This window comes from Falco cherrug, chromosome 3 (assembly GCF_023634085.1).
Source record: "Falco cherrug isolate bFalChe1 chromosome 3, bFalChe1.pri, whole genome shotgun sequence".
NCBI classification, from domain to species: Eukaryota; Metazoa; Chordata; class Aves; order Falconiformes; family Falconidae; genus Falco; species Falco cherrug.
In genome coordinates this window covers 30,481,672-30,625,850 of record NC_073699.1, presented here as the reverse complement: position 1 = coordinate 30,625,850, position 144,179 = coordinate 30,481,672, and the positions used below count along the sequence as shown (strand labels likewise).

Here is a 144,179-nt window from a genome sequence, read left to right as displayed (position 1 = left end):
GCACTGACTGTTGGATTGGCCCCATGACTTCTGCATTACAAAAGGGTCTGTTCTGCAGGGTTTACTGGCTGCTACCTGCTGCTCTGCAGCCAAGAGAAAAAGTGGAAAACCCAGGGCCAAGCTCCATTCCTGGTGGAACCCCAGCAGATTTATGTAAAATGAAGTTGGCTCATAGGATGTTGTAAAAGCCATGAAATGAACGGCTGTTGTTTCTGCATAAATACTTCAGCGATGATGGTAGTTTGCTAGTTAGCTGCTGCTACTGCCATCTAAAGAAACATAAATACTGCAATTTCTTTAGGCTGTACAGTATGGGGTGCTCTTAACTTCTTTTGAAAAATCTTCTACTTAATGCACAGTAGTCAATAGCTCAGTATTCAGTTTCCAAAACTTAATACCCTTAAATTACCTCTATCATTTGATTAAGATACTGAAGTATTCTCTTGAAGGGAGAGATAATACCTTTGCAGGACAAAAACAAAACAAAGTCCTGTTATTAAATTTTAATATTGGTGAATCCCACGGATCAAAATACTTTTGATACCAATACAATACCACAATGGTCCTCTAGCATGTCAGCTCTCCATGCTTCCGTGCCTCAGGAACTGTCTCTGTGTGTCTTTGTTGTCATTAACTTGTAAAAAAATGCCTTTATTTCTAGGCTTAATAAAGTTTCTTAAGGAAAAATCTTTCTCAGAGGAGTAGTTAATTTGATCTTTTATCTTAAGTCAATGTTTTTCATTTAGTTTTCTAAGCAAATAAAAGGTCAATTAACACTTATAAAATAATGAAACAGCCTCCGTGTGTCTTCCTTGAAATCTCCAAGTTATCATTGAATGTAATTACACAGGAGCATTGCTAATTTCATTTGCAACTCTCTATTACCCTATTTGAAACACTCCTTAAGATGCATCTTCAACTCCCATGTCTGGCAAATATTATTCTATTTTAGCACTAAAGTATAATGTAAGATTATCACACAAAGACCAGCTATGATTTAGTTCTAGCTACAAACTGGTGTATGCACAAATGGCTTTCTCATTTTTCCAATCAATATAAAAATGGAATATTATTCTGAACTTACTATCAATCAGAACTCCATTACTAGATACTTTAGGAAATACTGTTTCTTAATTAAAAATAAATATTACCCTTTAAAGCTGAAACTACTTCATATTTTCTCCATTTTTCTCCCCCAAATCTCAGTATTCAAACTTAAATGTTCCCTAGAAAGAACAGCCACATGTTCCTTTAGTGATACCCATACCTGTTAGAATGAGACCCGCAGCTACCTTTGCTACTTACACTGCAGTATAGCATCTTGATCAAAGGCTGGAAGGAAAATAACCTTTCTACCAAGGAAAAAAAAAACCCCATGTTGTGCTTATCCTTTCTTATATGTTCTTTTAAGAACTTCTCCATCTGTCACGGACAGGATGCCTGGCTTTGGATTAACCAGTTCTTTATATTTATACTCGTAGGTGATGTATAATCCTAGTGCCAGTGAACTGGTGCCAATAACAGGTAATCAATGACTGCTTCACTTTCCTGTGCGGGGCTGGCTGCTTTGGTGGTATTACTAAACAGAGTCTCTCCAAAGTTCTTCCAGTTTTATGTCTGTGTGCTGTTCCTGCTTTGACATGTTAAATCTCTGACATCACTGGGGTTTCTATCCAAGACAACGGTCTTGTTGAAAACAGAGCTCTGGAATTTATATTTGGATTGTGCGTGGCTCACTGGATGACTTCAGCCGTTGCAGAAATAGTTTATGTATACAACAAGCAAATGTTGTAAATGAGAAGCTGGAATCAAATCAATGTTTTAGAAGGAATTTGAGAAGGTTCATCAAGTTGTCTGTCAGCAGTCTTATTGTCTCTAATTCCTTTATTAAACCCAGCTTTTAGTAGTTTACTATGAGATCATTTAGGTTGCAACACAACCCAAATTCATCCTGTGGCCAGAAAGTCTCCAGGAGTAGCAGAAATTGTACAATTCCACTTTGGAGAGGGAGGAGCTGAAGAACAGTAAGGTAGCACAGAGAAATCCAGAGCTTCCTTTTGAATCCTGTAGCCTGACACTTTAAGTCATTTTCTACAATCACTTGCTCTGACTGTGCTGTGAATCACTGCACAGCTGCTCTTCAGGTAGGAGGGGAAAGGTTTAATCCTAGAAGTCTCCCCCACCAAAGCTCTTTACTCTTTCTTCTTGAAAGGAGATGGATTTCATCCTTAGATGATGACTAGCATTTTATGTATTCATTCTCTGCCATCTGGGAATAGAAATCCTCTCACACTGGCATTTGAGTAGCTTTTCAGCGCTTTACATCTGAACAGTTAAGAACTAATCCCATCCTCAATACAGAGTTTTGTGTGCTGGATTATCTATAGCAGTGGGAGAAGAAGAAGTTCTCTCCTGGCAGGCTGGAGCACCCTGTTGGCTGGTTGTTACTCCCTGATAGGAAGATGAAGCCAAGATTTCTTGCAGTTTTGGCCTATAATTGTTCTGCCATTCCTGATACCCTGAAGCAACCACACTCTGGGTTTGAACCAAAATGGAACCTCCCCCCAGCACACATCCCAAGACTGGCCAGACTGTCAGTCACTGGCTGGGTTTCTAATGCTGCTACCTCTCCAAGTGTGGCTTCAGCTGTTTTCTGGGTGGTGGCATCGGGCTATCTGTCATGAACGCTGACCGGCAAGCACCAAATGTTCAAGGAAGCAAGTACAGGGTTTTACAACAGTTGTATATTGGCTAAGCCAACCACTCTAGGAGGCTTTGGACAGTCAGAGAAATAAAGAGAACTCATGGGAGATGGGCCTAAAGACATTTTGGGTGTAGCTGTTGACAAGTCAGATATTACACTCATTTTAGACCAAGTACATCTTTGCTGGCTTCTGGTCTCCTGCCCCAGGTCCCGTGGAGACATCCCATCCTGATACTAACAACTGCAGGGAGCTGGGGCCAGCTGGGGTCAGGAGGTGGTGGCAAAAGGGACGGGGATGCTTTTGAGCTGGGGATAAAAACCAGGACCTTGAATAAGAAATGTCAGAAGGCTAGTGGCTTATCCCTCTGATCAAACAGGGAGAGGAGCAAGAGAAGGAAAATCTGGCAAACTTCAGGTAAGAAACAGAGATGCTGTTCCCTCCTTCTCTTCAAATCAATTTGAGCAGGAGAACATGATCCCCAGAGGACAAGGAAACAGCATGTAGGTGTGGGGAGGTACAGGGATGGTCTAATAGATGTTAAATCCCAGCTAATCTGGGAACCACTTTTTCCCAGGAACAAGAACAATCAAAGCAGCTAACAGCCACGTTCCCCCACCCTCCCAGCTGGGCTAAGCACTGCCTTCACACAGCTGACAACCTAGTCCTTAATCTTGTTTCCCTGGATAAACAGATGACAGCCATGTATCATCCTTCCCCTGTTGACTTTTACTTCTGGCACCATTTCTTTCCATTTCATTTTAAGGTCAGTATGAATTGTCTTGGGCAAAAATGACTTAATAATGAAATTAATAAAAATGAAACAATGTTAAAGTAATACTATAAACACATCTTCTGGCAACCAGTCCAGCAAGAGAGGCCTTAGATCAGATTATTCTATAACTACTTTTTACAAATATACCTAAGCCATTTCTCAGCATAAACTTTCAGATAGCACAGGCGCTCAGCAGTCCCTTGTAGGCTGCGGATTCCTATCTTTCAAAAAACTCAGCAAGGTTTGCTGCATGAAACTCTCCAGTCTAAAGACTGTGATATAACTGATTGCTTTAATATACTTTCCTAGCAGAATGTTCCATGGAACATTATGCCTTGAGATAGCATCTGAAAGTGGTTGCTTGGGAGAGGTGTAGGAGGACCAGGATTCAAGACTCCATGGCAACTGAAAAAAATGGGGTCCCAAAGTCATAATAAAAATGATTCCCTGTGATAGGATATTCTGTGTATTCTTTGAAGCTGAGGGCAAGAGAAGAAAAATAATATTGATATCTAACCAATTGGAACAGGTGGAGCATTTTATACTCTGGTCGGAAAAAGCAAGTATGTGAGTCATCCTGCAAGACAGCAGCATGAGGCAACTAGTAGAAAAGAAAAGAAAAATAGTTCACAGGAAGAAAAAAATGGCATCCCTATACAAAAATTATTCCTTAGGAGTACATGGGTTTCCTAGCCAGAGACATGGCAAATCACATCACAGACCATGAAGGAAATGAAAGCAAAAAAAGATGGGGCACACACCTCTTGAAGCAAAACAGCATGGCAGCACTTCAGTCAAGGCTAAGTAAGAACTGGGCCTGGAAGGGATTAATAAATGGACAACATAGGATTTTTTTTTCCAGAGTTTTGTACATTGAACAGAACCTTATGTCTGTGCTAAAACGTGCAAAAAGTGCTGCCATTTTGCACAGATGACTACCTGAGGAGCAAAGGCCGAGACAGTCAGGTCTTTCATCTCGATAGTTACAGACAGCAACAGAAGAGATCTGATGATCTACTGATGTCATATACAATTTTTTTCTTCCACAGAAGAAGATTAAGTGCATTCTGTCAATTAACTTCTACCCTTTTCATAATAAGCAGTGAAAGACAATTTTAACTAAGCCCTGCAGTAAATGAAAGACATGTGTATACGGAGTAAAATTGCTTCTTTCCTTTTCACAGTTACAAAAAGACGATCTGACTCCAATGATAATCAGCCACTCCACATGATCCCCATTAGCTCAGTCCACGGAACACCTGAACAAAAGCCAAAGGAATTTGGACATGTTCCTCATTCTGCCTTTAGTTTTTTTCATCTAAACATCTGTTTTCCCATGTTGATGTATGAGCTCATAACTTGCAGAACAAAGACAACCTGGTCCTTCATGTAGCAGCATGTTTATGTAGGTAGCACTGGGCTTTCTAACACTTGCAGATATCAGTTCTACCCTTTAGCCTGTGCCCAAATTCTCGGCCACTTTGCAAGGAATGAGCAAGAGGCACTGAACACTTCTCATGCGGGGTATGATTTTCAAAACATAAGCAGAAATTATGGCATAATTTAATGAGGGATATTGGTTAAATATAGTTTTATAAGGAAAACATGATCGTGATTACTTCATGAATAGCAATGCTATGACCACTGTCACAGATCACATCTATTTAGCTGCACAAAACCATAGCATTTTCAAAACAAATGGAGCACATGTACTCTACTCTGAAACACTTACATTTTAGGGCCATAATCCCGTAAAAATTTGCACTTTTCACAGATTGTGGGGACCTCTTGCAATACCCAATGCTAAGTATGTGTGTGTTACATCTCAAAGGACCAGGGCTTCTTAAACACAGAGCAATCCTACTGTGTTTAAGATCATGGGAACCTGTGGAATGTCTTCCATGTGGAAAGCTATGAAAAGTGTAAGTGCTTGCAGATCAAATAAGTGAATTTAGAAATAAGATGAAAGATAAAAAAGTTAGACATTACAAAATGGAGTATGAAGTGGACTTGCTTTGGACTGTAATGTGGTTTGTGCTAGTCCTGCTGGTGTTGGCTTCACTTTGTTTACATTACAAATGCTGTGTACCAAAACACACTTCCTCTCCCCTACATAGATCCCAAATATAATTGAAGGTGGATTCAATGTTAGGCATTGAAATGTTTAAAAAGGTTTAACAGTTTACAGTATTAAAGTTTTTCTTGCACCAATGCAATTAATATTATCTTTAGATTAGAGTTTACATAAAACCAAATTTCTTAATTTTATTACTTTGTTCTCAATTACATAAGGAGAAGCTGGAGTATTGAGATCAAGAAAGTGAAAGGCAGAGAGGGACAAGAAGATGATAAACAACACAGGAATCACAGTGGGAGGATCTTGGAAACGAATGAGAGAATGAGTAGCATCAGTAGATTAAGAAGGTGAAGCAGTAATGGTATGGATGTATGGATATGTGGCCATCTGGGCAACTTAATAGAGAAATGCTGAATACCAAACACAGTTCTGTGTATTCCCTCAGTAATGTAAACAGAGCTATGGGTGTCAGGAGTGCAGCACCTGGCTCCAGAGGTGCGGCCACGCTGCTGTCAGAGACCATGAGAAGGCACCATTTCCAGCACCAGCTCAGAGACAGGGACTTTAGAAAGATCTTCCAGATGCTGGTGGCACAGAACTAGAAAGGACCCTGGGGCTCCAACTGGCTCTGTATTCATTGGGAAAAGTCCAAGTCAGGGAGCAGCAAATGTGATTTCATCAGATTTTGGTTTTTTTCAGGTTTCTTCGTGTTGTAATTCTTCATGCACAAACTGTTTTATTGCTCCTCAGCTCACTTCAGGGAACCTGTACTTCCCATCATGGATTTCTGGGGATGCCCATTTCCATAATGTTTATTGTTTGAACATTGCAGATCTAGCCATAATTACTAGTGTTTCAGCCACAAAAAGGTAACCATAACTTCAAGTATTAGTCACCACCATCCCATGAGCTACATCTCCTCACGTGTCCTTTCCACCTAAGAGGAGGGTACAAATGCCAGTGTTAGCTGACTCTGGTCCCATGACAAAGACATTAAGAGCAAGGGCTTCTTAAATCAGATCTACGTACAGCAGATGCAAGGGAATGCAGTTTGGTTTTATTTTTGTCAAGATGTGTTGCATCTGAGACAGAAGTAGTGTGCTTTCTATATGGTATGCACTGAGGGGAAGCATTCACACTGTGCAGTTTGAGGGGAAGGCTGGGGAGTTCAGATCCCTGTGTACAGGACAAATGGGCTTCCCCCGGAGGGCAACATACATGCTGTAACTTCTCTACAGGCTCTGAATCTGTGCAGCACATCTGGCCAGCTGATGCCAAACAGGGCATGAACACCCTCCTCATACCTCCCAAATACCTGGAGCTGTGTTTTTCGTACCTTCCCTTGCACTGGCACTGGCACTGTGCTGACGGTCTCCGTAACACTATAACAAACCAGGTTGGGGAGCTAATGCAACACCCAACTATTTGCATTTTCCAGTGCTGGTTTTCTATTGAGTTGGCTTCCTGATCCCATTCCCTCTGAGAAGGCAGGGGCCATCCCACTGCAGTGCTGCTGAGCCTCTGCCGGGCCACCAGGCTGTACAGAAACCGGCAGCACTCTGGGACCCTGCTTCTCCAGCCTCTCAGCATAGATCAGTGTGGGTGCACTGTCTCACGGGCAGGAGGACTAGCTCCAACCTAGAGAAAGCAATACAAAACTGTATAGTGAGTGAGGGTAGCTCATTCCCACCAGCTACTCCTCCTACTCTGGAAGCCCTGGAGTATACTCAGCCCACACCAGAAACCATCATCAGAATGCTATGGGGTCATAGATTTTTGGGTACTGGGCAGTTGCCTAGCCCTTCTGCAGGTTTTGTTACTTCTTGCTTCTAGTCTTTCTCCCTCCTTTATTTGTGTTTTCCAGGCAGTAAAAGGAAATATCTTAGCTTCCAAGCTGCAGAGGGATATGGAAATAGGAAGATGCCCTAGTTGTCTCCCAGATAATCTGGCAGGGTCAGGAAGAACTTCCCAGCAGAAGTGTTAGGATTTTCTGCTGTGACAGAAACATAGAGCTTTGATGGGTCAAATGAAGATGAAAACCACCTTTACAACATTTCAGGGCAAAAAATGGACATTTGGCTTCACTACAGAAGCATTTTCACAGTATGATGAGCTGCACTATAAGCTGAGTAATGCTGCTGTTGTGCTTGTGACCCAGGATCCTTCTGAAGGATCTCTCTCTTCACTGCATGGGGTGCTGAGCTGACTCTTTGTTAAAAGTTTTTGCAGAAAGGAAGTGTGATAGCAGCAATGGCTCACCAGGGCTCAGACACTGAAGAAGTCTTGAGTCATGTATACACAGCTATAGAAACTTATGAATCTGGTTGTAGCCAACCCTGCCGAAACATAGCTAGACACTGCCCCTGCCCTAAAAGAGTTAAAACCCAACTTGGGAGAAGACCAAATGGAAAGAGAGAAAGGAAAAACATTAAATAACAAAAGCGAATATTTATATGGTAACTAGAAGCAGCTAAAGTCTTAAAAGTTTCAAACAAGGATAAACATTAAGAGGAAACACTTTATAAAGGTAAGGACAATCTGAGAAAGGTTGCTTGGAGAGAAATAGTGTTTCATGCAGTTCCATGATTCTGCAGATTTGTATCGTTCCCAGATGTCCCACTGGTTTCGTATCTGAGATCCTCCTTCAAAGAGAGTGTAAACAGAAGAGTAGCTCTTGCAAATCAATTCAGAAAAGATAAAGGGGCATGCAGCAAACAAGCAGCCGCAGCAGAGTGGATGGCTAAAGGAAGAGCAGTGCTACAAGAAACTCAGCAATGAAGTGCTTTCACAGAGAATTTACATGCAGTAAAACTCAACACTTTTCACAAACCTGTTTTCATGCTCTGCATGTATATTTAGGGCTGCTTTAAGCAGTTCTTTCAGTACAAATTCATTTGCATAGTTTGGTTCCAACTGTTCTATTTTGATTTATTAAAAGAACCAACATAATGAATGAAAGTATCCATCTCTGTTCTTTAAATAACCTTCAGTACTATGAACTCACAGTAATTCACAGCAACTGTGCTTCACAGTTACATTCACAGACCTATTAATTAAGAAAATACTGTTATCCTCAGTACCATGAGAAACCAAGTTACTGATAGACAGACCTTTAAAGTTTTGAGGTGCCTATGTCCCATGGGAGCTCGCAATGAACGGGAATGTGGGTGTCTGATAATCAAAGAGCTTTGCAGCGTGGCTGAGAAAATTGAACCTGCCTCTTTGCACCTTCGGGTATTCTAACAAGAGTGGCATTCTTCCTGTGAGCACTCAACTGGATTCAAATTGCATTGTTCATACTACGTGTTGAGTCATACGAGGGTTCAGACTGTCCTTTCTCCATTCCTCCTTGCTTCTGGGTACAGCCAGCCTGAAAAATACTGTACATTAAGTTCCAGCAATGTGAGGGTACAGGAACTTCACTTTGGAGATCCCACACCTAAAAAATCCTGGCCAGGACATGACCAAATTCCAACTTAATTTTATATATCAGGTAGTATAAACAACTTCATGTAAAGTAGTGTTGATTATAGTCCCACAATGAAACTGCCAACAGCGCTAAATCTGATTTAAACCTCAATAGTTCCTCTTACTGCTGTTTTCCTGCTATATTCCTTCATGTTTTGGTCTGTATAGATGTGTAGAGGTGAAATGATACATGTGCTAGATACACAACTATTTATGTCACATCTGGCTTACATGTTCTGATTCAAGAAGAAAGAAAAATTACATCTCCTAAGATCAAGATTCTAAGGAGAGGACTGTTGTTTCACTCAATGCATAAAAACATTTATGTTTCAGCCTCCCAGCACCTACAGCAGTGAACAGGGCAGAGAGAAAGATAAACAGAAGTGTTTAGTCAGTCAGTCTTTATCTTTTTCCTCATTTTCATCTTTCTCTCCTTCCAAATACATGAAAGGGAAAGAGCACACAACAGTTAGCTCTTAACAAACCAGACTAAAACCCAGGCAAATCTCCTGATCCTTATCAGGGCAATGACACAACAGCACAGTATGTTTAGAAGAATGCATGATAATATTTTGCAAATAAGTATGCATGCTCCTGAGATGCCTATTTATGACCCATTTGCTTCCTATACTTGATTGAAATTGTATCATGCAAGAAGACCTACAGTACATTCACTGACACTTATGTCCCCCATCTGACTGAACAGACAATTTAGAAATACTACATTCTACATTCTAAATACTAAATTCTTGTTATGCACGTTTGAAGTCTAACAGTCCAATGTTACATACTGAGGTAAGTGCTACTAAATACTTCATGCTATATTTCACACTGGTATGAAAGCTAGACTTTTTGTAAAGTGTTAGATTTTCTCCTGGACATACTTATCCTGTTAGTTACAAAGCAGGAGACAACTAAACTTGCTAGTGGACAGTTTCAATACTTAATCTTTGGCATACACTGTGTAAGAAATTCCTTTAATCCAGGAACAAAATCTGAAACTCTTATTCAGACTTAACTGCCTTCAACATAAAGAACCGGTGTGTCGTCCAAGGTTATGCTGGATAACCAATGGAAAAATGGTCTTACAAGCTTTTTGTGATACCTTCTGCTGTATGGAATGGCTTCAACATTATGTGTGGCTACCCACATAGTAATAATCTCAATACTAATAATAGTAATAATACCAATAAAGCATCATCTGGCATTATCTAGTTTTGCCAAGAGAATTGCTATCATAATAAAGAAATTAAAGACCTGTTTATTTCTAGGTGTTCATGGAGCATTTAATTTTATATTCACAGAACCATATTAAGAAGCTATGTAACACTTCTCATTAAGAGTGAAGATGCTGCCTGGGAATGATTCCTGTTCTGGCGCAAGCTGATCATTCTCTAAAGAGTGTTTCACTGAGGAAAAGATCAGAAACAGGACTGAAGAAAATTTAAAATAAAATACTGGAAAGAAATGGCCTCCTAGAGTACCATATAATCCAAATAACCCAGCCAACTAGAAAAAAAGAAACTCAAATCCCGAGCAAAAAAAGTTACAAACCTCATTAGTTTCCTTCACTTACCATTTTTAGGATACCAAGGAAGAATAGTTTGGTCTTCTCAGCTGAATGGCTAATAAATAAAAAGCCTAGATGCTGTAACGTCTCCCACATGGGAGCTTGGGAGCTTTGATTTAGAAAGTGCCCAAGAAAAATTAGCATGGAAAGCAAATTTTATACAATTCATACAGAAGATGGTCTTTCATACTGCAGCTCAGATCTGGAAAATAATTCAGGGTCTGCAAGAGAGGTCACTGAATTGTGACTGTTTGCAAGTATCAAGCTATTTCCAACTATTTCCTTTGCCTTGTCTTTCCCCAGTTGGAACATTTTTCTTAAGCAGTAGACAAATAATAATAGAATGAAGCACATAGCAGTGAAATTAGAGCTCTCCATCAGTTAGTGGATTTTATGTTTCTTACACCATGAGGTGAACTTTACTGTAACTTGTCTGATTCTGTGAACTTACATAAAGGATAGAACAAACTAATGAGTACAGTAGGATGAATGGCAGTAAAAATAGAGCTGATTTCAAGATTTACTGTGAATTGTATCAGGGCTCTAAATCTGCTATACATTGTCCAGACCTGTATGAGTTGTTCCTGTTACAAAATGCCCAATTGACTTCAAGTCTGAAAGAATTCCGACTCATTAATTCACATTATCGGTGGCAATTCATGCAATTCAGTAATAGGAAATATTAGTACTCAAATGCCATAAACACATAGAATCATAGAATCATAGATTCATAGAATCATAGAATCATAGAATGGTTTGGGTTGGAAGGGACCTTTAAAGATCATCTAGTCCAATCCCCTGCCATGGGCAGGGACACCTTCCAGCAGACCAGGCTGCTCAAAGCCCCATCCAGCCTGGCCTGGAGCACTTCCAGGGATGGGGCATCCACAGCTGCTCTGGGCAACCCCTGCCAGGGGCTCACCGCCCTCACAGTTTAGAATTTCTTCCTAATACCTCATCTAAATCTACCCTCTTTCAGTTCAAAGCCATTACTCCTCATCCTGTCACTACCTGCCCTTGTAAAAAGCCCCTCCCCAGCTTCCCTTAGGCCCCTTCAGGTACTGGAAGGCAGCTGCAAGGTCTCCCCAGACCCTTCTCCAGGCCAAACAAGCCCAACTCTCCCAGCCTGTCCTCATACAAGAGGGGCTCCAGCCCTCTGACCATCGTCATGGCCCTCCTCTGGGCTCGCTCCAACAGGTCCATGTCCTTATGCTGGGGGCCCCAGGGCTGAACACAGCACTGCAGGGAGGTCTCACAAGGATGGAGTAGAGGGGCAGAATCACCTCCCTCGACCTGCTGGCCACACTTCCTTTGATGCAGGCCGGGGTTCAGTCGGCTTTCTGGGCTGCAAGCAGACATTGTTGGCCCATGTTGAGCTTCTTGTCCACCAACACCTCCAAATGTTACTCCTCATGGCCAAATGAGAACAGTTTCCCTTATTTTTGAACAGCCAGATCACTTATCATAACTCCACAAACTATTTTTTTTCCAAAAATACTTCAGTAAAGAAAGTGTAGCAAAAAAGAAGGATATATCTAGGAATTCCATACTAAATAGATGAGAAATGCAGCAGACTTTAATCATGCAACCCAACATGGTTTTGAAACGCTTGTATCTTCAGGATTGGTTTTTCAGCTATTAGCTCCTGCTTTTATTGATGTTCCAGGTCCCACAGCGGCTGTACTGATGAGTGACAGGACTGCATTGGATAAGCAGGATCTGCCATCTGCTGGAAGGATATTTTCTAGCACTAATGAGGTTGGTGTTATTTGGTTAGGTGCCCAAACACAGGAAAACTGAACTAACAGCATTCTAGGAGCTGGGAAATTGAAACTTAATCTACAACATAATAAAGACGTTCACATGCTGTTTACCAGTGGAGAAATGAGTCACAGAAGAGAAATGACTTACAGAGCGACTTAATGGAAGAGGACTAGACAATCTAAGTCCTAATCCACTTTTCTGTATGGTATCCCACACTGCTCCCGTTTTAGCTCATAAACCCCACCAAAAACATTTTTGCATTCACAGCATTTTGACAAAACAATCTTTCCCTATCCACTCTGCAATTATTTGCCAGAAACATAGAATACACAGTACTGCATGTTTGAGCAGAAAAGGGTCTTGGTCTTCTCATGTTATGCGAAGTAAAGCATTTAAGTTAACCTTGATGATAAAACATTTTAAAATGGCAATCAAACCTAGTGTTCCTGTAATGGAACACTTGCAATTGATATAGATGGCTACTGTTACACACACATACATATATGTTGCATACATGTAGACTCTCACATTAAATATCTTTGGGATTTTGACACAACGTTTTGATTTGGCTGTGCTTCATAATGCCTTTAAAAGTATACCATTAGGCTTCAAAATCATATTTCCATGATGTGAATGAATGGAGTGAAACGTTATAATCACCTCTGAGCTAAAAGTAATTGCACTGCCTGTACTACTCTTTGGTGAGCAGTAGTACTCTACCTGATTTGGTTAATACATTAGAGTGTTTTAGTCAGACTGGTAGCGCTATTATGACAATTATCCATCACTTCCAAATGCACAGCCCTGTTATCAGCTGCGTATAGTTTTGCCACACGTGAATTACTCAGTCTGGAATTTTCCATGCTGGCTGTTTGCCTCCAGACAATTTTCTAGAAAACTTCAGTCAAAAGCTTTCAGCTGTTTCTGATAACTAAGAAAAAAAAATTACATTGTTTCAACCACGTTAAAAAATTCTGATAGGCTTTTCTTTAAATAGCTTTAGTATATTCATCCTTTGGTACAGGGACTTTCTGTTTGCAAGCTGGGTGGCCTATTTATCGAAGATGAACTTGCTGTCCTCATGAAATTTTACCACAGTTTGGCCACATGACCTTGGAGCCTGTGCATAACAGACTTTTCAGTAGAAGACCCCAATTTTGAATTAAACTCTCCCAGAGCCCATCCACCCAAGCAAGCTCCAGCCTCAGGCTTTGCATGACTTTCCCCATGTTTCTGGCTCTAAGCTGCTGTCGCTGCTGGATGAAGTCTGGGAGTGTGATCTGAGAGCAGGGATGCACCTTCAACAGGCACAATGTCGGGTCTCAGTGGTATGGGAGAGAGACCAGGGGAACCGGTCAGGACAGGAATGCTGTGGTGAGTGTGGTGTGGTGTGGCATGCCATGGTGTGGAAGCTGCAGCGTAACAGAGGAAAGCTGGAATAGGCTGCCAAGGTGCTGAGAGCAGTAGGATGGGAATAATCAAGAGGAGAGAAAAGGCTGCGTGGGTAGCTTAGGATCTAGTGTGCGACAGGATTGAGTTGAAGATCTAGAAGAGTCTGAGTGAACAAATAGGTTGGTAGAAAGAGGTATGAAAGGGAGATGGGTTTAATTAGAGATCAGCTATGGTGGGAAATGTCTAGGAAAAGACACTAGAACAAGAAGCTGAGATGAAGCTGAGATCAGGTGACAAATCTAAAGGAGGAGACTGGAAATCACTGTGAATGCAGAAGCTGAGGAAGAAAGACTAGATGAGGAGTTAGGAGAGAAGAAACAGTACAGGTAAGGCAAGCATGGAAATGTGAGCTGAGGAATGCAAAGTGGCCAGTCAATGAGACAGGGTGGGAGCAGAGCTGGGATTTAGTTGGATCAGAAATTAGTACTGGCCTGAGAAGTCTGTCAAACCGAATATTCCCAGCCATCATTTATTTCAAGACTCCTTGAGCAATATGGGATGTATGTCTCAGAGGACTATGTCCAAGGCACGGGTTATAGGCTGAACTTCCACAAATGGTGTAATTACACAATATCTTTTCCTCCCATTTCTGCTCTGATGAAGAATTTATCACTACTGGAGTAAAGGAAACTGTGTTGTTTGCTGGCCAAGATGTAAACAGAGGTGGCTGAAGCCTTCCATTTCAGTAAACATACCAACTATCAAAGATAGGGTTTACCACTTCCCTCAAATGGTTGTGCATGTGTATGTATGCATGCATTTCTCTTAGTTTACGTTTTCTTCACAAAGTGGGAGAGAAATATGAAGGAGAAGACAGTGATCTATCACCTCAACCTACTGTACCAGTACCCCCCTCAAGCTTGCATGCTGCTTTAAAATGAACCTCAAGTATTTTCATGCTTCTTCTGGTATGAAAAGAGCTGAAAAGCATAAGCTCATGTTCAGAGAGTCAGCACATTGAGAACCGCAGGCTGGAGAGACCAAGATGCGTGGGCAGAGCTGTGGGCGGCTGGCAGTGAGCACCAACAGTTGACTGGAAGTTGCTGCATTTCTTGCACTGGCTCATATGAAGATCCCACTGCGTCCCTGGCCATACACTAATTCTTTTGAGAAATCTGTTCTCAAGAATTCCCCACCGATTTACTCATAATTTTTGAAGACCACATTGGTCTCAGGGGCACTCTACTGTTAGACAGTTAGTAATCCATTACTTTCGGATTTTCATAAGCATGGTTAGAAGTTATTTTGTGACTTCAGCAATAAACAGGATACCATTTTCTCATGCAACTGAGGAGCAGGGAGATGAAGTAATGCAGAGATAAACAGAAGTTTTTCCCCTGTCTACTGAAGACTGTAGTGAAAATGCCCATTTCCATGAAAGCAAGAAGAAATAAAAAATACCTAATGAGACTAGAAGAAACTTAGTCATGTATATAACATTATGGATTAATGGATTTAGAACAGGTACTGACTTATTGCTCCCAGAATAACTGCATATAAAATCTCTAACATCCTGTAAAAAAAATCTAGGTTTTGCTAACAAGAAAAAAACCCAAGAAAAACAAAAACAAAAACAGAAAATAAAAGGGAAAACAGATTCAAATATTTGAAATATTTCTTGTGTATCTGGAGTATAATTTTAAGAAAGCCTTACTAAAGCTTCCACAACTGATCTTTAGTCTCTTTAGACTGGAATTAGAACAAATATGAAAGAACAACCCATGTTATTCAGTGACAGACAAGGAAGTCTTTTAAAGTGGGTGATGTGTGTACTTGAAGGCTTCCATTGCTCTCTGGTGGCAAAGGTTCCCAGGCACCAAACCTTTCCTGAGTGGTCAAAACCAGAGTTTTTTCAACCTCCTCTAAATTCTAAGCTATTTTCTTTCATCTTTCTCAGTCCACCCTTGCCTGTTCCTGTCTCGGGTTCATGTGAGTGCAAAGAGTCCTGTGGTATTGCTGCCTAGTGCCCAGAAAAAGCTGTGCTGCGCAATAGCAGCTCTGTCTTATGTGCTGCAGCTAATTAGTGTCAGGAGGAACAAAATCAGAAAGGAAAAGAAATGAGATCTTGAAAATACACTTTTTTTTTTTTAAGGATCAAAAAAATATTTCACTGTCCTGGACTGGTGTCAGGAAGACAGGATCCAAATCATGTAAATACACTTCAAATGTGGGTGATATATTTTTATTCCTTATGCACAAAATTTCTCCCTCCCCCTCCTAGCTGACAACATTGAGGCAGAGCTAAAAAAAAGTCTTTTGAGACTCACTTGGAACTTGCTGCTGCCTCTCTGTAGCCCAGTTTCTGGATGTTTGAGCTTCAACTCACAGGCGCATGCCAATACAAAGCCCCATATTGAGCTCAGTGGGATCATTTGTGACACTTTTCTTCTTGACATGATTTCATGGTTTTGGCAAGCCTTTACACTGCTCCACTAAGAAGGATTTCAATTCCTTCGTCTCTGGGTAGTTCACCTTTGTTTTAAACTCCTTCCACTTGTTATCATAAGGCCAAATTTCCAAAGCTGCAGAAATGCTAAAGTAGGGAGAGAGGCACAATAGGGGCAAGGGCATGGCAAACATTTCTGGAAGACAAGTAGCTGTGTGGAGGATGACTGCATGTGCACAGGATTGATGCTTCCTGCGTGCTGTGCCTGTGACCAAGGATAACATGACCAAGGATTATATATTCAATAAATACTTTTGAACAAAGTGAAGGGGGTAGGAGATATCTACCATCTATTCATCATAAAGAAAGTAAGGTCTCAGGGACAGGAACTGCCTTTTTGTTCTGTTTGTACGCTGCACATCTCAGTGAGTTCCTCAAGAGAACTCATAGCACGATACAAATAATAAGCAGGTGAAGAACTTGGACAATGCAAGGATCACTTAAGCAGTTAAACTGTAGCCCACTTTTGCTCTTTTTTTACTTCTGCACCTGCAAGGAGTGTTCAGCAACACCTAATATTCAAGATGTTCTAGTCTAATGTGAATTGTATCTAACAAGCTGAACAGAAAAGGCTACATGTCTTCAACACTGTCAGAATTGTTAATACTGAGTAAAAGCAAAAGTGTGATTGACATGCTCCTCAGAAAGCAAAAAGTAGTGTGAAGTCCTACTATTCTTTTTGGTGGCTTCTAGCTGAGAGGATTAATGCAAGAAAGACATGAGGAACTACACTTGTCCAATACTTTGGTCGGCTTTTTTCTCCAGATGCTGCTCACCTGGTTTATCTACTTGACACCACAGAGCAAAGCTTTCTAGGTGATCTACATCATTTTTCAGTGCTGGATAAAGCTGTTGACAGTCTTACAGCAGACAAAATTCATTAAATGGGTGCAAGTTTGGAAATCCTGTTCTCTAACACTTTACTGCAGCAACATCCAGTGTTCCTAGTCAGTCACTGCCTGTTAAAATGTCCTGTAACTGATTAAGAATCCTGATAATAGAAGGAAGGAAGCCATTTTTAGTGTCATTATTACTATTAACGCAACTCTCACTTTTCCTTTGTATCCCAGTATACTGCAAGCAGTTGCTACCATGGCTGATGAAGTAAGGGAACACGGGACCAAATGAAAGGTTCCTTTTTAAGTCATCCCAGACAATTTCCTGACACTCTAATTCTCTGACTACCCTTCATTCCCCCGATCTACCCTTCTCCAGCTCTATAGCATCTTCTCCTCTTCCCTGAGAATTAAACTACTCTACTTCTCCCCGTCTTTAGGAGTAGACAGTTCCAAAAGCTGATTCGATTTCTGCTGTGATTTTTTGAGGCTTGGATAGTTATCAGCCTAGACAGACAATTTAACCAGGCTGGAAATGTCTCAGGTTCTCCCTAGCAGCCAAGACAGATCTCTAAGGAAGAGCCAAAAAGGGAGTTGTATTGACACTAAGTCAAATTCTCTTTCTTTATTTCTGGATGTTGTTCTCCTTTAACATATGCAGCAGATGGAGCCTCTTTCATACTTCTCTCAGCCAGACTTACCCATTCAAGTGTTTGGGTTTCTACAGCAGTAACTAAAAGCAATGTTGCAGAGATGCCCCAAGGCACATCATGAAGGGGACACCAGTGTACCTGACCCCACAAAAAAATTATAATGATGCATCAGAAAAGGTATTGTCTTTCCTGAACAGTTTGCACTGTAACACAGACAGGATAAAAGCAAGATGTAACATACACATGGAGTAACTGGAGTAAAGGCTAGCAAACTTTCCAACTATATTATATTTAGTTCTTATTCCCTGTTCAGTTATGTTATATATCTTAGTGACATATGTTTAATTAAAAAAAAAAAACACAAAAAACAAGTGTGTGAGAGAGAGAGAATGAGTTACAGGGACTATGGAATTAGGAAAGAGCAAGAGTATGGGCGTAATGCTGGAATGAAAACCATGGCAGGATCTGGGACAGGAAGGGTTAGGAGGAAGGTAAGTTAGAGGACAAACGGATGACATTTCAGAAATGGCAATTTCTGAATTTCAAAAAACAATTCAGAAATAAAAGAAATAGGGCCAACAAGAAGAGAAAAACACCTAATGTCCACTCTGGAGCACACAGTATGTCATTTGTGCCCTGTTGAATAAATAAATGAACCATCTATTGGCCTTTTGAAAAATCTCCTCTCCTCATTACTGTTTGAATGTCACTGCAAGAAATACAGTATTTCAGAAGGATTTATCTCAGTGAACTTTGGGGAAAATGGTCACCATAAATAGAAACACTTTAAAAGATTATCCAGACATCAGCATTAGGAATTACATATAACTGTTGGAGGCACTTTTGCATCTGCATAAATGTATCACCTTAGATTTTAATAAGAGTCCATTTTCTTTTAAAGATTTTTAAGCATCTGTTATTTCTTCCCTAATGCATACAGACTGCTGATATCCTGAGAATATTCTCTTACTGTTGTTCACTATAATTCCCCAAAGAATATCCCACACTTTATGACTTGATTGATTTGAGAGTATGATTTTAATACAGGAAATAGAATGTCTATTTTAGACACAGTAAAAATGGAGCAGCAATTGTTGAATAGTTTCTATAAACAACACATAATAAACCTAAGTAACATATAAGTTAGTCCTTAGGTTAGAAGACTGGGTTTTGGTAGTTTGGGGTTTCGTTTTTAGTTCAAAGGGACTTTAAAAATAAAATAAAAGAAGGCAAGGGGACATGCAGAATTTTCTTGAAGTCAAAGGCCATAGGCCAGTATGCCATGTTGATAGCATAGAGACAGCACAGCGCTAGGTAGGAAGCTGGGATGCTGCTCAGAAATTATGTGTGCAGTCTGCAGTGTTTGCATCATACTGGTTCGTGATCACAAACATGCTTTGAAAAATATGTGGAACTACAAAATATGTGGAACACTTTTTAGGTCTTCATTTTTTTAATGAAATGCTTAGGCCTGTTAACCTTTTAGAATCTATAAAGTACTTCTTAAAGTTCAACCTACAGAAGAACCAATTAACAGTGAATATGGTAAAATGGAACTGAAGGGAAAAGTTTATGAATTTGAGTCAAACCGCTGACTAGCAGTTTTAGCTAGAAGACAGGGTGGAAAATCCATATAGGTTGAAACAGTTCAACTTTTTTGCAATAAAATATTTCTGTTCAGAAATGCCAAAAGCTTTAAAATACAATTTTTGAAAAGAACATTTTCTCATTTTAAAAATAGCCTAAGTTAAAGCATGAAAAAGACCAAGCAAAAGACATAACTCTAAATGGAACAAGAAAAAAGGCATATTTTACATTTTGATTTGCCAAAATCATTTCTGTCTTTGCAGAGAGGAATTTTTGGCATTTTCCCCATTGTTCTGGTTTAGCTTTCAGCCCAAAATACCTGTTTACTTCCCAGCTTTCCTTTTATTTACATACTGATTTTGGCCCTATAATGTATTATCTTAGTGTAAAATTAATTTTCTCAGTACTTTTTAAATACTTAGAAAGCTGGAGCACATGACATAGTAGGAGAGTTGGTTTTGGTTAGCCTGGAAAAGAGAAGCTAAAAGGAAATTAATTGCTGTCTTCAGAATAGTTATAGAATGAACAGGGCCAGACTCTTCTCCATGTGCACAACAAAAAGACAAGAGGCAAAGGTTGCAAGCTGCATCACTGGGAATTCCAGCTGGATATAAAAATAGTATTTTTCACAACTAAAGATTGTGACCGAGCACTGAAACTTGAAACAAGAGAATCTGAAATATCTCCATTTTTGGAGACTTTCAAAACCTGACTGGACAAGGCTGAGCACCCTGATCAAAGTTAGCCCTGCTCCGTGCAGGGAATGGGAATAGATGGGTCACTCCAACCTAATTTACTCTGTAATTCTAAAAGTGAACGTTTTACATAGTAGTGCTGTGATTTAGATCAAACCCACACATGGAATGATTAAGTAACAATTACAGGATTACCAAAAAGCATTGGTCTGGCAGCTAATGCGCAAAACTTCTTAGAAATCTAGGTGGTCTTTCATGTTTTACTTTAGACTTTCAGGTTGAGCTTGGCTAATGTCTAAGAGGAAATTTTCAAAAGTGAACACTTCTTTTCAGTACCTATGTTAGACATTTTAGATAGGTCTACTTATATGAATAAAAGCTGACAAAGAGTAAATTTGAATCATTTACTCTGATCATTCACAGTCCTTAACCATCAGTTTGCATCCTGGGTTTGTTTTGGACCACTCCAGCTAATTTTCCAACCAAAATTCAGGCAGCATGCTCAGGGTAGTTTACTGTAAGCACCATTGATAAGGTTTGACTTTGTCTGACCTACACAGTCTTCATGTGTTGAAACATCTTCACAGATCCTTATAACACACAGCAAAGCACACACCCCTCCATTTCATTCTGTAAAAACCTCACTCTGGCAAGATGCAACACAACCCTCACATTGTTTCAGACAGTTTGACCTAAAAAAAAACCCTACAAAAAGAACAGCAGTTATCTTTTAGGGTCATGGGAACATCACATGGTACTCAAATAAAACCCAGAGACACCCCCTATTCAGTATGGACACAGGACATCAGCTATAGGAGAGTCTTAAGCAGCGTGAGTGTGAGGCAGCATGTGCTACCCCAGGGCCAGGAACTGAAATAATCCCTGGGATTATTTCACTAAACAGTACAGACATACACACTATAGACAATGTGATCTTTCAGGGAGTCAGGTTTCAATGAGTTCTAACTGAGGCTGATGTTTTATACACTGTTTAGGAATAATTTCAATCTGAAGTAGATTTTAAAATCAGGAAAACTTTTCTTCCTATTTGATTTTCTAAAAAATCTAATTGGTATATAAATTCTCACATGAAAAATAACTAAGAATGCCAAATCAAGTACCCAGAAGTTTGGAAATGTCGTATCTAGCATTGATAGTGCAGACTGAATTCACATATGTTCTATGTATTATTCATAGTTTCATGACTGACCAGTGGGGTGTTTTTTTCTCTTCTCATGGGACTATACAGCTTTCCATCTACTAACAAAGGGACTGAAAAACCATGATATCCTAGTTCAAGCAAGGGTTTGGGTTTGGGGTTTTTCTGTTTCTAAGACTACAGCTGGCTAGAGTAAGTCTTCTCTGTGGTAGCCCTCACAGCCAAGGATGCTCAGGCTTCACAGCACCTTGCTCTATGAGCCATCAAGAAAACAGGACCAGACGAGGCTTCCTGTGAAAGCCCCAGGTGTGCTGCATCAAAAGGTCACTGAAACAGATGTTTCCCTCTGTGACTGTCAATTCCCTGAACAGGAGTTTTCCGATAACATTTGGCCATTTTGGAATATTCCCACCTTCCTCTAGCTCAGAATGACAGAAACCAATCCCAGCCTAAAACAAAATTATTTGGAGCAGAAGATACAGGAACAACTAAAAGAGTTTGAATACATCTATACTTAATGTCCCTGTTGCTTCTGTCACTAGCTAGCTCAGGTAGTGACAGTACAGCAGTCAGCAATGTAAACAGCAGTGCAAAGGGCTAAATGCATAAATGAGCCTGCACACTCGGATGCTGTAATTGTATTGCTACTAAATGAGCCACACTGTTTCAAATTAACTTGGTGCCATCTGTATGAACAGCAACCATCTCTTGATTAAAATGCTGTATTAGGAAAACTGTCTTGCCTATAAAATAAAGCTGTGAAAACTCTCCAAATTATACATTAGAAGCCATATTACAGGAGATATTTAATGTACACTTGAAAAAATACAGAAAAAAAATTTGGATAACCAGTGGTATGAGCTAATAGGCCTATAATTTGGTGCTTGCTTTCTTTTAATTCAAAGGGGTTTTTTTTCTTAGTTGGGTAGCAAGTCTTTGCATATTTATTTTTCTCAGTGCTTAGGGCTGATAGAAATTTGAACATGAACAGTCTGCCAAAGTGTTCTTCACTTCCCAAGACATTCATGAACTCTATCACTCATAATGACAATCTAGCGTTGATAACTAAACACTATTTATACCAAAGTTTAATGAGAACAGACTTATTCTTCACACAGGGAATTAAGTTTATGATTTCTGTCAGAATGTTTCTATATTTGAATTATGTGGTTATGCACAAGAAAGTGAACTATAAAGAAAAATAATGTAAAATTAAGAAAGACTTTGAAGAACACAGTAGTCCTTGACAGTGGATTTTGATTTAACATTCTGTGATAGCTCAAAAAGCTGATCATGTCAACAGGATAAATAAAAAAGTGAACTTCCAAAGTCAAAGTGGGACATGGATTACTCATCTAATTGAACTGTCCTCTTCCTTTCCCCTTAGGAAAGAAATCCTTCCTGAAGCACTGCATCAGAAAAACTGAAATTGCTCAAAGACTTGCTGAAATTATTCACTACTCTGAGAACAGGAGGTCACTGAGCATTAGCCCAGGTCCCCCAGTCATAGCTCACATGAACCAGTTCTCAGGGGACAATTTTTTTCCCACCTATACCTTCCTTCAGCATCCCTCTTCGAGTCTCTCTCCTAGTGGAGCTCTGTGCTTTGCCTCTCTCCCAACTCCAAACCTGTGTCTTGGTGGAGACTTAGCCCCAAATACTCCAGGCAATGTATTGGATGAGACTTAAAATATTCTAGCCATGTCTCAGATAAATATATCCTCCTGTCAGCTGAAGCTCAGCACGGTATCTCAGCCATGACCCATGTGGAAAGGATCTCAGGAGAGAATTCTTTTAACTATCCACTCTTCCCTTTGGCAGGTCCAATATATATAATATATTAATATATACAATAATATATATACTATTATACAGGATATGTCTAATAGTAGTTGTGGTAAAACAATGTTTGCAGGGACAAGAAAGATTACATTAAAACAAAGATTAAAATTAAGCTTTGTCTTCATTCTTTTTGTTTTTGTCATTATTTCCTCTTTTTCAATGTGTCTTTCAACCTTCTGCTATGATCCTTGGGAGAATAACATGAGAAAGATGTTTTATATTCAGCACTGCCAGAAAAAAACCTTGAGGTAGCTTTGATCAAATCTATTAAGGCATTTTAAGATTAATACTAGACTAATTTCAGTATCAAAATTAGCATGAAATAGAAGGTTTGCTTTATTTCATGAGTATTGTCATAGTATGTTTGTTCCCACTGTTTTTAATGAGTCAAACTTTCTTGAAAATATTTCAATTGCTACAAAATGTTTGCCTATTTATGACTGTATCTAACAGTTCAGACTAAAAAGATATTTATTAGTTCCAGATCAACTTGCTTCACCACCCGAACCAAACGGAAAGTGGCTATTTTCAAGTGCTTTCAAGCGAGGATGTGCTACCTTTATTCCACACACGCCCCGCCCAAATCCTTCTTACGACTGTTCGGCTATTCATGATGCTGCCACTAGGTGGCGCCACGATGCTGTATTTCAAAAGCTTCAGCGGGTCTGAAAGTCAATCGCTTGGATTGTGGAACTCAACCCAACAGGTTCTTGCAGTGTTTTCTTTAAAACGAGCAGTATCTACTGTTATACGGCCTTGGATTAAAAAAAAACCAACCCAAACACCCACTGTAGCTGAATCATGCTTTCAAATTTGTTAGACTTATTTTTTCAGCTAATGTATTCAGAATTCAAAAATGTGATCAGTGTTCCATCACCTCTGTCTATATAGGACAACATCTTAAACAAAGAAACTACTTATAGAATAATTTATTTGGCATGTTAGAGTGGTTGAATTATGCAACAACCAGTACAATGACAGTTAATATTTTCTCCTAAATGTGCATGGTCCATGCTAAAGCTTAAAAGGCTTATAAAAAAAAGTATTATGACTTTGAATAATAAAAAAAAAAATCTAAAAATATATACATGTCTACCAGTAAAATGCTCTGTCTGAGATTGTTGCTGCCACTACGTCCAGCAATATCCTTCCAGCTGAAGCTGATTAGAAAAGCAGGAGTTGACTGCCTGGTGGTATCAAAAAATAAATAAATAAATAAATGAAATTAGGACTTAGAAGCAATTTGGGAGGACTTCACTAAAAAACTTTGAAAGCAGTAAAAACATGTCAGTACTTGTACGTGAAAGATACATTGACTTTACAAAATAGAGCAAAGTTATGAGTATGTGAAAGCAGCGTGAGCTATCGCTGCGCCGTTTAATTTTATTTTCCTTTTTTACTTACAAATTTTACTTTACTACATTTTAAATTTCAAGTATCCCACACAATTTCAACACACTAAACACAGATATTTTTCTAGCAGGCTGTGAGAGACGAACCTTTTTTTTACATAGAATTGCAAGTGGAAAGAATGGAAGCCAACATCACTTTCCAGCAACGCACCAGTTCAGAAGGCTACAGTTGCTGTGTAAGACTATGCCAGGTTCAGGCTCAGGTTCTGACAGCTCCCATTCTGCAGGGACTCTGGATGCTGCGAGTCCGGATTTTCTGAAGAATCAAGACATGCATTTGGGGTCAAATTTTTTATTTCACTTTTTTACTTACAAAATTTATTTTGCTACATTTTAAATTTCAAGTAGCCCACACATTTTGAAAGCACGTGGAGAAACGCAGTTTTCAACTCCACGAATGACAAAACAACTCCTCCTGTGATACACACCGCTGTATATTTCATAGAACTATTTCATTTGACGTATTCAAGCCAGTTTGCAGCACTCAGGATCTCACACAATGTGGCTGGTAAAAAAGTGCCCATGTTGTTACGTTACCCTGGTTAGTGTAATTAGAACTAAGAAAACAAAGGGGGTTTGGGTTTGTTTGGGTGTGTTGGGTTTTTTTGCAACGTTTTCAGATGCCTTCTGTGCAGAGGTGGCTCCGGAGGGGCCCCCACCGGCCCCTGCCTGGCAGCAGCACCCACCTGCCGGCCCCAGCGCCCGAGCGCCCGCCACCGCGCCGGGGCCGCGCCGCGTCTCCGGGGCGACCGCAAGCTACAATAGAGCCGATGAGCGATCGTTACTGTGGAAACACGCCCACGGCGGCGCGGGTCTGGGAAGGGGCCGGGACACGGGCGCCCAGGCCGCCCCTCACCCGCTGCCTCAGCGCGGCGCCAAGCGGGCCGGGGGCGACCCGCTCCGCGTACCGCAGCACTGGCACGGTCCTGCGGGGGTGCCCCACCGGGGGAAGCGGCGCGGCCCCGGAGAGGCCGCAGAGGCCACCTCAGGCGCCCCGTGAAGCGCCGCGGGGCCTCCCGCCCCGGCCGCAGGGGCGACGCGACGCGGCCCCCCCGCCGGGGGCAGCCGCCGCCGCCGCCCCGCTCGCTGGCTGCCACGTCGAGGCTGGTCTCCGCGCCGCCCCCCGCCTCCCCCGCCCTGGGTAGGGCGGGGCGGGGCGGGGCTGGGCGGGGTGCCCGCCCTGCAGGCGTCACAGTGGGCCCCGCGCGCGGCGGTGACGGCGGGCGCGCTGCGGCAGCGGCGGGCGCTCGGCGGGGCGGTGACGTTGCGCGCTCGGCGGAGGGCGGGCAGTGGGGAGGAAGAGGAGGAGACCCAGGTGCCGCCGGGGCTGAGGCAGCCGCGTCCCGCCGAGGCTCCGCTCGCGTTCTGTCCTTCTCCCACCCTCCCCACCCGCCCCCGGCCGCTGCGGCGCGGGCAGGCGAGCGCGGCTCTCCCGAGGCCGCGATGCGCTCGGCCTGAGCGCTCCCTCGCCGCCCCGCCCGGTTTGGCTCTCTGCGGGGCAGGGGACCGCGATGGCTGCGGGGAGCTGGCAGGAGTCGGCGGCCCAGCAGGCCGAGGAGGCGGCGGCCCGGGTGCGGGACGTCCTGTCGGGCGGCCTGGGCCTGCTGCGCGCCGAGCTGGGCCTCGAGCTGGGCCTCGACCCGCAGGGCCTGCCCACCTGGCTCGCCCTGGTGGTCCCGGCCGCGCTGGGGCTGGGGCTGCTGGGGCTGCTGCTGGCCGTGGCCTGCGGAGGCGGCCTCCGTAAGAAGCCAGCTCGGGGCGCGGCGGAGAGGAAGGGTGACGAGGCGGCCGTTGCGGGCCTGACAGCCGGCGGGGGCCAGGGCAAGGCGGCGGGCCCGGGCCCCGGGCAGCTGCACCTGAAGGGCGACGAGCAGAAAAAGCGAAACAAGAAGAAGCTGCCGGAGAAAACGGCGCGGGTGAGAGGGGCTGCCGGGGCCGCGCCGCTCGGGAGGGAAGGGGTGAGGAGACGGTGGGGCGGGGAAGGCGGCCGGCCCCGGGCGCCGGCGGGGGAGGGGGATGAAAGGCTCTGTGACAGCGGCGGGATGGGGACGGCGGCGGCGGGTATTTGCGGTGGCACCCGGCCGGGCGCGGCGAGTCCCTGCGGGGGGGGGGGCGGGGGGGGCGGGCGGGACCGTCTGGCGAGGGGCCCCGAGCGCGGCTGCCTCTCTTCAGTCCTTGTCCCCGGTGCCCCCTGTTAGGTGACACGCCAGCCGGTCAGGTAGGCACCGGTGAGAAGGGCGAGGACCGACCGCAGGGTGTCAAACCACAGAGCCTCCCCCCTGAGCCGCCGTGCGATTCACCTGGGTGATATTTGCCTTGAGAAGGGGTGGGGGGTGTCCTGACTGTCTGCTCTGGAGCTGTCTCGTGTTGTCTGGGTCACTCGGTGGCTTTGAAAACCTGGAGGAGCAGCGCTCACATACGGAAATTACATGCTGATAGTCTTGGGTGATGAGGCAAACACTCGTTTGTTTTTAGCAGCTTGTAAATGGAAACAAGAATTACATGAAAGTATTTTTTTAATTAGTATTCATCGAGTGCTTGCAGGGTTAAGAACCACTAGTGGAGACCTTAGTATCATGGCTCGATTTCAAGCCAGGAGTTTTAGTTCAGGCAGGTATAGACTACTGGAAGCAGCATTTTGAGCCCCGTAAATGCTGTGATGATTCAAACTTGAGTAAGCCTTTTTGCTGTGTCTTGTCAACAGAACATGTTAACGTCAGTCTTGTGGTGAGCTTGCCTCAGTAGGAATATGCCCGATTTAGTTGTTACAGTAAGGATCATCTGCTTTAATAAGGAAATCTGTGTCTTAGCAGCCCCTTAAAAACAGATCATTCCTGTCATTTTTTTTTTTTCAATCTTCAGTGTGTGGTGTGGGAACCTTCCATCTTTGACAGTATGTGGGCATTTCGTGAGAAAATCAGTCAAATGCAGAAATTATCAGTTGGCCTTTTAAAGCTTCCAGTTATCACAGTTTTGGGGCTTGAAGGGATTGCTTCTATAGCTTTTATTTTGTTAGTATGTTTGTAATCCTATTTATGTCCAAATGGATTATAGGAATGAAAGTGCAGCAGATGTCCCCTGCCTGTTAGAACTGTGTCTTTTAATTATATCTTGCTCTATAAAATCTGAATTGTTCCCCTAATGACCAGAAAAAGGAGAGGAAATTGGTTTGTACTTTCATTTGAGTCTGTGGCAGTATTAAGAAGTTTGGGGTTTATTTTAATGAGAAGGCTAGAACATCTTCAAAGAAAACAAAAATGGTCTGCATGTACCACCAACCTGTGTTTGAGCAGTGAACTACTGAAGTTGATTCTGGAAGTTGCTGAGCACCAGGAAGAGGAAGCATTTTGTTTCAGAATCTTTCCAGTGTAGCTAGGTCTCCATTTTGGAGAAGGCACATTGGGGATGCAATTTTTATGCCATTTTGAATAGCACATCTTTCAGGATTTAGTAGATCTGTTATGCCTTCTTGAAAAAAAGACTAATCATTGAAATAATTTAGATTTTGCTTGGTTTATTTTCTTTAAACTCCAGTATAAAAACAAAACATAAACTCTTGCAAGTCATCATTGAAGACTCATGAATGCCTCAACAGAAGATAGAATGAAGAGGTAGATTAGTGCAGGGCTTCATAAAAACGAAGTTTGTGTTAATTTTGTATAAAACTTAACTAGCAGACATTTATGGTGAATATAAATACTTGTAATGTTTCAAGCTTGGTTTACTTAGGCACAAAATAAAAGTTAAGGCTATGCAAGAGCAAAGATTTTTCATAAGAGAGTGAAATAGTTTTTCAGCTGTCGAGCTGTCATTCTGTATTGTTAAGATTTGTAAAGTTATCTTTATAGTATTTCATATTCATTTTCTCCATGCAGAGGTGAAAAAAACCCCACCTTTTCCAAAAAGAAAATGCACGAACTGAATCATTAACTGTAGTGCAAATAGGTTTAGACCGGTGGCAAAGTTTAATAGGCCTGCCTCATGCTTGTTTTCCAAGATAAGTTTGTAAGACCTGTATTAGCATGTCACAATATTTTTTTTCACATGGAAAAATCCTCAAAATAACATTAGAAAATTTAAAGATGTAGCAAAAATTCTTGTTGATTGCTGCCTAGTCATTTTTGTCATGTGTTCTTGTACACTGCGATGCTGATACTGAGTTCTGTGAAGGGAAAAGAGTAAGCCTATTATCAGTAGATTTACTACAGGGTTTGCTGTGCCAAGGTCTAGATTTCCATTGCAGGCATTTCAGAAAGCTTAGTGCAACTGGTCTGTAGCATTAAAGAGTACACTACAAATGTCTAATTAAAAGCTGTAGGGTTACTTTAATACAGAATTACTGAGCTCATCATATGGCAGGTGAGGTGTAACTCTCATCAGTCAGGATCAGAAACGCTCTTCGCTGTAGCTTTTCTGAGGAAAAATGAGTATTAAAGCTTTGTTTCTTGCACACGGCTTTATTTGGTTCCTGTATAGGTAGGGTACAACTTAACTGATAATTTTAGTAAAATAAATTTAGTTGAATAGAACTGCATTGACTGGATACAGTAGCGACTCTGAGACTGATTATTTACTTGCTATGGCAGACAGGAAAAAAAATGAATCTGGAATGATTTAGCATTCGTTAACGCTATAGTTTACAGAGCCAGTTCTGGCTTTCTTCAGCTGCTTGGAGCAAGGTAGTATCATGGTATCCTTACTTTAGATTCTGTGCAGTAAACCCAAAGCCTTTTTTTATACTTTTTTTTTTTTTTTTTTTTTAGCAGCTCCTGGCAGGGGCAGAGCTTCTTGTCTTCTGTCACAGAGTTCTTTGGCCCCTGTTATTTTTTTTTCTCTCCAAAAAGTCTCTTCATCTTTAATTTTAATTCCTTTTCCTTCTGAGTAATTGCTGTGCCTCTCTTCTGTTTTTTAAACCTTCAGCAGAAAATGGTGAAACTGTTCTTAGATGGGTTCTGTACAATTTGAAAAATACTACAGAAACTTGAGAGTAACTGTCTTGTGTACTCTTCTACAGCTTTCTAAAGACATTCGTACCATCTATTTGTAGATGCAAAAAATAACAAATTGACTGTGTACTTCCTGTTTGAAGTATTCCTGGACAGTAGATGCTATGTGTTTCAGTAAAAGCATTTGCATTTAATTGACAAAGTTTTCTGCTTGAAAGAACTTCTCAGGCTATGACTGGTTTATGCTTATTGCACTTAGAAATAGACTACGTAAGACTTTTTCATACTTTCAACTGATACTCGTGTTGGTTTTGTGTATGTGTTAACTGATTGTAGAAGTAGAGCTGTAGGATTCTCCAGGGCTCAAACAGAATATTGCTTAGTTTCTTAAGAGAAGCTTACAGAAAATAACACTAGTAAACAGATTCTTTCACTGGCCAAAGATATTCTAAGTAGGCATGTCTTTATAATGTGTAACTAAGGGCTTTGGCTAATAAAGCCTTGTAAAACTGAAATGATAGCAATTTTATTACTGCTGTTTGAAGTGTGAAACTGAGTTACCCATTGCACTGTACCATACTTAAAGAACCATGTTACTCATTTTAGCAGTTTCAGCAAAACATTTCTTCTTCTTTTGGATTATCTTAATGCCTTCAAATGAATGTGTGTGAAAAAGGTTCGTTTAAATATCAGGATTTTAAGGTCAGCAGGCAAGAAATGCGTTCAGAAACCAGTAGTATTACTGAAAGCACTATTTCTGCCTTGTTACATCTTTTCTGTAGCTTTTAGGATGAGGAGGAAAATATGGCAAATAATAAATAGCACAATTTGAATGAATTAATATTGGTAGTGGATGTTTAATATATTACCCTAAAGTTTTAAACAGTCATTTTGGCTGTAGTTCACTTTTTTAAAAAAAAAAAAAAACAAAACCACAACACTTCCAAATACTATAGAAAAGCTTTTTTCTTTCCTACTTCTGTTACTATCTTTGGTACATCCAAAAATGGTCACATGAATTTTGGTTAAAATTCTATGATTCATCAGTGGGAAGAAAATAAATGTGGAAAGCTTCCACTCAAAAGGAGGCTGTTACAATTCAGGGATACATTCAGGGAGAAATGTATCAACATATGAGTTTTTAAACATACTTCTAACAGTTGTTTATGTGATCAGGTAGCATTTTAAACAGTCATGTGGATTAATTTTTCCATAGGATTCTTAATGGATATGAATTAGTTTATTACTTCAGAGAAGCAGCTGATTTATTTTTTTAAAAATTATAGGTTAAAACTTATCTACTGAATTTGAGACAGATTAAGAAAGTGGGTTTCAATTTAAAGTGTATATGTAGTAGCTAAGACGTAAAGCAAGGTACAGAATGAAAAGAATTAGCTGGGTGTAAACATTTCTGACACAAGTCCAATCATAGATGCAGCGAATCTGTTATTGAGCTTTAATGCTAAATAACTTAGAAATAGTGATTCTTTCTCCAGCTTAAGTTCTTAAACGCCACGGGTACTAACATGGATTGAAAGACATCACACCACTAATAACATGACTGTGTGGAATCTGGAGAAAATAGAGGGGTTCAAGAACTGGTTTTTGGCAACAGGTTATTTTCAAGATTGAACATTGGGTCTTTGGTATCCCTCTGGAATTGAGTACTGTGAGCTTTGTTGAGAGGAACTTCTAGAGAGTGAGACACAGATCTGTCAAATATACTTCATTTTCAGAATGCTAAGGGAAATGTACCGCATCTTAGATATGAAGTCTAGTTTAAAGCTGGTTGTTGCAGGAGGAGAGGGGTTAGGTGACCTGATCTTTCAATTTCTATTAATAGTTACAAAATAAGAAGTCGGCATGCTGGCTAACTACAGTAAGCTGTACTATGTTATGCAGTGGTGAAATCATGCCAAGGCTGATATGTAAGCATAATATAACATGGCAAGACTTAAATACATTAAAAGTTAAATTGAGAGTCAGATCTGATACTTCAAGGAATAGTCACACTAAGTTGTAACATGGCCTGTGTTTTACTTTAAAGCAGTCAGGTCCATGTGGTGCAGTTAAAATAGCTTTTGGTTTTTTAATAACAAAAATAACCAAAGATAATAAAGTTTGGGCTTTATTTAAACAGAAATTAAAGCAACTACGAGGTAGTTATTTATGCTTAATGTCTTATTTAATTTTCAGTCTTTAATATATCTGAATCATTATGAGTCCATCAGGATGAGATTTGTGTGGACTCAGTATCAATTACTACTCTTGACGATTGTTTTTCAGTTAAATGAATGGCTAACAGTAGTAAATGCTTTGCTTATTTTTACCTCTTCTGCAGTTAAAACACAGTAGCTTCAGTTGCAGCTTTTTGTTAACAGTAGACATGACTTTAAAAGTTCTTACATTTTTGCATGGGGAATATATGGGCTAAGGAGGTGTACGCCTTCGCTGTCAAAGGTGACTGATAAAGATTAATGACTATCCAGAGTTTTAACTCTACATGTTAAATAATACATGCTAATTTTCATTCCCTTATTATGAGGTGAAAATGGTAGACTACTGTTAATGCCTAATAATCAAGTCTGTCTGAAAAGAACAATGGGTTGTCATGCTTCGTGTTTGACTTCTAAGTTCTGTTCTGCTATGAAGTTTAACTTGTGAAGGAAATGAACTTTGAGCGATATGCATAGGTAAAAAATGCAGAAATTTGGTCAAAGTAGAAAGGGTTTACAAAATTCCGCCTGTTGCTGAACTGCTACAAAGTGGTGTGTTCATGTAATTAGATAATTTATGGCACAGAGAACTGTGGCTGTTCTGAGAACTGATGACATTCAGAAAATCACCTTTTGATAAGCAATTCATATGTTAAGTAGGATTGAGATGAGATGAAGAGACCTGTTTCTTTCCTTTCTCGTTTCTATGTTTAGTAAATACATAATTGCAGTAGATATTTGGAGAACCAACCCACGATTCTGTCTGCTTTACTCAATAATCTTGTGAGCATTTTTCAGTCAATAAATAGTTGCATTTTAGTAATGGTGTAATTTGAGCTTTGCTTTCTCCAAATTTTCTATTATTCACCGTTATTGTTTACACAGCCCAATGGACGGTCTTTCCTTGATGTATCTGAGGATGAAGTAATACAAACTGTTCGTAAAGAAAATGTAAAGCAGCCTGTGGACACAGAAAAGAAGAATGAAAAGGTCAGTTACGTGTATGAAATGAAAATGTCAAAGTTTGGTGTATGTTATTTCAATACTAATAACTCTTATTTGTGATTTGAGACCCTGTTAACATGAGCGAAGAGGCATATTTCTTACTATGAAGAGTACTAGTCTAATCTGGTATTGGAAAGAGCTAAAGCAGTATTTTCTTCACTTCTGAGATCATACCTTATCACAGAATGTTTGCAAGCAAGCCTCCCTCCCCACCACTCACTAAACACCGGTATCTCTCTTCCAGTGAAGATGTTAAACTTACAGAAATTAAGTTTGTGTTTCATCTTTGCTGGCTTCTATTGAGATGCAACATAAAATGATAGTGGTGTTAAGTGGCTTGAAAATGCACTTAACAATTTGGGGACTGCTATTCAAAGGATTAAGACCATGTGCCTGCTTATTTCTTTTGTCAGATGTATCCATTATTGATCAGAGATTTTAATTTCTGATGACAAATATGGGCTTTGAAGTCTGGTGTGAACTTTTTTTTATGCAAATTAAACAGCTACATCAGAAACATCTCTTTAAAGCTTGGTCTGTAGCTTTATCTAAAAGGTAACCGTGCTAATGGCAGTGTTAATTTTTGCACTGGGGAGTCATATTTTCTTGCTTTATCATAAATACTGTCATTTGTAGGCAACGTGGATGTATTTACGATAGGCCTCTGGTGATAATTTTTGGCTTGGTTCTTCTTGCTAACGTGCATGAAACTTTCCTGCTGTCATGGATTTCTGATGTATTTTCTTCAACAAAATGCATTTGTTCTAACTATACTGAGAAATATTTGAAAAATAAATGATTATGCATTAACAGTCAGAAACCAGTAGCTGATTATTGTAATGGGTTTAGCTCGTTCAAGCTTTAATTAACTTGACTATCCTATAATAACTTCTTTTGCAGTTAGTATGTTGGCTCAAAGACTGTATCCTGCTAGTTGGCTGTAGGACTCTCAACATTTTTAGCATTGGCAAATAGAAAGACTTTTCTGTGAAATGGGTTTGCCTTAAAATTTTGTGCCACGCACTTATTTTCTTTTCTCCATGTGTCTCATATCGGATTGACTTTGCAGTTTTTTTAGTAATATAAGGAAAATTTGATCCTGAAGGAATAACTGTTTTTCTTCTCACCTTTCATTTTATCTCAAGCAGGTTTCCAAGTAGGTAAGGTGTTGTAACACGTTAACTTGAGCTTTACCTTAACGTTGCAAACAGTGATCTGAATTTTAAAATGTTAAGTTGAAGTTGCAGCTCCAGAAAATCATTACCACTATATGGATATGGATGCTTATTCAGCTAGCTATGTTTTCCTATCATCTTGGAGAACTGTGGGCAAAGCATGATTACCTCAGGGGTTGATTGCTAACCTTTCAATTAAAAACATATCCAAGAACTTTCTTTAAACTATGGGTAACTTTGCAGGCATCTTAATTATTTGGTTAAGCCTCTCAGGACATCTGTTACATTTGTAACATTGCAAACCTGCTGAGGAGATAGTAAGAAGTCCTGTGTATGTGTCTTTGTATTGCTCGGGATGGATGCTATCAGTCAATAGGTGGGATTTAAGTAGTATGTGCATGTGCCGAGATGTATGAATATATATATAACTTGACCTGAAGGGTATGATTTCTTTTCTTTTGTGCTTGAATATATGCTTTCAATGAAAATTGTACTCCCTTTGTGTTTCTGTATCTCTTAGCTGCTTCGGGGTTCTGAATTTCATGCATGTTTTTTCAGGATAGTTATTTACTTTGTGTTGTCTTGGGGAGAAGAAGCTTTAGGTAGTGTCTGGATTGTGGCTGTTCATATGGTTTATAGTTCTCTTGATGCTTTGAATACTTTCTTCCCTTTTTTCCATTTTAGTGACTTGTGTAGTACAGGGGATTTTTTTAGTTTTTAATGTGAGCAACTGTATCTAAGAAGTGACTCTGGAGGAGATTGCAGCATGTTAAAACTTCATTGCCCCTTGGGTTTGCAAACACACAAGTACTTTGTGTTGAACACTAAAAATAAATAGACCATTAGGGATGAGGAAGAAAGGTTTTGTGTTTTGTTTTTTTTTTTTTTAATTGTTCTTGCATGGGGGATAGTGCATCTTAAAGACTTACGAAATTTTGGCAGGCTTGCTGAGTTCCTCATGTGCTCTTTGGCTGGTGGCGGAGCCAACACTGGCAGCTTTCTGTGTTGCAGAAGGTGACACTTTGAATGAACAGGCTTCTGCAAAATGACCCACTAGCTTGCTCAGTAACCTTTAACATCTCTTGCTGTTTCAGTCAGTTTGTTACTGAGATAGTGAATGTTACAGCGCTAAGTTGGCAGGTGGTGAGTAAACTGGATAACTAATTACGGTTCTGGTTTCTCAGGTCAGGTTAGGAAAGTAAATATATTTTCAAGATTTGAATTCTTAGTCATACTAACAAATAGGGGGTTTAAAAACAAACTTATTTTCTAAATTATTAAGCTTTGGTTTTGTGAGAAGTGTAAAATTTGATGCCAATAGCTCTTTAAGAGCTAGTTATTTAAGGAATAGGAGTTATAACTTGGAGGAGCAGCCATCTTAAACTGTCATCTAGGAGACTGCTGAGGTCCTTTTGGGTGTTCTCTTACTGCCAGAGGACAGTTGGGTAGTTAATGGCTTTGTGGATGGAAGATTGAGATCTTAACTTCCACTCTCAGTGTAGTTGAAAATGGGAGATGTAGGTAAGAACTACTAACCTTTCCTCCGTTTCAGTTCCAAGAAGCAATTAATAAGTGGGTTTCATGCTGTTTTTCACTTCCCTGTTTAATTCTTTCCGTAGAAGGTGCTCTGGCAAATAATTTGGCTTCTTCATATTCTTAGGACTAATTCTTCTGTTTGCTTTTGAAACCAGCCCTTCTCTTTTGGAGGCTTTTTAGAAGTTAGACAACTGGTATGGGTAACGATAGTCTACTGAGCAAATAAGTGAGATAATTCAGTTTGGCTGTATCTGTATTGTGGGTCCCTTAGTGCAGTACACCATGAGTTAACTATTCAAGTCTGTTCTCTAAGTGTTACAGGTGTGTTGGCACAGCATTGCATATAAGCAGTGAAATTTTTATTCTCTCTGGTGCCACACTAACAAGCTGTACTACTTTCATTACCTCTATTGAAGCTACATGATTCTTTTTGGTCATGCTAACTCAAAGGCATGTGAACTGCAGGCCATTGTGGACCCATGGGATATCTGCTGCAGCTGTGGTGATAATTTAGTTGTTACCAACTCTGAATTCTAGAGAGATTATTATACTGTTCTTGAACATCTAAGACTAGAAGAAAATCGTGTTTGAACTTGGGTATAAAGCTGGCAATTACTAGTTGTACTCTGGCAGAAGTACATATTCCAGAAAAACGTTCAGCATTCTTAGAATATTCTTATTTGAATATTCCAGAGACAGTGAATCAGTGAATAGTTCGCCTTAACACATTTGAGTAGATAGCCATCTTTCTTTAAAAAGTCTGGGGTTTTTCATTCAGGTTTATCTGGTAGTTCTTATACCTTCACTGGATTGAAAAGCTTCTCAGTACTGTATTTCCTTTCTAAGAAGGTAGGCAAGTCAATTTGTCGTCACTTCAGCTTATCAAAAGATTAAACTCCAAGGCTTTCTGCAATATACTCTCTCCCAGTATCCTGTGTCACTTTTTGTCTTTTTTCTGTATCTTTTTATCATTTGATATTGCTACCTGTTGCACTAAAACAGTTTGCAGAAATAGTCATCTCTGTTTCTCTTTATCTCTGCTTGTATAGCCAAGAAGCAAGCCATAACTGGTGAAACCTTGAAAAAAAAAAAACCAAACCAACAAAAACAACAACCACCAACCTGTATATCTATTGTATGGACTTTAACCACAGTTCCAGTTTTGAAGTAATTTTCCAAACTGGAATTTTTATCAGCTTTAAATTTTTGAAGGAGCCACTGGCATTATTTATTTCTCCTCGTATAACTTTATACTCTGCATAAAACAAATTTTGCCGGAGTGAAATCTTCCTGCCAAACTGCGACTGGAAGAAGCTATGCTGCTTCCACCAGCCTTTGTGCTCTGCAGCAGAAGTTATCATTCCCCCCACCTGCCATTTGTGTACTATGGAAGTAATATGAAAGACTCATGCAGTCTTATGTTTGGCAATTAGTATTGTTTAGTACTCTTTTCAAGGGACAGTCCATACACAGGGTTGTTTGGTCAGGAAAATCTGTTTCAAATTTACGCCTTTATTGGGGGGGGGGGGGAAGACTCTAAATCACTGTGACAGGTGATCGCTAAGTAATTATTAAGATAATGTTTTATTTTTATTCTAGTCAAAGAAAAAAAAGAAATCCAAGGGAGATGCTAAAACGGTTCAGGATATGTCACGTCAAGATGGAAAGGAAGTTGATGAAGGTACTGAACAAAGACAGACAGAAAATGCAATTGGACATTTTGGCTTAAATGCTGTTAAGACTTACTTGTGCTTCATAAAAAAACATAAGACTTTTTGTCATAACTCTATAGTCATGTATTATATGTGGAAACCTGATCTTTGAAATGACAGTATTTAACTTACGGAGGTTTTTAAGTTAAACGTAGAAAAACTGAGGAGTTATGGATAATAGGGCCCTCGTCTTGTTCATGTTTTGCTCTGTGAAGCAAAGTATCATCACGCTGCATCCAGAAAAACTTACCTTTGGCCAGCTATCCATGTTTTCAAACTAATGTTGAAGTTGACTGCTATGTCTGTGACTTTTAGACTGAACCTGTACTCAATTTCAGCTTGACATGAGACAATTTAAAACTCTCCTTTTTGCTCTCCGATTTATTTATGGTTTTATTTGGGGGCTATTTTAGGAGCCTGGGAAACGAAAATCAGTAACAGGGAGAAGCGACAGCAGCGTAAGCGAGACAAGGTGCTGACCGACAGTGGCTCAGGAGAATCAAATCTCCAAGGGGTGGAAAATACAGTTTCTGTATCCATTGAACAACTGATGCCTACGCCATCGCTTCCAGTTGGCCTCAGAAAAAATAAAGGTATGGTGGTTGATAGGTCTGTGAATGTATTCTAGGAAGGTTACTTGAATGCTTAAATAGTAACTCTGTTTTGAATGTATGATATGTATATTTGGAGGTGTAACTCTTGAGGATTAGTTCAGGCTACGTAAAGAAACTTTTCATTGTGCAAAACTCCTTTTTTTTTTACAGCCACGCTTTTGGAGAAGCTCAGGAGAGAATGTTCTGGAGTAAGTGGCTGAGACACTGGCCTCCACACTGGTGCTCTGTCAGTAGCTGCACAGCTGCATAGGCATATGTCCCCATTCCTTCACTTCTGCTCTGCTGACTGTGCCCTTTATATTTCTGGAAACTTCAAAGACACTCTCAGCACTGCTGCTGGCAGCGCCAACTCCTTGACTTTTTGAATGCTTCCTTGTGGGAAGGTTATGCTCATGAGTTATCTTTACAGATCATTCACTGCATGTAGACATTTTTTCCAACATAGTAGTACCTGTACATAAGCTGTTCATAATGGTGGGGCACATCTGGCTCAGATTTTGTAATCAATTATTACAGCTAAGGATTCAATAAGAAAATGTAGGCTTTAACTTCTGTGGCTGCTACTGTTTCAGAAAAAAGTTGCATGGGCCGGTTTAAACTGCGTGTAGGCACAGGAATTCATACTTGGCTGCAACTGAGAAATGGTTTAAGAAGCTAAAAGAATCCGAAGACAAACAGTTTAGCTTTCTAATGCACTTTTAACATACTGATACATTGGGTACTTTGATTGGATGAAACTTGATGTTTTAGCAGGGTGACAAAAAGACTGAGCCTTAGCAACTGTCTGGTACCTAGTAACAACTTAGTGAAATTTGCAAACCTTACCTGGTGATTTTATTGACGCTTGTTTGCATCTTGACAGAGTACATGATTCTTGTCCCCAAGGATGAGATCAGTTGTTTCCTGTTTTCTTTTTTTCTGTCCATTTACACAGAAACAGCCTCAAGAAATGGTAATTCCAACTGTCTGTATATGCTCTGTAGCTAGCCATAACTACTGTAACCTTTCTAGCCAGAGTCCTTTATGCATTGGATGTTCTTATGTGTTGCCTTGTACCAGACACAGCTGAATTCTTTCCAGCTTAATCTAGTGTTTTTATGGTAAGGTGGAAATTAGAAATAGCTATATATTTCTGAAATAGAGCTGCCCCTTGATTGAAAAGGACAGCCTCTGTTTTCGATTTCTGCTCTCCATTCTTGGGAAAACTAGCTACAGTTCTTTGAAATCTGTGGTTGCTTGGTTTGTAGGCCCTAAATGAATTTTTTGAGTTCTTTCTGTTTGCAAAATAAACACAGATTTAAAAAAATAGAGGATTTTAATTTTAAGCTTTCTGGGAATGTTGTAATTTACTTTGAGGTATTTGGGTTTTTTTCCTTAGAATATCAGTAATGGCTACTTTTCTAAGATTTTTACAGGTATTGCTGTTTGATTAAAAACTTACTCTAGCTCTGTTTTCTCTTACTTCTTTATCAGGTGATGTACTTCTGAATGCACAGGTTAGCAGCTCTAAACCTGCAAAAGGGGAGTCATCAATTCCACAAGGTAAAAGGCTTTCATTATTAGGCATCCTAAGTAACTAGAAAAGTGTTTTACAGAAGTGAAAATACAAAATGTTGGTGCAGGATTTTGTGCAGTTACTGATCTTATCTTTATTAATAACACTGAACTTTATGCAGCTGGTTTTTTTGGTTATGTAAATGTTATACTTCTAAGTTGCAGTTACTTCTTAACAGGTTGAGAATAGTATGTGTAGAAAAAAGGTTCAATACGTAGATTTTTCAGACAGATTACCTATTGTACAAATTGTTATTTCCAGAACAGTACATCTTATTCTCAGGCTTCACTTAAAAATTCTTTATGCTAGCTTTTCAAACTTACTCATTTTTTTGTGTTAATGAATTGGTTAGTTGTTCGAAGAAAAACTTAATATAGATAACTGCAAAATCTCAAAGATACCAGTCCTGATTATGGCAAAATTTGGACTTGTTCCAGATTGTATACACAAGTTACTGGGTTCTTTACATACTCCTTTGAGAGGCATATTTTAAATACATTAATTTCGCAAGTACTTAAATATGAATGTATGTTTACATACCTGATACTATCATAGACATAACTGTTGAAATATTTGGCTATTTTTAGGCTGCGATCAACTAGTGAGTCTTAGCAGTTTTCTACTAAGAGACATTGCTATAGTAATGCTTGAAGTAAATTAGTTTAGCATAATGAAATCAAAATGGTGGTTTTGTACTCGTAGCCAACATCAGTGGTGTTGCTTTAATGAAAAGTAGTTAGTGTAATTAAACGAGTCAGCAAATGAGTTATTAAAAGCGCCCAGGTCCAGAAAGTGAATCACGCTGCTGGTTTTTGAGAGCTTTACTTACTTCATGTGCAAACTTCCTGGACTGTAGCCCAGAAGGAGGGAACTCTAATATTCAGAGACGCATAATGAGAGATCAAGAGGCCCTCGCCAAGCTTCAGTAAGGGAAATTCTGACTGGCCACAAGGTGAAAAGCTCTTCGAGATAGTTCAGAGCATCTCTGGGCAATCCACCTTTATGTTTTTTGGAACTTGAATAATGTGGTTTTATTTTGAAGTTAGCTGTGCTTTGAGCAGAAGGTGGAGCTAGGTGGCTTCCAGAGATCCCTTCCTATCTTGAGTTTTCTGTGATTCTGTGAAATCTTGCTGGTTGTATAGAAGGTAAATGTTTGTGACAGAGTAGTATGATAAACAGAGTAATCAAGCTCCTGCTTCAGGACTTCAGCTGTCGTCTTGCAAGGTTTCCAAGAGAGTTGGTTTTTAGCAGCTACTGTTTGCCTTCTGTCTCTGCTATTTTTGTTGTTGCCTTCCCCTAAGATGTCCTATTATCCTTAAAGGATGTTGACTGACATGAACAAGGTTAGTGCCATGGAGAAAGGGCGATGTGTTTAGGCACACAGTTTTTAGTGACCTGACAGATGTCTGTGTTTGGAAGTGATTTGTCTGAGAAAATGTAGGCATCACCTAATCAATTCCTTGCCAGTGAAGCTGCCTTGAATGTGGTATGTTCATGCTGCCCGAGCTATGAGTTCATTTGAAGAATAAAATATTTGGTCTGTAGTTTTTGTTGGCACATAATACTGACCAACTTGTGCATCAGGTTTTGGCTGACTATTTAAGTGTTACACTTGCAATATGCAGGTATTTCTTAATTGTTTGTAAATCAGTTTTTCCTGTTGTTTACACTGCATATGTAAAAAGAGGGGATTTGATATACAGAACCCTTTGAGAAAGGTTTGTGATATATATGAGGTCAGGCTGGGTGCAGCACTTTGTTTTATAGGGACATAAATGAAAAAAAAATTACTGTTACCTTCATGTCTCGGTGTACTACTGACTGCTCTCAAAGTATACATTAAACTTGCTATAGCTAGTAATTTCTCATCAGGGTAAACTGTTGCAGTCCTGTGATCTTTTACCTTAGTGTAATGTAAAATAATTTATTTCGAGTGTTACCATTATTATTTTTTTCCTCTAACCTTGATGGACACCATGGTCAATATGATAGCTATGCCCTTTGTAAATTCCGTGTAGTGTTTGGGAAGCATTTTCTAATCCTTGGTCGTTTCTTGTACTTCCTGCTTAGAGAACTGCTGTATGCATTTATAAAACAAATCGTTCTCCATTTAGTGTGTGAGGTTTTCCACAAATCATCACCATACTCTGTAAGCAGTGTTGGAAGTAGCCACTACCCACCCCCTACCCTCCTCCCCTCGTCTTTTGTTTTGGGTGTGGGGTTTCTTGGTTTTTTGTTTTGTTTTTTTGTTTGGTTTTTTTTTAATCTAAAGGATCTGGTTCACCAAGGTATCAGTCCTATAAAGAAAGGGATGCAGGAAGGAGAGTGTAGTTTGATGCTGTTTTTTCCTCACTCTCCAAGTTGGTAGACAGATGGTGCGTGTCATCTGAACTGGAAAATCAGCTGAGGCGGAGCAGCAGCTCTTCTGTATCACACTGGTGTAGCAAAGCTGCTGTTCATTTGTACTTTCTTTTTTAAGTGTATATACACATAAATAATATCTTAATTCTTCATCCAGTTCTTAATTTAAATAATGTTTTCATTATGCATGTATTTAAGTTTCTCCAGGATTGAGTGAAAGCCATACAGTAAATGGAGGAAGCTGGAACGAGAAGTCTGTAAAAATCTCCTCACAGATTGGTGTAGGGGAGGAGAAATGGACATCTGTTCCTTCAACTGCAGCTGGGAAGAGGAAGACTGAGACATTGGCTTGGGGCCAGGATGCTGGAGATGCTAATGGAAATGGAAAGGACTGGGGTGTAACCCTGGTGGGCAGGCCCTGGAAAGAGCGTTCTTTGTTCACTCCTATTGGTAAGCTATTCCAAAGAAAACTTGCTTCACTTAAGCATTTTTACATAAGCTACTTTTTGGTAGTGAATCTCATAAATAGCTTTATGTTTATATATTAAAAAATCTGGAAGTGGTCTGGGGAAATGTGAACTAAGCAGTCTGTTTACTGTAAGTTCTGGTGGTTTAACATCTATGTGTCTTGTTTACAGTTTTAACAGTTTGTGGAATTTATCTGAAATAATTTGATTTCTGTGAAGGAATCAAATTTTTTTTATGTCACTTTCTTAAAATTCTGAAAGTGAATACTAAGCCATTTTGAAATGTAACTACTTTTTTTTAATGAATGTCTTAAAACCCAGGTCATAAATCTATTCTGTTGATCGAACATGATCAAATCAACTGTTCGTTTTTGGCAGATATTTGTTTAGGCTGCAGGCATAAAGAGTGTTCAGCTCTCATGAGGTTTAGTGTTACACTGGTTTTCTTATTAGAAATCGGGTTTAGTCTTCTCAGTACAATTTTATGCCTCTATCACTTATACTGTCCATAATAATAATGGAGAATTCTGGGCAACAGCCTTTAACTTAGTAGATGCTGTAATACAGTCCTTCTGACTGTTCAGTGTAAGTGATCCTTGCCTTTTCTGTAGAGCAGTATTCCTTTGTAGTCAGCAGCATTGCTTTAGTCTAGACCTTTTTTACTTGTTTCACATATCTTGAAATGTTGTTCCTGAGGCTGGACCTGCTATACCATTGGAAGCTATACTATTGCCAAGTAGAGTCAAAGAGTTTTTTTCATATTCCAGTTAGCTGTATTCTGCTGTATATTCTAATAAGGTAGTTCTTAGTGACTGGGACCAGCTTGATGTTTTTGTTACCAAGAATACTTCATGCCTGGCCAGGCTGATTTGCTTCTGGTAAAATTACTAGTTTTGTGGGTGAGGGGAGAGCAATGGACATCCATTATGATGACTTCAGTAATGCTCTCGACACTGTGTCTCACAATATTATTGTATCTAAGTTAGTAGGTGGTTGAAAAACTGGTCAGGCTTGAAGGTAGTGGTTAGTGAGTCCTACTCTGCCTGGAGGCTGGTAACAAGGGGGAATATCACAGGGCCCTGTACTTTAGAGTTGTCCTGTTTATTATCTTTATAAATGACCTGGAGGAGGCAAGGGAGTGTTAATCATCAGATTCCCAGATTACACCAAACTTGACTGGGGAGAGGGGAATCAGTTGATTTATTCCACATCAGGGGTGCCATCCAGAGGGACCTAAACCAGCTGGAGGAATGTGCTAACAGGAACCTCAGGAGGTTCAAAGAGGGCAAATGTGAAGTGCTACACCTGCGTAGGAAGCACCCCTGGCTGGGAACTGACTGGAGAGCAGCTCTGTGGATAAGGCGTCCTGGTGGACACCAAGCTGGACACAAAGAGTATTCTGGGCTGTATTAACAGGAACCAGTAGATTGGGGATAGTGATTTTTCCCTTCTTGGACCACATCTGGAATACTATGTCCAGTTTTGAGTGACCACTCACCCAATTAAATATGATTCTAAATAAAAGCTGCTGGTAGGTTTTATTAAGAATCACGTTCTAACCTTGACACTATTAGTGCCTCTGATTATTTCTGCTTAATTTCTACCGTACACTGAACAGTCAAGTATATCTTAATTTTTAAGCAATATGTCCTGTTTTGTCAAAAATTACTCTGAACTCAATTCTGTTCTTTAACCAATATACAATATGCTTCAAGATAGGTTTCATCTACAGATTAATAAATACTCATTTGGTAACTTAGATGATTGCAATAATGGGAAGAAGAATAATAGTGTGGGGCTCAAAACATTTACTTTTCTGTTCTGAGAAGTTTATATATACAAAAGGCTGTAGAGGGAAGATCTTAGAAAGCTTGAAAATAGATTCAAGCTGAGTGTTCATACAGTCTCATCTCGGTACTGATTTGCTGATGTAGTAAGCGAAATAATGCCCTCAGTTGTGTGAAATGTTAACAGAGCTGGACTGTCCACTGTTTTTCTGACCCTTTTCATAATGAAATAGTTAACTTTTTCAGTGTTGCCAACAGTGTGAAGTTTTTTTGTTGTTGTTTTTTCCTCCTCCCCCTGCCGCCACCACCACCACCACCTCCTTGCCACAGCTGCTTGGAATGTGGATGCAAGGATTAATACCTCTGAACAGAATTCTACTACTTTCTCTTCATTTGGATTAACTCCTGGAGTTTCTGGTACGTATGCCCTTGCAGACATGTTTCCACTCTTCTCTCCACCAGGTGGAAATAGAATTTGTCAAATGTTATTAATATGCATCTTTCTCATTGTTCTTTGAAAATAGTACTGGTAACTGGAAACAGGTAGAAGACACCTTCTATGAAAGCTTGGAAAACTTTTTTGTGATGCTGAAATTATGCACTGAAGTAATTTTTAAATCATAGAATAACTTCTGTTGGAAAATACCCTTGAGATCATCAATTCCAATCGTTAGCCCGGGACTACCAAGTCCATCGGTAAACCCTGTGAATAAGTGCCTCATCTACACATTTTTCTAAACACCCCCAGGGTTGGTGATTCCATCACCTCCCTGGGCAGCCTGTTCCAGTGCTTCACCACTTTTCAGTGAAGAAATTTTTCCTAACACCCAATCTAAACCTCCCCTAGCGTAACTTGAGGCCGTTTCCTATTGCCCTGTCACTTGTTATCTGGGAGACCTACCCCCACCTGCCTACAGCCTCCTTTCAGGTAGTTATAGAAAGCAGTAAAATCCTCTCTGAGTCTCCTCCAAACTAAACAACCCCAGTCCCTCAGCCACTCCTCGTAAGACTTGTTCTCGACTCTTTGCCAGCCTTGTTGCCCTTGAAATGGATAATCAAAAGCTAGATCAGCGATGTGTGGTTTTTTGAGTCTAAGTAATGGGCATAAGAGATTTCTCAGTGTTGCTGCATCTGAAGTTGGAGATGGGAAGATTGCTTTCTTGAAAAGTCCATTTACCCTGATATGCTGGGAGACTTTTTTTTTTTCCCCCCTTCAAGGAACTGAAGCATTACTTTCAAAATAAGTTTCATAGGCAGGATTTGAAGTCTTTTCTCTGTATGACATGTGGGAAAGCTGAGCTCTGGGGTTTTCTGATTTTGAAGGGTGAAAATGCTTTGGAGTGCAAACCTGGCTTCATAACAAATTCTGTGTGTTAATTTGCTGACACAAGTGCTACTGTGATGATTTTTTTTTTTTAATACATATAATGAAGGGATCATATGTCAGGTTTTCTGCTCTTGCTTACTGAAGTTATTGGGCTTGCCATAGCTATTTTCTTCTAGGAAGTAGCTGGCCAAGTGCTTATGCATTTAGGATATACTTACTTGTATTGCAGTTTACAGTCTTTTAACTGTTGAACTTGAGCTCAGTATCCTACAGCTCAGAGTGCTTCATTCTCTATGCACATCTGAGCCAGGATAACAAAAATTATAAATGCCAAGGCCTAATTTATCAGACTTCCCAAAGGACAGTTCGCTTAATGAAAACTTACAGAAACCTTGTCTTAAAGAAAAACCAAAGTCTTAATTGTACAGAGAGTTGTAACAAAGTAACATTTCCCATGGAGCCACTTGAATTTAAGTTCTGTCTCTAGGCTAAAACTTAAAGTTTAATAAAGTGGGACAACAGGCTAAGATTCATCTGCAATACCACCATTCCAACTTTGAGAGAGAAGTGTGAAGACAGTGAAGTATATTAATCTTCTTTGCACCTTGGCTAACAATGTTGTGATGCAGAGTGACCACATGAATAAATATTTACTTCTCACTTGTGACTGGCTAGCAAAAAATGAGAACATGTTCATGTCATCTGAGGTATCTCTTGCAGAGGTGTTTATAAAATAGACTCAGGTACCTGTGGTTCTATTTAAACATCCTTTCCAAAGTAAGTCTCATCATAAAGTAATAAATTTATTTGTCTCACCATTAAGGTTTTTTTGGTGTTATTGTTGTATAAAATGATCTGTTTGCTGTTGCCCTGTTTTTCTTAACATAATTATGTTAGATGTCTAACACTTTCAGTTACCATGATTGGTATTGGCCTTACTGTTTGTCATGCTGCTTTTATATGTTCCTGGAACTTTTTCCCAGAAATGAGAATTGGATTCTTAGTAATAAGTAACTTGATTGCTAGATCTGCAATGTAACTGATGAGGTTTCTTTCTAGTACTCTTTTCTTTTAAGCTTTTCCTTGTAAGGGTTCTTACTGATACAGGGTAATAATTTTTTTCTACCCATAAAACTTCATTGTATTTCTCAGTTTGAGGAGATTACTGCTATTCACCCTTGCCTCTTTTTTTCCCCCTCCCCCCCCTCATATTCTTCTCCTGACTTAATTTTGTCTTCCTTCTTCAGTTCCCTTGTTTTCTGAATATATGTCATTTTCAAGACCCTTGTAGTTTTCCTGTCCTGTGCAGTCCTTAGAATCAGACTTTTTTTTCTTTGAGCCTCCTGTCTTCCTTTCTTCCTTTGATTGGAATTTTTTCACCCGGGAAAACTGGGGAAGCTTGTTAACCTATGAGTATAATTTTATTGCCTTTCAGGATCCAACAGTGAATCAGTCTCTCAGGCTGGTGCTTCGGATTTTCAGTGGGATTTAAGTCATGCTCAACCCCCTGTTGATGACGAATGGTCTGGGTTAAGTATGTTCCTCTAAAATGTTCATAAAGAAAATTTTGTTAATTACTGTTACTTTATAGTCACTGTTACTTACCTACTTGTATTAGCCAATAGTGAGCATCTGAAGAACAACCTGGAACATTCCATTTCTGTAAAGCTAGTTGGCAGTTTGAAGAAAGCAGGAAGAAGTATTTTGACGAATGATAATAGAAAATGGTTAGTTTTTAGGAAAAATACTTGGACATTGAAATTCAGAAGGGAGAAAGCTCATGCATTTTAAGGTAGTTCTGGCTTTTGCTAGAAAATCTTGGTAATCAATTAAAACAGTCTTATTGCAAATGGTGAGAAAAATCTACTGCAAGTCGGCAAATGACATATTTAGCAGATTATATTTCATTCACAGAGTTTACTTTTACACGTTTGTACCTTACTGAAAACTTAACATGACATAAGGCACTTGTATTTAGTTTAACTTACTTTCTTGTTTAGAAAACATAGGGAAGTTCTTATGTGTATAGAAAGCATATGCAGGATAGAAGTCACAGAAATTACTTGGGAATTGTGCTAAAATTGGTGTTTCCTGTCCCCTTTTCCTTCCCTGCCAATTTTAAAATATTCTTGTAGTTCTTTATCACAGGGTCTCCCTGAACAGGGCTGTATTATAATAAAGGTACAGCCATTCCTAAATATTTCCTAGTGAAACTACCTGTGAAGAAAGCTTCAGCCTTAAATTCACCATTTGAACTGCCTTTGTAATTGATAGCTTTATTCATTCAGCTCTGAGATTGTTTTAAGAAAAATAGTTTTGTGCCTCTCATTAGGTTATTTGCCTGAAACGTTGCTCAAGTTGACCAGAAAAGCTGCCTTGCATGTTATCTTCTCTATAAGAACAGCTTCCTGTTTAATGACTGCAAAAGTGGAATGGATTGATGCAGTCCTTGATTCCACTAGTTTTGTCATGCCTGCTGTGATACCAGGTTGTTTTGAAACTTCTCTGTTGTCTTGTTTAAGGATGAAGGAAGCACATTTCAGTTAGTCATTTGAAAGTAATCGGGTTTATGTATTATCAAAACGTGATTTATTCACATTTTTGAGCATAGGATGTTTATGGCTGTAGCATCTGTAATCTGGTCATAGCTGTCAACTGATTCAAGTGAATGATAACAGAAGCAGGGAAATTGGCCTAAAACTTCCCATGTGGTACACAGATACAGCTTACTATATCAGGTTCAGGACAAGGAAATTAACTGTATGTACAAATAATACTTATTTTTATTATTAACAAAAATATTGGATTTTTTCCTTTAAGCAAGTAGTGAGAGGGCAGTAGGTATGTTATAATTTTATGTTGGGCAGTAATTTTTTCAAATCGGTAAATTTTAATTGTCCAAAGTAAATGTAATTGAGGTAATATTTTTATATGAAAGCAAGAAGTGGGAATCTATTATAAGTAATCTTGAGTTCTCTTAGTGTGTATCTGGTTTCATAATGTTTGCCAGTAAACTTAATTGTGCTTACTACTGCTTTTCATTTTGACTAATTTTCAAATGTTTAAACTGAATCCCACTGTGGTTGACAGACCAAGTTTGCCTCTTCTTCAGTTTGGCGTAGTCTGAGGGTGAGAAATATTCTTGATGTTAATATAAATGTGAAATGGCAGATGATCTTTTCCAGGGTGTTCTGGTTTAAAATTGGCTTGCTGTAACTTTCTACTAAACAGACAGTCTAAGGCTTAGATCTTCCTTTCAGAAATTTTTAATTTTTATATAACTCACCCTTTAAATCTGTTACTCCTTTGTGACAACATAAATATGTACCATCATAAATGAACTATAGCGAAATGGAGTAGGGACTTAGTCTTAGAAAAAATAAGGTTGTTAAAAAATGTCAGCGTTACAAGATGACTTTTGGCTTGATAAGATTTACTGTCAGATATATCACTCGTAAAGGATTCTTACTGAGGTAAGATTGATCAGTGTTACAGTTCACCTTAATTTTTTTGCAAACTAGGAAGAAGGTTTAAGATAGAGTACAACTCTCAAATTTTGTTCTTCTTCATATAGTGTAGAAAAGTACCTCAAAGCAATTGCATCGAGCTTGCTGCTGCTGTGACTAGTTTGCAGTCTGATTGCTCTGTAAAATGTCTTGCTCGTTACTTATAAAAGTCTTCTAGCTGTCATTAATATCTTTACATTTTCCAGAAATACATGAAATGAATGTTTATATTTTGATATAAAGAAGTGGGTTTATGTATGGATTTTTTATTACTATTTTTAAACTGTCAAAGAGCACCTGAAAAGTATGGAGATGTTCCTGAAAATATTTTTAATCTTTGTAGACGGACTTTCTTCAGCTGATCCCAGCTCTGATTGGAATGCACCAGCAGAAGAGTGGGGAAACTGGGTAGATGAAGAAAAAGTTGCTTCTGTTCCTCAGCCTGAAGAGATACCTGATGTTCAGAAGGTAAAAGGTGATATTTTCTCCTTAGCTCCAAGACTTTGCCTTTACCACTGCTATTTCTTAAAGTAACTTAAAGGTGATGATAAAGGTAATCTCTCATCTCTTTTACACTGGTAAGAGTAGCACAATTCTTGAATTTATAGGTAGAGAAGGAAAATACTCAATGTTGTTACTGAGAAAATGGAAGCCACTTAGCTCCATGTCAAATTTTACTGTCTCACCATAATATAAGGATTACCTTATTGTTGTAGACTAAGAGGATTTAGATCTGTTTTCATAAATACTTCCTAACAATATTTAATTCTTTCTATGAAAAACAGCATTTCCCAGGAGTACATGATGCTCTGTTATCTTTTTCATTCCCAACCCTGTACCTATATTGCCAGGTAGCATTTAAAGAATGTGGTCTTCCTAAAATGAACTAAACAGATAAGATTGTGTTCATTTATACTTCTATATGCAATTAAATTCCTTATAGTTATTAATTTGTTTAGTCTATAGAAGATGTGTTTCACTGTAATTTTTCAATGCTAAAGAACTTGTATTCCCTTATGAAGACTTCAGATAATGAAAGAGAAAAAGCAGAACCAATACTTCAGAGTTCTACAAGTGGCAAGTCCAAGAAAAAGAAGAAGAAAAAGAAGAAGCAGGGTGAGGAAGCTAACTCTCCTGCACAGGTAAATGGAACAAAATCTGGATAATCGAAAAGGCAGTTGTGAGGAATTCACAAAACCTTATTTTTATGTATTAGTGTCTGAAGCAAAAATTATTTTTGGGAAATTCTTTTCCTGATGATATTGTTTACTTATAAATTGTCTACTGTTGTTTCTCAAGAGTTAAAGTAATCCTTCTCTTATTAGTATTTCTTTTAATTTTAATTATTCTGTGTTTGGCTTGTGAATCCAATGTAGGGTTGCTGGATTTATGGAAAACATGAAGTATGTGGAAAGTATTTATCCTGAATTATTTATTTTCTATCACATCAGGATTCTGTACTGTAGGGATGCTTCCAGGAGGAGCTTTCCTCTACATGGGAAGTCTTCTCGTCCTGTCTTTTGGAAGACAGCTGTCTTGGACATGGCTAGCTAGGAGAATGAGAGAAATTGAAGGTTTCTCTTAGGCTATCTTAAAGTACAATTCTATGAGAATATAGTGGTTTTCTGGAGTACTGTCGTAACTTGATTTATGTGAAATGGCAAGTATCGATGCCTCGAACTCGGTAGGTGGAGCTATTGGGAGTCAGATTTGAATGAGGTAGTATTTGCAAACTGAGGATAGTTGGAGTTTTCTGTTACTTAAATAGCTTTTGAAGAATTACATGGAAACAGAGTTTTGTAAAAATAGAAAAAGCAGATCACACTTCGTTTGGCAATTGAATAGTGTTTGACTATGTGAAGACAAGTACTTTCCTAATAGGAAAAAGGTTTTAATAGCTTGTGCTCAGAATATATCCTGCTTCTGCTTGTAGTAGCAGCTATTCATAATTTGCATTGTTTACAAAATGTTAAATGCTCAGTTGAATCTGACAAGGTGAATTGGAGAGAGGGAAAGTGTCGCTTTGGATTTGCTTTTTATCATGATTGTGTTTTCAGTCTGAGATTTTATTAAAACAATTATAAAAGGTTAAATTCAAATTACATATAATTATTTTAAAGTTGTCTATGTGGAGGTAGATATTTGTGCCAATTTGCAGTTTCTTGTGAGGCAAATTAAAACTGAGGGTACTAGTATTGCAATTTTTTTGTAATTGAAATCTGTCATGTTCTTGTATCTTCAGTGACTCTTAAGTGTTTAAAGTCAAGATTAATATGTTATGGTTAACCGGTGTTTGTGGATGTTTTGCATGGATCTTGAGGTCAGTGAGTGCGTTCTGAAATAGAGGTTTTTTCTGTTGCCTGTGAGCTGCCTTTTAAGTTGTATTTGTCAAATGGAATCTTACTGTTTGTATTAGGATAGTTAGATCCATTTATTCTACCCATTGGTCTCCAACCATTCTGATTTTGTTACTTTTTCATTCAGTCCATCAGTCTGAGATCATCAGTTTACAGAGGAATTTTCATGTTTATTAAATTTTTATGGAAAACTAGGGGGCACTGCTTGATAGGAGCAAAGAGAACTGTTAATACATCACAGATAAGTTATCATTGTTAATTCATATATTTATCCCCTGAAAATGAACACGTTCACTTAAACACCATCTTTCTCACTGATTGTACTTAAGTCGTTAACACATGTTTGTTGACTTCAGTGTTTGTCAGGGCAGTGGAAGCTACCTTCAGAGTTAGCTGTTAGGCAGTATGTTTTCTTTGCTGTGAAGAATCAACAGACCTAAGCTATGGCTGCATTTTTCACAGGGTTCTGGGGGAAGTAAGTGAAGGAACAATGTTTCAAGAGGTACTTCCAGCTTAAAACTGGAGACCTGTGTTCTATTTACTGTTCACCACCACAGAATTCTTCTGGTGCTATAAAAAATGTAACCTAATTCCTCATGTAAAACGAAAACTTTCACCATTAGAGTGTTTAAGGAATAAAGGTTGAGACTCTTGGATACTTTGGGTATATTTTCAGTTTCTGTGTGTTTTGCTTGTAACAAAGCAGAGTTGAGGGCTGTCAAGTCTCATTATACTTTTACAAAGTTTTTAGAGTAACTGCAGTTTAGTTTCATATCATAATTTCACAGGAGTGTGAAGTGTCATTCATTCAGACATAGCAGGATTTTTTGACAGTGAATTGCATGAAGAGTACTGCTTTCTGAGCTTTATTGGGTTCTATGGGTATTTTTCTATTACATTCTATAAAACTTGAGTGTTAGTGTAGACTAGTGTCAGCCCACTACTTTTTTTTTAGGTATTTTAAGATAGATTTTCTTAGTTGAAGTTGATCATGGCAAAAAAACTGATATGCAGGGAAGAAGAGTCAGAATTTTACTGCAAACACAAGCTCTTTCTGGTTTTTTTTCCCTTCCCCTCTGCCCCTTTTGTAGGACACTGAAGAACTGGATAGAGAAGCTGGAGAGGAGTTTCGGGAGGATACCTCAAAAGTTCAGCCACAGCAGGAAATAGCTTTTTCTCTGAAGACCATGAGTACTAGTGAACCAGCTAAGGTAGGGAAACAAAATTGGATACAAAATTGGGTTTATGTTACAATTTTGGATTTGGAAGTGCTCAAACTTCATTGAAACATTAATTTGTGTAGGTAAAGTTACAGTAAGAATACTGTTTCAGGCTATATGTTTATGAATGTAAAGGTGATTGAGAGGTTGAATTTTAGATATGTTAGTTACAAGTTTTGCGAAGCAGTATCTTCTAAATCAGTGGTCACTTTCATGACTGTCAAGTTATTTTCTTGTTTGAATATTCAAGCAATAGTTTAAAACTTTGAAATATGGAAACCGAAGAACTAATGGGTCCGAGCACAAGACGAATAGCGTTTTTGCTGTTTCACTGCAACAAAACAAACTGTTACTGGCTTACTGTATTCTGACTTAAATACAGTCTAGACTTTATTTTCAGTGGGTGTGCTGGGCTTAATGTTAATGACTGAATAAGAAAAGGTTTTATTTAAACTAATTAACAGACTGTTTGCTTCAGCTCACAGTTGAAACAGATTCCAGACAATACAAGTTCTTTTTAATCCTTTTCCAAGTAGGAGCTTTTTTAGATACTGTTACCCTACAAGCATCATTGTAGGAAGAAGTGAAGTATTTAATATTTCTAGTGGTGTTGGGTTTGCATTCCATAAAGTAAAGGGTGAATAATACCAGTGAGACAGTTTGGTACCAAAGAGTATCTGTCAGAATATTGAGTTCTAATTGCTAAACACTTGTTTTGTAAAAGATAACAAGGTCTTAAAATTCAAATGAAAATACTTAGAATGGAATCTTTTACAAGAGGCTGCAGGTAATCGATGAAAAAGTACAGAAAGTGTTTATTGAGAACACGTGCCTTGAAAAGCACATTCAGACATACTTTCAGCGTATTCTAAATATCCTGCATCAAAATACTACTATATTTGTTCCATTTAGGTTCAGTTCAGCCTTAATTCAAGGTTAGCAAAAGCTACCTGGTCTATCTGACTAGTGCAAAGTTGAGTTTTGTGGTTTTTGGTTTTTTCAAGATGTATCTAAAAAAAATAATCTGTTTATGTGTGCAAGTGGCTTTATTCCTGGCAGTGTGTGTGTTATGAAAGATAATGTATTTGCTTGTGATTTATTTATTTATTTGTTTTGTGTTGGAGGCCATAGTTGAAAAAGCGTAGACAGGAAATTAGTTTAGATTGTGACATCAAGGTGGGTGGTGTTGACATCTAGAAAGAAGTGTAATGGTGTGTCCCAAAAGGCTAGGTTTTGCTCTTTGGAAATCTAAATTAATTTGAAAAATACTTTTCAGCTACATGTAATGATTCTGTTGGTCTGCAGTTAGGTACTCTATTGTTTTTTCTCACAAGGTGTTGGCACTGCCAAAATACCAGCTAGTTTCAGTAGACTTTGCTCAATTGTTTAGTGCTTAAAACCATATACAACTTCCTCGGTGATTTGATGGCATCAGCTCTGATGCAGACCCACACTGTGCACTGTTTTGGGGGGGCTTGAGTGCTCCTGTTTTTCTTGGGTCTTAAATTCAATCTGCTCATACATGTGCCTCTATATAGCTGTGTTAAGGGCAATTTTGTGAGACAAGACATAGTCTGTATTACAAAGACTTGCTGGGGCGGGGGGCCAGGCAGAAGACAAAAAGATTGCTAATGACATTCTCTGGAAGTTAGTTGGACTTGGGAAAGGATGATTTATGAATTGTTGCATCTGACAATGCCTGTGGTCTTTATCAAGTCTCCTTGCTATCAGATTTGGCTTCATTGTAATTTCACACATGCAGAGATGCCTTCTGATATTGTTTGACTTGGCTGTTACAAAAAGTTTTATAAACAAGTCTGTGACTGATGTTGTGAAATTGTTGACTTAAGTTTCCAAGGTAGGTAATCTAGTCTTGAGCAAATGCCTCAAAACATGAGAACCAAACATGAGGAAAAATAAACTGAACACAGATAAGTTACTATCCAGAATATCTTCGTAAAGACCAGAAACAGCTGAATGTTGAATGCGTCTGGTTTTTATCTGGTGGTGATATTTTTCCCATGTTATACACTGGGTTGTGTGGAAACCTTCGGTGTTCTGTCAACAAGCACAGGTTTTGAATTAAGAGATCTCTTTGGAAACACTTCATTTGTAAGAGTCTCACAAGTCACTGCTTCATTAATAAATTGTAAAACTATGCACATGCTTATTTGATAATACAAATAGTTTTTGTTCATGGTTTCAGGCTTCCTTTCTGAACTGGTTTATTAACACAGAATATCCTAGCAAAGAGTAGTACCTAGTCCTTAATGTTTGGTATCACTTTCCGCTTCCCCTCATCCAAAATTCAGACAGAAGTATGTTTTTTAGAAAAATGGCCATATAATGTTGTATGTACCTGTTTAGTTACATTTGTGGTAATACTGCATGCTTTAACATTCAAGCTGCAACATGTTTGTAAGTCAGCCAGAGACAGCTGTGTGCCACTTAAATCTTGATTGAGTTGCTTTACCTGCAGGTGGAGAGTGAATCTGTCCTGATGAAAAGATGATACCAGTGATTTGAATCAATTACCTTGCAGAACTAGGAGCTTTAACTTGTCCTTGTTTTAGAGGCCACATGCATTTTGTTGAAACTCGTATTTATGTAGCTGATGATTGCTAACCATTAGACAACATACGAATTGGCTAAGCTTGGAAATCCTGTAAGATGGGAGTTCATCAGCATGGTTGATATAAAAATCAATATTATCATGTTTTCAGTAGATAAGAGAAATATTGCAATTGTAGTTATTAACAAACTTGTTTCAGTTGATGTGCAAGGGCACAACAAACTCCTTTATTCATAAAAGGTTAGCAAACTGCTACTCTCCAAATTTGTGTTGGGTTCTTTCAATTAAAACTGTTTAACTTCTTGCTTGGTATGATAAAGTAAAAAACACTTAGCATTTTGCTCTTTTGTATGTTCTGACAACATTTTTTAGATGCTTACATTCGTAATGAAAACAGTAAAAACTGGTGACCATAATGTCGGATCTGCGTACATCCACATCAAGAGCTGGATGTGGACTGCACTGTTCTGTTGTGGCGGTTCCCGGTCCTGGCTGTTGTGGCACAACTACAGCCATAACTACTTAATGACATCCTAAAGTTTGGGATTTATTACTTGACTGAGGCACTGTTTTCTAAAATACTCTTCTTTGAAGCTGTTTCTCAGTGGGTTGCCTGCTGTTGGGGTCATATAATTTTATGATCTGGCTTTCCTATTGGAATGTCAAAATGTTTTTTGCATTTTGAGTTCTGTTTTACTGTACTTGAATTCCAGTAAGTGCTACATGGGAAGCTACAGTTAGATCTTGTCTCTGCAGTGGTATCTTTGAAATAGACTGGATAATTGGAGAATACTAGGAATGTCTTACTAGGCAGTTATTCCTGCAGTAGTTTCCACTGAAATACTTCCTGACTGCTGTCACAAATAGCTGTTATTCTAATATAAGCATACAGAGTGTTTTGAGCAGTTGACAGGAATGAATGCAAATACTTCCTAAATATTATAAAAAATTGTTTTATTTTCATTTGAGTTGTGTATTTGGACCTACACAGCTTGCCTGTTTGCTTTGCAAAAAAAAATGTTTTTGTGTCACCATTTTGCATCTCTTCTGAAGATGTATGTATTATAGGACCTCTCTAGGATCTTAGTGATTGTTATCCTTTTCTTGGCATGTCACATTTTAAGAATTCGTGTGGTTTGTTTGTATGCAACTAAAAGTTTTGGCACTAGATGGCAGTCATAGTCTTGCAGCCTTGATTTAAAATGTTGAAGGATTTTAATATTGGCTTAATTTTTTCAATGCTATCTTTCCAGCAGCTGCTAAGTATACCACCAAAATAACACCGCATAGGAGTGTTTTACTGTTGTATGACTTTTTTCTGTTTTTCAAATAGCCTGAGGAGGCTCCTTCACTTGCTGTTTCTACTGAGCCATCTGTAATTGTATCACAGAGCGATTCTGACAAGATGGCTTCCCAAGTGCCACAGATGCTGCAAGAGACAGATGTTTCTAGTCCCAATATTAAGCAAAACAGTGTGCCTCCTCCACAGAGTAAGTATGTTTCATTACAATTCATTTGTCTGAATTCAGGGTGTACTTTTTTCCCATAGAGAGTATATAGTTACAATGTTTTGCCCTGAGTTTCAGGTTTAATGTGCCATATCGGGTACTGTTTCATTTCTATATCTTGCTGTATTTTAGCTTTTGTTGAAGTACTTTGACAAATGTGCTTCCACTGTGAGGAAAAACTGGCTTTGTAGGCTTGGATGACTGAAAATGTCTGTTGGCTTTGTCCAGTCCTTAACAGACATTTGGAAGTACTCCTCACCATCAGGACTGGAGCTCCATGCTGTGACTTAAGTAGTTCTGCCACCCTGTTTCAAAGGCCTGCTTGTGAGTCTTCAGTGGAATAGATTGGTACTAACATAGCAGTTGACAGGATGTTTGTTTGGAAAAAAAAAAATATAAGCAATTAAATTTTCTTTTTGACTTCTCAACTTGGGTCATTAACATCTTTTTTGATATACTTCCATGGAATGTAGTAGTCATGAAGGAAAACGGGTGCTAATAAGACAGTGGAAAGGTAATGGCTAATGCACTTATTTTTGTTGTAGCCTAACAGCACGTATGTCAGGCTGAACTACTGCAGGTATATTGCTTTTCAAAATTATGTTGTGCCCAGAGATGTCAAACATATACTCTGCATTACTCTGCAAAAGCGCTTGTAGTGAGGTACTTGCCCAGTAAGACAGAAAAATTGGAAGGGAAGTCATGATGTGAAAGGCATTGCTTAAAAAAAAAAAAGTTGTTTGAATTACACTTTGAAATGTCATTATTAATCTCATTAAATAAGAAGTTCCTGGCTAAGTGCTGAAGTACTATATCTGTCCCTAATGACTGTAGAACAAACTAAATGGTTTCATAATATTAGTCTTATTCAACCACTCTAGTTGGCTTCTTGGTTTTGAATATATTAAACAGAATCTTTCAAGTCAGTGTATCAGTTTACAACTTTTTTCTAAAATATGAAGGGTTTTGTGACTGATTCATGCCTTAACAATTGAAAGAACATCTCTAATGTTCAGCATAGAAAGTGCTTTACCCAATTTACCACTTTTGACAACTAGCATGTTTTAAGGTAATCTCTTTTAATAAAACAGCATAGTACTTTTTTATTTGATTATGGGTTCCTTGTAACCACATCTTTACATAACATTGTTTTTAAAAACACTTTTGACATGTCACATTTAGTGGTTAAAAGCAGTGTAATCTGATAAAAGTGAACGTTTAATGTCAATTGTGTACATGTACATTATTTCCAGATGGCCAAAAAATGATGACTCTACTGTAAATAATACATTTGCAAAGGAACAACCTTTGTTCTGTATCACTCTATGTAATTGTGGTGTAAAAAAGTAGGTTGAAATTAGCAAATGTTGTTTTAGATGCGCTTCAAATTAGACTATTTGGGAGAAGCAAGTAAATATAACTCTCCTTCAAAAATTATGCTAGTTGATTGTTCTGAATTACATCTTAATAATGTGGGGTGTACTGTCCAGGATTTTAAAAGTCAAACTTTTAAACTGTGTAAACTTACTCAGTCCTGACACTGTAGTTGTGTTTTATTTTTAGCAAAGTCTGAAGAAAGCTGGGAATCCCCCAAACAAGTTAAAAAGAAGAAAAAAGCAAGAAGGGAAACGTGAACTTCCTGAAATGGACATGTGTTGCTGAATATTGTCATGAAGATTATGCTGTTTATGCAATAATTTGTGAACATGTACAGAATTTTATATAAGTTTCAAACAATTTTTAAAAACAGAACTGCTGTGAACACAAACATCTTTAAAAAGGAATCAGAGGAAAGTAACTTTATGATATAGCAAACAGAACATGCTACATTTGAAAGACATTCTGAAGAGTCTGTTTTTCCAACTTTTGGAGAGAAATCTTAATTAAAAACTGGTTTTACAACACAGTGCCCTGTTTACAACAGATTATACTCATCTACAGCTGCGGATAAAAGATTAATTTCAAGGAAGGGTTTTCTGTAAAAATAATTGTCTGTACAATAGTGGGTGTTTCTTGCGTCTCTTAAGAGTGATGCATTAGAAGCACAGAATGTCAACCATTTGAATTTGTTTCATGCCTAAATTAAAGTGCTTTGATTAAATACATAATCTGCCATATCTTTACAGTAAGTTGGTTAGCAAGTCTGCTGGCTATTACAGGAATCACAAGTGCAAATCATTAACCATTTGTACAGTCAGACCTTCATGGTTTATTATATGAAGTTAACACAATAAACTGCTTTGGGTTAAAAGTTTGAGAATGTGATTTGAAACTTGAGTATGGTTCATGAAGTTATTTTTGATAATGTCTATTACCTTACTTGAATTATTGAAGATAACAGTATATTTTTAAGAATGCAGTAATGTGCATAAAATTGATTTTCTCCTTCATTCCCTACTGTTCTTGGTTGATTCCAACTCCCATCTAAAACTGTATTCTTTCAACTTTTAAATTCATGGAATGAATTGAAATCACATATTCCCTTCCCTTATTTTTTTAACTTACCATACCCAGTTCTGTTCTGTTCTCTATTACTAAAACTCTGAAGAAAGCAAAGTCGAGGGGAGTTTCCCTCAAAAATTATTTGGGATTTCAAAGATCTGTTGGAGAGCTGGAGTGGCTTCAGACAGCTTTAATTGACATTGTCAAGACCAGTTATCAGGAACACATTTTTTTACTGCCTTAACCTGTAGTATGTAGAATGTGTCTAGACTTCTGGACAGGAGTTAGTGTTTTTATATTAAAAAAAAAAAATTCATGCAAGTATAGCAGTTGTAAAATAAAGACCATTTCCCGCTTGAAACTGTTAATTAAAATGGTGTTTAAGATGTGTTGTCATTTTCAGGCACTGTGTAATTACATGGTATCAAACTGGCAGATGTGTTTGTGACTGTAAGGTGCATGCTCAGCCATGTACACTGTAAATAGTCTTTACAAAAATTTGATAAGGATGGTAATTAACATCACCTAGTAAATTCAGTTAAAGAGCCAAGATTTTTTTTAAATGATTGACTTCTGGTTTTGTGGCACAAACAGAATTGTTAACAGCTGTAACACATAGTACTGATCAACGATCTTGTACTCTTAACTGTACTTGACTGTTCAACAGTATTTCAAGGCGAGAATAATTAATGCAGCAAGCTGCTTTTAATTGTACTGAAAATACGCCTTGCTAACGGAGAGCTTTGCTAATAAATGGATACTAACTTGCACAGGTATTAACCCCTGTATATCAGGAACATATGACACTCTAAAATTTATTTGTTAAAAATAAATCGAGCATGTTGATGATATTGATTTATTTACCGGGAAGGAGTAATGCCTGAGACTGATACCTGTCAAGATTGCTGTAAAATAAATTTAGAACTGAAGTACAGCTTTTCAAGGAGTACCTTAAGGCAGACACTAAAATAGTGTATTACAAAGTTATGCTGAGTCCTTTGCGTGTAAGTAACGTTATAACTTTACTTCATAAAGGTTAAAAAAAAATACTCTTTGAATTCAGGTTTGTAACTTATGTCTGAAATGTCTGTTTCCAATCTGTATGTTGTGCTACGAGAGACTTCTGTAGAAAATATGAAGACTTTATGTAACGAGAGGTACTACCCAAGGGCTTTCACTGCATAAATTCTTTCTTTTTTCTTTTTTCTTTTTTCCCCCTCTGGAAGATAAAATTGATATTTCTGGGTTAGTAAGCTCTAGCTCTTTAATAGCTTGTCATTTTGGAAAAAAGAAACAAACTAGCTAACAACATAGGAACCCTGCTATATTAACTGCTACTACTAAGCAGGATCATTTAAATACATAGCTTTCCTTTCAAAATGTTGTTACCTATTTAGCAGCACCTCTTACTGTTTTCTTAATGTGCAGTTTCAACGTCTTAGAAAGTGAAACTTGCTTTATTTGACATTCATTAAAGAGGTAGTAACTGTATAGCATATTGTCTATAAATAGAAACTTGGTTATCTATGTACTGTCATGTTTCTATGACTCAAGCAGTGGTTAGTCTTAATGATACACTGAATCCGGTCTCTGGTACTTGGATAGAAAGACAAAACACCATTTAAAGAAACTTAATCATTTTTTCTTTTTTCTTCTTTCTTTTTCTTTTTTTTTTGGTGTTGAATGCATGGAATGGCTTCATGAATCCAATATGTTGGGTTTTTCTAAATACTCTGGAATTATTTGTATGCGTAATTTAAACTTGTTGTGATGATGTGTAATTGGATAGTCATGGCATATTTTTATTTCTTGTGGGGAGGGAAAGGTGTACAGAATTCATATGTGCTTGTTACGAAGGTAACAACTGTGCATTGGTTTGGAGGGGGGTGAAAACTGTATTTCTGATGCCCTTTTAGAAGTCTAAAGAAAAAAAGTGCAAGAAAAGCACTACTTTAATATTTACTAAGAAAGAATGTACATATTAAAAACATTTCAAACTTTATAGAAATACTTCTAGTACTGTTGTGTTGTAACTGAATTGTATCTCATTGGAAACTGTCTTTATTAATAGCTCCTAGCCATGGGAATAAGGCTTTTGAAAAGTGCAGATGTCAGAATACATGGCTTAAGGAGACTTTCAGCTGTTACCGTAGTTGTTTTGCCTTTAAATGACTCAAGTTGATTGTCAGTCAAGATTTCAGTTTGAAAAAAGTTCAAGTCTGCTGCAGCCACTTCTTCTGAGTCTCCTTCTGGTGACTGCTGAGTACCAATGAAGGATAGTCAATTTTCCATGCCAGTATTGAAAGGTTTCTTTTGTTCTGCTGTAAATGGAAGAAAAAACCTAAAAAATGCAACTAGTTCTTAAAAGATACTGTTAAAATTATTTTACTTTTAAAATTCCAAGTGCATTTCTTCAGTGGGGGTGGTGGCAGCCTGTCCCAGGGGCTCCAGAGCAGCTGTGGATGCCCCATCCCTGGAAGTGCTCCAGGCCAGGCTGGATGGGGCTTTGGGCAGCCTGGTCGGGTGGAAGGTGTCCCTGCCCATGGCAGGGGGGTGGGAGCTAGATGACCTCTGTCTCTTCCAACACAAACCCTTCTGTGACTTAAGAACTGAGAGCATCAGTTGAGTGAATTTGGGTGGGGGGAAGGAGCAGGAGGAGCTGCGTGACCAATAGTTCTTAAGCTGAAAGTAGTGCGGTATCACTGCACCTCAGATTTTATTCCCTGCAGGACTAACAACTGCTGTTAGTTGGGGTGGATGTTGGGAGTGAAGTGGGAGAACTCTTACTTTGTCAGATGGAGGGGATTATTTTTTTCTGTACTCTATATCATGTTAATAGTTCATATACTGTTTCTACTGAAACTTGGTAGAATTGCTAAAATCGTCTAGTCTTCATAGTAGCTCCCTTCAGTTTAAGAAACTACTGAACCTCTGCTCTTACAAATATCTGGTTAGTCATACCAAGCAACGTTTCTGGTTCACTGAAAATCAAGTTCTTAAATTATGATGTCTCTAATTTTTGTGTATTCTGGAAAAGAAAATTGCATTCAAAACTCATTAACATTCAACTCCTGGTTTCAGGGTCTCATACAATGCTCTTAAAACAAACATACTTAGGAGTATCTGCAGCTCAAAGCAAGTACATTTTCTGTCCTAATTGTAGCATCAAGTGACCTGTTAACTTGGCTCAGTATTTTTAATTCAGTCAATGGCAGAGGGTAAGTCATGGACCACTCAGAACTGGATCACCACAATGAACTCCTAAAACCAACTAGTTAAGAGACGGTTCCGTGTTTCCTCAGGGGTAGAAAGTCCTTTCCACACACCATGTTTCCACTTAGTTGTTCAATAGGCTCTGACTTGCATTTAAATGATTCCTTACTTCAAGTATCTGATGAAGTATAAACCACTTTGTTACTGAGAGCTTTGCTTTCAGAGGCCCTTCTGACTAAGGCTGCCACAGCTTGTTGTGACTGTTTCCTTGCCCATCCTTACCTACGTGGCTAACGAACAAAGTCATGCCTTGAGCGGTAGCTGCAGTGGAAGCTCTGGGTGGGGGATAACTCTTCTGATGTGATACTGTCATTTGGGGTCACTCATTCTTGGACGGCCAGGCTTTAATGTGTCTTTTGAAGAGGCACGCTGGACTGGAGACCAGTGTCTTTCTGAGGCTTAGCCAGTCAGAAGAACAGGAGCTCTATCAGCTCCTGGTCCTTCTGCTGCCGAGGGGCCGAGCGGCTGGGTGTGTATCCAAGGAGATGTACAAGCTTTGTTTCAGCTCTCAAGTCTCCGAAGGCGTTAAGAAAGATCTGTAACCTTGCATTTTCACCTATACACATAAGCAGCTATTGTATGTGGAAAATACCTGCAGCCACGTCTGAAATTACTACAGAATGAGTTTTCTCAAGAAGGGAGGGATTCTATGGGGACCTTCCATGGAGGATAAACAAACTAGTGAGTGCTGGCAGTTTCTCAAGAATGCTTTCCTGGAAGCACAAAAACAGATCATCCCCTTTAACGTAAGGGAAGTGAGTGGAGCAAGAGACCCCTTGACTTTGCTGCAAGCTTCTGAGCCTGCTCAAAACCAAAACAGTAGCGTACCAGAGATGGAAAGGCAGACAAATACCCATTGAGAGCCACAAGGGCATTGCCAGGGTGTGCAGAGATGCAGCTAGAAAAGCAAAAGCTCAGCTCAAACGGAAATTGGCCAGACATGTCAAAGACTACAAGGAAGGGTTTTTCAGGCACATAAACAACAAGCAGAAACAGAAGGGAAACGCTGGCCCGCGGCTCAGCGTGGCGGTGCGTTGGTCACCAGCAGCACTGCAAAGGCAGAGGTTCCCAGCGCGTTCCTCACCCCTGTCTTTGCCAGCGCTTCTGGGCCCCAGCCCTGGGAACAGGAGCCCAAGTTGGTGCAACCACGGACCAGGGTCAGCGAAGGAAGAGCCGGTGTGTGCACGGTTACAGGAGCTTGGTCCTGCAAATCCACCCAAGGGTGCTGAGAGCTGGCTGGTGTCGTGAGGCCAGAAGACTGGAAGAACCTCCTGTCACCCCCATCTTCAAGAAGGTCTTAAAGGAGGATCCAGGAAGTTCCAGGCCCATCAGCCTTACATCGGTCCCTGGGAAAGTTGTGGAATGATCCCCCAGGAGCTGCCGCAAGGCAAGTGAAGCACGTGGCTGGGAAAAGCCAGCGCGGATTCACCAGGGGCAAATCGTGCTTGAGAGACCAGATCGCCTTCCACGACAACGCAGCCCGCTCGGCTGATGTGGGGTGAGTGGTGGGCACTGTCTACCTGGATTTCTCCAAGGCTTTCGAGTTCCCCACAGCTTCCCCCAGGAGAAGCTGATGCTGCGGCCTGGAGAAGTGGCCCAGCGGTGGGTGGGGAACTGGCTGCCCGCGCCCAGAGGCTGGTGGTCAATGGCTCCTCTTCACACTGGCAACCTGTCACGAGTGGGGTCCCCCCGGGTCGATACTGGGCCCAACGCTGTTTGATATCTTTGTAAGTGATCCAGATGATGAGGTCAGGCGTACCCTGGTGGAGTTTGCTGATGATTCCAAACTGAGTGGGGAGGTGGCCACTTTGGAAGGGAGAGCCACCCTGCAGGAACAACTGGATAGGCTGGGAGAGTGGGCTAACAAGAGCCTTAAGAAGTTCAGCAAAGACAAACGTAAGTCTTGCACCGGGGAAGACACAATCCAGGAGCGCAGCACAGCTGGCATCTACCCGGCTGGGGAGCAGCTCTGTGGGCAGGGACCCGGGCCCTGGTGGACAAGAGCTCAGCATGATGAGCAGTGTGCTGCTGCGGCAGAGCAAGCAGCGGGGTGCTGCGTTGCATCAACAAGGGCATCACCAGCACACAGAGAGAAGCCATTTTACCACCCTACCCAGCACTTGTCAGGTCACACCGGGAATACTGTGCTCACTTTTGGTCCCCGCTGTGCTAAAAAGACATGGACGGGCTGGAGAGGGTCCAGAGAAGGGCCATGAAGATGACCACAGGACTGGGAAGCCTGCCATGTGAGGAAAGGCTGAGAGAACTGGGTTTGCTCAGCCTTGAGGAAAGAAAGCTTAGGGGAGACCTTATCGCCGTGTTCCAGTATTTAAGGGTGGCTACAAAGAAGATGGAGACTGCCTTTTTACAAGGTATCACATGGAAAAGACAGGGGTAATGGGTCAAAGTTACTCCTGGGGTGATTCCCGTTGGACACAAGAGGACCATTTTTCACCACGAGAACAGTCAGCCATTGGAATAATCTCCCCAGGGAAATGGTGGATTCCCCAGCATTGGATCTTGTAAGATATGGATGGACAGGGTGGCGGGCCATCTTGTGTAGACCATGCTTTTGCCAGGAAAGGTTGGAAGAGATGATCCTTGAGGTCCCTTCCAACCTGGTAGTCTATGATCTCTGGTTACTGTGAAATGAGGCAACATCTTTCTGAAGGGGAGAGGGACAATGCTGAAGCCGTCATTACAATTTATGAAAAGCCACAGGCTGGTTTCTAGCTTGGCTGCAAGAGTTAAATCATCCTGACTTAAAGTGATGTTATTTGTAGCTCAAACCAACTAAATAACTAAAAGTGGAAAATTAATTAGTTTGCTAATGAACCTATTTCCTATATAAATTCCCTATTTGTGTACACTGTGATTAGGTATTTCTTTGAACTTTTCTTTGTTGCTTTGAAAACTGGAAGAATTGCCTTACAAAAGGCTGAAAGGAGCTTGGGCTGTTTAGGTCACTGTCCCTTCCTCTGAGCCCCCTCATCCTTTCAATTATTTGATCTGCACACATAGAAGTCCTGAAAGGCTCCCCAAGTGTGATTGTACCAATGTCAACCATTACTGCTTTGTGCTTGCCTGGTAAAAGAAGGGTTGCTTGAAATAGATGATATTCCATAATAATCCATGCCTCAGGAGCTGAGGTATTTCAGGGATCTAGCGCATGCTGAAACTCTTGTTTTCTCCATTCTTGGTTCATCTTCTAGTTCCTCATCTTGCTTATCCAAAACTGATAGGCAAGCTATGTCTGGCAAGGTAATGTCTTCTTGACCGTAAGCTTGAAGTATCCCAATATCAAAACATAACAGGCAAAACTGGTTTTGCAGCCAGAATGCTTTCCTTAGAGCTTCCCTTCCAGATCACTCTCGGGGAAGGGGGAAAGGAATCTTTTAAGATGACTTTGTGGAGCTCTCATCCAGACAAGCTGAAAAACTGTAAGTGTTCCTCATACAGACACCTCTTTTGCCAAGTCTGTCCAGTGAATTTGGAGCTGTGTGTTGTGCCCTAACTGAGGGACTGTGAAATATCTAGAAGATATTTCAGACTAAGCATAAAAAATGGGTTTACATTTGAATGAAACGGGATATCCTTTTAAAAACAAATAACAAAACACAACAGAAAAAGAATACCAAAAGCCATGCTTATGCAGGACAGTTTCTCAAGAATACAACTCAAGAACGCACAATTGTTTGAATGCAGCAAAATTATAAAGAGAAAACATGGACTACTACAAAATGCCACATGACGGCCACCTGGCTTTCCATTTGTGGTTTTTTTTCTGTAGTATGCATAAAATACATCTCAATAGTTGTATTTTCTGTCAGTCAAATCCTGCATGGATTTCTCAAGGGGGTTTTCTCTAGAGGTTTGAGACTTTGGGATGTCCACATGTTCTCCTTCAAAGACTGTACTGTTTCAGACTAATGCGGCGTTAAACAGTGTCCTTTTCATAAGCACCATGAGAGTCTACATGCTTCTGAATTATGGAAGAATCCAATCTATCTGTGTTTACTTTTATGATAGTGTGGAGGGGGAAAAAGCCCTCTAAATTCAGTGAAACAAAGGCTGTAGTCTTGGCCCAGCTGAGTTTTGCCAGGGACAATTTAGGATGGGGCAGCTACTTAGGTGCCTATTTCAAGTGATCTGTTCCAAGTAACCCTGCTGTGCCAGGATCATTTCTCATTTGACTCTTGAACTGCTTTGTTCCAGCTTTGTGTCTTAGTTACACTGGCCTTTAGCTTGGCTGCATAGCTAGAGTCTTTCAAGTTCTTTGAAACTTCTTCAGATGAAGCTCTTACTCCACTCTTGCCAGCATGGTCTGAGTAGGCACTTCCAGAAGAACCCAAGGTGAGCTTGCATGGTGACCCCTGTGCTCCTGCAGACCAACCGACCCACACCGGACAGCAGCAGTGCCGGCTCCCCCACACCTGCCCTGCCCATTTGACTCGCCTCCAGAAGGTGCAAGCGTAGCTGTTAAGTAAGGCTGAGGCTGTGGTGGTGTTTCAGAGGTGTTCTTACTCCAGCTGGTTCCCCAGTATTTCTGCTGCAAGTCAAGCCTGTGGCCTGTGCAGAGTAGGGTTAATACTGGTATTACTCCAAGTGCAGGACTTTCATAGTTGACTTTAACAAGGAGGAGTGTCCCCGTCATAGATACCTTTTTGGTTTTTTCTGTCACCATCATGCCTGGCTGATTATTTAAAAAAAATCTTAATCATAGTATAGATTTGAAATATTCTTTTCCTTTTTGCTGGAATTCTTTTGGAATGCAGTTTCCATTTTCTGCAGTTTCCAAGGACAGAGGTTCAAAAGCTGTCTGCTCTGAACTAATGTGCTGATTTAATTTTTTTTTAAAAAAGGCAGGGGGTGGGGGTGGGGGGTGGGGTGGTAAAACCTGTCTTTTTAAACAAGCAAAAATAATTTTACTCAGATTTGATCTGAGGATTGAATATATTTGAAGAGTAGTAGTAGTAAAATATATTTAAGTGCTTTTCTGGAATGGGCTCAGGATGCTCAGCACTTGGTAGAAGTCAGCTGGAAAATCAATAATGTGCTATTTTATATTCATATAGTACAGAGATGCAGTTCAAAGTCATCCAAGTCATGCAGCCTGCTGTTAACTGTGGAACTTCTTTACAGTGTCTTAGGAGTGTGTCTTTTACGGTGAGTTCTTAGCAGGCATGCAGAACAGCAGATCTGGTGATTGTTTTTGTAATGATTAAAACACTTTAGCTTTTACTGCCTTGCATATAAAAAAACACTTTGTAGGCTGCAACAGAGGTGCCTCATAGAGGAGAAGGGTTCCAAAACCTGGTGTGTAGATGACTGAGGGGGCAGTTTTTACACATTGAGGCCTGAGCAACAAGCCCTGAGCCAAAGCTGACCTCTAGATGAACCCGCCAACGGAATGTTATATATATTTTGTGTCCGATCATTAGCAAAATATGCATGATCGTTAGTGAAATATGTACGATCATTAACAAAAGTTGTAGCTTAGATAAAATACAATCATTAGCGAAGACACAGTGCATCCTTCCTTGCTTAGAGGCAGGTCGTCAAGGCCATGAAACCAGACATATGGCCTTGTTTGGAAAGTGGTGGTTAAAATCAAGTAGACAGAGGAAACTCCCTTGGTTCCTCCCCGAGCCCTGGCCAGCCTTTGGTGGGATCTGAGAGGAGAGTGAAACCAGATGTTTCTGCATTTGAAATTGTGTGAGCTTGTTTATTCAACAGTATAAAAGCTGGACGCTCTTACAGTGACTTTAGAGACCTCACCTACAAGTGGACGCGCTGCACAGGACCTTCCAGTTCCCGGGAAAGGTTCTCCAAATCCTTGCTGTAGCTGGGGGTCCCCACTGACTGCGGATCTGGATGATTATAAAGTATTAGGGAGATTGGTGATGTATCTTTCTTAACCACTATAGTCTGTAATATGTAGTAGTGATTAGTTGCATTACCTTGGCCTTTTTTATTCTTGCTGTACTGTTTCTCTTACTATTCTATTGCTTTAAATGTAAGTAAAGACAAGCTCATGTCTTTAACTTGGTGTCTGTGTCCTTGGTACTGACCCGCTCTATTGGCAAAGCAATACCCAAGGGTTGCCATGTGGTTTTGATTTCTGCAGTCACATCATGCGAGTGCTAGGTTATGGGAAACTTGGTCAGAAGTCATACTAGAAAAGAGCTTTTTGCCTGTTCACTTCCAGGCAGAACATCTGTCATGCAGTACAAGGTCAACATGTGGAAGCAGGATTGCAAGTGCTTCACTTTGCATTAATAATTCCATCACTAAAAATCTTGACTTTGTGCTAGTATGCCACTGGGATTCATCACTCTGTGCTGCCAGAGAACATCATGCTGGAACACATTTTATTATGTGAAGACTTAACGTAATGGTAACATCTCTTGAGAGCAGCGCACGTCTTTCACAGTGTTTTACTTCTGCTTTGTGTTGGTACTCTGCGGAGGACATGATACAGTTTGAGGCTTTAAACTCTCTAGACTTAATAATTCCAAATATTTCTTGAGGAGTCCACCTTAAAGAAGGTATTTTGACAAGTTAAATGGGGAAATAATTCCTAGCTGCAAACTGTGTTCTTTATTTATGGCAAACCAGTGGCTCAGTCTTGCTCCAAATGAAGTGAGCTATCAGCAGGGTGTTCTACCAGTCCTTTAAGGACGTCTCCATCAGCATGGTAAAAACTCTCCGTGAGGGGTGTTGACTATCTTGCAAATATGAAGATGTCCTATGTGGTAGCTAAGTGGTTTAAGGGCTCATATGCACTAAGCATCAAAGGGGAAGGGGGAAAATATGCAGATTTGCATTTTCAAACTATGCTTGGGTTTGGAGAATTTCATGTTGGTAATCAGTTATTTTCATGTTAGAGCTGAAAAGAAAGTCAGATGCTGAGAAGCTGAGCAGCGTTAGGTACTTCACTATGAGAACGTGCAATAAGGAAGCTGCAGGATGCATAGTAATAGTACTGTACTGTTACATACCTTTCCCCACATACAGTGTGCCCCACCATGTTTGACTTAATTTCAGAGCACTGTCAGAATCGCTTGAAACACTGACTGAATGAGATGCTGAGATAGTACAAAATAGGAGGTACTGCTCTCTGAGGTGACATCTAGATGTGCATCATTCTGGTCTGCAGAGATGGGGTTTCCGTAGGCCGTGCCTAAGTCACTTGTATTCCAAAAGTTTGTGCATCAATGTTTGACACCAAATGAGTTGCAACAGAGGTGATGAATTTGAATTGTGTTATTGCAATTAAACCTCTGTGCTTTTACCAGTCCATTACTGAATACCAAAGTGAGTATAATCAAACGTGTTTGGATGTGCATGCCTATAAAATGCTTTACAGTCACAATACAGTAATACATTTTATATTGGTAACCTATATTGGGACACACAGCAGAGAAAGAGTGTGATCATGAGACATGCTTTTGAAGAGACGTTTATACTGCACTTGGGGATCAGTTGCCAAATAATGCTATTTCAGAAAAAATATACTGGTATTTGTGATGCCATTTGCTATACAAAGAGGGAGATGGAAAATGAGGCATATGATTTACACTATCAATGTTACTTCTGATATGAGGTTTCCTAGGAGGATGTTTTGGACATTGGAGGAGCCTGTGATGAAGACAAGCCAAAAGAATCTTTGGGTTCTAAAATTAGAGAGAGTTAGCAGCCCTGATCTGTCTCTCTTTAGAAGAGACAATATAAAGTACCAGAGAGCTTCAATCTCACCCCACACACACATACACCTGGTACGGGTGGCTCCATCTCATGTGGCTTTTAATCTAGATTTCCTAGCTCCTTTTCCTAATACATACAAAACATTTATAAATTGGAACAAATTTCAGTTGAAGTTTCTGCACCATCAGCACCCTAAAGAAATGTATTCCTTGCTCTTGAAGTAACAAATCCATTTGTACTGTATCTCTGCAGTACATGAAGGACATACCACGGAGCTGTAATTCTATACTGCGTGCATAAAAGGTGTTACATCACCTGTACAGTACTTCCAGTTTGCCTCTGCATGGGCTGCAGAAAAAGGCAAGTACTGGCTAACTGTGTTTGAATTGCCATCACATGCTGAGCGCGTCAGCTGTCAAGGGATTTCAGGACAGACCATTGAAGGGGACAAACCCAGCTGATATTTTCACAGTATAAAGCCACCAGCTCCTAATGGCATGTTCTCCAGGCCTGGCTGGCAAGGAAGTGATCTCCACTGGTGACTCCGTATTAAGCAGTAGATGGGCAAGTTGGCAGAGGATGTGACACTATGAGAAAGTTGAGTGCTTCTCTTAGCATGGAAAAAAATGGGAGCAAGACTGGAAGTTTCTGTAAAGCTCTGTGGGAAACCTCTGCCTGTGGTGAACGCTGGTGAGAAAAACGGGATGGCATGCCCTGGAGTTTGCTCAGGAGTCCACCAAAGATTGGAAGAGAGCAGGAAAAAAGGAATAACTTCATAGATACTTAAAGATGGTGATACTGTTCAGTTGTTTTAAAGTTGGTGATAGCCCAAAGCTCAGGTTTTTTGTGCATATGGCTTCACGTGCTAAAGAATAAACACACCTGTGGGTCTAAGCAGGCCTCCAGAAAAGTGGTGAGTTGCTGCTTGAAACCTGGCTAACATCTAAAAATACAAAACTGGGAAGTGTTTGCTGTATGTTACAGGCAGTAATAATTTACCGTTATGGAAGTTGTGTTGTTTTAATTCCTCTTGACCGTACTTAAAAGTCAGTGTTGGTTCTCGATAGGATGGAAGAAAATGATTTATCACTAGACTGAGATTGTTAATAAAAGACAAAATGATCATGACTTCTACTAGATAGAAGTAAAAACAAAAAAATAAATCCAAACAAATATGTAAACCGAACCTGCTTGATGAGCAAAAATGGGGGGAATATCTACATTTTTCTACATTAAAAATAAAAATTAAAAATGAGCTCTTAAAAGAAGAGGGGAAGCCCATAACTGCATAGTGAAAAAGAGAATAAAATCTGGCAACATTCCCAGTGTTGAGCCATACTCAAAAGAACCCATAAATTAAACATTAGCTAATCTAACTAATGGAACTAAAAGGAAGTAAATGCTATTTGATGTATATTAGCTTTTCTTAGAAGGTTTGCCTCTCCTATCAATCAAAGACCTGTGACCTCTCTGACCACAAACTCAACACAATATTAAAAACTGTCACTGAGATTTCCTTTGCTCAAGCAATCTGGCAAGCCGTGAGACACCGCTGGTAGCACAACCACCTATTTATCCAGCAGCTCCATCTCATCCTCATATGCTGTATTTCATGCTCTATAATTGACTGCAGACTATGAATAAAATCTCCCAGTCAGTTTGATACTGTGTCTGGCATAAGCGTTCAGGCCAAAAGACCAAAGAAACTTCAAGCATGACCTTCCACTAGGTTGCTGTAGTAAGAGGTCACGTGTAAATCCCAGGATGTTGGAATCTGAGAAGTGAAGAGGAATGCGGATACAATGCCAATACCGTGTCCATTGAATAAATAAACACTATTATGTCTGATGCCTGCAGTTTTAAAGGCTTTTACATAACTGTCTAGATCCCACATTAGTGAGGGAAGCAATAAACGTACTTAAAGGACTGGAAGCAGTGTCTGATGAATAGAGGGTTAATTTATCAAAAAGACTTGGAAAAGGCTTCCTTGTAGAGTGGAGGTTCCTAGTATACGAGGTGTTAAAGGGCTCAGCCTGATGGAGGAAGAGACAACGAGTTTGAGTTAGATACAAGACACGTGCACTTACCAATTGGGTTGATAGCACTTGGAGCCAAGCTACCAAGATTAGTGGTGGTGTCTCCACTTCCCAGTGTCTTCGGGCATGCTGAGCCAGCAGAGGGGAAAAGCCAAAGCTCTTCCATCCCCTGGACATCAGGTGAGGCACAAGGTTCACTGGCTCTGTTTAGCTGGCAGAACTAAAGTTATTACAGAAATTCACAGACTTCCTAAGGCAAGAGGAGAGAGAATTGATGTTCTTTATTTATTGCTAAGGTATTGGTTAGTGGTATAGAAACACTGCAGGGTAGAAAATTTCAAAGAATAAACACACTTTTAACACGGCATACTCCATCTTTTGATGTACTTTTCAGACTCTGTTTGACTTCGTATACTTTACTTTTATGCATTCATCTCACAAGTGTTTTTTACTAAAAGTTATCTTCAAACTTGCATTAGCACACTTAAAATTTCCACTGAACTTGCAGATTATTACTAATCAAAAATTATTCTGTGAGTAATCCAAATACTGAAAATTAGTAAACTTGTGCCTTTATTCTTCTCCTAATCAGTATCTAGACCAGTCCAACCTGCTTCTGTAACAAAACAGTTCTTGTGTACCACCACAGTAAGGTTCACTTGTACTGCATGAATTTCTTTCGTTTATACCTTCTGTGTTTGGATGGTTAAGAAGGAGCAAACATGTGTCTCCCCATGACGAGCACCAGAACAGCCAAACAGAGCTATGAGACATTTGAAATTTTCAGACTGGCCATGCCTTCTGGTTTGGCAATGTCACTAGGCGGGAGCTGAGGCTTGTGGATAGCTCCTGTCTAACCGTGAGGAACGTCAAATGTCAAACCCCCATTACAAGCCACAGCCAGGGTTTCTGGTGGTGCTTCTCAGTTTTGTTTTAAATAGTTGTTTCAGGGGAAACCCTTGTTCATTGCTTTCCCTGCTGCCCCTGTGTGCCTTTGTGAGAAGCTCCCCAGTGAGCTGAGCAGGTGACCCGCAGGTCTGTGGAACATGCATAAGAAGGAAGGAGCGGCCAAAGAAGGTAGTTACATACCAACACCAAATCTCTGGTGCTGCTGTGAAAAGCCAGGAGATCAGTGTGCCGTGCTGCCATGGGGGGCCTGGAGCTTGCTGTGTGCTCCCAGTGTGGCTCTGGAAGGATCAAGATGCCTTGGTAACATGGGGGAGTTGGGCTGATAGCCAGCTGATGGGTGGTGGCTTGAAAGAGGAGAGCTCAGGGGAGTCCAGGGCCTATGCCACTTCTGAATAGTGACCTGCACAAGGGAGAAGGGCTTTGGGATCTGCTGATGGAGGGAAACGTGGAGTTATGGCCAACTCTGCTGTTCCCACAAAGGAGATGCCTCTGTGAAGGGGAGTTACTTTGACTGCTGGAGGTCCCCTTACGTGTAAAGGACCCTGAAATAGTGGTAAACACTAATGCCATGGCCCAAAAGCCCTGACAGCTAGACATGGTTACAAATGCCCCTGGGCTATCACCTGATAAGCTGGTGGGGCATCCTCTTCGTCATGGTGGGATCTATACATATCACTCTGGGGATAGACTGGGGAGCATACGGGGAAACAATTCCATTAGCAGCATGGCCAAGAATAATACAGAAATACACATAGTGTGGTTGACCTTGAAAAAAGTGTCAAGAAAGGCTGAAAACTATCCATCCTCTCAGCCTGCAGGCTGGGACAGAAAGCTCTTCCAGAAAGACAAGGGAGAGGCCATGGCAGAGTAGGGTGGAAGGTCCTTTAGAGATCTGGCACCGCGAGCTGAAGAATTGCACAGAGGAAAGGGACAAAGCTCAGCTAATGCTTTTGGAGGAATTGGAGTAAGAGATCAAATCTGTCACATAATTTTACTCCAAAAAGAAGGAAATGCCCATACTGCATCAAGGGAACATTGTTTACTGCTTTCTTCAGGGTCTGGATGAAATCCTACTGCTATAGCTTTCATGACCCTGTTGCTACCTTCAGCAGTGGTTTTAACTGTTGTTGCTTATACCATATGAATCATTGCTTGTTTTCTAAAATATAGTAAATGACCTAAATAGTCATTATATTCCTGGGCTTGTCTTTTGCAGGGACAAGAAGAGAAATCTGCAACACACGCTCATTCAGTCTGTTAGGGTGTTAACCCCTGTGGCTTGGTCAGCAGGGAGGAGGGGTGGACTCTGTGGTAAATGTATGTTCAATTTGTAACAGTGCTGTCCCCATCATCTAGTTTTAGGGGTGGAAGGTCTTTGGCATAAATTGCAGGGTTTTGGTAGCTGGGGGGTGCAGGGGTGCCCTGTGTGGGAGGACACCATGCCCTGTGCTAGTCACAGCCACTTCCAGGTGGCTCTATCTGCAGCATAAACATCTCCTGCATGCCAAAACTTAAGTGAGGGGAGCCTGTGTCAACCCTGCACAAATGTGCTTAAGACAAAACAGCTGTGGCAAGGGAGAGGAGAAAGGGAGGGGACACTGAAGAGCCACCTGAGGAAGAACACAAGAGACACATGGAAGGAGACGTCGCTGGGGACATGATGGGGCACATATTTTGGGAGGAGGTGCTCCACACTGGAGCAGGTATGCCTCTGAGGAGGCTGCAGCCCATGGGTAGCATATTGTGTCTGACATGGAAGAAAGAGTTCCGGTACATGTTACCAAATTGCAAGCCTGCAGCCAGGCAAATAATTAGATAATCACCTAATCTATTTTTGAGGTTTCTAGTGAAGGTAGCACAGATGGTTTCTTCTCATGCAAAAAGTTAAAATTAATCTGTGAGGCTAGCATGAATGGGAAGGCCAGAAGAAACAAGAGAGACCGGGATCTCGATGTACTCCAGAGCTCACCAGCCACCCTCCTTGTGAGTCCTTTATCTTCACAGCAAAACTGAGAGGCTTTCAAGTCAGAAAAGAGGAAAGGAAGGAGGCAGTAAGGTGAGCTTTTTCTTGGAGAACACTTGAACTCTTGGCTTTTCTGATTTATGAGGGCAATGTATCAAGATATTTTAATGATATGCTTTTTAAAATCAGCCACTTTTAAAACAGAATTATGAAGCTGTGGCCCAAGGAAGATAGAGTTGCAAATGAAGTTTACCATCATGAAAGAAAATGTGTAAATATATCAGTTGTCTAAGAGATTAGAATCACTATCTTCTATAAGGCGCATCATGAGAAAATATCCCAGAAGTTGGCAAAAAAGGTCCAGGTACTTCCCTCAACAAATTTTTCAAAGTCAAAAGGGAAATGAAAAAGGAAGAAAAAAGGAAGTCATTTGTTGTCCACTGTTTGCTGTGGAACATAAGAATTTGACTAGCTCTGTGCAAGCTGTGCACACCGAGCTGTGTCACTGTGATGGCTCTCACAGGCTTCCAAGATGTACTTGGAGTCGTAACATGCTGGAGAAAGGTACTGTTCTCACTCTGATCTTTTTCACAAAAACCAGGAGATGAATGACCTCTTGAACCCGTTTTGAAATGTGACAGCAGTCCTATTTTATTGCATGTTGGCCAGTGACAGAGAGGTAGTGTCAGACATTTATCGTAAGGTTACTTTTTTAAGAAAGCATGGGTGTTTTTTAAACCTTGTTGCATTAAAGATTTCTGTAGCCCTGAATACTTGAATCACTTGCAGCCATCCTGTAACGCAGTCTCTGAAGCAAGCCAAACAACAACGTGGACTCTTAAAATGATTCTTTACTACAATCACAGTGGATTTCCCAATGTTGGCACCACCCTGTGCCCAAGGACAATACCCAGACCTTCGTTTCTGGACAATGTTTAATGTTTTTTTTTAATCTTGTCTTAACCTGGCCAAATACAAAACAATTAACAACAACTTTGCTCACTCTGGAGCACATAGCTAATCCTACAAACAGAAGATGTGGTTCCCTTGAGTTGCCCTTTTGTGTATGTGCTGTTGGCAATGCTGGGCAACAGGGTGATTGAATTATTCAAGGCCAATTGAACTATGCTCCACCATCTCCGTGGACTGTGAGTACACACAGAAGGTGGGAATGATAGGCTTCCAAACCACCTGACCTCTTCAAGCAATCTTGTTCAGATAGGTATTAAAAAGGTTGGGAAGAGGAGTACCAGTAACCAATATTAGTGAGCACTAGAAAGCACAAGAAAATGCCAAGTGGAACATAGCATCCTCTGGCGGGAGGGAAAAGTTGTCCCCTGGAGTGAGAAGATCATGAGGGACACATAGGGGAGTACAGAGTAGAAGCAGGACAGAGAATATACTGGATTTTTTTAACAACTTGCAGCACAAAGAAGAACTGGCAATGAACTGAAGTTGGGCTAGGACCTTCCCCAGCTGGCTGGCGTAGCTCTCAGGGTGTGCTGCAGGGAACGAGTGGCTGTACGAAATGAGTTTAGCAATTTTTAGCTCTGCTGTGGTTAGGAGGGGCAGGCAGGAGCCATGAGTCTGCATTTCTCTTCTGGATACATCCTACAGCCTACACGCCAACCTGTGGCTAAGCAAGGGTGTGTCAGGTTTTGACCCTGTGCAGTGCTTAATTTCAGAATAAAATGTTCCCTTGGAAAAAATTCTTACTGTATCATGAATCCCACTGGAAAGATTATTTTTTTCAGCACAACTAAAACAAGTGCTTGTGGGTGAGCTGTTGATTCACTTGAGTTGCTATCACCTCCTGAGCAAGGCAGCGATACCGGTCCTGTTCAGGTTTCAGTGTATAAAGATGATGATCCGGAGTATGTCTTGTACCTCTAGGGACTCAGGTGTCACCCAGTTCAGAAGCTGTCCCTGGTGTATCTTAAATGATCTTCCACCATTCTGGGTGCAAGATCAGATACAGTGGATTCACAGCCGTCTCTGTAAAAAGTGTTTGCTGTTTCTTCTTTCATAGGGGAAGGTGAATGGCATGGAGGCTTGAACTACAGAGCCTGTGGCTGTGAGTCTGTGACTGTGGCAACACTCGTGCTCTGAAACAAGTTAGTAAACACTGAGGTTTGTATATTTGCAAATACTCCGTTTCTGTTCAACTTATCACTTGACACACACTCAACAGCACACTTCTAAGGCCATTGCTGTTACATTTGTGTAACAGTACCAGTAGATGGGTTTCCTTCTGCTGAGTGGTGGCTGCTGAAGGCCATTTGTCATGGATGCTAGCAGGGGGGCTCACAGCCCGGGGCAGCCTGTGCTGGTGGGCAAGCCTGGAAGGGGGAGACCAACACGGTGCCAGCAACTGCCTCCGACAGAAACTGCTGCTGGGTGCCCGACGTCTCACCAGCCAACCCTCCCTCCAAAGAGGTTGCTCAGAGCCAAGGCAGGAAAGCGAATCATCCTCTGGATGAGGTTTTGCAGAGAAAGCTGCACGCTCAACTTGCAGCAGCCAAAGTGTCTTCTCAAAATCCATTTACCTGCAAGAAAAATGGATTGGTGTGCTTTGGAGCCCAGTGACCTCATGCTGTCACCTGTGTTGTGAGCACCCCCACTTTTACTACCCCTAGCATATTTTTGGTTTAATTCATTTTGCGGCTATGTCTGTGCCTCCACAGCTGGTAGCAAAGGGAGAGAGCTGGGATCAGTGGGTGACTCTTAGAGAGCTGGTGGGGCTCCATGCAAGCCCACAGCAGTGCTTGTACCTGTGCACTCAGCTGCCGCTGAGAGCTGCGGACTATTAACTGCCGCAAGGCAGGGACTAGGTTTTCCATCTGCAAAGTATGTAGTATGCCAAAGAAATAAAAATAGAAAGAGGCAGATAGGACTTCGTCGTTTCTCTAAACTCTGCCTGCGATTTATACTGCTCTGGACTTCCAGAGTTGATGTGGTGGCCTGACCCCAGCTGGATGCCAGGTACCCATAAAGCTGCTCTGTCAACTCCCCCTTTTCAGCTAGACAGGGGAAGGAAAATGTAATGCAAGGCTCATGGGTCAGGGGAAGGACAGGGAGATCATTCACCAGTTACCATCATGGGCAAAGCAGACTTGACTTGGGGAAAATTAATTTAGTTTATTACTAATCAAAATCAGAGTAGGGTAATGAGAAATAAAACCAAATCTTAAAACAATTTCCCCCCACCTGTCCCTTCTTCCCAGGCACAGCTTCATTCCTGATTTTCTTTATCTCCTCCCCCTGAGCTGTGCAGGGGGACGAGGAATGGGGGTTGCAGTCAGTTCATCACACTTTTCTGCTACTCCTTCCCCCTCAGGGGGAGGCTCCTCACACTCCTCCCCTGCTCCACTGTGAGATCCTTCCTAAGGGAGACAGTCCTCCATGGACTTCTCCAACATGAGTCTTTCCCACGGGCTGCAGTTCTTCACAAACTGCTCCAGTTGGGTCCCCCCATGGGGTGCCATCCTTCAGGCACAGCCGGCTCCAGCTGGGTCCCCTGCAGGGTCACAGCTCAGCCAGCAAACCTGCCCCAGCCTGGGCTCCTTTCCATGGGGCCACAGGCCCTGCCAGGAGCTGCTCCAGCACAGGCTTCCCACAGGGTCACAGCCTCCTTCGAGCATCTACCTGCTCTGGTGCGGGGTTCTCCAAGGGTTGTGGGTGGATATCTGCTCCACCGTGGACCTCCATGGGCTGCAGGGAAACTTCTCCAGTGCCTGGAGCCCCTCCTGCCCCTTCTTCTGCACTGACCTGGGTGTCTGCAGGGCTGTTGCTCTCACATAGTTTCCCTTCTCCATCCTGCTGCAGGTTTTTCCCCTCTTCTTAAATACATTGTCCCAGAGGTGCTACCACTATCACTGATAGGCTCAGCCTCAGCCAGCAGTGGGGCCATCTCATAGCCGGCTGGCTTTGGCTCTGTCAGACACAGGGGAGCTTCTGGTGGCTTCTCACAGAAGCCACCCCAGTAGCCCCCCACTACTAAAATCTTGCCATGCAAACGCAGTACAGCTGGTCATAAATCAGGAGTGTGATATGAAGCCTGATGCTTCCTGATCTTCCCCATCATACTTTTTGAATGGAAATTAATAATTTTACAGGAGACTGCTCTGAAGTAATTAGTTCACCTTCTCATTTTTCCTTCCTTTTTCTTCTGAGGATATCCAGGTTAAAGCCATTGATGGGAAACTGTAAGCAAAAGAAGACATGCAGTTCATCCCTCCTCACAGAGATGAGAGCTGTGCTGGGGGATGTTATAAGCAGCTACTGCTTCCAGCAGCCCCAGGGCCTGGTGGTGCCCATCCCAGGCTGATGGATGTGGCTGCTGCTTTCCTGTTTGCAGGCACAAGACACCGATGAGGATGGCTACCCAGATGGCCACAGGCAAGGTGCTGCCTTCAGCTGTGCCTCCTACAGTCCGACATGTAGAAGAAGCCCTAAGTACAGACCAGCTGGTCCAGCTTGACATTTGCAAGCAAATAGCACACACATCTGGTTTGGGGCAGATACAGACTGTCACCCTGCCAGCAGCCAGCCCCAGGCACACGGGCTGTGACCCATGGTCCCGCTCCAGCCACCAGTGCTGAGCCCCTTGCTCTCCTCAGTCACACCAATCCTCCCAGCAGCTGGCATTTACTCCTTGCAGGCTGTGTGGAGAGTGAGACTACACAGAGAGACAGTTAAAGGTTTTATAAGAAGAGAGGGTGATCAGGTGCAGGACTCCATCAGACAAGTGTACTTTACATGACTGACCACTTTAATACCCCTTTCTGTCTGGTCTCCTCCTTTGCTCCTTCCTGATACCCTTCCTCTAGCATTCCTTCCTAAGTTTTGCAGAGTTCACCTCAAATATCCTAAATCCTCATGTTCCTCTTGTTTGCCCTTTCTTATCAGTTTCAAAGTCCAGGTGACCCTCTCCAAAGCTGGGCCTGGAGCTCTTCAATGGCCCATCAATCAGTAACCAGAGACTTTTGGTCTTTGGCATTGTCTTTGTCCCTTGTCCTCCAGATTTGCATCTGTGTGTCCTTGTCTACTGCATCCTCCTTTACTTATTATCCCCTTTGCTTTGAAAAGCTGAGGTCCTTGGTCAGATAACCTTCATAAAGCAGATGTTCTTACCTTCCACATACACTTATAAGGTGTACCTACAAGGGTTTAGTCTCTAATTTGCTTTATTTCTGGTATTAAAGGACAAGATATCTCAAGGTTACCAGTGGGATAGTCCAGACAACATTGTTTGGGATTGTCCTTTGGTCTCTTTGTTTTGTCAGTATGAATGTTTAAATTTACTAGAATGTTAGTGGCATATTTGACTATGAACCTTGAAAATACAGTACTTGGTTTATGCATATAATCTAGTCAAAATTATAAATTTGATGTTAAGTGGCTTTTCTCTTTATGCACATACCACCCACACCCCCACCGTCCCCTCCCCCCCAAAGAAAAAAATCCTTGACAGTTTTATAAGGACAAGCTAAGAACAGAGGTTATGTGAAGTTCCTACTTAAAGTTTTTTTAATTTCGTTTACTATAGTGACTTTACAAGTTGGGATAAGGCATAGTTAGAAATGCTCCTCCTTTTACCTTGGAGTTCCTGGTCTGTGCAGATGTACGTATGAAATAAAGAAGAGCCCCAAAGCAACCATATAGGGAAACATTTGAGTACTTTTCAGTGTTTTATTTTGATGATAAATTGTGGGACTTAGTAGGAAGCCAAGACAGATGGCAGTAAATGAAGTATTGTTAGTGTCAGGCTAGGCATACAGGTCTCCTGGTAGAATTTTCTTTGCTATTTCCTCTAGAGAACGATACAAGTCTCAAACAATAAAATATGAAAAAGTCGGCTGCTTGGTGGGAAGTTTAGCTTCCACTTGCATCAGTGCTGGAATACGCAGCATTGGGTCCTTCTTCCTAATGCTGCTTCCCCCACCGCCACCGGGGCGTTAACTACAGGTAGCGGCAATGAGGTTAATGTTATCTTGCGTATCAGTTACACAAGGTAATTCCAGCCTCCCTGACAGCAGCGACTTCGGGCGTGGGTGGGTAGGACGGTGTGAACGAAATTAAATCCTCACGGCTTCAGAACTTGGGGCAACTCCAAAGGGTGCCGTGATGTCCCCCGACAGTATCTTTCTTTGCAGTGGAACGGAGGTTTTTTCCCCTCTGGTTCGTCTGTCGAGGGCCGCTAGACCAGCTACATGGCAGCTTGGCTAAGCAAGCCCGGCCACGGCTTGGCTCGCATGGCCCCAGCCCCAGGCGCGGCGGTGCCCGAGGAGGGTGGGTCGGTGCGTGGTTGTGCGGGTAGGCGCCGCCACCGGGGGACCGCGCTGTGCCGCCTCCCCGCGCCAAGGGCGCCCGGCTGCCCGCTCACTGATCCCCTCACTGCGTATTTCAAACCCCTCCGCGCCCTGCGGTGATGCTCCGCTCTCTGCGCTGCTCTAGCCGGCAGCGGGCGCTGGTGCCGGTGGGGGCACGGCGGGGGCTGCAGGAGCACGGCGGGCTGCAGCGGCGCAGCGGCCACCCGGGGCACCGGCGGGGACGCCCCCTCCGCCGCCGGGCTGGGTCCCTCCGCCCTCGGTGCCGCCCGCCGGGAGGGGCGGCCCGGCCCGGCCCCGCCCCCGCGGAGCGGCGCGGCCAGAGGCGCGGAGCGGCGCGGGGCCCGGAGGAGCCGCGGAGATGCTGAGCTCGCCCTGGGCGCGCTTCTACTCCAACAGCTGCTGCCTCTGCTGCCATGTCCGCACCGGCACCATCATTCTCGGCGTCTGGTACCTGGTAAGCGCCTGCCGGCTGCCCCCGGCCCCCCCGGGGGTGTCCCCGCCCGGTCGCTCGGCACCGGCTGCAGGGGCAGCTGTCCCGCGGAGGGGGGATGCCCACGGCAGCAGCCGAGGCTGCCCCTGCCGCCCGGGCGGGCTTTGGAGGTAACCCCCAGGGAGACACGTTACTGTGAGCATCGTAACGGCCCCAGCCCCCCCGGCTCAGAGGCTGGTGTTCAGGCTCTGCTTAAACGGGGGAAATGAAGCGTGTGTGTGCTTAGGGGCGGGGGGGGGGGGGGCGGGGGCAGCACGGGCAGGCTCACCAGGGTCCCGAGCACTAAGCCGTTCGGGGGACGGAAGATGTGATGAGTGAAGCCCCCGCGGCGAGGGGCGCCCCCCAGGCCGGGCGGCGCTGCTGCCCCCGCCGGGCTGCCCCGACCCCGCGGGGGAAACCCTGGCTGGGCACGTCTGGTCGGCGCGTCGTGAAGCGGGCGGGTGTTCTCGTCACTGCTGTTCCTCGCTGGGCAGGTAACTGTCGGGAGTATCTCGGGCTGCCTGGCGAGAGCTGAAGCCTTTCAGGCAGCTGCTCTCAGGTCCCAGAAAGACTTAAGTCCCTCGTCAGGGCAGTGGCTTGGGAGTGAGGGACTGACCCTGCTGCCAGCCCCCAGGGGCTGTTCGACACCCGGTTATATCAGCCAGGGGAAGGAGGCGGTGAGGGGGAGGCACGCTAAGCCCCCGGTTCCTCTCCTGTCCCTCAATCCCTTGGGTAGCACTGCGGGAAAAGCAGCTTTCCCCGAGCCGGCTCTGGCCACGGTCGCAGGGTTTGCAATAAAAATTGCTGGTTGGTCGCTGTCGGTTCTGTAGATGCGCTTCTCAGCCTGCTCAGTATGCCCTGCCTCTTGGTGTGAGGAATCGGCCTGTGTCTGATGGCAAGGCCGTGCAGAGCTGTTTGCCAAGCATCATTTTTCAAATGATTGCAGACGGAAGCAGATTAGACCCGGGCTTATTTGCTAACTGCTGAAATTCCCTTCAGAAGCAAGTGAAAAATGCAGGGCTAGCCTCCATTGTAGGGCAGCTCATTAAATAAATTCAATCAGCGTAATAAAAAGGCTAGGCTGACGTTTCTGTCCTAGAAATCTTATAAAACGCTCTACGTCCCCTAAAATACATATTTCTCCACTGAGAAAATGGTGCATTAGTTGAGCCATTCCTTGCTCCTGGTTTTATAAAATACCGTTAAATGCAATATCCACAGCCTGTGGTATCTGAAATACTGACAGTATTGAAAAATATGCCTCACTTTGCCTGGCTGCAATGAAGTTTCAGTAAGTTTTAATATGACCTGAAAGCATTTGAACGTTTCTGCCAGGGTGCTTGTTATTTCCTCCTGCCTTCAGCTGAATGAAGCCTTTTCACATTGGCTCCACTGAGGCAGGGATACGGATATTTTAGCTGTTCAGTGGACCTAAAGATATTTGAGGAAGAGGGAAGTAAGTGCATCAGCTGGCCATAGATACAAAGAAAAGCCCGACAGCTCTTTAGGCATTGTTACCTAAACACCAGTGCCCCCATTTCACATAATATTTTTCTGCAAAACCTACTTATAAATTTTCTTTTCTAACTAGCAGGTACTTCCTCATTCATTACACCTTTCCCTACCTTGCTTCTTTTGCTTTCATAGATTTCTCAGGGCAGATTTCTGAATGACTTCAGACTGACAATAACCCATAACATGTCAAGGGGCACATTTCTTTCTGTGCTTTCTCATCTGTGGCAACTATTTAGATTTTTAAGGTTAACTATGAAGAATAGAAAATTAGATGCATGTTGAAAATAAACGCTAAAGCTTTTTGCTAGCTTACAAAGTTAGGAAGCAGTAAGTGAGGAAGGGGTAGCCTCTTGAGTAAATAGCTTGAGCAAACAGCTTTGTTTTACAAAGTCATATACAAAAACATTGTTTTACCTCAGAAGAACAATTGTGATTTGATACCATGTACTACTGAGTACATAAAAATAGATGCAGCCCTAGTAGCAATTTTTTTTCTCTGCATGCATTTTGGGTGGTTGCATTACTCCAAACCCCATGAGCTATGAACATTACCTCAAATAAAGTTCAAACAAAAACCCCTTTGATTTTTCACCATGCCAGCATATGTTCTGTGTACTGTTTGCCATTATGCTTTACAGGAAATTACTTGAGGAAAAAACATCCCCCTAGAGAATGAATAGTTTTCTTGTTGCTTTTCATATCTTGCTGTCTGTGAGGTTTAAGTTTTATTAATTCTATGAATATGAATACAATGATTCAGTAGCAGAGGGTTCTGAAGGAGGAAAAATAGTAGCTTAAAAATATGGACAGGCTTTTAAAATAACATTTTCACACGTTGAACCCGTTTTGTGTTAGTATCACTTTAGGAGGCAGAACTTCATGTCTGAGTAAATGTGCAAAAAGTCCTGTATTTCTTGGCAATGATATTTTAGCTCTTTAGTTTTAATGTTTTAATTGGATATTTGGGATCCTACGAGTAGTGGGGAGAGTGGGGAGCTGACTGCAGGTGGAGTCATCAGGGCTGCATGATGAGAGTGCTTTCCCGCATCGGTAAGGGGAAGGAACACTGTGAATTTCCAAAACAGACCCAGCAGCCACGTGCACTTAGCAATGGTTTCATAAAGTATCAATAGCTGGGAAATAAATATTTAACTTTGCTCTATTTTAAGAACATAATGGATCTCAGAATGCTGATGTTTCTATAGCTATTGTGTTTCAGTAGTTTCTTCGTGGTAGAGCCATAGGTACTGCATCTAGAATAATATAATACAGCATTGCATGGTATTGCAGTATAGGATATATATAATACAATACACGTACTATCACAGAGCACTGAGGTACTTCAACATAAAAAGTAACTTGTAAAGCAGTCGGGGGAAATTTCCTGAAAAGAATATCTAATCAGGTTGCAGAATAGCCTGCACTTCAGGAACTAGTGTGCTGCCTTGGGGGAGAAAAGCTTAAAAGGGGCTGCTGCCGTGTTGAATACAAACATTATGCTGAAGGTTAAAATGGCAGTAATGTGGCTGGCTGGGGGCTAGCATTTATTTCGAAACCTGAGGACCAGTTTGGTTCAGCTGGTTATTAATCTTTGGGTTTTATCCCACTGGCACGGACTTTTTACTTCTCTCTATTATAATATGAAATTAGAGGTCACAAATGATAAAACAGGAACATTTTTGGGCACAGAAGTCTTACAAATGTCATACTTTGAAAATAAAAAATTCAGGAAAATTAGAAAGTCACTTTCAGCAGCTTAGTTTTGTCCCAGACAGTTGTAGCAGCATGCTGCTCAAGACAGTGACACTGCTGAAATGAGCCAGCTTCAGTTACGATCTCCCCTGGGTGCTGGAGTCCAGGGCAAAGCTGGCGTTTTTGTCAGTTCCAAGTGACCCAGTCAGGACTGGTGAGTCAGAATAACATCCCAATGGTAACAGCATTTATAAACACAGCGTGTCTTCTTCCTGAGGAAACGGACTCCACTTTCTTTATCTAAAACACAGAAAAGGAACAACATCAGATGTGGTAACAGTGTCACGGAAGGATTTTCCATTCTCTCGACACGTGGCAGCGGGATTTATGCACACTCCGAGGCTCCACCGGCAGCATCTGGGACAACGGGAATTATTTCCTATTTGCTCAGATGGAGAGATGAAACTTTGAGCCATCAACTGAGGAGAAAGAAAGCATTAAAAGAAGGAGCTTTCATTTTTGAGCTCTGCGTGCCCAGTGCCGTGCCGCCTGCTACCTGCCTTGCTGCAGCAGTGCCCTGGGCATGGGCTGCTCCTCCCCACTGTCCCCTGGTCCCTGGGAGCCACTGCCCTCCCTCCGTGCTCCCTGGGGTGCTGGCAGAGAGGGGCTAAAAATAAAAACTAATGGAAGGCTGAGAAACTTTTATAACAGCGAGTTATCAAGTTGTGTGGGTCCCTCCGAAGGACGTGCAGTAAGAACATAAATAGAGCGAGCTGAAGTTTTTAGCCAGCGTGGCTTCAACATTTGAGCTGCTATTTGTGGAAAGCTCAGCATGAATTGCTAGTCGTGACATTTCAGTTCAGGATTTTTCTGAATATACCGTTGAAAGAGTGCATAATTTCACTCTGAATCCCAGCCGTTTTTTTTTTTTAATGAAAGGATTGAAACCTAATGGATGAAAAAATGTACTGGGGGTGGCCTCTCTATAGCATAAAGAAAAAAAGCAAAAAAAAAAAAGCACCACTTGCTATGTCTTCGTTGATTTACAGGTTGAAAACCCAGCTGAGATCAGTGGAGTGCACTTGATCTGATGTCAAAATGAGAACTGAGGTATTTTGTGGCTGGGCCGTGCTTATTTTCATGTCTTTTTTCCAAGCCCCCATGCAGAACAGCATGTATGCCAATGTGTGTAAATACCAGTTTAGAAGATTACTGAAATCTTGGCTTACTTGGCAGGGACTAGAGATCAGCACTGACTGCTCACGTAAACAAAATGTACCTACACTGGGGTCCTTCCACGCTGCTCTGTCCTCACTCCTGCAACCTTTACGCTGTCCGAAACAGTTCACATCAGCAAGGAGGTGTGAGTGGTGATCCCTTGAACAGGGTGGAAAGGCCCTTTCAGGGGAAATAAAGACATTCTAAGAAAAGATGGAGTTACTGATTATTTTCAAACCTGTGAGAATCAAGTGACTCTGAAAACTGAAAAAAGAACTGAAGTTGTGAAAAGGGGCAAACTGCACCATTAGAAGCCTGATGTTACAGGGAATTGGAAACTTTGTTATCCCAGTTTGCATGAATACATGCATGATGCCTTGTGTTTCACCCAGAAAATTAGGTTTCTTTGCTTTTATATGGAATGAAATGGACTAAGAATAAAGGAGCCCCAACTTTATGTCTGTTTGAATGGTCATAATCCATCAGCCAGCTCATTGAAGGCTCTGTTCCTTCATATCAGCCAGGGATGTTGCTTCCTGTGTCACGCCAGTGTGATACAGCTGGGGCATTGGGTCAGCTGGTCCTGCAGGCAATGCTGCCTTCGCCATTCAGTACTGGTGGCAGTGGGGAAAGAAGCTGTGCAGAATGGGGCTTTCTGTGGGTTCACTAGGTGGCTGCCCCTCCATGGCCCAGATCTGGGCAGTATATTCCGGGGGAAGAGCTGGGTGGTGCCAATGACATGCCTAATTCCTATCCCTTGGCAGGAGATGTAGTGTCAGCAGCAAGTGAGATTTACCTGCTGGCAGGTGAAAGAGTCATGGTATAATCTGAAATGACTTGAGATTCCCAATTCTTGTAGTGAAACTGGTAGCAGTGACTAAATATTTACGTCCCAAATGCCGTGTCTGTAAAATTATCATTAGTTTTTCTATTGCCTGTACTTCTTTTCATAAAATGAAAGCCAAGCTCTTGAAAAAAGCCAGTAACATTCCCAAATAATTCATTAGAGGCTTCCTGTGCACATGCTTGCTCTTGAGGAGAGTGGAGAGAAAACTCGGAATTATTGTTATGAATAAAGAAAAATATGCATCCCACTTTTAAAAGCTCCCCTGTATGATTGATGTACATGTCAATATCCAACTGAAACTGGGATCAGAAGGAAGTTCAGGGTATTTGCTCTTGGAGTGGATCACATCCATTTCATTATCTTCTTCAAGACCAGCAGGAAATAAATTACTGATCCTGCACATGGGTATCTGTTCAGGGCCTGCGTGGTGTTTTCTTAAGAAATTCAAAATGTATTTATGCATTTTAGACATGATAGAGCAAAGAATAAAGACCAGCAGTGATCATTAGCATGAACAAAATATACCTCGTTTGAAGGACCTTCTCAATAACTACATTCTGATTGTAACTTACCTAGAGACACAGTATTAAATAACATAACTATTAATTGCTTTGAGAATGGCTTCTAGAGAGCCCCTTAAAGGACTCCTCTCCCCACCACTCACAAACCCAGGCTGGTTTCTGCAATGCAGGAGGACCTTATCCCACCTGCTTTCTCCAGTTCATGCTTCAGGCCCTCTTCAGTTAGATTACAGAATGAAGTACCATATGGGAGGAAATTAAATCACACAATCAATAAGACAGCTTGCAAAGACCCTAATCGCTCACCTATGGGTGACAGAATCAATCCATGAACAGGCCAGAAAGATTATCTGAAAAAAGGATGGATTCATCGGTATACCATATCCCAAGTTACCTGGGCTTTCTGTTCTGAGTGAAAATAGCCAGGTTTGTGTGTTTGCCATGTTGCAAAGAGGAGCAGAAACAGTGTTTTGTCTGTCCTCCCCGGAGTCTGTCATATGTCAGTGTGTTTATTACTGTTTTTGTTTTAAACACTTTTTAAGTCATTGGAGAGTTAAAATTTCTTGCAAGCATCTTTTGGACAGTCCATGCATTTACTGAACTGTTTATCAGTCTGTAACACAACACAAGGATTTCTGAAAATGCGTTTAAACTCTAATCCCCTTACATACGCAGTTTTTCTTCTATCCCCAAATACCACACTAGGTGTTTTCACGGAGTATATGAATCATTGCAATGATAGCTCATAATCTGCATCAGTTGTCCAGGATAATGACACAGTTATCTCATCTAATCAATGCAGTTACCAATTCAGAAAATGCAAACCTTTGTAAAATACTCTTTTTTTTTTCTAGTAAAGGCCTTCAATTGGGTAATAAATTCAGTGGGATTACAGGGGACAGTTGTCTCCCTTCAGTGAGAAAACAGATGGTTGGTTGTAATAGGAGCAAAGTTTGCATAAATGCTTGTTAAAGGAAAAAAACACATTAAGGGTCCAGTATGCTGTAATTACATTTGGTTTTTATACAAAAAGTCATGAATGTATTTATAGAAAGGAGAGGAGGTATTACAGTAATCAAGTAAAATGTATTTAGAAGTTCTGTTGAAGGTTAATATGTATCTCCTAGTGAGCCAGAGGAGAACACATTAAGCTTTGTAAACTGATCGTTGATTAGACTGACGTCAGTGAAAATGCAATTAGTCTTATATATTCCTGGACATATGGGACGGATGTTGCAAAATAGCCAGGAATTAATTTCCTTGATTGCTTTCTTTTGCTCAGGTTTTATTGTGGGGCTCACGCTTTGACTGTAAAACTCTGAAAGTTTAAAGTGGTGAGACTTGAAAATGCGCACGGGATTTTCTGCAGCTGGGCTGGAGGGTTAAAGCCGCAAATCTTCAAAGAGCAGAACGGGAAGAGAAAACCCACCTTCATTGCTGAAGGTGCGAGAGAGTGCTCCTGGTCGATCTGAAGTAGAGAATCTGCCAGGAAGGCATCATTGAAGAAATAATCTGGACTTGAGCCTAGCACGCTGTTCCTCGACCTCCTGTGGGTCTGCTCTCTTTCGCATATCTGCAATAAGCTCTGACTAATGTCATCCTCGTCCTCTGCCTTAGAAGAGCTTTTTAAAGTGCTGTGGCTGTTTTCCATTTCATTGCTGGCTTGTGCTGAGCGAGGTTTTGCTCTGTCAGGAGATATATTAAGCTACTTAAAACAGACAGGACAAATGCTTTTGGCAGAAACACAGGTTTGTGGGAGGTTTTCACCTTGCGGAGGTGCATTTCCCAACTGTGAAACAGCTGCACCCAGACAGATCAGATACATGTAATCATGTTATTTACTATTTTACTAATTATCTGTACTGTACCATTCTTTGTGGTGTGCCCATTTCTTCCTTGCATGACTAAATCCCTGCCTTGGGTTGCAGAGTGATGCAACGATGCAGTTTACTACCGACAGCCCCAGTCCGGTCCCTTTTGTATGTCTTCTATGCATATTGCCTGTGGTGACTACATAAAGATAATTGATCAAAGGTTTGGTGTGCTTTGTTTGGGTTTTTTTTTGGTTGTTGTTTTTTGCTTTTTTGTGTTTGTGTTTTTTTTTTAATTAAGTGGGCATATGTAGTCTGCTGCCAAAAGTTGGGGTACACTCCTCTCACCAGTGCAGTAACACATGTCCAAAGAGGCTAGAGGTGAGTTTGAGCACAGAGTCACGGGCTGGTGTGGGTAAGGCACACTAGCTGCTGGCCAGGGCCAGCTGCCTTGGGCAGTCCAGCCTGGGTGCTCAGTTACAGCCACGTTCACTGGCCCAGCCCCTGTCACAAGTCCACACCAAGCTTCAGACTCATGGCAGCTGCCACGACTCACATCAACAGTGACACTTTAGCAGGTCTGCCCTCAACCTTTCATAGCCACCCGCAAGACTCAAAAATCAGGTTTTGGAAGTAAAGGACAAATGCAGAAACCAAACAAATCCCAACTGACCCATCGAGCAACCCTTTTTCTAATAAGGTTTTAATGCATACCATTCTTGGCTAGCTCTCCGCAGCATCCTGAACCAAGGTGTGCTTTAGTGGAAATTCTGAGTTGATCTGGCAATGTTTTACCTTGAACATGGGTATATGATTGTATTTCCCTAGGGCCGGGCAGAAGACCTTAGCAATCATTTTCAGGACTTTGCTCAGATATGAGTTCAACTGTATTTAAATACAATGTAAAAGTAACAAAGAATCCACTGATAGATTTGCATACAAATATCCTATTTCCTTAAACCATGGAAAGACTAAGATTAAGTATAACAAATTAAACTCTATCTCTAGGGAGGCAGAAACCTCTAGTGTGCATCCTGCACAGTCTGTCCATCTATTTTTTTTTTTAATTTTGTCATTACCATGTTTCATTAATAACAGATCTCCTGTGGTTTGAGTTTTAGGGCTGTTAAAAGCCTGGCAGTAGACAGTAGTTGAGTGAGTCATTTGTATAGAAGAGTGCTGATAAATTATGCTGGACTTCCTATATCAATTTAATCAGCATAGCCTTTGAAGTTCCGTGCTTAGTGTCATTATAATAACCAAAGTTGAAATTATATATATAGTCTGATTAAAATATTTAATGCGGCTTTCTATTTTATGCTCTCTAGAATACGCACTCTGTAGCGTGCTGGTCTGAGCCTGTCTGGATCATTCTTTGACTTCTCATGAGTAATACAGAAAAATAAGCAACAAGAATTGCAGACTCTACCTTGCCTTCTCCAGATTAAAGAACATAAAAACTTAATTGCTACTTGTGATCTGACTGACACTCTCCCTATCCCAGTGCAGTGTTTCAGGTAGCAGGCACAAACAGGCTTTGAGAAGTCACACAGGGAGGTAAGAAAGAGCAACTTGTGCAGGGACAATATTTTCTTTTATGCTGCTGTTATTCTAAGGTTGGGCAACAACCTGAAGCAGGAAAACTTGTATTTTGGTTTTTTAGGATGCTTTGTAATATGACTAAGCACTTGCATTTCCTGAATAAACAGGTCATCCTTTTCTGTATTCCTCCAACCTTTTGGCTTCAGTAATGATGTCTGGTGATGAGTTTCACTGGTGAAAGGGGTGAAGGATTCCCTTGTAACCCAACTTGATGTGGCATCTTTCTGTTCCCCTTCAGACTGCTGTGTTCTATTGGGTGAAAAGATAACTAAGTGTGGCTGGGTTTCCTTCCTCGGACCATTCATTAATTTGTGCATCACTAACACATCTGTGGCTTGTCCCTCAGTGCTGGCAAGCTGAAACATTTTCATTAGCGTGAGGCAGAAGGCTTACACAGCAGAAAAAAAGAGAGGTATCTACTCTGACAGCCAGGGTTCTCCTGCTCCTCCTTTTCTGGGCGTTCAAGCCACTGACTGAGGCGTGCTTAGATGCAGGTCCTGGGTCCTACGTGCCCTGACGGAGAAGGTGACTGAGATATTGCTGTAAGATCTGTAAAGATACTTGGCCCCACTGGAGGGACACCTTGTTCCTTCTCACCTTGTTTGCCTGCTTTCCACACCAGTCAGACAGCTGTAAAACCTTTATTGCTAAAAGTGCCTCCTTGTTTAATCAGAATTCAGAAAACAAAATATACTTTGCCTATCAGGGGGAGAGAGAACAGATAGAAAAATCTGCCCATATGGGCCAATATTTCATAAACCTTAACTCGTCATCAATGCTAACAGATAAGTTTGGGAAAGGTGTTCCAGACAGTGCTAATTTACCCTGAGCTATTGAGTTAAACCCTGAACTTTGGTTTTTTTCCCTGTTGTAGGGTTTTTCTGTCCTTTTGATGAACAAAAGCATTTTTGCTTGTATCGGTATCTTCTATGCTAAAGGAAAAAATCAAGAACAATGCAATTAACATGCCAAGTGGGAAGACAAAGGTAGATGGAGGGGATTAAGGATGCTGAGTTGGCTAAACTATACAGTTTCCATACATTCTTACTTTTTCTAATAGTAATACTGGTTTCAAATATCCAAATACTATAAAATATTCTTCTGTTCTTAGTTTCAATGAGCAAAAATAGTTTAAGACTGGGGTTTTGTTTCTGTAATTTCTACAGAGAACGAGCACCTGGAGTCACAACTTTACCTTGAGTTTTTTAAGGGAGACAGAGGGTATGGGGGTTTTGTTTGAGACTTTGTTCAGTTTTCTTAAAAACATTCAGGATTTCTTACTAGTAAAACTAATGTCCTTGGTGATTTGCTTCAATAAGCATCTCTGTAGAGGGCAACAAACTAAACCCTGGCAGTTTTGTGGGGTATTAAAAACACACTAGAATTGTGTGTGCCAGTTCAAAACCTGGCCAAGGTTTAGGAGCCTTGGTCAGCAACATCTGGAGATGGCTCACTGTTCAAAGTCCTCGGAGAAATCTGCTGTTATTTGCTGCTCAGTCACAACTTGTTTGGTTCAGAAACATCATCCCCTCTTTCATCTGGTAGCTGTATCAGGTACGGAACTATAAAGTAAGCTACAATGATGTTTTGGTAACTAGCTGCCTATATCGATCACATTATTATAATTCACTAATGTGGATTACAGAAAGTTGGAGGGTTAGCCCAGAATGTTTTCATTAATTCTATTTTTTTATTATTTTGTGTATCATAAAACCGAAGTGTATCTCTGCAGTTTTCTATTTTTCTCTCCTTATCTGAAAGTATTGGGGTTTTATATCTACCTGTTACTGGGGTGTTCACTGTCATTAAACCAGCTCCCTGGAACTGGAAAGGGCCCCGGGCAGGGAGCACAGGCAGTGAGTTAGCTCTCCACCAATGCAGAGATTTAAGGTGTATACTTAAGCAGATCTCTCAAGTTCAGTGAGGCTGAAAAGAGACCCAGAATTAAAAGTGTATGTACATCTTCCACTGCATAAACTACATCCAGACTGTTCCATGCATGGGTTCAGTTATAAATTGAACCCTCAATATAAATAAAGCTAGGATTTTTTCCTTACTTTTTCCTATAAATGTAAGGATCTCTCTTTACTGCATTAGGAAGTCTTAGGAGAACTGTAGCAGAATATTTAGAGGGGACCCTGTGGATCTCAATAGAAATACTGGTGTATTTTTAATGCAGTGCACCGACTTAAAGTAAGCTTAATATTTCCTCTTCTAAACTCCTTTATCAGAGCAATTTTATTTCAACTCTTGACTGTAAGCTGGAGGAAGACAGGGGAAAATTAAGCCCTTGTAATTCCTGACAATTCTTTTAGTATTTACAGACACCTATGTAGTTGCTGGCTTGAGCATTTCTCTATCTGCTTGAGTTAGGAATCAGCAAAAGATCTCTGTTAATGGCATGCTCTCAGGAGCTACTGGAATTAATTTTATTTTAGATAAGCTGGGATAGATACCATGCAGCTGCACTTCTGTGAAGGGTCTGAAATTACAGTGGTACTTCTTTTCTCATTGCCTGTTGCTGCAGTGGTTCCTAACACCTTTCTTCCCCTGCATTTTATCTCCATGGGTCACCACAGCTCACTGCTGATCTCTGGAACAAAAGGTGTGGGAAATAAATAAGGCAACTCACTCATTGGTGCAGAAGTTTGAAATTTTAATGTGTTATATGGTTTCTAAATGCTGGATGCTGTCTGTGGCAAACATGAGGTTGCTTCCTTGCATCTTGAATGCTGCACATTCCCCCAAGCAGAGCTGCATCACATTGTACACAAGCTGCTGGTTCCTTACCATGGTACAGACGGAAGCAGCAGCAGCGGCTGGCAGTGCTGGTCCTGGTCTCAGTGTGTGCTGCCTTTCTCCCTCCTGCCTGCACGCACCTTCTCTCACGCAGTTACTGATGTTTAAAATATATTCTACTCAAAACTGAAATTGTGCTTGGTAAACTTTGAGCAGGAGATCCAAGTAATGCTCCAATATTTAGACTAGCTACCTCCTCCATATTTGCTTTCCCCCCCGTTTCATTATATGTTCTGGGGTCTCTACAAAGCAGTTATTTTCCCCCTCTGCATTGGTGAGAATCTGGTTGCCAGAGAAGCAAGATTTGGGGATTTTTAAAATTATTATTTTATTTCTCTATCGGAATAATAGGACACAAGCATTTCTAGGACTTTCTGTGGGATCTTTCTCCAGTCCCTTGTTAGGCCACTCTGGGCACCATCCTGCAAGGGCTGAGCTCAGGTGCAGAACTGGGGGCTGATAATGGGGTCTATCAACAGCCCCCAACATGGCAGTTGATGAACCAGGGCCAGCGGCCATCCAGGCAGCTGAACCAGGAGCAAAAGAGGATGAGACCAGGGACACAACTGCAGACAAGCTACAATGCGCATTCAGGGGGTCCGTCCAGGAAGCGTGGCTGGAGACCTGCATTCCTGTGGTGCTGCTGGAGCAGGGACTGATAACCCCCAGGCTGATCTGAAATGGGGTCTTGGGCTACGGTCAGGGATGTGTGGAGGTCCAAAGTGGGGCTGGGCAGGGCCAGAACGTTGGTACTCCTGGGGCTCCTCTCCTATAACTGTGGGTAGCAGCGTGACCGTAACCAGCAGCAGGACTCAGTGGGTACCATTCTGACCTGATAGTGCAAAATCTTGCATTTTATTCTTGCTGCTGAAAACCACCCTGGTGTATGTTCGTGAACATGTTTCTGTTTCTCCATCCATAAGAGGAGGATAACATGTCTCATTGGGAAGGTAAAGGGCCCGGTTGCTTACTGAAACTTCGCATAATGAAAATGTTTTCTAAGCACTGTTAATTAGTTGTTACATTATTTGTTGCTGAAGGAATGTAAGAGAAATCTTGGCCTTATTAAGAAAGCATAAAAATCTCTTCTGCTTTTCCTGGAACAGAGATTTCAACTCTCATACTAACTGCATATATCAGTAGGGAATTACTTTATGCTCTTGTCCTTGATTATGTGTCCTTGGAAGATGCTACGTCAGTAAGTTTTTAAGCACATTAAATTTATGCATGAAAGCATTTTTCAAAATTCAACAGTTGCATCACTTTCAAAACAAAAGAAAAACCCTAAGAAATACAATACACCCAACTGTGCACACATTTCATCTCAGAGAAAGAGCGAGCAAATAAGCACGTGGTATATTTCACTTGCACTGCTGACAGCACAGCTGGAAGGTGTTTAGAGGTCATGATGAGGGTCACAAAAGAACAACCTGATAGAACAGAAAAGTGATGCACTAAAGAGCATTAGAGAGATTCCTACTGACCTCACTGGACTTCAGATCTGAATCTGGACATATCCATATGGAGAAAGTAGAGTGTCTAGGTCACTATTTTATGAAACTTCCTGACTATACCTGTACGAAAGATTAAACTTGTATGCCTCTAAAATAGCAGCACTATACGCATTTATAGTTTCTGATTGCTTGGCTATTTTGAGTACTTCAGTAACGTATTTATTACTGGTATATGTCCTTTAGCTTTCCACAAAAGAGTAAGCAAGAACTGGATTGCAATATAAAGTTACACATAATGTTAAAAATTAGTAGGATTTATGGAATGTAACTTTGAATGTTGACAGTCTCTGATCTGTCTTCAAAGCCAGGACAAGACCATCTATGTCTGCAGCATTCCCAACACAAAGCTATTTAACTGTTCTATGAAAAAATGCAGTAATGAAGTTCTCTAACCCCCTCCAGACAATCTCTTCTGTTGTCTGATTGTTCTTATCATTCAGCAAGCTTCCTAACCTAAATTTCCTTTTGCTGTAATGTAAATCTGTTACTTTACTCATCTCCCAGTGGACCTGGAGAAAAGTCTATGGCCTCCTTCTTTTCCTTGCCTTTCTGCACAAAAAAGACTGAGAACATCTGCCTCCAGCTTCTCCTTGCTAAACAACCCCACTTTTTTCCCTGTCAGTCACACTTTCCAGATGTCTGATCACCTTCTGTTCTGTTGCAGGATCCTCTCCAGGGTTTTTCTTGGTACATTTTAGAAGGACTTTGAACTGGACCCTTTCTGCAGAGGCCCTGTGGAGGGCGAGTGGGAAGATGACTTGTGCGTCTAATACCCAGGTTTCTGCAGTACTGCCCACCACCACGTAGCCACAAAGATGAGCTTGTGGGATGGCACTGAGTCACGTTCAGTTTATTCACTCTCATACCCAAACTTCTGAGGAACTGTTATCTAGTCAGTTATTTCTCCTCTTGTTCTGCAGTTCATCACAAATGTCATGCTCTGTGCTTGTTGGTACTGAATTGTGCTCTATTGTCTGAATTCGTAGTATCACAGAATGGTTTGGGTTGGAAGGGACATTAAAGATTATCTAGTTCCAACCCCCTGCCATAGGCAGGGACACCTTCCACCAGACCAGGCTGCTCAAAGCCCCATCCAGCCTGGACTGGAGCACTTCCAGGGATGGGGCATCCACAGCTGCTCTGGGCAGCCTGTCGCAGGGGCTCACCACCCTCATCACAAAAAGTTTCTTCCTTATGTCCAATCTATCTCTATCCCTTTCAGTCATTACCCCTTATTGTATTACTGCATGCCATTGTAAAAAGTTCCTCTCCAGCTTTTCTTTAGGCCCCCTTTAGGTACTGGAAGACTGCTATAAGGTCTTCCCCAGAAACTTCTCTTCTCCATGTCCTTCTTATGTTGGGGCCCCAGAGCTGAACACAGCACTGCAGGGAGGTCTCAGGAGAGCAGAATAGAAGGGGGGAATCACCTCCCTCGACCTGCTGGCCACACTTCTTTTGGTGCAGCCCAGGATACAGTTGGCTTCTGCCATAGTTGGTCAAAATCTTTTTAATCTTATATCCCAGTGCTTACAGCTTGGCATTGTCTGAAAATTAAAGAAAGATACCAGTCACAGGTGAATTGAAATACCAATTTCTTTCTTGTCTTTCAATGGTACTGGAAAACCATAATCAATGTATCTTCCACACTGTCTGTGAATCCTTGACAGCTGTTCTTTCATTACAACTATCCAGCTGGCTGTGCACTCACCTTCCTGCACTTTCAACCAAACCAGGTTTTCCTAGCTCAGTTATAAGAATCTCATAACATTAAAAGGCTTGCTAAGATGCAAAGAGACGATATCCACTGTTTTTTCACTGTCCACAAGGCCTCTTAGCCTGTCAGAGAAGGAATTAATTACGCTTTGTCCTTGACAAGCCCATGGTGATTGTTGGTTATGACCATACAAATTTGAAGTGCTGATGGGGAGACTGCTTGATTGTCTTTCCTTGGGTTTATTTTATTCTTAAATCTCATGTTCTGGCTAGATTTTCTTTACGTGGCCTTCCTGCTTTGAAAAAGCATAAACTGTGCTTGCTCTTTCCCTGTCTTTTGAACTCAATCTATTCTCAGTAGTTGTTCAAAATCATTGCTAACAGATCTGTTATCAGCTAAATTTGATGGAATTTGCCAATCAAAAAGCATTGATCTTACCCACGAAATTCTCTAGCCTGTTATGTCTTATGGTAGCCTGTGTTCCTACACCTTTTTTGTTGCTGTTAGTAACCTGTGATCAGATTAGGATGACTTTGAAGTGAGAATCGAAGCAATAAAAATCCATCTTTTCCAGCATATTATATTATCAGCTTTCTTTTCTGTTTTCCTGTTCATCAGTTATCTTCTTAGTTCTGTAGAATAATCTTCTAGCCAGGCTGCGTTATTTCATGCCGAGCAATCTTCTTTTCTTCAATTAGCCCTCTTTGCTTCAAAGTGATATGAGCATTTTGTTCAAATTTGTTTTAAAATACAGCTCTTGGCTAACCTCTTGAGTTCCTCTCGTAGCTGATACTTGACAATCTGTTTCTACTGAATGGCTTTATACTATACTCTTGGGTTTAATTGACTTACCACATTTCATAGCCAAGGCCTCGGTGTATGTGAGCATCTTTCTGTGCCATACGACACAGGAAGCTGTGCATCAGACACTGGGCTCACATTGCCACCCACTCCCATCCCCCCAAGGCCTCCTGATTTAGCATTTCACGTGGATCAGCTCATCGCTCATGGTCTCTTAAAACACAGCCTCTTCCAGCAAATGAGCTCTTCTTTGTTGACATAGCAATTTCCTAGGGCCTGTCCCCAGTTCCAGCTCTGCCATGCTAATAATCCTTGACGACATCATGCATCTGTAATAATCTCAAAATTATTGGTTTTAATTGATTTTAGTTTTTACAACAGAGCAAACTGGAGTGGATGTGCTAATGTGTTTTGTAATCTGAAAGGGCAGCGGTAACTTTTCTGGTGGTGTGGGAGGGAGTCAGAACAGAAAGGGGCAATCCACGTTTTGTTCCGTTTTCCTGCTGCCACTTGGGGAAGAAATAGGTCCTGTTTACGCAAACCCAGAGAAACTAACTGCAGTGTTAGTTAAATACTACAGTTGGATGGCTGGAAAACAGCCTCTGCCACAGTTGGCACGGACTGTGGTGGGTATATGCTACCCAGAGGTTTTTCACAGTTTACTTTCACAGCTTGACCCTTTTCCCTTTTTCCTCCCTGTAGATTATCAATTCGGTGGTATTGCTGATTCTGCTGAGTGCCCTGACCGATCCTGACCAGTATCACCTAACCAGTGCTGAATTAGGGGGTGAATTTGAATTTATGGATGATGCCAGTAAGTACGAACTGCTCCAGCATTTACGTAACTGTCCTATAATTTCAGTAATTACTGTCCTTTAATTATTGCTCCAGCTTGGTATCTTACAGATGCATTTTTATTATGAAAGGTGTATTCATGGCACAGTTCAAACTGGTTACCTAGTAGTAACCTTATCTGCTACCTATTAGTAATCAGTCTGCTCTGCTGTGTCCTGCCTTGGCAGGGGCAGGGCCAGCCCTTGACATGGAGATGTTATCCTGGAGAATGATACTGAAAGCCCCAGGAGGATTTTGCAAGACAGGGGGAGATACAGAGTCTCTGCACCTCCCAGTACCATGTCCCACAGTGCCCACACATGCATAAGAATCCATACTGCTATTTGTGTCTTGAAATAAATCTTGTAATAGATGCAAATATAAATATTAGCTTTATATTATAGGCATATTAGCGATTACACAGGGCTGCTTCCTTCACTCACCAAAGAGCATGATAGAAAATCTTCAAGATGGTTGCAGGGAAGGTGAGCCAGGCCATTTATGTCTCCTGGAAATATCTCCTGTCCTTTGCAAATGTTTCTTTCTTCCATGACTGTTTGGACTTATTTAGCAATGTTTGATTTGTTGATTTGCTTTAACCATTTAATTTGTATCTAGAAAGGTTTTCCTTCAATGTGATTTTGAAAAAAATGTCTGTTTATTTTCCTTTCTGCTCACAAGATAGTTAAGTTCAGCATTTCTTACAGTAATCTGAAACAAGGTCTCCTGCTAGTTACACTTGGTGTCTTGCTGCTCAGAATCTCACCCATCTGCAGCAAAAGGCTCTTAAGTCCTTTCTTCATTCCTGCTGAAGTCAATAAAAACACCAGTAGGAAAGGAATACCCCACATGGGAGAAAAATAGTTGTACCCATGGTGTGTTAGAGCTGCTGGGTATCAGTTAAGAGATGCTTATTTCCACAAGGTCTTTAGTGCAGATATGCCTAGAGGATCTTAATTAATTAATAATAAGGGACAATTGCTACTTTATTGTGTCTTCGTTGTAAAACCACCTACAACTTCCAACTAAAATTCTTTTTATATAACTGGATTTAAGAAAGTAAGGACCATAGTAGATACAGATGGGCTCCTAGCTGATTCTGACATATTAAAACTGACTGCCTTGTCCTAATTCTCAGAGATTAACCTTGGTAATGACTGTCTGTCAGTGTGGTTTTATATAGCCAGCATCAGAGGCCTGCCAGTGCCCACGGCTTTTAAATTGTAATTCTGTTTTGTAATGCAATAGCTGTCAGATCAAGTACATTGGGGATTTCCATCTACACTTGAAAATTGTATTTTCTGTATTTTTTTATCGAGGCTTCTGAAGTGAACCCTGCAAGACTGTAAAAGAATGGCTTCTGGGGCAAGTGCCCTCATTTCCATTTGGTAAAGGGAACATTTCACAGGCAGTTAAATTACGAATGAATATTTGAATTAATGTTTCCTTTTATTCTTTGACTCCCTCTGGTTTAATGCCTTTACTGAGTAAAGGCAGTTGAATCAAGCTACTGGCTTTTATAGTTACTGGAAATAGCTGGCCAGAGATTTTTTTATTTATTCTTTTTTCTTTAAGTATGACTATTCGTTCAAAAATGAGGAAATGTTTTCTGATAAAACGTCAGACAAACTTCTACATGCTCTTCTCTTGTCCTACTTTTATTTGTCTTTTTTTAAGAAATATTTCCCAGGTTAGGTGCAAGTACTGAAATCCTTAGATGTGAAGCCATGTGTATGAAATACAGGAAGATACATCCATTTTTATGCTAATGAAGGTCCCAAAGTTGTTATCTATATGTAATTGTATTGACAAATAATAATGATGGAAATACTAGTAGCCGTTACTCATTATTACTTTTGACACTCCTATCAATAGCAAACAAACAAACAAAAAAAGCAGACACAGAGTTTGCATGTAAAGTTGTCACTCCCTTTTCCTCCTTCCTCAGATAGGCTCCTTCATAAAAGATCTGAGAATGTAATCTGGAAATAAATTTATCAGCTGAGTCACAGTAGTGGAAATGTGGCTAACCTGAAGTTAATGGCAAATTTGCCTTGACATCCAAGAAAGCAGGATCCCCCCAGTATTTGTATTTATATTTACTTCTGGCTGTGCTCAGGCCTGGTTTATGGAGAATTTTCCATTTTAAGTTCCAGCAGTGGGAAAAACTCTTGTCACATGCAGAGCCAGAGTCAGTCTAGTGCAAACTGCTTGAAAATGCCAGTGCAGCATCAGTTCTTCAGCTCCCATCTGCTTAGCCTTAATTTCAGGATTTAGCGTGGTTCCTGGAGCTTTGCCAGAGGCTCCAAAATGCCTGTTTGATTAAGCAGAGAAAGGATTTACCTGAGCACTTAGAAAAAGCTGTAGGTTAGTGCTTTTCCCTTCTATTCTAGAAAAGGAAATGAGGGGTGGTGGTGGGGAAAGTCTGCCAAGACTCGCCATGTGGCAGATGGAGTTACTGGAAGACACCAGTGCATGTGGTTTGGCTGGCTTTCCGAAACACATCTGGGAGCTGGGGAACATGCTGGGCTTCCTCCTGTGCTGGATACTCAGCTGAGCCCATTTAGTGTCATCTTTCTTTTTATTATTTCCTTAGGGCCTGAGGGACTTCATGAACTAGAAGCTGGACTAGGAAAAATTAGAAAAGTGTGAGCTGCCCAATGTAATACTGCCGCTGTTAAAAGACTAATAATGTCTGGGCAGGAGATGGAAAAGCCCTATAAATAATTTTGACTTCCCAGAGGGTTTCCACCTGAGCCTGCTGCTCAGCTCCTTTAGATACACAGACCATGGTCCTGACATGTCAGCAGTCCAGACAAGCAGTGCATGTTGCTTGGTTTTATTTACTGCCTTCCCGGTGTCATGAATGTGTGTGATACTTCATAAGCCATATGACAAGAAGGACTGAAATCCTATGTGTGGCCTATAGAAACTGAGGGGGACTTTGACACTGATGTCAGCAACTTGGGCCAAAGTGTCCCTGCCCTGGGATGGGCAGGCGAGACAAGGAGAGGGCTCAGGGCAGGGCAGGATAACGTGATGGTCTCTCTGCTGAACATGGCATGTATCCAGGGCTTAACAAGATTAATTCAAACAGAAAAAAAATAATAGCGAAACCTACAGACAGCAGGCTTGGACTTCTGCTGTGGGGTAAATGGGGATGGTAGAGCAGGTATTCTTCCTGCCTCAGCCCATCAACACCACCCAGCAGCATGAGCCCCTGCCACAGGGAGGGGAGAAAACTAGATCTTTGCCACAACGTGGCATATTCAGGGCTCTATCTTCCCCTCTGGCTTTCTCCTCTAGAGCAAGTCAGCTGGGCTCAAAAGTGCAGCAAATTCTTCCCTTCTCATTGGCCTCTTTTCTTCGCTGGAGAGAAAGTGCCACTGTCACATGGGTTCTGCATGGCAGCTGGCAGTGGTGGCACTGACCTTGCACAAGAAGCTTGGAGGAGAGAGCGAGGCAGTAATCCTTAGCTGTCAGTAAGGAGGCCAGGCTGCTGCATAAATAAGGCTAAGAAGGTGGGCAAAACTGCCCGAGGATTGCAGGCTGCTGATCAGCAGCTTTCTGGCCCCCAGCTGTTGTAGCTGTGAGCCAGCAATAAACTCCAAGGCTGGGGCAGGTGATGAGCTGGAGGATTTGAGGTCTCCATCACTCCACACAAGTCCAGGCTCAGGCACTGGCCCTGCTGGCTGCTCCTCCCTGTCCCTGCAGCACCCACCACCAGCCTCCTCTGGAAGAGGAGAGGGGAAGGCAAGGAAATGCTTGTGAGATGTGTTTGAAAGAGCTCCAGCTGCAGACCTTGCCGTGCACGCAGTTGCCCCATGCCAGGAGCTCTGCCCAGCCCCAGCAGCATCTGCTCCCCAGCATGGTGGGAAGATAGGATCTCGCTGCAAGCTATAAGAGGAAAAAAACCCAACTGGTTTCTTTAAACCCAAGCAGAAAACTCGAAAAGCCATCTAGGACACTAGGCTGTGTAACCACTGCAGTGGTCCAAGTACAGCCCTTCTAGCCATGAATGCCACGGGAAGTACATCATGGCTGGAAAAAAATTCACACACCCCTGTTAGCTTCTCATTTAATGTGCTACATATCTAGTTTCATTCTGATTAATTGAAGCTGACACAGCTCAAAAAAACCAATGAAGCCTTAAATGAGAAAGAACCAGCTTGAGCCAACTAGGACTTGGCACAGTGGAGCACAGCTAGAGAGACACCAGAGACAGGGAGCATGAGTGTGTCAGACCAGAGCTTCAATGTCAAGTTTATTGCAGTTTGCTGGGCTCTGGCTGTGAACCAGTACTGCTGTGGTCATGAGCAAGGCGAAGCCTGTGACTGTTGCATCTGCTGCAAACGGCAATGACAGCAGCTTCCCCTTGGATACAGTGAGTTGGTGACTGGGATTAAGAACGGACAGACTAAATAAGTGATCAGTGCCTTCAGGCTGATGGTTAAAATAAAAATGTTGATCTAAGAGCCTCTTTTGCAATTACCTCAATTGAGGTTAGTGGCTACGGGCAGCCATTTCCAGTTCTCCCCTTTTCTTTCATTACCTCAATTATACCTGGTCTATTCAAAATTGTTTTGATTTCACAGGATGTATGTGGGCAGCCAAATGACCACATAGTTAAAAGTGTCTGAAGAGGCTGTAGTACCTTTTATTAGTACAGGTTTTTTTTGTGGGTGCTTCCTCTTGAGGGCAGAATTCAGTCACCTCTAACAGGCACAGCACAGCCTCACCGCTCCTAAAAAGCTGGAGACTGGTCACGGCGATGCAGCTCGGACCCCTTGCTGGATGTCCAGATCCTCTACACAAAGAGGAGAAGGAGTTGCCTGAAGAACCATTTGGTATGAAGAGCAATTTGGGGTGCACTGAGATGTCATCCCCTCCTGAATTATGAGCAAGGAGCCCAGCTGCCTCCCAATGGCATTTCCAAGCACCCGCAAGCCAAGGGGCATAAAGCCACCAGGTTGGAAGCAGTGAGCACAGGGTGCAGCTAACCTCAGCGCTGAGTGCTGGTGCCTCTCCTGGGTCAGACCTGCTTATTTTGACAGTAAGACAAAGATTCAAGCATTTGCTCTTGTCCGTGAATAAGGACATCTGGACTCCAGGCCCTCATCAACCTACAGTGGTTTAAATGTGCCTCTCTGAGTGCCAAAGGGACTCATCCATTAAATTAGGAAGTAGCCTGCAATTGCATTTGAGTCCCTATGCAATCACAAGGACAAAATTCTGGGGGGAGAGAGAGCGAGCAAGAGTCCTGAAACCCAGGACACAGGCAGTGTCCCAGGAAAGGGGAGACCTAGGTTCATAAGTCCTTAATCCTGCCATTGATAGGCACGGTACCTAAGAAGCCTGTAGCCCAACGTACATAAGCATCCTCTGGAGATGCCCTTATCAGCCAGCAACAGCCTCCTCTTGCTCACTTTCCCACCAGCTTCACAAGTCTCAGGTTCCTCTCTGCTGGTTCTGGATTAGTGCTGGCAGGAGCTCTGTGCTAGTGCAGGATTTGTGTTCCCTCAGGTGAAAGAGGATCAAGGACTGGTTCCTTTGTCTTCTTCAAGGATGATTGTACTGGTAGGCTGGAAAAAAATGGCAAGATAGACAAGTCTGTCCTTCCTTTTTTAGCCATGACCCAGGTGAACATGCACTGCTGCCTGGTGGTCATAGGTGAGATCTGTCCACAACTACCTTTCAGGGACTTTGATGAAGGCTCCAGAGCACCTACCCAGAACCTCATTTTAAAGCAGCCAGGGAGGTGGAGGGGCTGTCCTATGCTGTGGGATGGTCCTCATCATGTGCTGGTGTCAGATGTTGTGGCAACTCTGTGATCAAATGGAAGCATCTCCACACTCTGAATGCCTCCAGAGTCAGGCAGTGATGGGTAGTAAACAGCCTGAACACTGTCCTGTATTTGTGTCTCAAGTCCACCAATGTCTGATTGAGGCAGGTAGTTTAAATGCACGTGCTGACAGCAATGTAAACAGCAGATACCAACAGAGGTGGGATCTCTAAAGTCATGTCCTGTATACCTCATGTCCTCTCTCCTCTTTGTGCACTGGCTTAGCCTCAGAAAAGCAGTTGCAATGTTCTGTTGCACTCCCAAACTGCAAGGTCAGGTTCCAGAATGCACTTCTGGTGTCCTGACTGTGGCCTGTCATCGTATCAAGGGAGGTATATATGAAAAGACCAAATATATGTAATTTTTTTCCCCGGGATCTCCTTCCAGCCAGTTTGTGGCTTAGGAATGTTTTAAATCTAATGAAAAGTTAATTGAAAGCTGAGCCGCAGTGGAAGAAAGAGATAGGAGTCCTGTAATTACTCCAATCAAAACCTTAAAGAGTATTTTCCTTCCTTTACTCCTTCACCTTCCCTGACAATTATACATCTTCATTAATAAACTGTATATTTCTGGAGTATTCTTGGTTGAAATGAAAAATTCCAAGATGTTATTTCTCCTCTAAGATGCCTCTCCCTCTGACTTTTTCTTTTAAAAATTCATTTCTCCTTTTCCAGAGTTTCTAGACATTTGTGAGCAATGGTATACAGCAGCTGTTAGTGCAAAAACAATCTGTAGTGCAGAAAAGCAGACGCTTTCTGACTACAGATGTCATCATCACTGGCAAAATAGTCTTCTTGTAAAGACTGCTCCTGATTTTTTAAAATCCTCAGAAAAATGAAATCATTCATTGCATCTCCACAGCCTCATAGAGGCTGCAGAGGCTTGTGCAGCGTTAATCACTGTCTGTAATTCTTATATTTAAGAGGTTTCCCACAAAAGCCAAATTTCCTCTGGCAATGACTGAATGATGTACCTAATCCCATCCCCACCCACATCCCACCCTGCCCTTCGAGATGTTCTGCGCAAGGTAGATGGCAAAATAACTGAACCAAGCTCTGAATTGATCTGCAATCATTTTGATGTGTTTCTCTTCCAGATATGTGCATTGCCACAGCGATTTCTCTTCTTATGATTCTGATCTGTGCAATGGCTACATATGGCGCATATAAGGTAATTCATTATATTTGGTGATGATATGAATCAAGTGAACTATACAACTCTGTAGAAACAACGTTAAGAAAATTGCTTTCTAGCAACTTTGGTTTAGCTGGAACTTGAGGGGGAAAAGAAAAGTCAAAGAGCCAGCAGGACTGATTGCTTAGATCAGTGGTATCGCAGGGCCGGGTGCTGCAGGCAGGAAAACTGCCCAGTCGTGTTGGCTGTCCACAGTTTCAAACAGGAGTAAGCCCTGTGCAAACCGTGAGTTCAGAGAACTGCATCTTGTACCTACAAAAGTTAAGGGGATTCTTTCCCATTCACCTCCCAAGCCTGTGGTCTGTCCCAGTATTAATCCTATTAATTGGGGGGGGGGGGGAAGTATGTGCTTTCTAAATGTCCTAGTACAGTGAGTTGTGGGACTGACACCACACATTAGTGCAGTTCAGCAGCCACGTTGGCTTGGACAGCCCTTTCGGCTAAATGTCATATTTCTTTAAGCCGATTTAACACTGCACTGTGTCAACTATTCCTTAGATTGTAGCGCAGAAGGACAGGCATCCTTCTGTTTTAACTTGTGGCTGATGAGTTTCATTTTATTTCCTTTTTAGCAACATGCAGCTTGGATCATCCCTTTCTTCTGTTACCAGATCTTTGACTTTGCTCTCAACACACTGGTTGCCATCAGTGTACTTGTCTATCCCAGCACAATTCAGGACTACCTCCGTCAGCTGGTAAATTACTTGATGTTTACAAGTCCCTGGGGGCTTTGGGAGAAAAAAAACACCTGTGGAAGGTGCACTGTTTGTTTGGTATTTCTGGCCAATGGTTTCCTGATGACTTCCAGTGCCATCCTTGAAAAGTCCTCTCAGTCCTTGCTAGTCTGGCCAAGGTTACCTTACTAACTTATTACAATATTTTTGCAGAGCTCTGGAGTTTTGCAGTGCTGTGGAAGCTCTCAGCAGCACTTAATTTAGAATGAGACTCATATTGCAAGACATAGATAATAAGTAATTGCTTTTGGATTCAGTGTCATTGTGTTCATATCCAGTGGCTTATTTTTTGTGCTATTTCAAGGATGTTTTGCCGCCTCTTTTAATTTATTTGGTAGCTTTAACACATGTTTCATTAGGCAGGAGTTTGATTCAATGTAGGTTTGGTTTTGCTAGAAAATATTTTTGGATTCTATCTTAGGGACAATTAGAGGCTCCCTTCTTCACATGGTCTATTTTAACCAAACATCTGTAGCCTCTATTGTGTAAGCTTACAAGGGATGACTGCAACCACCTAAGGAGAAGAGCCTAACAGCCTCTGTCTCATCACAGGACCACATGCCATGTCTGAGGGGGTCAGGTGGAGCTGCAGAGCTCTGGAGAAGCCAGCGCTGCAGCTGCCTCTGAAAATCTGCCTTGAGAAACCTGAATACAGATTAGCTTGGCTGTGAACTTTGGTATGTGGATGGAAAACTAGACAGGGCAGTATAAATAACAGGTAATGAGGAACAGTAGGGAGATAAGTAGCCACACAAATCTGCAGGAAGAGGCAATGTGTCAAGCCAGCGGGAGCTGGGATGCATCAGGGGCCTGTTATCCTTTGCCTTATTTAACACCCATCTGCATTTGCAGCTGGTGGTACACTGGAAGAGAAGCAGAGAAATAATTCAAAAGGTTCTCAGATATACAAATGGAAAAGAGGGAATTACAGCCATAGCTGGGTGAGTGCTAGAAGATGGCAATGCTACTGGCTGGAGCCTTCACCTGCAGTTCCTCCCTTCTGCTCCAGTGCCAGCCCTGCTCTTGTAGCAGCACAAGTGTCTGTGTGGCTGCAGGAGCTACCCCTGCCCCACCCCACCCCCACCCCCACCTATCCCAGGGCATGTGTCATAACCAGTTTTTACTCAGTCTTGGTTGCTGTGCAAGAACATGACGGGGACAGGAGCAGGCTGGGAGCTGCACCCCAGAAAGCCCCTGCTCTTCTGCTGAAAGCCAGGTGTCACATCTGGAGCCAGCTCACTAGAAAGGCAAAGAGAATCTGACTCTCTCAAAATGTCTGCTAAAACATCACTGTTGTTCCTGCAGGTAAAAAAGTAATAGGCCCTTCTGTAGCATAGAATACAAGGAGCCAGCCTTGGAAGGTGCTGGGGATGGTGCAGCAGAGCACTTTGTGAGCTGCATTGCTGCTCTGGAGCATTGAAATCCCTGGTTGCATACATCTTCGTCTTGCTGTTGTAAATCATTTTCTGGACTGGTAATGAAATGTTGCGAGACTTCAGGAGTGCTAAACTGTCAGTGCTCAAAAGGGCAAGGGGGATTTCCAGGATAATTATAGGCTGATTAGCCTGACATTGCTACCAAGCAGAATAATAACAGAAGGGCTGAGAGGAGAGTCAATTGATAAAGGATTAGACTAGAGGAATATGATTAATGACTGCCAGCACGGTTTCACAGAAAATCAGTCCTGCAGGCAAACTCATTTTCTTTCACTGACAAGATTACTGGCTTTGTCAATAAAGACGGGCAGGGAGATAATAGGCTTTCGTGAGGTTTTTGACTTCGCAGCGTGATGCTCAGAGCAACAATAAAGCGCTAGATCGATAAAGGATGTATCAAATGGATTAGGAGAGGTTAGCTGGCAGACTGCAAAGGGTCGTGGTCAAGCCAACCATCTGCCAGTGAGTTTCTATTTCGGGCAGAAGAAGGTCTCCAGGAATCGGCAGTAGATTTCAAGCTCTTCCTGACTTCCATTAATAATCTTAGTACCCAAAAGGCTCTTCACAAAGGCTAACACCAGCCTTGGGAGAGCTTCCACAGGCTCGCTGTCTAGAGGGATTGAGCCTTCTAGCAGGAGGTTGCGAGCAGGAGCCTAATCTAGCTGTTCTGTGTCATCCTCTGAAAGACTCTAACCTGCATTGCCCGACTTTTTCCCAGCAAAATCACTTCTAATAAAACCTGTGGCTGACACAGACATTAATTGTTGTGGTTTAACCTCAGACAGCAACTAAGTACGACATAGCCACTCACTCACTCCCCCCACTCCCCATGTGGGATAGGGAGTAGAGTCAGGAAAAAGGTAAACCCCATGGGTTGAGTTAAGAACAGTTTAATCATGGAAAGAAAGTAAAATGTAGTAGTAGTAGTAAAACTAATCATAGGGAGATAACAAAAAGAGAGAGAGGAATAAAACTCAAGAAATACAAGTGTTGCCCGATAACAATCACCCACCACCTGCTGACAGATGCCCAGCCAGTCCCCCAGCAGCGATCAGCAGGCCCTGGCCAACTCCCTCCAGTTTATATACTGAGCATGAGTTCTATGGTATGGAACATCCCTGTGGCTAGTTCGGGTCAGCTGCCCTGGCTCTGCTCCCTCCCGGCTCCTTGTGCACCTCCCCACTGGCAGAGCACGGGGAACTTGAGGAGTCTTTGATTCAGAGTAAGCACTACTTAGCAACAACTGAAACAGCAGTGTGCTATCAGCATTGTTCTTATACTAAATCCAAAACACAGCACTGTACCAGCTACTATGAAAAAAATTAACTCTATCCCAGCTGAAGCCAGGACAGCAATGAAGAATTAAATAGCACTAAGGACAGAGCCATTAATCAGAGTGAGCTAGATGGACTGAGAACCTGAGTTCAGTCATTAATGTGTACTACGTTACTAAGTGCAAAGAAATGTAAATACTTGAGGAATACAGATGAGCATACAGTGTGACAATTTCACTTGGGATGCAGTGACCCTGCAAGCAGTCTAGGGAACTAAGTGCCAAAACAAGAGTACCTGGGTCTTTTTTGCTGTTTGTAAAAACTACTCATGGGATTTGTGGACAGAAGACGACAGCAATGATTAGTAAGGGAAAGGAGAATTCCTGCCTCAGTTGGTGACATGGGTTTCATCTGCCTGTTTACAGTGTCTGGTTGTAAAGAACAGTGCTTAAAAGTCAGAGAACATGCAGAAAAGTTCCTCCAAAAACTGTATAGAAGATGGGTACCTTGTAGAATGATGAGAGACAATCAGCTTTTCCTGATTCATTTACTGAGAAAGGAGACCTAGAGGCGATGCCATTAGAGTTTTCATATGCAGAGAAAAGGTATTAAAGGGCTGTTTAAATTAATGTGAGGCCTACTGATAATGAGTAGCTAAAAGCTAAAAGCTAAAAGTAGCTAAAAGCTAGTTCGAGTTCAGTTCATTTAGAAACAAGGAGTCATTTCTGTTTTAACATTCACAGTGGAGATCAGTGATTGGCAAAAACTACCAAGAGCTCTGATGAATTTTGTACAACTGATGTCACCTGTTCAACAAAGTTTTGAAGCTGTTTTGAGGCTGTTCTGCATCTACTTTGAAGTTGTTCTGCATCTACTTTGAAGCTGTTCGTGCCTCCTGTGTCTTAGCTGTGGTCCTAAGCACAAATGGCTCAGCATTTGTACCCTCTTACTCTTACCTGGCAGGGCTGCATCGGTTGTCAAAAGGTTGTTGCACTTGATTCGGAGCAAATACACCAAGGGGGCAAAAACAAAAGGGAGATGTGAAGATAGTCAGACACACAATGAGATGAAACTAAACCCAAGCTTTTCAAATTTTTTAGTAATAATGCCATCAATGCAGTGCCAGTGCTCAAATATTGTTAAACAGGCTTGTACCCATGGTCTTGTTTCCCTACTTTTTAACACACTCATGGCAGAAAGGTTTGCCATCTCAAACACTGTGTTTAGGACAAGACTGACTGCAGTAAATAACCTTGTCCCTGTAGGTGAGACCTAGTCATGCCAGTTAGGTGTGATCCCTCCTGATGATTTATAAATAAGCCCATAAATAAGACATACAAAAAAGGCATCTTACCCTTACCCCCTTTGCAGAGGTTTGCCAAGGTAGGCAGAAAGCAAGGGTCGCGTTTCTTCCTGGCATTCTTACAGTTTTTATTCCTCTAAAAATGCTTTAAATTTGGGGAATGATATTTTAGGGAGCACAGCTCCATAACAGAAATGAAAAATCCCAATTGTTCTCCAAATCCATTATTGAATATCTGGAAGAAGGTATGCATTAGGTATTGGAATATATTTGGCAGTCTCAGAAGAACACTTTTTTCATGTTCTAAGTTGAAAACATCATGTTTTTAATCATTTCTACTTCCCTATACTAGTATCTAGAATTACGTTACCTATTCACTGTGGTGTGCACCTGCCAGATTTCAGTCCATCAGCGATGAGTTGCAAGCTACTATGAAACCCTCCATGTACTTTTAGCAATAATAATAAATAGGGAAGGCAGAGCCCTAGTTGAAAATGTTGTAACTGTAAAATATGGAACATTGTGTTCACAGGTTATTTGGTAACGTCAGCCTACATTGGCTGCTTCTTTCAGAGGCACAAGCATCTTTGGAAACATTTTGTCGTCTTTAAATACCCAGTTGCACACAGGCATGCCACTTAATTCCCATAAATTCCAAGAGCATCTCAGCATGAAAGGTTGTGTAAAATAAGTGGATGTTACAAATCTAGCATTTGAAATGTTTTATGGTGACCATGTGATAAAACTTTCTAAGGGTTTTGTTGGACATCTTGGTCATTATCACTGTCACTAGAAAAACAAAAACCTTCACATACAGTAAATCCATCATGTGTAAAATAAAAATATTTTTGATACTTGGAGCAGTAGTGGTCTAAAGCAGTTTGACCTAAAGCACATTTCTTTAACCCCACTAAATCTTTGGTATATGGGCTTTCTAAAGCCTTCAAATTAAACACTTCATCTTCTGTCATCTGATAACAGTATATAAAATGAGTTGAAGCAGAGGTCCAGAACAGGTTAGTCTGCAAGTGAATTATGCAAACTTGTTTTTTATTAAAGTACAGGACAATTACAATTCCTGTAAAAAAATGAAGAAAATGTCAAAATATATTAAATAGCTTTACTATGGCACTACCTGCAATGCTGCTGTCTAACAATTCAGCTGGTATCAGTCAAGCTTTTAAATCCTAGGGGAAATGTCTAGAGAATATAAAAAAGGTTAAACCTGAAAAAATGTTTCCTATAAACTAAAGCTTAAAAAAGGAATATCCTTTCTGACATCTGTAAGGCCACTTTATAATTCCAAAGAAGAAGTACTACTAACTTCATAGTAGAGCTTTAAAAATTCTACAGATACATTGCTGTTTTCTTTCAATTTTGTAAGATTCTGTTAGTCAGAGGATTGTAACTGTTGAACGAGAATCCAGACCATCTTTTAAAGTGGATTTTTTTGTGGTCCAAGGGGAAGGAAAATGTGAAAGGTCATGCAAGCAGACTGAGGGAATGAGAAAGGGATTCAGCCTTGGACTTCTTATTCTTCCTGTGCCTTTGTACAATATCAATACAGTAGAAATATACTTTCCATCCCAGTTTTAGGTTCTTTTTAACAGAACTTTGCTATGTATAAGCAGTAATTTTTTTTAAATTAAAAGTTTACCAGGTATATTATTATGCATGCAGCCCTCTCCATGTCCATGACAAGGTTATAAATGATGCTTTAATTATGACTTTAGCATGCCAGTATCACACCACTACAACTACCTCTTGTTTCTGCAGAAAATTTCATCATGTCCTGCGGCAAAATTACTTCTGTATTTCTGGGGACAGGCTTGATTTTTCCCATCCAGCCGTATTCCAGTCTCAGCTTCATCAAACCTTGTACAACATTTGACACTGAGCTTTTCCCAGAAGTTGCAGCACTGAGCCCGGTGTCCAGGGTCTTCCCAGTAGCAGGGTGTCCCCACAGGAGAGCAAATTCCCAGCACAGGAGCAGGATTTCTCCTTCCACCTCATACACCCACATTGGTGTTTATCACTGCACTCAGTGGAGGGCAATGGGTCTTTGATTCATCTGAAGCACTGTTGGTACCCATTTCCATGGGATTGAATGAGATTTTGGGAGCAGCTGCTGCCATGGGAGGATCCCAAGGGCCTGCTGGTGGCACCAGCTCCATGATGGTGCCTGCACCAGGTGAGCCTGGAGCCAGCTGAGATGCTTCCCACCATCTTTCCTGCTTCTTTGCCAAAAGCAGCAGGTTTTATAAATTGCTTTTCCCACTGCACTGAAGGGGTTTGTAGTTGTGAGTCAAGATCAGGCTGTCTGTAGGCCAGCCTGGGCAAACCAGCGTTAAACTTCTTCTGGTTGGCAGGTGCCACCAGCCTGGTTAGCAAACAAAGGGAGTTTCTTCTCTGCTGTCCCGATGCTCCGTGGATGTTAATCACAGACCTGAAAGCTCTGTCTCCCACACAGCAAGCCGGGAAGCTCCAGGAGGGGCCAGCTTCAATTTTCACACCCCACACCAAGATCTCCAGGGCACCTGTGGGTACAGGTGACCACGTCATGGGTGCAGCACCCACTGCCTCTCTGGGGCTCACTTACAGCTCACATCTCTTCAGGACAGAGATCTGGAAAGCTGAGCCTGAAGGAGACAAGCCACAGCATTTGCTCCTCACATGCTCTCCTGGCTTGCTGCTTTCAGTGCTGAATTGTTGTCCTTTCACCTGAAACACTGCTGCTGTAAAGGAGGGCCAGGCACTGCTCAACAGCACGTGCAGCTCCCAGACTTGGCCAGGGCTCATGGCTCCAGCAGATGTTCCTGCTCTTCAAGGTAGCGGGAACTATCTTGGTCATTTTCCTGCCCTTCTCTTGCCCACATGCAAGCCCCAGTTAAGCTGACCTCTGGTTAAGTCAGTATGCAGTCATCCAGTCTTTGACCACTGACTTGTACCCAAAACCAGAGTGGAGGAGGACCAAAACCTCACTAGGAGTTTTTTATTACATTCACAGACTAGTTTGACTGGTTTTTTAATGGCAGGTCAATACCAAAAAAAATTGTTTTGGGCCAGTTTTACTGTAATTGTTCTTAACTGACTGGACTTTCTACCCGTGTGCATGGCCTCCCTCCTGCAGGCAGGAGGGCAGGCTGTGGCACTAATACTTAAATTTTCTGCAGATAAGGTTTGTGTTTATTTTTCAGTGCATCTTTTCTTGGCATATACTCTTGCTTTCTTGGTCTCTGAGTGACCGCATCCACTATATTCAGCAATAACCTTCTGTGGAAAAAAAAAAGCAGCAACTTCCTGAATTATAGCAAGCTAGTTTCCTACAAAAGCTGTACCTTGACAAAGAAGATAACGTGATAAAAACTTCAACCATTAAATTCAGTACAGGAACAGAAAGATTGCTCTGAAGAAGCGGAAAATGTGCTTATGTAACATTTATCTGCTAACGGTTACAACTGCGGTTGATGTTAACCAATCTGAACAGTTCATGGAAGGGCTAAATAAAGAGCTATTCTCACTAGCAGCTGTCCAAAAAAAAAGCTAATTTCCTGATGCACTGGGTCAAGTGCTGATATAAAGGGTATTAAGGAGTTACTCTGGATTTACACCATCATCACCAAGAATACAGCTATAGCTTGGTCTAAATTGTCCTGACAAGGATGCAGAGCTGGCCTGGTTAAGTAATTAGACCTGTAAGGGAAAAGGAAGTTGTGTGTGGAAGGAGCTAATGCATTCAGTTATAATGAGCTGCTGTTGCAGAAGAGCTGCCTTTTGTGGAGAACAGCTCTGTCTGTGAACAGCGTTTTATTCTAACTGAAACAGGAACTTGTGCCTTGCAATACTGCAAAACGATTTGGAATGTTAATTTTAAAGGGTGTGTTTTCTTTAAGCGATAACAAATACAGTAAAACATTTTTAGAGGTTGTTTTTCAGTCACTGATCCTAAAGTGCCTCACAGCTGTAAATCACTGGAGCCTATGCTAAGTAGGAAGATTGATTTTGTCACCTCTATTTCATGTCTGAGATAACAGAAGGACCTGGAGCACATTTCAGTTTGAAATCATGGCATTGCCTCTCTGTAGGACCCATGCCTCCATGGGGCACGCGCTCAGACAGCAGCACTAGCAAGTGCTTCTGGAGTAGTAGTCCAAATAAGATGGAGCAGAATAGACCCAGTGTTTTTTGATCAAATATTTTGGTGAAAGGATCATGCTGTCCAGCTTTTCCTGCTTTGACTTTCTGGAAGGAGCTGCCACTGGTCTTTGGCAACCAGTGCCAGCGTAATGATTACTTAATAAGTAAAGGACTTGCCTGCCATTGCTCAGGATGGCAGGTTTCCTGCTGCAAAGATGCCAGAGAGATGTCCTTTGCTGGTTTGTGGGAGGTAGAAGCCCAATGTGCACAGAAGAAAAGACAGCCCATACTACATACAAAGCAAAAAGCAAATCCCTCAGCCCTCCGGGGAATGTTTGGCAGCTGAGTCTTCACAGTGCCTCTTCCAGCCACACTTACTGAAACTGGTTGTTGGTGCAGAGAGCTCCTGGTTTAGCAGATCACAGAAAGTTTTGTAAGCTGTTAATTATAGAGTGCACTAATTGAATGGCTCTTAAATGACTTGTGGGATTAACATACGGTGTTTTGCTTATTTTTGCTTATGCAGCCCACGAATTTTCCCTACAAGGAAGAGATTATGTCCGTGAACCCTACCTGTCTGGTTGTGATTATCCTCCTTTTCATAAGTATCATTTTGGCTTTTAAGGTAAGAGCATTACTGTGCATAAAGTCTACTCCTGGTCATGGGTGGAATGTCCCTTGCTGGGAGGCCTGGTTTTAGAATAGATCTAGGTAACCACAGACCAGGCAGCCTGACAGTTATACAGAGCAAAGTGATAGACATTATGGAAAAAAAGTGCAAAATCTCATAGACAAACACACAAACATGTAGGGCACAATGGGGAAGCATGGTGCTTGTAGGGGAACTCATGAGGCATAAATCCTTTGAAGGAGTGGGTCATCCAGTGGGCAAAGGAGAGCCTGTTGATACAGACTTCTTGGTTTCTCAAAAGGTGTTTGGCAGTCTCTCATCAAAGGCTTTAAAAACCACCCTGAGATGTGTGGGGACAAGAGAAAAGGTCATCTCACAGACTGTAGCTAGGAAATAGAAAGTAAGGACAATATATCAGTCTTTACAACAGTGACACCCATGATGTTTGGTACATTCATAAAAGGTCTGGGAAGAGGAAGGAAATCTAACAACAACGGGGGTTTTGCAACATCTTTCAAAATAGGGAAAACAATCAGCCAAGAAAGCTTTGCAGAAGGATGTCATGGTACTGAGTGATGAAATGGCAGAGAAACTCAGTGGTGATAAATTCCAAGCACTGGGCACAGAAGCAGCACAATCTTGTTTCACAGACACGGCAGTGGGCTCTGAACTCAACATGACCACCTGAAAAAAGGATCTTGTAGCTGTAATAGATACACCTGTGGAAATACTATCTTACTGCTCAGTTCTGGTCAAACAAATAAATCAAATGCTAAGAGTATTAAGAAAGGAATAGGAAAGCCAGAAATCTAAATATTTCTTTGCCTTTTTTGATGCCTCCTGCCTCTGGAAAAGCATTCGCTTCTGGTGCCCTATCTCAAAAAGGATGTTTTAGAGCAGGTAAATAGATCCCAACGATCCCTCTTGGGAGGGGCAACATAAAGGACTGTCACAGCAGGCAGCAAAAGGGCACGGGGACTGATGATTTATTTGCTGTTACACCAACCTCGCAGGTAAGGGGGCTGGAGTTGGCAGTACCAGAGGAAGGTGAGATGTAGCATCACCCAGCACAGCTGGACAGGCTCGTGGGAACCACCACATCCAGGTCTGTGGTCCAGCGAGGTCAGGCCCCCACTGCTGTGTGGAGCAGAAGTCCAAAAGGAGCTCAGGATAAGATCAAACAAATCAATGAATGAAAAACAACCATCTGTGGCTCAACTAGTCTCCTGAGCCTTGGACCTCTTGGAAAGTATGCTGGTGTGTTTGCCCCCTTCTTGCACCCTTCTGCAAGTTTCATACAGTGCAGTGCTGCCATTCTTGTATTTCTTTTGTTGGGTTTTATTTCAGAATAGTTCTTGCTTTTTCTCTACATTAGATTAGAGAAGTCCCAACAAGCCACAGTGACACCAGGGGTGTTGCTTCCAGGCAACACATTTGATAACATGAACAGGGAAACTTATTGTGACAAAAGAGGGGATTAGACTATTGAAGCTACTTCAAAATTGAAAAAAACCAGATAGGGTATTTTAAGGTGCTGTTGGAAGTCATAGTCACTTTTCTTCTGTGATTTAGAAATACAGCTTAGCCTTCTGGCTTTATATGTTCACAGCTGTACAGTTGATTTTGTTTGCACCTTTAAGAAATATGTATGAACGTAATAAATAGGTCTGACAAGTACCACAAGGGATGCGCTCTCTATATTTCTCAGATGCAACCATTATCTCATTTTTTACCCCAGATGGGTCTGTTATTTCATTGACTGAGTATGGCAAGGAAGTCTCAAGCTTATGAAAAAAATGCAACTGAAAGTGGAATGACAAAAATACTTATTACAGAAAAAAGAAACCTATGAAATTAATAATGCAAAAGATCCATTTTGGTTCAAAGTGGCTAACACATTTTTTTTCCAAGAGTATATGTGGCTCACATAATGCTCGTTCTAGCAACATATTATCGTGCAAATGAGTCACAAAAAATGACTCACACAGAAACACATGCTAAATTCCAGTTAGCATTTTCATTCGCATTTCTTGTGTTTCCAGAAGAGCTGCTATGCAGATTTATGGAATCTGCTCCGTGAAAAGAAAGCTGGACACTATCAGATGCATCTTACTTTATCACTGATAGACTTAACAGATGGTACCACGTTTATATACTGAAACTGAAAAGGTACTGTGCATAAAAATATGCCTGAGTTCCCTCTCCCTCTAGAGTTTGACTAGAAATAGGGAGAGAAAACAAAACATTGTAACCTAGGAAAAGCTACATTAGGAAAAGGTGCATTCAGCTGGTGGGAAATACGAAACAGAATCACAATTCCTCAGAAGCATTTGGCATCATGACAGTTTTGGTTTGGCTGAAGCTACATGCAAAGGAAAACATTACTGAGCAGAAATCAAGATATAGTGGTATTATATTGTGGTTTTGTGCTTTGCAGTCGCGGGATTTTGAAAAGGGAAGGGGAGCAAGAGACGGCTGGAAGAAAGCGAGCCAGCTAACCACACACAAGCACTTGTCTTTTTAGTCCTTAGGATTTACTTGGATCTGAAGCAGCTAATGGATATTTCAGGTGGTTTCACTCAGAATTTTTTTCAGAGTAGACCAAAATGTGTTATTCCATTTACTGTGTTTGTCTGGAAACTGAACCGGAGTTACATACCATGAAACATAGGTGTTTGCTATCTAGCTGAGGAAGGACATCCAGCAGCACAAATGTATTTCTGTACTTGTACACAGCACTTCAAATGGCATGTAGCCAACACAGTGGCTTTTGAGTCACACTGTCCTCTGCAGCTGGTTTGGGGAGTGGGGCCTCAGTTTCCTCTGGCCAGCCCCAGCTGCTGAGGCTTCAGCCTCCCCCTCCCCACCTTGGGCAAAGTCCCCCAGGCTCAGGTGAGCGAGGCTCAGGTGAGCACAAACACAACCAGAATAAACCTTTCCCCCAGTTTGCTCCAAACACTCTGCAGCAGCAGAGAACAGCTTCTCCTTCTCTTCTTTTTTGGCCTTTCTTTTTCTGGAAAGGAGGTAGGAAGAGGTACTTGCCAGGGGGGCAGCCAAAAGGTATTTCAGTTCAGTGAGACAGGCTGCTCTTCAGCAAATCGGGTATTAACCCTGGCCTCCATAATATGCCTATAACCTGCGTGTACAAGGTGTCCAGCCTGGAGATGAGACCATTCTGCAGGTTCTGGTGTCCTCAGCAGGTGGGAAGGGTGGTGCAGAATGAAGTTCTGTGCTCACCCCGAGAGATTTCATGTCTCAGCCCAGGGGGATGCCTCCTGGCAAGGGGCAACGCTGATCTGCAGTGCATCACCCCAGTGTCTGCTGCCTTCCTACAGGGGCAATGGAGCCACAGTCAGGGCCATGAACACAGACCCAGCAGCCAAGCTCTGATCCTCAGTCCCAGGAAAGGCCAACACAGAGCCATGAGGTTGACACCTATTCCACAAGAGCCTGAGACAGGTTCCAGCACTGGGCTTTCTGGTGGCAGGTTACCTATGGGACAAGCATCTCTAAAGCAGGGGTCATTTGCTTTAAATTGCATACCCCAGTCTGTGTGCCTGGGAGCCAACAGATGATGTCCTGGCCCCATTTAAAGTGATGCCAGCCAGTGGTTTGGTTTGACATCATTAATTCTTGTCAATCACAGCATTTCTCTGCAATTATAAGCAATAGTTCTTGTACAGCCTCTTTGACTATAAAATACTCAAAAGATACACTTTCTAGTGTGCTGAGATTGATTTAACTGCAGATTTCATCCACACATCTGTGGCACCAACATATTAAATACATGTGGCCAACTTGTCTGCCATTAGCATCCCCCTGAAATCTTCATATAAATTCCAGTGTGTGTAGAAATCTTTATCTGATTTTCAACAGTTACTGAAGACCAACCCAGCTCTGTAAATAGAAAATTCAAAGCAGCTGGAGAGTAAAACAGGACTCGGTGCAGACAGCTCCTAACCCGAGGTGGCTCTGCGGCATTCACCCTGCACTTGCTGCCAGAGAGGGAGCTGCCCAGAGGGCTGCTGTGACCCAGATCGGCACAGACTTTTCCATGCTGTGTTACAAGAAACAACAGGGTACAACAGCCTCTAATTTCCACAAAGATGCTGGTCAGACCGCTGGTTGGGCACGTGCCTGATGAGCAGGAGTCATGCGGCGCGCTGCTGCCGTTATGCCGCTTAACAAGCGCACGTGCAGTAACAGCAGCGAGAGGCAGGGCTGCAGAGTTTTGTGGGTTTCAGTTCCTTAGGGGCTGAAGTAATTTCCCACCATTCAAAGGGGAAGGCTGAAAGCTGCTAGAAGCAGGCACAGTGCCTGTTTCCACACTCAGCCCTTCTTGCGCACCCGTCCTTTCACGTGGGGGCTGCTTGGTGCTGCCCGCCCAAGGGGGTCTGCCAGCAGGCTGTGCTGCGCTGTGCAGGAGTGCTGCGGAGGGGGCATAGGCTGAAGCCACCTCATGCCTTTTGTGCAGGACCTATTCCAAATGTGAGCGTTCATGTCCTGAGAGAAAAATCAATATATTTATATACCGTATGTCCAGCCCCACATTTTAAAGCGGTATTTGAAGCCTCAGCCAAGTTTTTCAGGAAAAAACCACAGTAACCGAATCAGCAATCCTGTTTAACAGCGTAGCAGCGTCAGTAGAAAACAATGATTAGGAACAAGTTTAAAGAAGTTACAGGCTGAGGAAAACAAGTTTCCATGACTCACAATTTGCAGGCCAGCAGCACATGTCCAAAGCACTTGGAGCAGGACGTGCTCGGAGCTGCCACCGCTCTCAGCCATATGTGGGTCAGTGTCTTGGGGCCAATTACTTGATGTGTGCTGGCTGATGACCTCTTTATATCAAGGGCTGGAGCAGACCTCACCCACTGGGAGACAGCCCCTGCATGCAGGAGCAGGGCTGGTCAGAGCTATGGCTCAGAGCTGGAAGAGCTGGAGGGGTTCATTGTGGGGTTTAATGTGTTTTTATTCACCACGTGTGGTGGAATAGAAGCATTCAGAAATAAATCTCTTGCTAGCTTCTCCCAGATAAGACTGTATTATCTGAAGTGGGGCTTCCCTCAGTTTGGATTCTGGGAGAGGTAGTATAGAAATTAGTTTGCAAACAGGTAGCTTCATGTAAAAGGTTTCTTACAAAGAAGGGCTGTGTCCCCACAGAAGTGTGCTGTATTCACTCCCTGTTCTGTACTAGCTCTTCTGCCTTTCTCAGCACATAGTATCTGAGCATTGAAAGTTATTGAACTACTTATTACGATTTATAATTAACAATGGCATTTTTTTTAGTTCTGGAAAAGTTGCAGTTCTCCATGTACATGCCTTTACTCCGCTTGTTTCAGTAGCCTGCGGCAGGTTTACATAGCCCACAGCTTGGGCTATAGAGCCAGTCTAACCTTCCCTTGGGACTCAGCTCACTTCAGAAGCCTTTTGCTCTCCCTGTTTGATGGTCAAAAGTATTGTTAAAGTCTGCAACATCTCCAAGTCATCCAGGGTCTGTAAGATGCTGTAAAGAAGAGGAAGCAAACCTACTGAATTTCAGCCAGCTTGGCCCTGGTGGAAAAACCTCTTCCTGATCTGCAAGCGAGCCATCAGTGAGTCATGTGGCAGCCTGAAAAACACAGCTCATGTGTGACAGCTCTGGAGAGGGTGGAAGCACAGGGCAGCTCAAAAGGATAAGAGGCTTTTGGAAGGTCATCAGTGCAAGTGAGTCACAAAAATATGACTCACTCAGAGTGAGACACACATGCAAATCCAATCAGTGCTGGAACTTTAAATTGCACGCACTAGGTTTGTGAAAAAACTGCTATGTAGAACCTACAAAGTAAAAATATTAGTTAGACACTATCAAAACATGTTCTCCACATCAGTGTCATGTGTGACTACATGGGAAGGAGAAAGCTCCAAAGGGAACTCTTTAGTCCTGCCAGCCTTGTCCCTGGCATGCTGAGGATCTGACTCCTGCTCCTCCACATGTTACTGCCTCTTGTCTTCCTTTCAGTCACTTTCTTTGCTCATCTCTGCTGGCCAGACTGGAATCTCTTCTGCTGGTGAAGGAGATAATGGATGTCAGCACTTCACCCAACCAGTTTAAAAAAAAAACAAAAAAAAGGTGACAACTGGTTGTTTGCCAGGCAGCAGCCCTACCCAGAGCCAAGCGAGCTCCAAGAACAAAACCAGTGAAGTTTATAATCCTGTGGTGGGATTATTGCTGCAATAACAGATTTTTTGCTTTATACTGGAAAAAAAAAAAAGAAAAAAAAAAGAAGAAGTATTTGTAATAACAGTAAAAAGGTCAGAAATAATTTCAGGTAATAAAAACTTTTACACTGGCTATTTTCTCTAGTCAGGCAAGAACAGGAAGACCCCAGACCATTCCTGTCATATGGAATACATTGATTTAATGTCAAATTAAGTGAAACAGAGTATTGAAACAATGCAGATGATATATAGGATCATCCCATAGTAATTGGCCAGGGTTTCCTGTAATTTGCTTGACAATTCTTCAGTCCCCAGCATGCTTGTGCTCTTTTTACTGGGGTTTGCTTCCGCTTTCTAATACTGCTAACCCCTAGTTGACAATATTTAAACATCTTTACCATGGAGGAATCCAAAACTGGTTCTGTTTATTTTTTTGCTGCTGTCTCTGAGACATTCTGCATCTGCAGTACCTTCTCTTTTTGTTCACAGTCTAACTTGTACTTTCATTTTATGTTGTAAAACTCACCCCTGCTGGTATGCAGTGTCCCATGCACAGTAATGAGGTGTCTGACTGAACTCATATCTCTCTGTATTTCTAGAGAGGTGTAAGAAAGTAAGCCAGCATATGTGACCTGCTCATTTAAGTAAAATGGAGGTTATATACACAAAATCATACTACTTTAGCTATACTCAGGCACAAAGAAACTGTTTCTTTTCAAAACAGTTAGTCTACATTAAGTATGCTGTAATATTAAATATCTGGAACATTAAACTTCATTCCGATTGGTCTAAATTACAGTATCTCTGCCAAGAAGGAGCAGCTTGTAGTGCAACGCAAGTATCCGTAATCACAGAACCATATAAACACAGAAGGTCTGGATTGGAAGGGACCTTCAAACACCATCTAGTTCAACCCCCTGCCATAGGCAGGGACACCTTCCACCAGACCAGGCTGCTCAAAGCCCCATCCAGCCTGGCCTTAAGCACTTCCAGGGATGGGGCATCCACAGCTGCTCTGGGCAGCCTGTCCCAGGGGCTCACCGCCCTCATCATAAAAAGTTTCTTCCTTATGTCCAATCTAACTCTGACCCCTTTCAGTTTAAAACCATTGCCCCTTGTCCTATTGCTACAGGCCTTGGCAAAAAGTCTCTCCACCTTTCTTATAAGCCCCCTTTATATATTGAAAGGCCACAGTGAGGTGTCCCCAGAGCCTTCTCTTCTCAAGACTCAACCCCAGCTCTATTGGTATGAGGAACAGTGTTTGATGACTCACAGATCCCCTACACATACTTGCAGTCACTGCAACCAGCAAAGTGATTGTAAAGTCACCTCACCCCCCTACCTTCTATCAAGCTCATATTCTTATTTATATAAGAATAGAAATGCTGTAACAGAAAAATGTATGTGGTTTATTTTCTGCACCGAATAATAAATTCCTTTTCTTTGCAGGGTTACTTGATAAGCTGCGTGTGGAATTGTTACCGATACATTAACAGCAGAAACAACTCGGATGTGTTGGTGTACATCACCACCAATGACACTGCGGTAAGGATGATACATCACAAGCACTTGTCTAATATTACATATTTAATAGCTTTATTTTATATCAATTTCTGACTCCTTAGTTAACTATCCTAATTCCTTTGAGAGTCCTCATCTGTTGCTTATGTTTAGGCTTGAGATTCAACAGACTAGTGCGCTATGGTTGCAAGTCACATCTATTGCTAAAATACAGTTTTATTTTATGCCTATAATCTGTGTTAAGCATGAACTACAGCTTTTCTTGTAGCCCCAGGAATGACCCCCATTTCTGAACTCTTGAACTCTGTGATGATCTGGACAGTGGGGGACTGATTAGGACCCAGGGCTGCTATGGTCTACACCTACTGTGAAATGTGGATTTAGTTGTAGAAACTGATTTAGGACACTCAACATCTGGTGTAGTAATTTACACACTCACAGAGAGGAGCTAAAAGGCAACAAAAGTTCAGTGATTCATCTCCCAGTGCACGATGGGTTTTGTCTAGTAAGGAGACAGTATGAAACAAAGATCAACATGAAAGAAATGAATAAACAGGTTTTAACCTAAAAGAACAGAAGGTGTCAGTTCACTTTATAGCAGTTTAGTGCTGACATGTTCATGTGCAGGGCACAACCGCTAAGCAATGTCTTGCTTGTTGCAGAAGGCGCTGAAGGAATTCAAGAAGAAAGAGTCCCTGGAAAGAGCCAGTGCTGTTTGCCGCGGCATCCCTGTGGAGCTGCTGGGTTCCACCCAGGCCACACACTGAGGGCGCTGTGCCAAAGTGGTCCCTGGGGTGACTCCACTGCCTTATGCAATGAGGGTCTTTACGTCATTTACATAACAGAATGGGAGCAGCGTGAACTTGGTCCTTTGGATCATCTAGGTAGAATGCTCAGGATTGCCTTCCTCAGGTTTTCCTAACAGTGGGTGGTCTCCACAGGCTGAGGTATTAGACCACCAACTTGAAACATTTGGAATGAGTGATTCCCGTGCAGCTGCAAAGGCTTAGAAAACTTACTACTATTACATGAAAGCTGTAACTCTTGCACAGTTATTTGTCTTCGATACCTGGAGCTTTAAGAAAAGCCTAAGAAGTTTTATGGACTATGATCAGAGCTGGCAACCAGGATGTTTAAGTATGAAAATATGGGTTTGTTACTACTTTCTTTACTGGAATCTACTTTGAGTAAAACCAGGAGTTTTGTGTAAAATAGTTTTGATAGCTCTTTTGTTCAGCCTGTGGGCAGTTGTAACTCATCTTCAAACATTGCTAACTGCAACCCACAGAACTGGCAGGGTTGGTGGTGGGAGACCATCAGTTGGGTTATCTGGAAACTAAATTTAGCTAGGCTTTTTAAAAACAACATTAAAACCACCTGCTTCACTGCTGCCTTTACAAAGCAAATGGCTGGTTTTCAGAGATGTCTGGTTACCAAAACTCCTCTCGGTACTTTTGTATTTAGTAATTGTCAAAGTGCTCTGAGCTGGCTCCTCATCGTTAAAGCACTTGTGTTTCTGTAAGGCAAGGAAGCCCTGTTATCCTGTTCACAGATGACATATTCTTGCACTGAGAGTTTTAATTTCACATTGCTTATCTTGATTTAACAAAACAGCTATGGCAGAGGCAGGTTTTGAGAAAGGCTATGCATTCCTAACTAGTGTCCTGGACCACTGGACTCCTTTCCTTAATACATGCACCTTCTTAATCTGAATATGGTCAGAATCTCTTGCTTTCAGATATGATGCAATTTTTGTTCATTCTTTCTAAGTAGGTTCAATGAGATGATGCTAGATCAGGTTCTATAGAAAGAGCTGTTTGGGAATTTGTCAGCTATCAAAAAAATTCACCCAAAAATTCTTGTTCAGGAGTATACAGGAAGTCTCAGGAGCAATGCTGCTGAGGAAGAGTTTCTCAGGCCCAGCCAGAGAGGCAGGAGGAGAGTCACGAACAGCCTGGGGTTTGAACTGTTTATTTGGAGTGGAGGCAAGCTTCATTCAAACCCATGCCTGACTGCTCCTCTCCAGTCAGGAGGAGCTCCTTCATCTCTAGGTGACCCGGTCTGTCTCCATCTCTTGCACATCCTTCCCTGACAAGCCCCATGGACACTCACCAGTGCAGTGCGCTCTGCAGTGTGATGGAGGAGCTGATGTGCTCCTGAGCAGCCTCTTTCTTTCTTCTGCTCATTGCTGAGCTTCAGCAAGGAACAACAGTTTGTAGGGTTAAATCCTCATCAATCTCCACTGTGAATCAGAATATTGTTCTTCTCTCCCTTCACTCCCCCCAAATCACAGGCTCAAAAAGATATTTTTTTTCTATGTCTACCTTGAGAGACATTCACAAAAACCCCTCTTCACGTGACTGTAAAAAAGTAAGCTCAACACAACAGGATAAAAATGGATTCAAAATGAAGTGTGGAAGAACAGGGCTTTGGAAGCTGAGTGCTGAGGGCCTTTGAGAGTTTAGGATTCTTGAAGAAACCTCATGAAATTTTGAAATCCTGTGATAGATCACTGCTGTCTGTCAAGTTGTATAATATACCCCCAACACTCAAGTGTACTTTTCTACTTAAATGATGTTTTTTTCATTTTTATTGATGCCAAGAAACTTCTTTCAGCAGGGCTCCTTCACACCAGGGAAAAAAAGAAATCTCTGCCTTCAATAACAAATCATCAACAAATTCAGCCTTGAATTCAAAATTCTGTATGCCTGCAGAATTTGTACTGAAAACATAAAAGGAATGGGTAAACCCCTGTCCTCTAATAATTCAAATTACAGACAATTAAATAGCCATAAAAATTGCATTTGTGTTATGGTTACTTGATTGTTGTGTGCCATTTTTTGAAGGGAGACCTATGTCTGTTGTAAGAGAGGGCATGTCAGCTGCACTAGTTATTCATATCTCTGATCTATTACCATCTTGGCAAAATCACATTCCTGGATCTTTCATTGCCAAGTAAATAGAAGTTTACTTACACCTTCATAAAGATCATTATTTTCCTTCTTCTAACCTTTGAACTAGGAGTTGCCTGTTTTACCTGCTCAGAATCCTTGGCAAATATGTCTTAAGTGTTTGAATTTAAATGGAAAGACATTAGTGACTGAGCTTTTCTCAAGAACAATCGAATCCTTACTAGAGGGGATGCTGTGGCATAAGAGATAGGAAGGGTCCACAGTTACCTGCTGGCTGCAGCAGCTGTGAACCCTTCCGAGAGGTTTGGATTACAGGCGTCTCTCTTAGGAAAGAAGGAAACTTCTCTAATATAGGGTGCTAGGGTTTAGTTCAAAAGAGTAAGGAGCTGTGATTGTATATAATTGGTTCTTCAGTCCAGGAAGTTGTTCTGAAAATAATAACCAGATTATCTTTTGTTTTACTGCATTTCTTAATGGTAAGGTATGTGAGCACACTTACACTTCACATCCAGATTCGATTAGGAGAATGGATAACTCATTAAGCACAGCTGTGTGAGCCTGCTTCTTGTTCCGCGTTCCTTGTCGCTTGTCTTTCTGCATTCAAGAAGTCCTTGGTGGGTCTCACAACTAGTTTCCCCCATTTATATCTAAAGCAAGTCCACCATGACTCCGTAAATTCATGTTGAGAGTGTTCAGGTCTCAACAGCAGTATTCATCCCTCTTCTTGGCTGGTCGCATGGTAGAAATCTACTGATAATGTCCTTGCAAGAGTTGAGCTTTCATGTTTTCTGTCCTTGTGCAGAACTGGTCTGCCAGCACCAGTCACTGGCGCTCTCCTGCGTCTGTTGTACCTTCTTTCATGCTCCTCATGAGATCCTCTCTACAGACCCCTTTCTGCTGCCAGCCCCCAATTCAGTAATGCTTCATTTTAAAAAATATTCAGCTGTCTCTCTGCCTTCCTACTAACTGTCTGATTTTCATACCACTAAAAGCCGTGAAAACAACTCAAGTGTGGACTGATCCTGGGGCAGGGAGGAGGAATTTCCAGCGCAGAAATTTCCAGTTAGTTCCCCCTGATCAAACTGGTTCTTAGAAATAATGCTCATAGATATGAACTCTAACTAACCTAATAGCTACAGTTATCAGCTGATCAGCTGCCAGATAATCTGATTTTTGTCACTCAGTGTAAGTGGTTTAAGCCATCCTCTTTGCAAGTGTGCCATCTGGAACAAACGGGCATCCTCCCCACTGCAGGCTGTGAACGGGATATTCCTGCTGCCCCTGTTAGACAAGAGGTCCTCCTTCTGTGGCCTTTGGTCAAAGGGAGACACCACATGAACATTCCCAGTTTGGCTCCATGAACAGACTGCATTAAGGGGTGGGGGTACCAGCTGGCACTGGGCAGGGGAATGCCCTGGACCCCAGCTGGTGGGAAGATGTGACCCTCATGCCCCAGGGGCTGATAATGCCAGGATCTGGGGACCCAGCTCCGTACCTTAGCCACAGCAGTGTCTCTTGGGGATATGGTATCATCTCCCTCCTCTAAGTTTTTTCCCAGTACTTCTTCCCCTCGGTTTCTGGAGGTGTCTGTAGGACATTTTGACATGGCAGTAAGGTGGCTCCCCCATAGTGAACCATAATAACCTGAAGATTATTTTTTCCACTTTTCCAATCTGGGGCTGCTTTTTCCTGCCAACTGCTCAAGCACACCATGGATGAAGATTCATTTTCTACAGTAATTTAAGCTGTGACAGCAGTACCATAGAACTGTTCATCCAGTTTGGAAAAATTGCCAATGTACGAGTGCAGAAGATAACCCAGAGTTAGACATTTTGTTCTGCAGAGCAGGAACAACCCCTTTGTGCTCTTGGACAGCCAGGGGATTTCATTCTGTTTATTTTTAACTCTCACTGAAGCCAATCAATGCAAGTTTCATCTCCGGTCATGCTGCCAGCGGGGATAAAATGTAAAGCCGTAAATCTCTCTTCAAAGTGGGATTTAGATCCTTACAAACTTTATCAAATCACCCCAATAGATGCTATCTGACATAGATTTATCCACAGTGGTTAATAAGTTACTTGTTTTTTCAATGCAGATGCATTCCTTCTGTGGACATGACAGCAACTAAGCCTGTAACTAATCTGTCAACACTTTTGTTTGCTCTCCCTTTCTCAAAGCAATAGCACACCTGTTTGAGAAGTGCAGAGTTAGTTCTTTCAGTCCTGCTGGGTGATTCCTCTGAGCAGAGGAAGAATGTTCTTTGGTAAGGTTAGAAGAGCCATTCTTTGTGTTATTGTGTTATTCTTCATGCGTGCCAGGTGATTAGTTTGGCTAAGGACAGCGCGAAGGACCCTTAGACTCATGCCGTTTAGACAGACTGAAGCGTGAGATGGAGCCCAGAGGCAGGCAAACCGTGCGCAATAGCTCTTCTTTCTGATAGCTGCTTTGGGACCTGTGATTTCCTACTACTGCGCCAGTCTGGGGATGGTACATGTCAGAGTAGAAGACAACTTGGAGAAAAATCCTGCTTTAAAGGTATTTTCCATAGTGTGGCATAAAAATCCTACAGACTTGGCAACGTTTGTCAGGTAGCTGGGCTTGTGTGGAGTTTGTGTGCATAATGTTATTACTGGGCCACTAGATCAGAGACGTCTTTTTCCAGTGAGTAGTAACCATGAACATACTTTAAAGTGAGCAAAGACCACAAATGAGTACCTCTGGCATGACTCACTCTCTGAGCCCTTCTCAGAGCCTCCAGCTCAGTCCAGACAGAGAAGCTCTGGCCTTCCCTAGTGGAAACTGATAAAACCTGCAAGAAGGAAAGCAGGTAAAACAGTAGGCAGAGAAGAAGAAGAAGCAGGGGCAAGGGAAAAAAAAAGAGTATAAGCAGAACTACCCATTGCTTGAAGTAAAGGGGGTGATTAGTTAGTAACCACAGGCAATAGTCTACATGAGACCTGGGAATATGCTTTAAATGCTGGATCTGTTTTTCTGCAGAATTGTGCTTATAAACATTCCCAAAGCAATGTCTTTAATCAAAGACTCTTGAAAGGGCTCAGGCTCCATGTGGATGCCAACATTCATGTCTTGCTACTGTGCCTGTGCAACATGTGCACTTCCTCCTCTTCCGTTTGACTTCAAGTTGAAGACAAGTATCATGACAGTCCGCATCTGCCAGCAAGCAGCTATTCAGCTGCTCCAGCATTTCATATGCTAACTGCAGTGAAGTCCCATCTCTTGTCAGTTGTCCTCTAATCTTAGCGAAGATATTTTTATTCTTTTTTTTTTTTTAAAGTCTCCCATCTTATCATCTATACTCAGCTCTTTCTTCCATTGCTTCCTTGTTTATGGAAGGATTTTGTCCTAAAATCCAGTGTTCTCTGTGGTCTGGAGAGCTTCATGCTGCCTGTTTGCTCTGTTGTTTAAGTGCTGGTTGCTAATCACACTTCCTGTTATAGGTCTCACCTATTACTAGGTGGCTGCTGTCAGAAGCCAGCTGTGCTGTTTGGAACAGGCTATTAATGGTATCGATTTGGGGACTGTCATTACAGGCATTGAATTTACTTAAAAGTCAAAGTACAAGATCAAAATACACATGTTTATCTGTTTTCCCCGGTAGATTTTTATTTTAAACACAAAACCTGTATTTATGTTTGCAGCTTTAATACTGGAATTATTCTAATACATGACAATTCATAGGAGTTTTGTAATAGAAATAGACAAAACTTTTCTCAACATTCATAATTAGATTAAAAAGAAGACATGAAATGGGATGTGTAATTTAAATCTTCCATATCTTTTTGGATTCACTAATTGGGAGTGTTGCAATGTAGGAATACCCAGAGTGTTTATAAATTTGCAGTGTTTCTTTACAGACCCTTTTTTTCTAACAGGGTCGATTCATTGCCATTTGACAGCTGCTGTTTTGCGGGCTTCAGAAAATGAGTCAAAGTCTTCAGTATAATTCCAAGGATACGTATCAGTGCGGCAAAAGCTGATGACAACTTAAATCCCTGTTGCCAAGGATATATGGGTGTTAAACTGAGCCATGTGTGAATTTTCCAGGTCAGACTCAAGTCATAGTTACACTGAGTAACGAAGGGTGGGGGAGGCCTGGATTGACTCAGGCAGGTATTGTTCAAACGGGGAAATGCAGCAGGCTGCAAGGGGCAGTCCTGGCAGCAGTTAGCCATGCTGTGGTGTTATAGCCATGCAATCGGCCCACTCTAGAAGCCTGCCCTTCTGCAGAGTGCTCTTCCCAGGAGCCGTCCTGCCCTCAGCACCAGCACTGTGTCTGTGCATCGCATCCCCTTGCACAGTGCAAGCACTCTGCCAAGTGGAGGAGGAACTCTTTGCGCATTCCAGTCTCTCCAGCCCCCAGCCTCTCTGCCAAAGCTTCCTCAACACCACAAACTATGTAGATGGAGAAAGAGCATCAGATAGGTGGGAGGGAGCTGCTGCAGCTGGTGGTTCAGTAGGTGGCATTGTTCTCTTAGAGACTGCATGAAAGCAAACCGCTCCCTACCAGAGAGGAGCACCCAGCTGCAGATTTTTTGCTGAGGGTGTGACAATAATCGAGAGGTCTGGCTCCCTGTGGTTACTTAACAGCTTCTGGACCACTTTCAGTCTGACTTCAATTCCCTTTAACAGCTCCCGTAGAGCAACTGCGCTCTTCCCAATGGTCCCTCAGGACTCTTTACTGCCCACTGTGGTCTGTCCCAAACTGTGCAGCACTTGTGGTTTTAGTCCTCTGTCTTACAAGCAGTGAGGAGAGCGAGGTCTGCTTTAAATGAACTCTGTGACAAACACTTAGCTTCAGAAAGAACAAGGCTGAGCGGGCATTCACGTACCAAATTTAGAAGAACTGCAAAAGTTTGTGGGAGTTTCTGGTTGACAGGTGCTTTACAGATGTGATTTACTAACAGTAAGGGGTTTTCATATAAACGTAAGACTTTTCCCTCCCTGTCAGTTCATCGCCTTTCATGACACTAGTCCTTCGTAGTTTTAACACAGTTTTATAGTAATTTGGTTATAAACAAAGGCTTCCCTTCAGCATTCACTAGGAAATGCCTAAATACACTGTGCAAGAAAAGTTGCATTTTATATGGCAATATTATGCCTTACTTTTTAATAGTGATACCAAAAGAATGTGTTTCTATAAAAATGAAAATTAGTGAAAAAACCATATGGAAGACAGAACTAGAGATTGGTCATCTCAAAACCCCAGATCCCACTGCTCCCAAATGTTATAATGAGACTTCAAAATCTACCTCCAGACTTTACAACTGGCCCATCTCTCTGTTGTGGTGCCCAAAGACTGACATTTAGTCACCCGATGTCCCTAGCCATCTAGATAGAGAAAAACGGTTCATCTGGTGAGATGAAGATAAGACAGAAGCCTTTCCAGCAATATGTGTAATGCAGGCATGGCTGTGATAACCACGCTCTTGGGAGATGACCAGTCCTGTTAAACAATTTGGCTGCCCCATGTGAGCTACTCCTAGTTTCTTGTCTTGTTAACTCTTGAGTGGGATACACAATGTAATTGTAAGAGGAGATAAGGTTAGAAAGACATGCGGGTTAGTAATCAAAAACTCCATTCAAAGACTGGTGCTCTGTTGCAGTCTCTGCACTCAGGACAACACATCAACTGTTTGTTACACACAGCCAAAGTATACTGCAAGTCTTCAGTACTGATGGCATGCAGGGAGGCACCCCCTGAGAAAGCATGTGCTCATCCAGCAAATGCACATTTTGAAAAAAAATGAAGGAAAAATTGAAAAAAATAAATTATGTTCTCACCATACAAAATGATGATATGCAGCAGCAGAGGGCTGGCCAAGGCATAGAAAAGGCTTCTATGGCCTGAGGTGGACTATCCCTCCATGCCTTTGAATGGAGAGGGTAATCACAGCATTATTCTGGATGACGTTTATGAGGTTGCACATGATGGAAAAGGACAATAGCTTCCTGAATCCAATTTTCTTCCCACGCAAGGGTAATCACAATCTGTCCCTAAATATTGCAGTGTCCTAGTAATATATACATTTACTCCTCTATCTGGACTGCTGAAAACATTGTGCTGCTTCATTACAGAAATCCATAAACTCGTGTAAAGTTTCTTACATAGTGTCTCAAAAAGCTGGTGGCTTGAAATAAACAAGCAGTTTTGTCAAAGGAGAACAAAACATACCAACTTGAACTTTGCACAGATGATTTTGCAGCACTGAGGCCTACTTCTTCGCTGAATGGGGTTCTAAATTATCTCTGAGCTATTCTGCTTCCAGTTACTCCATCTGTAATCATTCCAGTGTGGTTTCTAAAGGAAATGCATCCATATAAACATGAAAATACTTCCTGTCCATGTTGAGGGGAAGGTTTCTTGGGATTTGTTTGACAGACAACATATCATGAAATCCTTAAATAGTAATTAACCAGCACAACTTGGACAAACTTTTCAAGAAAAGCATCTGTGCATAAACCAAAGTAAAACATTTCTCATTTCATATCATTAAATATGAGTTGGACGTCATATAAAGTTTTGGCCCTTACTCAGGGATTTTTTTATCTGGGGACAGAGGAAGAAGAAAAAGAAAGATGGGAAAGTTTGGGGGTTTTTTGTGGGAAGAAGAAAGAGAAAGATAGGAAAGGTTTCTTGTAAACATTGCTCTGTGACTTCCTCAGAAACAATTCTTTTGACTGGACTCATTTGACCAAAGCAGCCATTTACATTGTAAACATCCACCTCTGAAGCAGATATTTATGAGCAGTTATTTGTAAAAATTACTTCTAAAGGGCAGTTTATCTCATCTGGAAGAACATCTAACATAGGTCAGGTGGGTAAAAATGCCTGCTGCTCTCCTGAGCACGAAGGAAGCTTCATCCAGATGGAGGTCAGCACCCTCCCCAGCTCCCTCCTGACTCTAATGGCTCTCCACATGCCTGGTCTTGGAGCTCTTTCTTCAGCCTGGACTCAGAACTGTCAAGTCGGTTTATTAGTGTGAAGACATTAACTGCAGACTGCACTGCAGGGAAGCAAGGATGCTTAGTGGGATAACAGAGGGACAGAACAAGAGAGAATGATAGACGTCTTAAAAATTATGAGTGGCAGAGGAGGTAAAGGAGGAGCAACTGCTCACTGCCTTAGCAAAAGAACTGGAGGACATTCAATGAAATAACTAGCGGCAGGTTTCATAGCAAACCAAAGGAGGTATTTGTGGGACTGCTTACCACAGGACATTGTGGGTGCCAAAAGTCAGCATGGGTTCAAATGCAAGCTAGAAAAATTCCTAAAAGATATGACCAGTAATTCAGCAATTCCTTGACATTCAACTTTCCAACAGTTTGGAGAATATTCTGGGCAAGTCATGACTATATATGCTTGCACTGCTCTTTCTTCATTTCTTCTGCATTGTCTTGCACTTGTCTGTCTTCATCATCTGTCACTAATTGCTATGATCTGGATGGACCTTTCATCTGATCCAGCAGTGCTGTCCCTACATGCACATGCTTAGCTGCAGCAGGATGAAAGCTAATCCCTACTTCTTTCTCCAGTGCTCATCTTATATGCAACACTTGACTGTTTCTCACCGCAGAATTATTATTATTCCTGTTTCTTCACTGCTAGGAAGAAGCTGTCTCTTCTCCTGAAGGCTGTCAGTCTTTTCATACAGTCAGCATAAAGTGTATCTTCATGTTAAGGGGTTAAAGAGAAAACTCTGAATTCTCAATTTAGTTTTAATTGATGGATTTAGTTTTAATACATCCTGTTTCAGTCAGTCTCTCTCCCTTGATAATCTCAGTGTGCATGATCGACTCTTCTCCAGGGCCAAATATTACCTACTTTTCTGAAGTTACCTCAGAGATGACCAGATCAGATGACCCAAAGGTGCAGTTTACACCTGGAGTTTATGAACTGAATTTTTAAAAGTAGCAGAAGACCTTGGGTGACTCATTTCTGAGACATCTGAAAAGCCTGGGGCTTAAAAACTCATGGGCACTCATTGTAGAAAACCCCACATTTCTTTAGAAACTCTTGATAAACGCTACTTCTTCCCATCCTATGTACAGGAATGTTAGAAACTTTTGAAGAGTCTGCCTCAGTAAAATCAGTATATCTAGTAACTTCCAGTAAATGTTGCACAGGGAATAAAACACGTGCTACATTAATAGGCTCATTTCCTTTCAAATAAAATACAAAATTAATAATGAAATCAGTGATATTTAGATCTAGTCCAGTGCTCATTATCATACATAGTGATTCATCTGGTGCCTTGAGTCTCCAAAACTGAGCTCTGCTAAGAAGATCTGGATTTCTGAAAATTTTAAGCAAAAGATACATCTTAATTCTACATTTTCTGTAGAGGAATTATAGAGGAATGAAGGCAGGTTAATTAACTTTGATAATATACAGCTGTGGGCTGGCTTCAGCGGCGGTGGGTTGGCTGATGTGGATAATGTGCAGCTGTGGCTGGTTCCTACTAATTAGTTAAATAGCTCCAAGGACCGTATGAAGAGGAGCCCTGGGTGAAGAGAGACCAGGAAGAAGCAGAGGGAGGAGAGAGAGTGCCTCACTACATGTAGAGGCCCAGGGAGAAGTAGGGGGCCTGGAGTTGGATGCAGCAGAGGCAAGATGCAGGGTGGACTGGCCTGAAGAGGATGAAGAAACAGCATGGATAGTAGATGAATTTTGAAACCTTGTGGGGACTGGTGGCTGTGCCAGGGCAAGGCATGGGAACTACTTATTGAAGTTAACCTGGTATGGGATGGTAAAAGCCTTGTTGCAGCCAGCTAGTTTTGCTAGTGCTGTGACATTTTCCTCTATAATCTCAGACTTCTCCAAAGAAAACCACATTGTCAAATGTGACAAGAAAACATTGCAAAGGGAGAATTATTCTCAGCCTTTCCTGCATAAAAAGTGAAGCAATCAGCCAGCTATAGCTGTTTAGGCACGCAGAAGTCTTCTGTTTTCCCTGGGTGATCTTCATAATATTTGCATAGTCAAGAACTCAGCAGTACACAAGAGCTGTTGAGACTATCTTGAACTGGACAGGTGGTCACATCAGCAGCCTTCCCTGTAGAGCTGTCTGTAGGCTTTCTGCTTGCGTCACTGCAGCTGAGTGTGGTTTGGGTTGCAGCTAATGGCTCCTCAAAGCACTGCGGCTGTGGGAGGAAATTCTACTTCTCTTGGCTGGGTGAATGACGGGAGAGCAGGGTAGTAAACATGAAATTAGTAAATGTGATCACATACTGTTAAAACCTCTCCAGACCGCACAATGGCATCAGATTGGTACAAGCTTGTGGTTGGTCTCAGGCTGGGATCACTGAGATGGAGTGAACCCAGAGCAGAGGACCAGTGCAACGGAGCGTGTGCTGCTTAAAACCTCATCTTTCAATTCAGTTGTCCCTGAATCTGACACATCAGCCCTGTGCTATGCTGAGGAGAAACTTTATCCTGAATTAGGGAAGGAAAGCATGCAGTGGCAGTATTTCAGCCTGCAGCCGTGTCAGTGTTCGTCCCATCACCAGGCCAGGCACTGCACGTTGGACCGAGGCTCCTGGGTGAGGAAATACCTGTGGTTCAGCGCTTTCACCTGGTCCAGCACTCTGGCAATCCTCTTGCCAACTGCCTGCCACTGTTTGCTTTGTGGTTACTCTGTCTCCCTTTTTAAGTAAAGAGAGAGTAAGACCTGAACCCACTGACACTTTGTATGTGAACTGTCGGAAAGAAAAGGCTCCTTTTGCCCCCTCTCCCTGTCTTCCCTGTGTATTTGCACAGGCCTCCCATAAGAATTCTTGGTAACCATTTGGGTGTCTGAAATGTAAAGGTCACTTCTGCAGAAGAATGGTACGTAATGCATACATATCTGTGGTGAAGAGATTGGAGTAAACGTTTCCAGACATAGGCTGAAATTTCTGCAAATATATATTTAGTTTGTAAATATTTCCACAGTGTGGTCCCTGTCTCATGCAGTCATATGCAAGTTTCATCCAAGAGGGTTTTAAATCTGTCTCAAGGTTTCCAACACCTTTTAAGTTGTTTCAAGCAATATGCCTGTTTTACAAATGGGAGACCTTCCTAAGGCAAAGTCAAACGATTTGTCAAAACACAAAAGGTCAGCAACAGGACCAGGATTAAATTGCAGTAGTGATGACCCTAATTCCACTCAACTATTCATTGTCACCTGTCCCTGGCTATATACTGTGTATTGATGCAGTGTGAAGTCCTTAAGCATAAAAGACGGGAGTTTTTATTGAAAAGCTGAAGTTTGAGAAAACATCCCGAATGCTCACTACAAACTTCAGCACTTACCATAGAAAATTTTAATCTATAGCTTTTTTTGGCATTATCAAGTGCATTTCTGTTCTAGGTGTTAGAGAAAAGTATGTTAGAGCTGTCTTTAGCAATGTTTGTTTCTAACAAGACATCAGCAAGGTATTTTGCCATAGGAACTCACAAAAGTTTCATATAGCTGCCAGCCAAAACGCTGTTCAAACTCAAAGCTGTTATGTGACAATTGTACCATTCCACCCAGTGGAGAATACAAGCAGCTGTGGGAAAGAGCAGCCCAAAGCTCTCTGGAGACACAGAAAGATTTCTATTGAGTTCAGTGAGTTTTGGGTGAGACCCTTAAGAATGCAGAAGTAATCAATTAATCAAATATTTTAATTTACTCATACAGGACTAAGCATATTTTCTCCTCTAGGAATGTACTAGACAAACAGATGTAAGAGCTTGAGTTCAAACAGAGCTAACTGCAGCAATATGAGAAAATTTGAGGTAAATGTGAAATCAGCTGCAAAAATACGAAGTGATTATTGAAATTATGCAATCCTTCCCCCCCAAAAAAAACCCCCAAACAAACAAAAAAACCAACAAAACACAAAAAAGCGAACAAAACCCCAACCAACAAAACCCACCTTTGAGCCAAGGGTAATTCCAAACTGTTTGAATATACAAATATTTGCTTAGGCATATTTCTAAGTAATGTCTTTAAAAACTTATTCTCCAAAGCCAGATGAACCAGGATGAAAAAAATAAGAAATGACATATGCTTGTATTAACTGAATATGTTATAGCCATTGGCAAACTTGTATGGTAATTATTTCTTCCAGAGAAGGTCATCCTGTATCATGTGCTTTATAATAGAGGGATGCTTATGTAATATGATTATCCAAACCACTTGGATGACACCAGCTAAGTCAGGACCAGGATTTCTTATGGGTCAGTTCTGAATTATTTCTGCATTCTGTAGAATGCAGTTAGTTCTGTATTATCTCTACAACAAGACTGCTTATCACAAAATGCTTAAATGGTATTTGGAGCAAAGCCCAGCACCCAGCACTCCCTGTCCCACTTAAGTACCCTAACCATGGGACCATATAGCAACACTTCCTCCTGTTTTCTCTCTTTTCCCATAGATTATTGCATACTTGGCTTCACAGTGACAACAGGAGGGTGGAATATGGTCCCTCCCACCTAACTGAAAACCTTGTGTCTGAAGCATTCATATAGTAGATAGGAGCTGTGGGTTTGAACCCTCTTGGGTTCGGATCCCCTAGAGCTCTGATCTCATGAGTCTCTGTGCAATGCTTTTATCACCAGACAATATACAAACAGTGAGTAATGTCACCTCCTCCTCTGGCTGCATATTAAAGGAAGATGTTAAAATGCTACATGGTTTGTAACTGCAGGTAGAAGTGTTGTGAAAGAGGTTAGGAGCTTCTGTCCTTTGGATTTTAGGCATCCTATAGGACTGAACCTGGCAACCTTCTGATCGTCCAAACTTGCTTGCTGATCTATTGATAAATAGACAGAACTTCTTTTCACAGGGATTACTGAGTTCCAAAAAATGGGGGGCCTTTGTACTTACTTTTTATACTAATTTGTGAGTGACGATCTCAAACACACTGTAAACATTAGTTGCAGTGCATCCAAGGGAACTAACATGGAGTTTTCTCATTTCACAACAAACAGGTAAAGAAATGCTCAGACGTAGTGCCTAGGAAGCAAAACACATCAGTTGTCCTAGTGGATATTCTGCCGTGGGGATACCGTGAACCTAAAATATGCATGTATTTTTTTCCTTCATTAATTATTTTAGACTGCATCCATTCTCATTAGGTTCTTAGATAAGTGAGTTTCTGTCTAATTTTCCAGTTTCTGAATTCACCCTTTGGCTCGGTGACTGGCTTCCATTTTATGTCTCCGGAGAACATAATGTACTGCCTGAATAACTATGCTGTTTTATGTCCAAGGCACTTATCTGCTTCCATTAAACCATGTTGAGATTTAAAATTAACACAGGAGAAGGGAAGACTACTCTGATCCAGATTCTTATCTCAGCTGCTTTGGTATAAATTCAGTGATTAGAATTCTAATGGAATTCTCCTTTTCTTGAGATTTTTGTAAACTGTTTTTTCAACAGTAAACTTGGTCCTTACTTGGTGCTTACTTGGTCCTTCAGTAAATATTTCCAACAGTAAATGGTTAAAAGCTGAGACAATTCAGGTTTTGTTCATATTTCTCCCTTTCACCAAACCAGACTTATTTGAGAAAAGATGAAAAAATTATTAAGGGAAAGTAATGGCCTGAAATTCTGTTCTTGTCAAAAATAATTAAAAGGTAGTTTTACAGAGGCAGAGTTGCAAGATTTGTAATTATAGAGCAGTTGAAGAGTTATTCAAACTGTCATGGATGCTGAAGGATGACTGTTTAGACTTAGAGTTGACAGATGATTAAGTAACAGTCACAAAACCACATTGACTGAAAGTAAAACAGTTAAATTAGTTTAAAGGACTTTAATGACGTGAGATACTTGGGGTCCCAGCTGGCAGCATGTATTCCACAAACTCCAAGTTCTTTCATCTACGTGTTGTCCATCACGTTAGTTCGTCGTAACCTTTGTTCAATATCCTGTCCATATTTTCTTTGTCTGACTCAAACACTGCTAGGCAAAGGTAGTAATTTTGAATTCTGCTCATTCTACACTTACTATTTTTTATCACTATTCCGTTCATGTCAGGAAATACAAGTTCAGTATATTTAAATATTTAAACACAAAACTGTGTGGGGAGTAAGCCTGTAAAGTTATTACTGATAGAACTGTTCAGACAAATAACATTTGCCAGCAATAAAGTGACCCTAAACTTCAGGATGAAACTTCTCAACCTATTTAGTGGCCTTCCCAGTTCATACCCCACATACCTTGAATACTCCTATAGAAATTCATATGTCTTAGGATTTAGCCAGTTGCTTCTCCAAAAAGGCTCCAACAGGTATTCCTATCTTCCCTGACTTCTTGTTGAACTGTTGATAGGCGAGAAAGTGTTTTCTGAGGGTCCCTGGGGCTATTGACCCACGTATGAGTTTTGGATCCATAGAGCAAAGCAGAGGGCTCGCCTCCCAAGAAATAAAAGCCTCCCCAGGAGGCTGTTCTCCTACCAGGCAGATTTTGTTTTACACGGGAGTGAAGGGTATGAAGAAGCTCACTCATATCAGTAAATCATCCAGGAGACCTACTGCAAATGGCAGTAACCTCAATGCTGAAGTAATAATATTGATGTAACTACAGTAGACTTAGGACAAATTGATCTAAAAGAGGATCAGAGCACAGGAGGCAGTTTTGTCCTTTATTAATCAGCTCCTAGACCTGGAAGAGGGACAGCTTTATGGCTTGTGTCTGCTGTCATTTTTTGTCACGCTTGATGAAATGGACTCTGAACCTGAAAGGAATGGACCACAGTCCGGGGCTTACCATTACAAGAGTCCAATAAGATGACTAAATCTTCACAAAGTGAATCTGATTCATTTTCAGTCATCTGTGGATCAGATTTAATTACTAATTATGTTGCTTCATAATCAACTAATGAACATGTTTCAGTACATTTGAGAAACTAGTGCCTTTTTCAGTAACACAAGGATTTTGCTAGAAACCCTGTTATTAAACTAATGATCAGCACTAGGGGGATGATCTCAACTGTAGTGTTTTTCACAGTTTACATGCTTGAGCAGTGTGATTTATAGAGGTTACATTGCGAAATATATTTACAGTTTTTATCATAATATTTAATTGAAGTTCTATATGTTGTCCTAATTTCACTAGATAAGTAGTTTGCCATAAGCTGTTTGCACCCTTAAAAGTTGATGTGATTTATTAAGTGCTTTTCAATACAAAGCTTTTTAGATTATGTAGTGGATATGTGCATAGTATATTGCATATACAAGCTCAAACATATGGTATTAATAAAAGAGTGATGGTTCTGACAATTTCCTTTTCTAAATAATGCAGCATTTTTTAAGGACTGAAGATGCCAAGATAGCCATTCTGTAATCTAACATGCACAGATGTACTTGAACACATGGTCATCAACGCATGTCTGTAAACTCACATAAGTATAGTGTGAATCACCCTTGGAACTCTCCCACAAAAGCCTTATCCAAAGTCTGTTTAAATCTATAGAAAGATTCCCACTGATTTTGTTATGTTGTGGAAGAGGTCCAAAAGGGATGAGTACAGATGTTTCTTTGCAGAAGGCAGATTATCAGCTTCTTTAAGAACTGGTGAAATCCTCTCATGACAAAACTTCCATTAACTTTATTGAGATCAGGATTTTCCCTATGTATGTTTAGACAATCAGCTTTATATGCTCTTTAATGACCAAGAAGCAATGCTGATAAATCTGGGTTTTCCATAATGAATAATTGATCTTCAGCTGCATAAAGTATCCCTGCCAGTGCACTACAACTGATATTCTTACACAATATTGAGATATTTTAGGGAATGTAGACTCATTCTTCATTCAGACATCTATTTTACCCTCAGTCCCTGCTGGGATTCACAGACCAAGTGTTTCTTTGCCTTTTAATGTGCAAGCTAATTAACATCAGTACTGGTGCCACTAAAAATTGCATGGTAACTAGCATGCTTGCCTAAAGAAGTAGAAATCTAGGTTCAAATCCCTCCTCTGCCCTGTGTGGCCCGAACTTGCACCTCCCATGTCCTAGGAAGCTGCCTGGACTTACATGAATAGGGATGATATATGATTAAAGCTGTCCAAATTTCTATCAGATGTTTAAGTATTCACTGAAGGGCTTATGGGAATGTAAATCTTCCTTCTCATGGCTGAGTGCCCCAGAAGCACAAAACTGGAGATGTATTTAGCCATTGGATAATTTGTTTACCATTTGCTTTCTTTCTCCCCACCCCAAAAAAAACCTATTGGCTATTCTGGGGACACCTCAGAGAGATTTTCAGGACTTTTCTCACTCTGGCTTAGCAGTTTGAGCACTCCTCCATGAGATGTGGTTTAAGCACTCTTGACAGAGGAGGGCTGCAGAATAAGCAACTACTGTCGTAGCCAGATCAAACAAATTCAGGTACCAGCAATGAAGGACCTTTGGCTGAAATCAAGCTGTCACTGGTGTCAGTAAGAAATGAGAAGAAATCATGTTTTCCTTTGTAAAAACAGGCACACAAGTGGAACAGAAGGAACTTCAAACTAATACTGTTACATTTTCTAACTATTCTGCTCCTGCTTACTAATTTACTCTTGTTAATTTTTAGGACAAGGCCTTAAGGGTTTTCTTTTCTGTAAATTTTATCAGCTGGCTTCTTTTTAAAAAGCTATAACCTTTCTTTCCTTTCCTGCAGGTCCTGTTGCCACCATATGATGATCCTGTGAACGGGGCTGCTAAAGATCCACCACCACCTTATGTGTCAGCATAAGTGCAAGTGTGCTGTGTACCGAGGCAGGATAGCTTTTTTTTCAGACATTGGAGCAATAGTTTGATAATTTCACTTCCAGGATATAACCTCTATGGGTTAATACATTGCTGTTTTGCTGACATATTGAAACCTAAATGTATGATTAAAATCCTGTAGATAGTTTTAATAATTTGCTGCATCTACAGTAGTGTTTCAGAAACTAGTGAACTAGTTTCAGAACAATTCTGGGTAGCACTAAGGTTATAGTAGTCACTGAATAGCTTTTTCCACCATGTCTGACATGCAGTGCTAGAGAACATAGAATTGCATTCTCAATCAGGTTCAGAGTGTAACTTTCTTTTTTTCATTTGTAAAACTTCCAAAGCATTACAAATGTGTTTCTCAGATGCCCACTTTCACCTTCAGAATACAGACCACGTCCGAAAAAGTGACATTCCACTTCATTCCTGTTCTGCAAGAATTTATTAAGTTATTATGCTGTGAAGGGTGATGATTGCAAGGAGAAGAATGAGTCTTATGCACTATTCTCATCAACCTGGCTAATGGGAAAAAAATTTAATTGGGAAGAATAAGTATGGGAAATGAGAGTAGACAGAGCACTCTGTGACGTGTAGCAAGCCAGAACCTATGGTCTACACGGATTCACTTTGTCCTAGCCTGCAACCATTCTAACGCTCAAAAAACCAAAAGAGTTCCTACCAACGTGTGGTAATTTTCTTTTCTGGCCTACTCACTTTTTTTTTTCCCCAGCAACTTCATATATAGTATTTTGAGGTCACAAAATCCCTGCTTTTAAAGTCCCATGGTTAGGTAACAAAGCTGCGTCTTTCTCACTCAATATGCAAATATTTTCCCATTGGAATGTGCCTGTAAATATTGCAACGTTCTGCTGAGTGTGAGCTAAATTATGCAGATTATAAGATATATGTTCCCAACCTATGGGAAACTTATGCATGGAACTTCCTTGAGCATTAGCAGATACGTTCTGCGTGTTTCTCATATACATCAACATGGGAGTTTTAGATTCCTTTTATGACTGAATAGGTTGTGCCGAGAATCTTTCTTATGGGACTCATCCATCCATGAATGCTTGTGTGAGGTATTTATTTCTTCCCAAAGAAGTGCCTCCTGCACATGTAACTTTTTGTTGTTGATTAAGGTTCCACTTTTAATTGAAAAGGAACAGGAAAAGGGAATATAATGCATGTCTCTACCTCTCATCATTTCTCCCTGTGTTGTCTCCTCTACATTTGGGGTGATTGAACAGCCTGAAGCCAGACTGATGCCCTTGCAACCACCCCAGGTAAAGGGCAGTGCAGAGCTGAGCCACAGTTTGGACGGGCACCAGAAGAAATCAAGGTGCTGTCTCTCCTGTGGCTGGGCTGGCATGTGAGTCCATACCCTTCTTAAGGAGGACACCTGTACTAACCTTTAGTGCATTGACTCCATTCCACACGCTGAAGAAGAGTGGAGCTTTTCCTGCCTTTTTCTGGAAAAAAGCTTTCCAGGGGAACGCAGAACCAACAACTTATTTTCATGGAGGTTGCAACTGTGTGACCATCCTTGCAGAGACCAGGGAAGGAAGGGCCAGACTCTTTCTGCCTGTGTCTTCCACACCCCTGGGAAAAGACAGGTCCCCAGCTGTTTGCTGGAATTTTACTTCAGGGTTCATCTGCTCTGAGATCAAACAAAGCAATGCTTTTGACTGAACCAATCCTGAAGTCCATCCATTGATCTCTGTCACAGTCCTATTGCTTCCTTCAGAATAACTCTGTGTATTATTATCTCATTACAATTCTCTTCGGGAATCAGTCTGAATTTGGGGGTTGGGCTGGCTGGCTGGGCTTCTGAGCTTCATTTTCTTTCATTCTTGACAGATTTGTGAAAGATTTTAAATAGTCATCTGTTTGAGAAAAGCTGGTTGTAAATACATTGCATCTGTGTATACAAACTTCTCTACAATAAAAGGGTGTTTCCTCAAGACTATGGAAATCATTTTTGCTGATCTTCCGAGTACAAACATACGCGAATTCCTGTCCAGCCAATCTGATATGGCAGGATTTTCTTTGTAAATTACCTAAACGACAGTTTTGCAGTCCACTCACCAGTCCATTCACCAGCTTTCCCTCCATACTGTATAAATGGAGAATAGAACACTAAGTTCTATAATTTACTGTATGATAAAAACAAGAGATAATTCAAGCTTTTAGTTCATTGTCCAGAACTGCAGGCAGTTTTCTGAATCTGATGAAGTGTGTGATACAGAACTGGGCTATGCTGAGCTACACCAAAAGTTGGGGCTTCTTTTTCTCCACATCATTATAGGGATAATGTTGTGCTAATTCACATGAAATTTATGTAGGCTTTAGCTTGTCTTACTAAAGAATCAAGACTTCTTCACACATACCATACGTGCGTAAGTGCAAGTACATGTGTCCTGCCAGTACTCCTAATACATTTTGGATTTTGTCCAGTTTGAGTTAAAAGAGGGCAGAGAGGTTATGGTATTAAACCCATGACATTCCTGCACATACTGTAGATGGCAGCTGGTAGGAGGGAGCAGATAATATAATATAAGCTCCACTCTGCTGACATATCAGAGGATCTACATGGGAGACGAGTTCCCCTGCTCCCAAAGGAAAAGAAGATTCTCAGGGTTATGTGAAGAGACATGAACTCCAGCTGAAGGTTCTTTATCCTCAGGTGTTGAATTTATTCTCCAATTCCATGTCTCATCCTGGGATTTCACACCACAGCTTTACTGTAATGATTTTTTAATAGTCAGTCATCACTGAACACAAAAACCCACTAAAAACTCAGCTTCTTAATTTCCTGTGCTTTGTGAACTGCTTGCTCCTAACAATGCTTTTTTCACTATTTCTTGATTTTTTTTTCCTTTCTCCCAGATATTAGCAGCATGTGCTTACTCAAATTCTATCCTGTTATCTTATATTCTAATATAGCA

The 144,179-nt window shown here is 41.5% G+C and overlaps 2 protein-coding genes across 2 annotated transcripts; both read left to right on the top strand.

Moving 5' to 3' along the window:
• The first annotated feature begins 25,657 nt into the window (after positions 1 to 25,657).
• On the top strand, positions 25,658 to 60,752 carry MTDH (metadherin). The gene is made up of 13 exons (XM_055704734.1): positions 25,658 to 26,354; positions 32,486 to 32,590; positions 36,916 to 36,997; positions 37,442 to 37,621; positions 39,116 to 39,184; positions 41,757 to 42,008; positions 44,143 to 44,229; positions 46,575 to 46,673; positions 48,989 to 49,113; positions 49,668 to 49,787; positions 52,094 to 52,213; positions 56,128 to 56,284; positions 57,866 to 60,752. The coding sequence occupies exons 1-13, from the start codon at positions 25,950 to 25,952 to the stop codon at positions 57,934 to 57,936; spliced, it is 1,872 nt and encodes a 623-aa protein (XP_055560709.1). The 5' UTR covers positions 25,658 to 25,949; the 3' UTR covers positions 57,937 to 60,752.
• A 20,444-nt stretch (positions 60,753 to 81,196) lies between these two features.
• LAPTM4B (lysosomal protein transmembrane 4 beta) lies at positions 81,197 to 143,195 on the top strand. Its single transcript, XM_055705717.1, has 7 exons — positions 81,197 to 81,418; positions 98,170 to 98,281; positions 105,240 to 105,313; positions 105,910 to 106,032; positions 114,748 to 114,846; positions 122,503 to 122,598; positions 141,140 to 143,195. The coding sequence occupies exons 1-7, from the start codon at positions 81,323 to 81,325 to the stop codon at positions 141,212 to 141,214; spliced, it is 675 nt and encodes a 224-aa protein (XP_055561692.1). The 5' UTR covers positions 81,197 to 81,322; the 3' UTR covers positions 141,215 to 143,195.
• The last annotated feature ends 984 nt before the right edge of the window (positions 143,196 to 144,179 follow it).

Bases quoted from the DNA above. Each gene is read 5' to 3' on its own strand.
- MTDH (XM_055704734.1), top strand. From the start codon at position 25,950: ATGGCTGCGGGGAGCTGGCAGGAGTCGGCGGCCCAGCAGGCCGAGGAG. The intron at 36,998-37,441 runs GTACTGAACAAA...GGGCTATTTTAG, and splicing joins TGGAAAGGAAGTTGATGAAG to GAGCCTGGGAAACGAAAATC. The intron at 52,214-56,127 runs GTAGGGAAACAA...TTTTTCAAATAG, and splicing joins GTACTAGTGAACCAGCTAAG to CCTGAGGAGGCTCCTTCACT.
- LAPTM4B (XM_055705717.1), top strand. From the start codon at position 81,323: ATGCTGAGCTCGCCCTGGGCGCGCTTCTACTCCAACAGCTGCTGCCTC. The intron at 105,314-105,909 runs GTAATTCATTAT...TTTCCTTTTTAG, and splicing joins CTACATATGGCGCATATAAG to CAACATGCAGCTTGGATCAT. The intron at 106,033-114,747 runs GTAAATTACTTG...TTGCTTATGCAG, and splicing joins AGGACTACCTCCGTCAGCTG to CCCACGAATTTTCCCTACAA.